The 144,179-nt window shown below is 44.6% G+C and overlaps 4 protein-coding genes and 2 non-coding genes across 8 annotated transcripts; 4 read left to right on the forward strand and 2 right to left on the reverse strand.

Annotated features, from left to right (window-relative positions):
* Positions 1-6,514: 6,514 nt before the first annotated feature.
* On the forward strand, positions 6,515-18,941 carry LOC135374863 (zinc finger protein 658B-like). Of its 2 annotated transcripts, XM_064607789.1 has the most exons (7): positions 6,515-6,821; positions 6,878-6,936; positions 8,725-9,229; positions 9,482-9,556; positions 11,405-11,479; positions 12,527-12,671; positions 14,780-18,941. In XM_064607789.1, exons 3-7 carry the CDS (start codon positions 8,963-8,965, stop codon positions 15,064-15,066), a joined length of 849 nt encoding a protein of 282 aa, XP_064463859.1. In that variant the 5' UTR covers positions 6,515-6,821; positions 6,878-6,936; positions 8,725-8,962; the 3' UTR covers positions 15,067-18,941. The 2 variants fall into 2 exon arrangements, with proteins under 2 accessions (XP_064463859.1, XP_064463858.1); XM_064607788.1 differs by having other exon boundaries at positions 6,515-6,936.
* A 5,915-nt stretch (positions 18,942-24,856) lies between these two features.
* Positions 24,857-24,959, reverse strand: LOC135374917 (U6 spliceosomal RNA). Its single transcript, XR_010417149.1, has one exon. It is a non-coding gene; the product is annotated as a U6 spliceosomal RNA (small nuclear RNA).
* Positions 24,960-29,065: 4,106 nt separating this feature from the next.
* On the reverse strand, positions 29,066-41,386 carry LOC135374880 (zinc finger protein ZFP2-like). The gene is made up of 9 exons (XM_064607810.1): positions 41,344-41,386; positions 40,425-40,524; positions 40,111-40,307; positions 37,127-37,279; positions 35,786-35,879; positions 35,472-35,668; positions 33,084-33,236; positions 29,368-30,249; positions 29,066-29,245 (listed from the first exon to the last, which is right to left on the reverse strand). The coding sequence occupies exons 2-9, from the start codon at positions 40,481-40,483 to the stop codon at positions 29,130-29,132; spliced, it is 1,851 nt and encodes a 616-aa protein (XP_064463880.1). The 5' UTR covers positions 40,484-40,524; positions 41,344-41,386; the 3' UTR covers positions 29,066-29,129.
* A 486-nt stretch (positions 41,387-41,872) lies between these two features.
* On the forward strand, positions 41,873-64,412 carry LOC135374881 (zinc finger protein 709-like). Of its 2 annotated transcripts, XR_010417142.1 has the most exons (11): positions 41,873-43,036; positions 46,567-46,623; positions 46,912-46,986; positions 47,964-48,038; positions 48,844-48,918; positions 51,752-51,826; positions 53,917-53,991; positions 56,403-56,547; positions 58,042-58,772; positions 62,764-62,916; positions 62,978-64,412. XR_010417142.1 is itself a non-coding variant. In XM_064607811.1 (9 exons), exons 1-9 carry the CDS (start codon positions 42,380-42,382, stop codon positions 58,326-58,328), a joined length of 1,521 nt encoding a protein of 506 aa, XP_064463881.1. In that variant the 5' UTR covers positions 41,873-42,379; the 3' UTR covers positions 58,329-61,035. The 2 variants fall into 2 exon arrangements, 1 of the variants encoding a protein (XP_064463881.1); XM_064607811.1 differs by lacking the exons at positions 62,764-62,916; positions 62,978-64,412 and having other exon boundaries at positions 58,042-61,035.
* Positions 64,413-121,845: 57,433 nt separating this feature from the next.
* LOC135374876 (gastrula zinc finger protein XlCGF49.1-like) lies at positions 121,846-123,518 on the forward strand (the record flags this gene model as incomplete). The annotated part of the gene is made up of 1 exon (XM_064607809.1): positions 121,846-123,518. A coding segment is annotated over one exon (678 nt), but the record flags the coding sequence as incomplete, so codon positions are not given.
* A 15,955-nt stretch (positions 123,519-139,473) lies between these two features.
* On the forward strand, positions 139,474-139,576 carry LOC135374923 (U6 spliceosomal RNA). Its single transcript, XR_010417150.1, has one exon. It is a non-coding gene; the product is annotated as a U6 spliceosomal RNA (small nuclear RNA).
* Positions 139,577-144,179: the final 4,603 nt, after the last annotated feature.

Raw genomic sequence — 144,179 nt, forward strand, 5'->3', positions numbered from 1 at the left:
AAGCTTGAGCGAGGACCATGCCTACAGAATCCGGGAAAATCCCCGTTTTTTTTTCTATTCATCTTCAACAATGACAAGAAGGTCACATCGACACCCACGAAGAACACGAAAGAAAGGTTATTGACCTACCCTGGTTGAGGTGTCACCTTTGTTTACCACCAGTGTTTTTCACTCCCTCTGGTATTTTTCGGATGAATGGGGCAAAAGCGACATAAAAATGACCTCTACCCTCTGAACAAGTAACAAAGTGCCAAGGGATTGGCTGTTTGGATTTGTACTGTGTGAGATAAAAGGTCACCGTCTCTATCAACCTTGACAGGGAGCACCCACTGGTCATTAGGCGTCCTCTCAGACAAACGGGCGAAGCTCAGAGATGAAAATTTTGAACATCAACTACTTCTGCGTTGCAATAAATCGTACATGTAAGTTGTGTTCATGCGTGACCCCTGTTTGTGCCCAACATTGCTTGTACTGATTTACGGAATGCACTTATGTGACTCAACCGAAAATGGTACATATTTATAAGGACAACTGGTGCAGTAACGCAAAAGTAACGGCATTACTTATTACAAGTAACGGCGTTAGTAACGCATTACCTACTACAGCAACAGTAACGAATAAGGTAACGCGTTACCTTTTGAAAAAAGTAGTGAGTAACGGTAGTGCACGACAAAATAAAAGTAACTTCCCCACCTATGATATATCACGCCCCTCCTGAATGGAATGATCCGTTCATAAATTGAGGGCAAAGACGGTGGGCAACTCCTAGTTGGTTCCCAGAAATTCTGTTCATTATTCGGGTATCGAGGTTCATAAAACGAGGGAAGAATGCATGTAAAAAGTTTGGTTCCTCGTGATCGTGTTCACAAAACAAGGGAATTCATAAATCGAGGGTTGACTGTATATGTTTTCGAAGCGGGCTTACGTCATCGCCATCCAATTCTCTCAGCCAACTGCGAACGACGAGGAGGAGGAGGACACACCCCGTGGGACCGTGTGGGTGCATGGTTTCGGTTTGGAAAACAACGAAGTCGTATCTCTGCCGTCGAAAATCACTCGAAATGCGGCGAGAGGCAAATTGTCAGCAATGGAGGAAGAGATTATGCGACACACTCAGCGTGTATGGATCGTTCGGCACTCAGCAGCTCGTAAAATGTCACCAATGGAGGTATGTTCTGACGAAGAAGGAGTTCAAAGAGGAGAATGCGCTCCGGTAACCATGCTGACGGTCAACCCAAGCACTGGGATTTGGAACTGGACTTGAAAGGAACATTGAAGTTAACAAAAAGGCGTCCAGAAAACTGGTGGCAAGGAGACGTGCAGCTTACGCTGTGCTGTCCACCCGCTACAAAGGGGCAGTCGCCACCATCATCATCATCTACAGTGAACCCTCGTTATTATGACCCCCGTTAATCTGACATTCACGCTTTATGACCGAATTCGTGGGGAACGGTTTTTTTCCCCATGTAAATCCTTCCCGTTAATATGGCATTCCGCTTATCGGACTATGACCGAGATTTTTGGGCACAGCTGGGGTCAAAGACACGTATTATCCTCCCGTTATTATGACCGCGTCACGCACCCCTTTGAGTGGCTGCTAAGTTTCTCAGGAACAAAGTGACACAGTTAAAGTGGGGCGCAAAGGATTAGGGTGACTCGAGGCGTTGTTGTCCTCAAGATTACTCATACCTCTTCTCGGATTGCTACAGCAGTGAAGCACTGAACGTTGCCTTATTGTTTTTTGAGCAACACAATGACATTAATAATGTTTGCGTGATCAATAATACTCTTGTACAGTTAGAAAAGCTGATCACTGCAAGCTACTCCAAGCAGTCATTGCTGACACTTTTTTTATTAAATAAATTGTTGTACAGCATCATGCGTACGTTTTGTTCTGCATTGCATGCCCTCTGGTCCCCACTGGACCGCTTTCTCGTTATTATGACAATTCGCTTTATGACCAAAATCTGCGGAAACGGACGCGGTCATATTAACGAGGGTTCACTGTATATCACATTTCTCGTAGGATTCTGCGTCAACGGTTAGATACGATCTTGTCTCCGGGTCAAATTAAAACATATTTCACGGCGAAGTATGCAGGCTTGTTTGCAAATTTTTTGCTGCTTGCTCACAAAAGCCCGTCCACGAATCGCCAACATGATCTGTGTATGATGTGAAGGCCAGTTCGCCTCGGAGGCGGGCCGTAACAAATGCCATTCTCGGGTTAATATAGGATATCTTCGCTATTTGAACCATTTTCAACTTCATATTTCACAGAGTGAATGCTTCAGCGCGGTGGAACAAATTAAAAATGATCCTGGGCTTGTCAAATACTGTAGAAGTGGTTTTTTTCGCGCGGAATTATTTTTCGCGTTTTTCGCGCACACCTCCAAAATCGCGAATTTAAGTTCCCGCGAATAACTCTGACCATATGAGGGCGAAAATCGTTCGGCGTTCGACGCTATACCGCGACTACCTGATACTTTCTACTCCATGTAGCAGATAGGCAGTTTATGCAAGCGCAGAAGATTGTTTTATCCCATCAGGCAAGATGAAAAGAAATGAAAATTCATCATGCTTTTGTTACTCCTATAAACGCGTTGCACTATACATGCAATATGCCACTATACCACGAAGCCAGAACATGCCTTTCCCCGCATTCTCAAAACCAGCTTGAATGATAGTACCACATCTCAACCGAACTGGTCAGTGCCCCGAGTGATAATTAATAAGAACTGCTAAAGTAAACTGGCTAACTTGCACACGGCCAGTACTATGGCCTCCTATAGGGTCCCTAGAGGCCATTTGACAGGACCTTTCCTCCTATCTCTGTGAGGAGAAGAAAGGAATAGACCTAGAATGCCGCAATCCACGTGAACAACGGATGTCTTAGCGCGTGCCGAAATATGCACGAGCATCGACGGCGGCACGATATGCAAGAACAAAGCACTCCCGGAAACCTGTGTCGCGAATTTAAGTTCTCGCGAATCAATCCTCAAAGCAGCTCTGCTCGAAAACGCGAAAATATTTTCCGCGCGGAAAAAACCACTTCTACAGTATCCTTTCATGGTCCCTTTAAAAATGACTTCCGTGCTACTTCGAGTACTTTTGACAGTACTTTTAGTTTTGCTTCAAGTGGTTCTGCTGTACAATACTTTCTACTTTACTAGAAGTACATTTTGCTGCACTTTCAGCTGAAATACTTGAAATTACCCTTGTGTAAGCCTTGCTAGCTCTTTGCACGACAGCTGGCGCCGGCCCACAGTGTTCATTGTGATGAAAGATGAAAGTCACTGAAGAGGTTAAGATTTTATCTGTATTTTTCAGCTGTGTTTGAGACTTCGTGTTTGTGTCTGTCCCTTCGTGTTCCCTGGTCTCGGGGTTTTTTACATTATGCATCATCTTCACCAGCTCGCTTGCTTCCTAGCCATTTTTTCACTTTAACCATCACTGTGCCACAGAGATTAACAAAACTACTCCCAGCACACTTCACGTGTACAGTTCGGACAGTCGGAGTGGAACGCAAATCGGGTGTACAGATAAACGGTACGTGACTGCATGACAATCTACGCTACAATTAGCAGTGATGGCCAGTAGTTAACTACATGTAGTGGCAACTACTAGTTAGACTACTATTTTAAGTAGTTAACTACAGTAGTTAGGTTACTGAAGGCGCCAACTACTTCCGATTTTGCCGCAAGCTTTACGGCACGATTGCGCTTCCGACTTTTACCTTGAGCTACTTGTTTGATGAGAACGGAGGTGCCGAGCAATTGTGTCGTGCATGTGTACTAAATCTTCACTTTTAATGCTTGTCTAGTGAAGCCTCATTTGCTGTGAAATAATTCTGCAACTTAGTTTATCGCCTAGGCACAGAAAGAATCCCGCAGCAAGCTTTGTATTTGATGATCGTAGCAATGGCTTGAGCCAAAGTTTATTATTGCTTTTGATTCATATTTAGCTGTCCAGGAACACTACAAGGGACTGGTGTTGGTGGACAACGTTAAGTAGTTATAGATGTAGTTAAACTACATTGCAGTAGTTAAAAAAGTAGTTTTAACTACTCCCCTGAAAAGTAGTTGAACTACTAGTTAAACTACTCAATCACAAAGTAGTTAGTAGTTATAGTTAAACTACTGTAGAAGTAGTTAGTGGCCATCACTGACAATTAGGGTTCTCCGTTTTCGGTCTAAACCATTTTTCACGACAGCTTCCTCCGAACAAATGTTCAAGAATTCGGGTAAAACCCGATATCTACCCGAAATCCTCGCGGTCCTTCAATCTGCCGTTCTCGGTAAACCGTCGGAAAAGTGAATCGTAATATCAGCAAGGAGAGCTATTTGTGACAACTTATTTGTCCTCCTTTTGATAATCCCCTCCTGCAGGAGTCAAAGACGAGCTTTTTGTGGAGCTCGGGAAAGTGTTTGAACACTTTCTATATCTTCATCTTATCTATGTTATCTAAAATTTTATTTACGACCGATGCCTCTTCTCTTTACTAGTAGTAGTAGTACTACTTACTTATAAGCTCCAGTTTGAGAGTTCATTTTAGCGTTATTCCAGCTAAAAGTTCGCTTCATTCAATTTTATTTCATGAATTGACTATAAATGAATAAGCCAAAGGACTGTAAAGGGAAGACACACAATTGACAGAATGGCGTAAATGCAGGCTAGCTGGTGGATAAATTCCATGATAAGGCAAGCCTGAGCGATGGGCAAGACACGTAAACAAACTTCGTGTTTGTGTTTGTTTACGTGTCTTGCCCATCGCTCAGGCTTGCCTTATCATGGACACACAATTGGTTCGGAAAAGGATCGTAATACAATATAATTAGGGTCCTGCAGGGCGCGAATAATTATCGTTTCAGTTTGCGTTTCCAGGTACTCTGAGTGCGTACGACTTCAGTTTGCGGTACCCGCTATATTTCCAGAACATGAGCGTAAGAAACGGTGATAAAAATAAACAGGAACTCTCCGCTATTTATCTCTCATTAAATATCGCTCGATATAAAGCCATCTACAAAGCCACTCTTTACCGGCAAACTCCGACACATCTCAAACGCTTAGTTGCACAGTGCTTACCGCTGTAGGGGATAATACACAGCCGCCATTTTCGCTTGTCACCCAGAGCTGTCAACGCCTCTTCCTCTAAAGCATCCCTCGTTCACCACAACCCCGTGGTCTTGACACTCTGGCTCGGAGAGGCCAACGGAACACGGAACTTTCCCGACGGCCGCGATATTCTGCCGAAGCGAGCTCCCAACACGGAACAACGCAGTCAGCCAAGCCAGTTCGCAGTTTTCGATTTGTAAAAAGGTTTAGGGGTCACACTGCCAGGTGTTTCCGATGCGTTGAAAAACAGACGGCGCTCACGCATTTGCAGCGCAAGGGTGATATATATATATATATATGACAAAGACCCCACTCACCTCAAAACACAGGTGTTCATGAATGCCAAGCAACTTGCTCTGCGGAGAACAAACGTGCTTCGAAAAATCCGACTTTTAGTGAACGTTGTGGGTTAACTGTACCCTGGCGTTTTGCTCCACCTGTTGTTCCACTCACTTCACTATCACTTGAACACTCACGTGCACTATGAAAGCGCGAAATTGGTGTGGTCACGGCACAAACAAAGCGTCTCCGAAATTGTTGAAGGTCCCGCTTTCTTCCTGGGCGCGGACATAGCGTAATGACGATGTCGATGGGGCGGACTGCGCAACGGCGCAACCATCCAAGTCATTCCGAAAAGTTCATTTTATGCTCAGAGATGTGTTCCCGTTTTTGGTGGAAACTCCTGTATGATGAATATGCGCAGGAAAATGGTCCTGTGCTCTTCGGTCGTGCCTTTAGAGTGCGTATGTCAATATGTGGAAAAAAACGAGGGTGAAGCTCGATCGTTTTGTTTTAGTGTTGGCGCGAGCTCAAGGGGGTCCATGACGAAAACCTGAGACTGGGAAAAAGACGAAAAACAGACGACACAACACCAGCTCGCTTGCTTTTTAACCATTTTATCTGTATCAAGGGGGTCGGTCGTGCTCACTGCTCCTCACCAATGTCCCTGACAGACACGCGACCACACAAAGCCTGTGTCCGAAACCATCTTGTACTATAACACTGACATGAACCCACTCTACGCCGAGACTGGGAGGTGACCCGGTCCCCGGTTTAGGATCCTGGTGCCGCGCGTCTGTGCTGTTGGGCGTTTTCCCTGGGTTTTCTCGGACGCTTTAAGTCAAATGTCGACATATAGTTTACTCAGATGTCAACCCAGGACGTACAATGGCCCCTGCTACTGTCGTAATCGACTTTGGCCGTAAGCTGGTCCTCCCGTTATCCACCATCTAAGCCCTGCATCATTTAGCAGACGACACTTTTAGTGGCGGTTTCGATATCCCTGTTCTGGTGCTTTCCGCTTCATTGATATCGAATGACTACATGAAGGTATAGCCACAAAACATCTTACACGTTACTTTGCCGTATGTCAATCTGTGATATCCTTCTGACTATTAGACTATCACATCCAGCAGGTAATAGGTAATAGCGTAGGGGCGTAGGTACGCTCCAGTCCACTGTCATCGGTATCTCCGCATGTCAGCGCTCACAAGAAGCAAGAAGTACAAGAAGTGTTCGTCCCGTGCATGATTTCGCAGCTACTGCCTCAACCAACTCAACCATGGCCTCACAACATGGACAGCTGTGCTGGATGACAATGTTAAACAATCGCTGGTTAAACATAAAACAGTGGAATCAGAGCACTGCGTGCATTTGAGAATGCACTAGTCGAGATGTAGGAGGGCCATGTTTGCTGTCATTTTTGAAAGGTCAGAACCCGCATAGAGTTCATTTCAACGTTTTTATCATGTTTAGCAACTCGCAGTTTTTGACAACGAAGGATGCGGAATCTTTTACATTGTGGGCCGATGAAGTGTGAAAAAGGTACGTGGCTTCAAATGTATGCTCGCTTGCTTGATCTGAAATTTTCAGAAATGCTTCCTCGTCCTAGCAGACGACGTAGATAATCCTGAACACCATTACCTAGTTAAAAATAAGACAAACCCCCATGTGTGCTTGCTTGTTTTCGTCCCTCTTCGTTCTCCTCAATCTGGAGGATATGTTGCCGACCAAAGATTCTGTCTTGTACGAACGTCGCGTCGCCGAAAACCCAGCGCGTTTCCCACCCCAGGTGTTTCTCTGTCTTCGCGCAAGATGCAGGTTGGTCATTTTGGAGAGTCACATTGGCAGTGACTTTGGCGTCACTTGCCTCGGAGGAACAGTGTCTGAGGCGGTTCGCGCTTTACATGTCAGGGCTAACGATGGGAATTACGGTTTTATTTCAGTGAGCTGGTTTGATTCGTTCACGAACGAGTGACGTCACGGCATCACTGATTTAGTGACTCACTAGTTTGCCTTTTCTCTTTTTATTGATATCTTCACAATTGGAGCTGGTGTATAGTAACAACATAGGAGATGTTTCGGCATTCGAAACCGTAGTGTGGAGGTAAATTTCGTGGTAGCACAAAATGCGAAAGACTCTGTGACGAGTAAAAAACTGTACATCTACCAGTGGTGTAGCCAGACTGCCAAGGTAGGGGTGTGCTCGGTACGAAAACCTGCCCACCCGCACGCTGACATCCACAAGCCTGTCCACTATTAATAAACAACTGGAAAAGTTATCGGAGGTGAATAAGGCGACACTATAGGTTTTAAAATGCTTACCTGTACAGCTCGAAGCAGAGTTAACTTGAACGCGTCTCTCTGCTTGCTCGCGTTAACTCTGCTTCAAGCTGCACATAGGTAGAAAGGTGTACATGCAAGCTAGCTGGTGAATAAACTCCATGACAGGCAAGCCTATCGTGGAGTTTACCTGTACAGTTGTTGGGCATGAATTAGATTACGTGTGAGCAGCCTGTCAACGCACATCAGCTCAACGCCAACTCACAAATTAGTCTAAACGTGATTTCTTCGGCATACCGTACAGCTCCTAATTGTCCAGTGGCAACGGAGCTAGTGATACTGAGGACAAGCAACAGATGCATAGAAAGCATTATGTATTAAAAAGACGCACCTCTAATTCCAAGAAGGTTTACCGTAATTTCACGTGTATAAGCCGCAGGACGCGTTTTTAGGAGGGTTTTGAAAATTTTCTGGCAGATAAGCTGCGGGCAATACGAGACTAATTTGTGAGACAAAGGAGACCATAGAGAAGGCCATAAACCCTGTGGTCCGTACTACAGAGTCAGCATAGTGTACAGCAAAGGAGGTCCGCTCTAGAGTTCTACCAAGATCGGATTGTGCTCTTGTTGGGAGTTTTTCATGGATTGATGTGTGAGTGGTCTTCCAGAAGACGTGAATCACTGTCACTACTTTCGTTAAAGCTGCTAGGGGGAATGCACCAGGAAGATCAGTCTACTCGAATGTGGACCCATCCCTGTTACACACTGTTCTTGCATCGCCAGGGCAGTGCTGTTCCAGAGACACTGTCGGCCCTTTCGTTAAAACCGGCCTATGGGGAAAATACCAGGAGAAAATAGTCATCAGATAAGCTGCAGAGCGCCCGTGAGAAAAAAAAAAATCGCGCATAAGCCGCGGCTAATACGCGTGAAATTACGGCACTCGTGCTGCACAAAGCCTTCACACACCCACCACACAAGCCTGCCGCAAAGACTTCAATGCGCCGAAACAGGCAAACCCAAATAAAAGTCAAAACAACTCCATTCCACGCAGGAAGCCCCCTCCAGGGCTGCCAGACCGACGAGCCAGCGAACGGGAGAACCAACGATTCACCGCAGGAACGAAGCGGGAGCCGTTGAACCACTCACCAGAACCGAGCCAGAACGAATCAGTACGTGGACGAACAGTTTTCTGACTCACCCGTTCGCTCCTCTGCACGTGTGGGTGCAGACTCCTTGTCGCCCTCAGCAACGGCGGAGGCGGCCCTGCGTGCGAGGGGAACAGCGGCATTATGGGTCGCCCCCGGACGTACACGCATCCTGAAGAGCTACGGGCACGTCGAGCCGCGCAGGCACGGGCGAGACGCGCCAGAGCTGCAGCGACGAGGACTCCGCAGGAGACGGAGGCGAGCCGTAAGAGGAACGCGCAGCGCAAGAAGAGACAGCGCGCAGCAGCCAGTGCCAAGAGAACCCCCGATGAAGAGCGGGCGTTTCGGCGGGCCGAGGCGGCTCGGTTGCGGGATGTCCGCGCTCAGACGCACAAGGCACTACGCTTGGGGGTTTGTCTTATTCTTAAGTACGTACAGTGAACCCTCATTAATATGACCCCCGATAATCTGACATACGCGCTTTACGACTATACTCCAGGGGAACAATGCAGTGAAACCTCTGCAAATCCCCCCCACGTTAATATGACAATTCCGCATTAAGACCAAAATTTTTGGGAACGACCATGGTCATAATAACGAGGGTTCACCGTACGACCAGACAGCTCTGGTTCATCACTTTTTTTTATGCGCTCTTGCAAACAGGTGATGAACGAGCTGGGCACAAGAGGTGAGACCGGTCTACCCGTGGCCAAGTCATATCCCTGTGGAGAGAGGCAGGTGTGTCCATTGATTATCGATGTGTTACACATCCTAATTAATGTTTGTCGTGATTAGTTTCTCCGACATGTTTCACTTTCCCCTGTACTGATCAGTTTCAATTCAATCATCGTCAATGATCTTTTCAATCTCTGAAACCTTGATTTGCGAGTTCCCTTGCATTACGAACGGTATGTCGCGAGATGAAACACTTCACGTGCATTTCTCCCCCGCGATTTTACTTCGAGGTTACCATATTTCCATATTTACTATGCCATATTCATTTATATCATTTATTATATATTATTTATATTTATTTATTTATTTATATTTATTGATTTATACTTATTTTTGTATTTATATTTAGCATATAATACTGTAGACCACGACTTTACCGTATTTCTCCGTGGATTTATGAACCTTAATATCCGAACTGTGAACCCATTTTTTGGGCACAGGCCTAGAAGGGTCTGCCTTTTTTTTTTTTACCTTGAGTTTCGAACGGGGTCGAGTACAGTCATCCAGGTTGTTAACACATGGTGTGGAGGGTTCAGGGGGGTTCAGAGGGGACACCCTGCATCATATTCAGGAGAACAAGAGATAAGAAAGTGAACTTTGTGCTTGTGGCATGCCAGTGGTTGTTATTTCACGTTGATCGTCGGAGTGGACGCAAGGATCCAAGTGCAAGGGATCGGCACTCACCGGAGGTGGCAGACGGAATATCTGTCGTTTCGAAAGCAGCTGGGGGATCATATCTGCAGAATGTGATAGAGCACTCTGAGGATAGGAGCGACGAGAGCGGCGTCAGACTACTAACGTCTCTCGTTAGCAAAATTGACAGTGGAGAGTTAGTGACACAGAGCGTTATTAATGAATTAGCATTAGAATGCTTGCTATGAAAGAATTGTAGCGTGGTCTGTCTGTAGCCATGGAAGAGGAGAGAGTCGCTCCGAGGGGCGAGGAGGAAGGGTTCGTGGGGAGCACGATGCGGCGTAGCAACTGCCCATAGAGCCCATAGTATAAGAAAATTCACACAACACTGGGCACACAACCAATGAGAATGCAGCAATTGCTCCCTCAATCCTCCATTCCGAAGTCTTTCCGCCCGGCTCACAGCCTGACCAGTTCTGGCTCTTGCTGACTTCTCCCGACGTCTGCTCGTGTGCTTCTGCTTTCCATACTGCCATAGGCCACACTGGCTTGGGCTTGGCCGGTCCCAGCTACCAGCACTGACGCCGTACAGTTATTCCATGATTCCGAAACAACTCTGAAAAGTGTTGTAAACCGCTAATCATAATTAGGGCCTGACTTTTTCGGGTTTTATTTTTGGCCAAATTCGGGGGGTAAATATCGGGTGATATTTTTCATTTGAAAATTCAGGTGTATTCGGGTTAAATCCCGTTACGGCATATTCTGTCGTCAGGAATTCGGGTGATTTTTTTTGTTTAATAAAAATTTGTCTTAACATGGAACCAATGTTTAGCAATGTTATCAAACTTTATTTTAATGCACGCTTATGAGTTTGCCACGCGACGGATGTTTTCGGGTAGATTCGGGTTAAACCCAAATTTTACAGATTTCGTTCGGGGGGTAAATATCGGGGAGATACGGGTTTAACCCTAAAAAGTCCGGCCCTAATCATAATGTAAATAAGTGTTATAAAATGTCACAATGGAGTACCTGTCATTCTAAGACTTTCAGGTGCCCCCACTCACTGTGGTGAGCCTCATTCTGTGAATCCCTCGTTTTATGAATGATTTTCTGAGGACCGCGCGCCGTTCGTAAATCAACGATTGACTGTGTGCCTTTTCTCCTGTTGTACGACAAAATGGCCCAGTTCATCACTTTTTTGTACACTCTTACCAACAGGTGATGGACGAGACGGGGAGAGGAGGTGAAACCGTTGAAGCTGTTGCCAAGTCATACCCCTTTGGAGGGAAACTGGTGGGTCCATTGATTATCAATATGTTATGCATATTAATTAATGTTGATTAATGTCTTTAGTTCCTCCGAACATGCCGTGTATGCCTTTTCTCCTGTCGTTATGCTGCAGATATTGTCCTGATTTTTGTTCCGTGACCTTACTATTTCCTGAGACGCGCTTTTTTAGTTTCGGTTCGTTTCCACATCAAAATTTGGGGGTGGATATCTTGACGCACACACGTGTTGCTGGATTTTTTAAACCTCGTACGGCTTTCAGCTGGAATAGTAATTTAGTCTGCTATCTCACTTTTGCATGAAATCCCCTAAGTAAAGAGTTAATTTGTGAACTTTCCGTAATTATTCATGTTCTAGTTGCATCCTTTTTTCGAGAGGATGTCCGTCCTGGCTATTGAGCTCAACTGCAAGAATGACATCCAGTTTTTAATAAAAATTTTGTAAAGGATAAGAAAAACACCCTGTATATGTTGACATGAAATAAATAAATACAAATAAATAATACAATGCAATAATAATAAATACAAAAACAAATAAAAACAAATGCAAAATATATGTTGACATGAAATAAATAAATACAAATACAAAATAAATACAAACGAAACAAATATTTGTTTTGCACGAGACGTTCAAAGCACTGAGGCATGGCATCTACCATGAGTACCATGAGTATAAGGTTGAACCCTATCGTTTTCATATGTCCATTTTTAGAAATTCTTTTTTTCCTAAAACAGTTGAGGAATGGAATAGACTTCCACGAGATCTTGTTTCTTCCCCAAGTGCCACTTTTGGTGAAAAGTTATGCATGTACGTGTTAGAGTAATTGAACTTTTTGTGATTGTGTTGTTAAGTTGTCTCCTCTCCCCTACACAATGCCACTTAGGTGGAGCAGTAGGGTAGTGTAAATAAATAAATAAAATCTACAGGGGGAGTTACGTTGTGAGTCACTAATCAATTAGTGACTACTGGACTATCACACCATAACATTGTTGCGGTAATCTTAGCAGAAGCGAAATGACATGATTGATTGATCGATTGATTGATCCGTTACAGGGCTACTCAATTCTCACTCCATGGACGAAGTCTTCGGGTCCCACCTCTGTGGGTCGTTTCAGTTACATGCGTTCTATTGGCACGCAAAAATATCCAACTACCTCAACAAAGGGCACACAGACGTTCCAAACGTATGAAAGCCAGTGTAAGTACACACGTGTAGCAGTGCACCCCTATTTGATGATGAAGAAAAAGAAAAAAAAATCAGAAAAACCCGCCAAGAAGCTCCCAACTCCTCATCATTGATGATGGTGATGTACGGAGGAGTAGAGCCCTGCATTGGCCCGACCCGACCCGCATTCTGGGCCGGGCCAGGCTGTGTGCTGCTCCGGGTGGCTGTAGCTCCATGCTGGACCCGGGTAGACAAACATGTTTCAGAGAGTCTGGCTGGGCCAGGTCATGCAGCTAATTCCACACAAGTGAGGGCTGTCACATGCTTCTTCATTCCTGTGCATATATTTGCAGAAACAAGCAAAGGACACTGCATTATGCATATGATCTGACTCTCTAGAAACTTTGCAAAGCCGCTTCACATTGCTCCTGACCCCGCACATGTTTCACAATCACGTTCGCAAAGCTTGGAGCGAGGCACAGAATTTGAGAGGAGTTTGTTGACAACATGCTCTACCTCCAGAAAAACTTGTAAGGTAAAGATGATGCGCTTGCCCGCGTGCGTTCTGGATTTATTTTGGTCTTTCGCTGTTGCGGTGTGAAACTGCCAGCTCTTGTATGTTTGTGACAAACAACAACTTTATTTTCGACCATGGAGAGTGGGGAGTTTCATCGCTACAGGCGATACTCTACCCCATTGCTGGATGGAATAGGGGGAATAAAATAACGAGCCCCTTCACAATAACGATCGTTGTCCGATGGTGTCCAGAAATTTCAGAAGAGCTTTGAGCGCAGAGCATTGCTGGGCTGGATTGGGCCAGGGACCATGGTTGTGACCTTTTCTTATAAGCCATATAAGAACAGGAAGGGACAGGCCATTTTTCGCTGGCCGGTTCGGGCCAGGAAAGGCGTGCCCGTGCAGAGGTCTACTCAGGATAACCTCCATCTACAATTAAATGTGAAGCACCTACTCTCAGAAACAAAAAGATGGAGTAACAACAATAAACGAGGAGTTTACGTTATTAATTGTAATTAATATGTACGTGCGAATGAAAACAATTATGTTACAAATTCACATATGCAAGAAAACACCAGTTCAGAAAATCCCAGGGTGCTTATCGCCGCTTTGAACTGTGGGAGTCTACTAATCCGAAAGAAACGGGTGGCCTCCAAACTCTTCCGATTTATCCCCGGTCGGTCTGTTGTCCACGACGTGTCAAGGTCAGCGAAAGCGAAATGTGAAGGATTATTCTTAGTTCCCCCGCTCAGTAAGCTCCCAGGATGCAATGCGTGTGCAAAGAGCACTGGGATTTTCTGAACTCGTCTATTTACATGTGCCATCGCTACATTAGCGAAAAATATAGCCCGAAAAGGAGTCAGGATCTCGTATACCGTAATTTCACGCGTATTAGCCACGGCTTATGAGTGATTTTTTTTTTTTTTTTTTGCCTCGCAAGTGCTCTGCAGCTTATCCACCAGTGCGGCTTACCTGATGAATATTTTTTCTCTGGTATTTTTCCTATACGCCGATGTTAACGAAAGGGCCGGCAGTGTCTCTGGAACAGCACCGCCCTTCCAACGCACAAACAATGCCTAACAGCGGCGCGTCCACATTCGAGTAGACTGACCTTCCTGGTGCCTTCCCCCAAGCAGCTTTAACGAAAGTGGTGACCGTGATTCATGTCTTGTGGAAGGCCACTGACCCGTCGATTCATGAAAAGCACGCGTCGTCGTATTGCCCGCGGCTCATCTACGAGCACGGCTTATCTGCCAACATATTTTCAAAATGTTCCTAAAAACGAGTCCTGCGGCTTATCTGCCAAAAATTTTCAAGATGTTCCTAAAAACGGATCCTGCAGCTTACCTGCGAGTGCGGCTTATCTGCCAAAATATTTTCAAAATGTTCCTAAAAACGGGTCCTGCAGCTTACCTGCGAGTGCGGCTTATCTGCCAAAATATTTTCAAAATGTTCCTAAAAACAGGTCCTGCGGCTCATCTGCCAAAATATTTTCAAAATGTTCTGAAAAACGGGTCCTGCAGCTTATACGTGTGAAATTACAGTACATGAGAGAGAACACACAGGAAACACGAAACATATTTCATCGTTACGTTTATCTTTATGGCATAATCTTGATCCTGCAGACGACAGCGATGAGAGCGGTGCGGTCTCCCCAAAGTGTGCCCTGTGTGACACCGCTTTCTCCTGTGAAGAGACCCTGGAGAAGCACCACAGGGCCAAGCACCTGCGCAAAGGAGGCAAGCACCAGTGTCGCTTCTGCGACTACTGCAGCGATAATCTGTCCCACGTTAAAGGACACGAGAGGAGGCACACAGGAGAGAAACCATACGTGTGTCGAGTGTGTGCCAAGGGTTACAGAAGGAACGCCAGCTTGAAGAAGCATTTAAGGACAGTGCACGAGGAATTGTGACTGCTGGAACAGTGCCACCTGGTTGTAGAAAGACTGCATGGTGCCCGCTTCACTCTTTCACCACGTGGACATATAAAGTGGGGTGGTCGTCTGCTTCAGCAAATGGCGATTTCAAACCACGACCCACTAGATTATTAAGGCCATGTCATGATTGGCAGTTCTTATACGCTGGAGACTGTCTGCACTGTCCGCTACGCATCAACCCGCGATATCTCCATCGTGATTGGATAATGGGAATTTTAATTTTGAACGTGCAGAAGCGGGCGTACGACCGTAGCAGACGACAGCAACAGTTGGCACAAAAACTCTTAGAATGACGATGATAATCAATGTACAATGTAAATGACTATGGCTAGTAGTGACTGCCCGCGCAGCAGATGGTGCCTCATCTCCATAGCTTAGACCGCCGAAAGCGCAGTTATGATTGGTGAGTTCTTAATGACTAATACCCTAGTCAGACAGCATTTCAAATGTCAATTGCGAGAAATGGCCTTCGGCCTCTCAAATGACCTTTGTTCGGGGGCGCCTGCCAGACAGGCGGGAAAGGAGTGCTCCTCAACTGACTGCCCTCACCGGCTCCCTTTTTCGGTTTCGTTTTCCCTGTCTGCTGTGGAAATTTGAAGTTGGTCTGTGCGCCACAAATCAAGATGCAGAAGTCATATGCACTTCTCTAAATAGGATCTAAATACGTTTACACAGTTTCACTCCAATATCCGCATTTTATAGGTTTTCCCACATTCAGCTGCGAAGGTAGCGAGGGTACAATGGCATAACACTGTTGTCGAGATTGCTCCTTTCTGCACCTCAAATGTCGTTGGGGGCCTCCTTTCGCGTTGATGGTCATTTCTTAGAAAGGTCCTTTGAGCTGCCGTCTGACACGGCTCTGAGAGGTCATTTTTTGCAAATGAAAATTCCCCGAAGTCCTTCGAGCATGCCGTCTGACTGGGGTATAAGTCACGTTGTGTAAGTGGCATTTATCTAGGTGGCATTGACTCTGCGTGCATCATGGAGGGGACTTTGGGGAAAATAGGGAGAGTGAGTCCCTAAGATTTGTTTGAAGGGAGGATTATGTGACACTTTTTTTTAAATAGAGAAGAGGGATCTCAAAGTATTTGGCCATTACTCAATTGAAGGGAACATTGCACATTCACTTACCATGCTTGTCCTTCCTCCTTTTCAGCTCACAAATCCCTTTCCTTCGCATACCCTCTCCTCAATTTTACCCTCATTCATCAGGTTTCTTTCATTACCTTTCCTCCTTATGCTGCCTCTCTGCAGGCATTTATTGTGTGTCTTGGTCCGACTTTATGGGACACTGTGTCAATATTTTTTTTCCCTGAAGTGCCTGAGTATAACCCAGGAGAAACATCCAGATAGCACAACCAATGCCAGGATTAAAGCCGAAATCGACTCCTGGTCTTGGGGCAGTCCGCGGTAGGCGGTGGCGCAGCCCGAAAAATATTTTGGGAGGTTTTTCATGGGTATTTTCTATGGGGTAGGAGGGTTTCCCATTGTTTCCCTCTCCCAAACACACCACCAAAGGTACCTTTTTGAGGTGGTTTGAGCCCCCAAAACACCCCTGGCTGCCACAGGTGCTCTCTCTCATCAACTTCCTATTTCTCCCCCTCCTCTATCGAGTTCCTATTCCCTTTGTTCCTTGTACCCTTCCATCAAGTATCTATGTACGTTCCCATTACACCTGTCCCCTCTCTGCTTACTCTCTACATCATCTCTCATCAACAAATATGACCATTGCTCAGTTGAATGAAGGATCGGACAGCCACTTAATTCCTGTTCCCTTCCCTGTACTCCGTTTAGTTTAGTTTTTAATCGTTATTAATTTTTATATTTAGTTTTAGTTTTTAGAATACTGTTTATTTTAGCCTACATAAGTGACTGGAACCAGCAACAGAGACCCACTGCATGTGGTTTTCGTTTCATTTAAATTTAGTTTCTGTTCCGCATTCTCCCTATTCCACGAAGCCCATATTCCCCTCCCCTTGCCCTCCTTCATCGATGAGTACGATATTTATTAAATTTAATGGAGAACAAGGCGGCCGCTCGGCATTCTTGTGGCGAGGGTGAAATGATCAGAAGGTAAAGGACTACGGGAACGGGGGTTCCTTTGGACACACATCATTCTATGGCAGTGCAACTGCAGTTCTGGGAGTGTTCTAGTGTAGCGCACTCTCGGGATCCTGCAGCACGTTGCAAGCAAGGGGGCGAGATTAGCACAATGGGAGACACAAACAACAAGCGTTTTGATTGGTCGCCAGTGCCGGAGAAAGGTCTACGGAATACGCTCCGGCGCGTTCCTTCGTCATGGTGACACGTTAGCTGCAAATGGCGTCGTACGGAGTTACGGAGATGTGCATAGGTAATCCAGTCACCCGTTTTGCAAGTCACCACGGTACCATTCGTTGTTAGCACATCACTATACGTCATAGCGTCAGCGTCGTGTCTTCACGTATAGACTGCTAACCGTGGGGAATATCCTGCTACACAGCCACAAGATATTCCGTAGCAGACGACAGAAAAACAGGGTGACTGTGTCGTCTGCTAAATGCGCAGTACGCCGCCCCCAATGTTCCGCACCGTGTGAATGCTCACATAACACGGAACGGAACTTCGTCTCTGTAAGCAGTGCTTTTGCTTTTTCTTCCAGTAGAATATTCTCTGAGGAATGTCGCTCGTGTGAATACACGGTATGAGGAAGGAATGCGCCGGGGCGTGTTCCGTAAACTTTTCTCCAGCTCTGTACAGAGGTGAGCTATGTTGTTGAACATGCTGGGGGCAAGCTGGTGCTGTCTCTACTGTTCTCTAAATGTAAAGTGTCTTGCTGATTGGCAAACATTCACGCTATGTTATTCAGTCTGAGAACGAAGACACATGCCTCAGCTCTACTGGTATCATCCTTGAGTGAGGCCGCAGGTTGAGCAACAGCAACTTATGCAGAACTGCGGGCATCAGGTTGACCTCTGTATCATTCCGGACACGTGTGTCAAGGTCAAAAACACTCAAAGCCCCCTCCTCCACTTTCCAGGAAGGAAAAGGGGTGCACCCGACCTGTGTCTTCGCGTAATCTAGTCCTTTGTGAAGCAACCATCCGAACCTAGGGTTGCCACCAGGCCGGTATTAGTATACCGGCACGACCGGTTATTTGCTCGCTCTGCCGGTTGCCGGTAAGAAGGTGATACCGGCAGCCTTTTGCCGGTATTTGTGGCTTAACACCTTTCATAGGGGCTTTTACGGGGTTTTCCTTTCAACACTCCACTGCAGCTTGAATAAATCTGGAGCACACACCCAGCTCCGCAGTCACCTGTCGTGTTCTTAGTTATTCATTATTATTATTATCATTGTTGTCTTGAGCGAGTACGCTCGTTCTTTCTTTCTTTCTCTCTCTCTGTATACTCTCCACCCTTCACCCACTTTCCCTTTCCCGCGAACATTCCCTCCTTTCCCTCTATTCCACCTCCTCTCCCTCGGCCGGTATTTTTCACTACGAAAGGTGGCAACCCTATCTGAACCCCAAGTCCGATATGAGCCATGCTTCCCAAGTTTCCGTTTTCCTGTCATTCCGAAAAGTTTATCTGCGTATTACCCTGGACCGGCTATCCAGAAGGTGTGGGTTCGAGTCCTATAACTGGCTAACCTTTTCAGTGACTTCCTTCTTTCATTGTTCTTGGACACTCGAGGCTCATGTGTATTGTGTTGCCCTTCCTTCTGTGTTCCAGCCTCAGAACAAAAAATTTTCGTCACGATAAACTTCTTCAGAAGAAGTGTTGCTGTTTCAGTGGAAACTCCTGTATGCTGATCGTACGGGGTGTCCCAGAAAACGTGTTATTGAGTTTATAATAAAAAAAAGAACTACACCACCTAGAAGCATGCAATCAACGGCATTTGTTATTACTAGGCCTTTGCAACAGGGCCGGCGATAGGGGGGAGGGAGGGGGGCGTGTAAGGCGACCGCCTTAGGCCCCGCACACCCCTAGTACCGGCCCTGCTTTGCAGCCTCCTCGTGTGAATGTCATGTAACGTGAGTTTAAAAGAAGAAAAAAAAAACGAGAGACACGGGACACGTAGACAACCACGAAGAAGTTAATCCTCATGCACCAGTTAGCCTTTTGTGGAACGTAAGTTTAATCACCGTATTTTCCGGCGTATAACGCGCACCCCTAAAAACGGTCCGAATTTGAAAAAAGTTCCATGTGTAACGCGCACCATACAAGCTTCTGTACTGCCACCACATATACGCAATAAATTAAGGCGGCGTGGAATATATATGCATATGCTTTATTTCAAACATGTTTAGTTTCGCGTTCCTTCTCAATCAAGTCAGCCTTCTGAAATAAATTCAGGATTATTGACTGCTCAATAGCATCCTTAAGCATGATAGTAACGAAAATCTCCAACCAAGTTACAGGACTGGCATATACAATCCACACCTTTAAAGGTACTATAAAGCAGTCGAGGTGCAACCTCATGTTTTGTGTGCCCTGAATTGTGTACGTCCTCAGGAGTAAAATGCCGCAAAATTTTCTCACATAGACGTTATAGCTCCCGAAAAAATGCAAATTTAAATCTACTGGCAACACTGTGGTGAAGCAGACCGACGAAACGCCAACTCCGCCAAGTACGGCGGCGAAAATGTCTCATGCGCACGACTCTGGGCCAAACAGAGCGACGTACGATAGCAGCGCCACGGTGCTGAAACAAGGCCCAGGTATAGACGTTTAGCTACTGAGTGCAAGATTCGGCTTTTGTTTATTTTATTTAACACAAATTACATTTTCTCAAAAGGTAGCATTTGCAAATCCCAACAGGAAAGCCATCTGTTTATCGGTCTCCTTGTTTACAGGGTTGCTCGACAAATTGAGGACTTCTTCCCACCAGGCGTCGCCCCGACGTTCTTGACTGCGTTTTTATTTACCAATTAAAAATACTTAGAGTAAACTCCTGCGCATATTACTTGTTGTGCTGAACCTTTGAGTCTAGCACTCTCACGTCATGCTGATTGCATAGGTTCGACCTCGACTGCTTTATAGTACCTTTAACCGATCTGTTGGAGCGTTACCCAGCGTATACGTCAGCGGCCTCCGTCACGTGACTGAAAAACAATCCGGCGAATCACGAAATTCGAACCACGGCAAGAACGCTGCTGCCAACGGCCACTACAGTCACGAGGAAGGAGCCGAACTGGCTCCGAAACGTCGGGTATCCCCGTCCTGTAACTTGGTTGGAGATTCTCGTTACTATCATAGTTCTCACCCAACCAGACACACTTGTGTCGAATATGTTCACTTTCATCCTTAAGCAGCGTCACTAATTCTCATCAAGTCCAGCGCCCTTTCGTCGGCCTTGTCAACTGACCCTTAAGAGATCTGTGAGAAACTCGCAGCACACCCTTGGAACAGGCAGAATTTGTACGACACCGACAAGAAAAGGAATTTCTCTGTATAACGCACACTGTTAGATAATGCGCAGGACCTCTTCGGAGCACTTTTTTTTACTGTATAACGTGCGCGTTATACACCGGAAAATATGGTATGAAAATTTTTGTGAACTCAACTCGGAAATTTGCCAAATAAAGGACACTTTTTTACCCCCCCAATGTGGAGAGTGTGCCGAATTTACTCAAACTAATGATGATTGACACAGTTATTTAGGCGCTGTCCCATGTATGTATGTAGTTAGAGGTTTTCTGGCGCAAGGGCTACTTACGCCAAAGAGCGCCAAGTCACTGATAAGAAAAATTCATGGATTATGTAATGAGTGATTTGTTTAAAATCAGGAAGACATTAAAATGTATGCATATATGTAAAACTTCTAGAGGTGTCTTGTGAAGAGTAAAATACCAATGATGACTAAAATACTTATATACTTTGTGAGATCTTGATACAATCTAAAAACCTTAAAACATTCACGTGGGGTACTATAAGCTCATTGCCAAGCAAGAGCGAGGGATAAAATGGTATGCAAGACCGATAGAATCGTGAAAAGTGGGTAAAACAATACTGCTCATACGCTGGGCATGCTATTAAAACGTGAATAACTGTTAGAGGCTCCTGACAGTATTGGCACTCTGGCTGCGGTTGTCCAAGAAGTAGGTGCTGGTGTGTTAGGTGTGTGTGCCCTATTCTTATAGTCTGGAAAGTGTGACTTCAAAGAAGCGATTTCGGTGATAGGAACTCTCTCACTCTTTAATTACTGGTTTTACCAAATGCAACTTGTTATTAAGTTCTGTATCCCATGTCAGCTGCCACTGTGATACGAGAGCCCTTTTTAGAGCTGGCCTGTAGTCCTGAAAGGGAATTTGCATAGTTTGCGGAGGAGACAGTGATGCAGCCTTTGCTGCAGCATCAGCTAGCTCATTTCCAGCAATCCCTACGTGGCTGGGGACCCAGCAAAAGTGTATGTCATGCCCTTTTGCAGAGAGTTTGTGAAGGCGTACAATTAGATTATGGAAGAGAGCAGTGATGGCCACTAACTACTTCTACAGTAGTTTAACTATAACTACTAACTACTTTGTGACTGAGTAGTTTAACTAGTAGTTCAACTACTTTTCAGGGGAGTAGTTAAAATTACTTTTTTAACTACTGCAATGTAGTTTAACTACATCTATAACTAATTAACGTTGTCCACCAACACCAATCCCTTGTAGTGTTCCTGGACAGCTAAATATGAATCACAAGCAATAATAAACTTTGGCTCAAGCCATTGCTACGATCATCAAATACAAAGCTTGCGGCGGGATTCTTTCTGTGCCTAGGCGATAAACTAAGTTGCAGAATTATTTCACAGCAAATGAGGCTTCACTAGACAAGCATTAAAAGCGAAGATTTAGTACACATGCACGACACAATTGCTCGGCACCTCCGTTCTCACCAAACAAGTAGCTCAAGGTAAAAGTCGGAAGCGCAATCGTGCCGTAAAGCTTGCGGCAAAATCGGAAGTAGTTGACGCCTTCAGTAACCTAACTACTGTAGTTAACTACTTAAAATAGTAGTTTAACTAGTAGTTGCCACTACATTTCTGCAAGTAGTTGCTAACTACTTTTTAACTACAATCAGGTAGTTTAACTAGTAGTTTAACTACATGTAGTTAACTACTGGCCATCACTGGAAGAGAGCATTTTTAGTTTGCTCTTTTGTTTTCATTGCCATCATGAGACTCCTTGAATCTGTGTAAATTACAGTTTTCTTTTTGTTTTCGCTCGATATTCTATCGAGTGCTAAAAAGACCCTATATAACTCGGCCGTATAAGACACTTGCTCTTGGGTTAAGGCTAAGGTGCTGCACATCACCCACTTCATTGACGGCTGCAGCTGCTAACGCGTTTGATGATTTAGAGCCATCCGTGTAAAATGCAGCGAAGTCCCTATAGCTGTGTTTTATTCTAAAGAACTCCTGTTTTATAACAATGGAAGGGATAGATTTCTTATTGTACTTTTCTAACTTGAAATTGCATAGAATTTCTTTTTTCCTCCATGGTGCAGTCTCATTTTGAGGACGAATTATATGTTCTTTTATCAGCTCAACTCCACATTCTTGCGCAAACTGTTTTCCACGAATTGGAAAACTTGGAATGCACCTTGGCTTGTTTTCAAATAATCTATTCATGTGATCATTTTCCAAAATACCTTGACAAGGGTGGTCTTGAAGTGAGAAAATTTTTGCCATATAAGACAAGGTTAAGAATTTCCTCCTAAACATTAGAGACGGTTCAACTGTGTCGACATACAAACTCTGTATTGGAGACGTACGGTATGCACCAGTTGCAAGTCTTAAGGCTGAGTGATGAACAGGGTCAAGAGATTTCAGTGTGGACGATCGGGCAGATCCATAGACTAGTTCAACTACTTTTCAGGGAAGGTAGTTAAAACTATACTTCTTTAACTACTGCAATGTATTTTAAGTACATCTATAACTACTTAACGTTGTCCATCAACACCAATCCCATTCTATAGTGTTCTTGGACACCTAAATGTTAATCACAAGCAGTGATAAAAGTGAAGGTGTAGTACGCATGCACGACACAATTGCTCTGCACCTCCGTTCTCACCAAACAAGTAGCTCAAGGTAAAAGTCGGAAGCGCAATCATGCCGTAAAGTTTGCAGCAAAATCGGGAGTAGTTGGTGCCTGCAGTAACCTAACTGCTGTAGTTAACTCCTCGAAATAGTAGTTTAACTAGTAGTTGCCACTACATTTCTGCAAGTAGTTGATAACTACTTTTTAACTACAATCAGGTAGTTTAACTAGTAGTTTAACTACATGTAGTTAACCACTGGCCATCACTGCTTCCCATGCTCAGTTGCGGTCCGAGTGAGAAAGAAATGTGCGTTTAATCTGATCACGAAGTTGATTGGGTGTCGCATAGTTGCATATACCTCCGACTGCTGACTTTTTTTTTTTTTAATCGGTTGTGGCAATATACTGCGTCATTGATCAGCGCAGCTCTGAGCTTTTCGGATGAAGCGCATGGTATGCATATGTCATCAAGGTGCGCCGAGCTGAAACGGCATCCATCACGGCATACGTGCTATACCGCAAATGCTGACAACGTTCTTTCTTTCTTTCTTTTTTCCTCTTAATGTGGTCAAAGTGAGCATATATATTTTCCGGTTGTCTCCCACTCTTTTTGTCCTGCTAAACAATTTTGTGGTATTTCTTTATTAAATTCTTCCATTTGTGGATCCTGGATGGCTGACACGACATAACCTTGTTTTTGTCAAAGCGTAACAGTGGTCCTTATATGCACACACAAGTCGGGTTTAGGCAAATGCAATGGACGGCATTTGTTCTTGCTAGATTTTTGACACCTGCTGATGTGAATGTTACGTAAGGTAAGTTCAATTATGTAAATATTTGTGAATGGAACTCGGGAAAATTGCCAAGTAAAGGTCACTTTTTATCCCAACAACATGGGGAGTGATCTTTTCTATCGGAAAAAAATAGCCAAACATCGTGCTTTTCGGAGCACTTCGGCATAACGGACAGCACTTCGGACATGCATGTAGGGTATAGACACACACACACATGTTACACATTATGTATGTGCTTTATTCGTGGAAACCAATCAGTGATTACTTCAACAAATGTAAGTTTTCTCGGTTTGGGATTTCTGTACACCTTGGATTAAAAACAATTAAGAAACCCCAGTGCTGGGTAGGACGAGGACAGAGGATAAAAAGGACAAGGACCGGCACTAATTGATTTTAATCCAATATGAGCCAACCAGCCCAAACGCTTGCTCTGCTGCTGTGCACCTCCGTAGGGTTTTCGGTTCGAACCAAAAAACGTCGAAAAAACATACGCCAGTAATTTTTTGATCCCCCCATTTGGTTCCCTGAGAAACATCGAATACAAACCAATGCCCCAGCGAAGATTATGGGAAATAATCGCTGCACACGTTAAATTTAACACACACACGCACGCACAAATCTTGATGATTTGGGTACCACCGCTTTCCTGTGTGTGTGGGGGGGGGGATTTATTGACAAAAAAAAAGGTTCCTTTTGTGATATCTTATACTGGTCTTACGCGGTTTTGAAACTATGTTGCGATTATATTAGCCGATAACTGCAGGACAAACCATGTATGTACATGCCAGAAAAGTCACGGAAAAACGCGCCCCGATTTCACAAAAATAAATAAAAACAAAAAATACACGGCGAATCCGCCCAAAAATAAAAACCCAGAACGGGAACCGTGCACATCCCCATATTATATCTGCATTACATTTATAATGCTAACTCCGATAACTCATAGCGTCGGCCGCAGCATTTAGAAAAAAATGTGGAACGCTTCACGATTTTGCGTGTCATCCTTGCGCAGGGGCCATGCTAATCTTCTCTGTATCGTTCCAATTTTAGTATATGTACTTTGGAAGTACGAAGGACATGCACCCCGAACCGTTATTTATACTGGGATGAGGAGTGTGATTCCAACGCGGCGGTGTCGTACGATTAGATTGATAAATATTCGCTTCAATTTTACAATAAAGTGCAAAGTGATCCTCATTTTGCAGTTAGTTCGATGTATTCTTCGTGTTTTTTATTCAAGTCTTACATAATGTTTTTAGATTCAGTGTAAGAAAAGCTGGTTTCCATGCTCTAATTAACACGAGAGTGCCGTAAAGCGGACTTTCTTCCGATGCAGCCCCGTAATGCGGAGAAGATGCCTTGCACTGTCTCGCGCTCTCGGCATTCACTTCGTATCGTATTATACGTTGGACATTCGTACATGAAACATATCTTGACTTGGGAGGTGAACGAGATTGAAAGGATTATCAGTTGTTGACCGCAGCTCGGCGTCATATAGTTTCTGTAAGAGAGATATGTCGGCGCAGAGCAAATTTATAAGAGCAATTAATATAATAAACAATATAAGGATAATAATTTAGAAGATCGCAGACTAGGTATTTAAGACGCAATTTAAGGTTTCAAACATGCGAAACGAAACTTAGTTTGTATAAATATTTTTTGTGGCCTCGGCCGGCCGGGTTATTTGGGATCACCGCTAAGGAAATTATGACGGAGTTAACAATAAGAGTTCAAAATCAAGCACTGAGATTTATTTTCTATCCTTACGGCACTTCTATTCCAACGTACACCAAACAGGAAATTTACGTGGCTTTTCAGACAGATTTATTAGGACAGGCGAATACACTGACGTAGATTCACGTCGATATTGTTTCAAGTATACGCCATTTCCACGCACCATTTGCGATTGGAATTTGTTGCCACAGGTCGTTGTAACGAAACAACAGCAGTGGCGGGCGATCATTTGAGTCTGACAAAATTTTTCACTTTTTTTTCTTTTTTGATTATGCATGCAAATTCGTGATAATTGAGAGTGATATTCAGGAGGTATGGTTCCAGCTACAGTCACTACCTGTATCTCTTTCTACAGTGCCGGTGTGGGCTTGGTTTCTTCCAACTGGCAATTTTGCGCTGAAAAATTCGTCGCGCGCTGTCCTGTGGAGCTCCGAAGCATACATGATCGGCTATTTTTTCCGATACAATAGCTCCACAATATCCCAGTGAATTATATCATTAATATAATTAAGTAACTTGGGCACGCTCTTTACATTGCGGTGGGGTAAAAAAGTGACCTATATACTTGGCAAATGTCCAAGTTAAGTTTGCAAAAATTTACATATTACATATATATATATATATATATAGTTAAACTGTTATACATATGACTTGCACATTAGGAGAGGGCAAAAACCTAGTAAGAGCAAATGCCGTTGACCGCTATGATAATAGCGTAGATTTTGGTGTAGATTTTCTATTAAAATTTAATGCCACGTTTTCTGGGGGCAGTGGCGTAGCCAGACCTCCAAGGTAGGTGGGGGGGGGGGGGGGGGGGGCTCGATACCAAAACTCGCCTCACTTCGCCCCCCCCCCCCCAACTGATCATGGGTGCAACAACACACACATATACTTATGCACCCTACAAAATACGGATGAAAAAAAAAAAAAAGGAATGAAAATAATTGGTTTGGACATTCACAATACGATTGTATGTATAGGCTGTCACGAGATTGGAAGTATTTTGAAAAGCTCATAGTTTGAAAACAATTCAAGAGTGCTGCTTAGATAACCAAGTTCTATGTTCCGTTTTCTCCACGTTCCATATGGAATCCTTGACCGTAATTGGTGAGTTAAGTGCCACATCAAAATAACGTCAAGTTAGAGTGCAGGGCGAAGCTAAAGTGCGAAAGAGTGCAGCGAATATTTCGTCAATCTTTGCGGTGTCATCCACAGGATTAAGTGGCCATGCCCTCTGTGCTGGCATCCTTCGATCAACCCTAGGCATTTGTTAGTGTGCGCCACCTCCACTCCACTTATTGAACTCCACATAAACTTCACGTATGGAAGTATGCGAGACAGATTTATTTTTGGAGCGTGATGTGGGCAAGCTTACGCTTGTCCCATCCTACGGTTGGTAATACCAAGTTCTATGTTAACCCATCCTACAGTTTGCAATACACAGTTCTATGTTAACCAGGTGTGAGTTAACAATGTCTAATCAGTCAACAATACAAAAAAAAAAAAGAAAAACCTATGAGGTGTCCACATCCTCGTGTTGTTCTCCCACTTACGGCTTTCCAGTGTCATGGACTGTTGCACGGCGAAACGGACACTTAGAGCAATCTCTAAACAGCCTTAGTCGCCGGGCGAGAGTTGGTGTTCAGAATGTTGTTAGAGTCCGTCTGAGATGCTAATGGAAGCCGCGGCCTTCCATTTGATGCCAATACACACACATAAAATCGCAACAGTGGGCTTGTCCCATCCAACAGTTCCCAATACGAAATCCAAAACACACTCCATGACAAAAAAGAAAATGGTAATCATTTACGAGGACGACGACGAAGCTGAGCTGTGGTGAGTCATTCTGTCCTTGTTCTGATTTTCTGTAATATCTACAGGGTTAGTCCTAGCAAACGTTACACTATTTGATCGCATAGTAAAAATAGAAGACGGGGTTTATCCAACACCAAACCTTGCAGACTGGTAGCCATTTGTCTGAAGTTTTGTTGAAATTTTTTGTGAGCATTATGGTCCTGTAAAGAAAAATCAAAAATCGAGCAAAATTTCACTCCATGCATTTTCTATAGCCTATCTCACTCAAAAGCTGCCATTTTCTGCTGTGTGCGCTTTAGCTCCATTTCGCCACACACAGGTGGCACCGGCATACAGAACAAGACTGGAACAAGGGGATTGGTGCATAACGTCAGAATCGACATGTCACATCGTAGGGAGCCTCCATGGGTTGCTGCGGCTTCTCCGCAAAAGGGGACGCACATGGAGGCTCCCTATCACATCGTTGTAGGCAGCGCCACCTGTGTGAAGTGAGGTGAATGTGAAGCAGACACGAGGAAAAATGGCGGTGTTTGTGTGGGATAGACCATTGAAAATGCATGGGCCGAGATCTTGCTTTATTTTTAATTTTCTTTCTACATGACCGTAGCGCTTAGAAAAAATTTGAATGAAACTTCAGATAAATAGTTATCACTCTGCAAACTTTGGGATGGGCCAAACCTAGTCTTCTGATTTTTACAATGCGATCGAAATGTGTAACGTTTGCTAGAATAACCCTGTATGTACCTGCGTGTTTCCCTTTGTGTAATTCTGTTGATGGGCTAGTGTTATTCCTTTGGCGTGTGTCTGTGTGTACCATGGCCAGCCGTGGAATTCCTTCTCGCTCTGGCGAAGAAGGTTCCTGGTGTCTGTATTCGATCTTTTTCAGCACCAGGATGAGTCAGATTTTGAGCTCAAGGCTATGTCTCTCGAAGGGGGCTGCAACCTTGAAAGGTTTGGCCTCTATAGATGTAAATGGTGTTGCCATTCCTTTGGTTTCTTTGGGAAGCAACCTCACCGTAGTTACGGTGTCTAAGGCACCGGTTGGTATGGATGACGCGCACATCGTTTCAGTGCTGGGCCAGTATGGCACAGTAAAGGACATTGTCCGCGGGACATAGACTGGGACATAGGCTGGGGGCATACGGGTTCGCCGTTGCTTGGGTTAGGTATGTGGAAGTACGTGTTGTATAGGGGGTGCTAGAAGCCGCTTTTTTATGAAACTTGTGGGTTTCGTCAAGGAAGTCCTCTCTCTTCCGCCTTGTATGCCATCGCCGTCAACACTCTACTCGAGAGACTGTGTTCAATTCCTGTTACACTGGCACTGCCCAATGGATGCCCTCCACCTCTTTTTTCGCATATGACGGAATGAGGCCACTTTTTTCCCCATGTTATTACTAAGGTTGACGGGAGCTGTACTTCTAGTCGTTGTAGTCTCCAGTCAACCCTTTTGACACACACAAAAAAAATTCTTGTGACTGACGTCACAGACTTTAATCTCTCATATCAAACGTAATTCTCTCTTCCTGATTTCTCCTGAGATGTCATTCAGAAATTGTTACAAATTGTAACGCATTCCACAACAGATGCTCGTAACACAGAAGGCTCACAAAGGGATTCATCTTACAAGTCGTGACGTCTTGTAGAAATATTCTTTTATTTCTTTGGATTGATTTATTATAGCAGCTTCTTCTCTAACTCTGTGTGCTCGTGCTGTACATGAACTCTGCAGTAGAGAGGTTGCATTTGTATGTCTTCACACCCATGTAGGTCTTCTTGTTACACTGCAGGTTTGTACTGTGCCTCAGGTCTGGAGAACAGAGAATGCCCTTTTATGGCTTCTCATCTCAGGGTGCCTGCTTCTGATATGTTGCAGGACAGAACACTTGTATCACACTGCAAGGCAGAGGTTGCAAGTTTATGGCAGCTCACCCGTGTGTGTCCGCTTGTGACGTGACAAGGTTCTGCGCTGTCTGAACTTTGCTTTGCAGACATCACACTTGTATGGCTTCTCTCCCGTGTGTGTCCGCATATGCTTCCTTAGGTCCGCGCCCCTGCTGAACTTTGCGGGGCAGACATCGCACTTGTATGGCTTCTCGCCTTGCCTTCTCGCATCACAAGCGGACACGCCCGTGTGTGTCCGCTTGTGCCGCTGTAGGATCCCACTCTGGCTGAACTTCGCAGGGCAGACATTGCACTTGTATGGTTTCTCGCCCGTGTGTGTCCGCTTGTGCTGCTGTAGGTACCAACTGCGGCTGAACTTCGCAGGGCAGACATCGCATTTGTATGGCTTCTCACCCGTGTGTGTCCGCTTGTGCTGCTGTAGGTGCCAACTGCGGCTGAACTTTGCAAGACAGACATCGCACTTATGTGGCTTCTCGCCTGTGTGTGTCCGCTTGTGATGCCATAACTGTCCGGTCTGCCTGAACTTCGCGGGGCAGACATTGCACTTGTATGGCTTCTCACCCGTGTGTGTCCGCTTGTGCTGCTGTAGGGTCCAGCTCTGACGGAACTCTGCGTGGCAGACATCACACTTGTATGGTTTCTCGACCGTGTGTGCCCGCTTGTGCCGCTGTACGTCCGAACTGCGGCTGAACTTCGCAGGGCAGACATCGCACTTGTATGGTTTCTTGCATGAACGTGTCTGCTTGTGCTGCTTTGTGTTCCCACTCAGGCTGAACTCTGCAGGGCAGACATCGCTCTTGTATGGCCTCTTGTCAGTATGGTTCGCCACATGGTTCTCATCACTTCCAGACGTCCACAATGCAGCGGGATAGATGTTGCGCCCAGAACACTTCTCTCCCATCTGAGCATCTGTTGGAAGAGCAGTAGAACACTTTTCAGACTCATTGTGACAGTGTGCAAAAACATGGCATTCCATAGAGGCTGGCGCAAAAATTTCTGCTCTATATAAAGAGATGGCGGAGATATTACATTCTGCAGAAAGGTGACAGAGAGAATACACAAATGTAGGAAGCTCAAAGTATTCGGCAAATTCATCAACACCCGAAATATCGAAATGCTTCCTGAATGCCCCGACAACGAATAGGGACCAACGAGGAGAAGACGGTGGGTCATATTTTGTTGTGAGAACACCAGTGATGGCTGCTTGCTAAGCCAGCCACACTGTCATCGTCCTCTTTGCCCGAAGAGCTCAGATGCTACAAATCATCGCTTTCGTCTCTGCTTCCCGGACACATATCGCTGGTGTCACCAGGCGAGTCCTCACAAATCTCGTGGTAACTTCGTTTTTGTGACAAATGCGATGCATGAGAGGTTTAAAAACCTGCGCTGTCAGCTCACCTTTTTAGCTTCAAATGGCGACACAAAGCTCACTCAGAGACATACAGTGCTGCCCCCTACACCCTTGCAGAACCAGAACGTCGTGTGGACGAGTCACAGTTTTCCCAAAGGAATCAAACGAAAGCTGTTTTTCTGAAGACAAGCGATGCTCGCCCAAAGCGGTTAGGGGGTCGAACTTCGAGAACGAGTCAGGGACGTTCGATCATCACCAGTCAGGGACTCGTGTAGAGAGACACCACCTCCTCTACAAGCACGAATAATCTCTGGCTCCTACAAGAACACTGATCGACCAAAAATGTCCTGAAAACGAACCAAAAAAAAGTTGGTCCAAAATGTGCTCTTTCCCTAACCTCTTCCAAGCTGTTCTCATTCGTTGTGTCCTTCAAGAAGATAGATGGACCCTTCTACTTTGACACTTGGAACACCAGGCAAAGATTCATGCTATGCATGGAAAATGCAGCCATGCCATCCACACGTCACAAGGACGCGCAGAACGAGCAACACTTTTTCACGTTTGGGCCTTAACTGGGGCTTATATCCCACATACACAGCACTAAATTTTATTTATATTGATGAGATACCCTACAAACCCTCAAAGGGTCGAAGTAGGAGGGGCACAGAAATTCCAAAATAATTTACAACGAGGCACATATATCGCATCATGTGACCGCGTTCAGGCCTTTCACAAATGGCGTGACAGAGCGGTCTGAGACCTGAGCAGTGTGAGACACAGAATTCCATTCTTCGATGGTTCGTGGAAATGAACGAGTACTTAAAGCAGTCAGTCCTCCGCTGGAATGCTTTGAGTGCGATGAGCGGACAGCTTAGCCTTGTTGATATGGGTACTTGTGGAGTGACGTCGTCCCGACGATAGATACGAAATTGACCATTGAGTAACTGAAAAAGGAACTGAAGCCCACGGGCCTTTCTATGCTCTCTCAGCGGTACTAAACGGATATTTCGCAACGATCGGTGCAAAAATTGCTGCACGATACCTGCCATCAACTTTGTTTGTTTCTCGTGTGACGAATTATGCCTCAAATAAGGGAGCAACCAAACCGAAACAAGAACGTGGAGAGGAGTCTCAAAAACTTTCCCTTCCGAAGGCCAACGCTTTACTTCACCCTGCATGAAGAGGACAAGTAGTACACCACGCCAGCCTCTGCGTTACATTCCCGGAAGAAAACAATGGACGAAGAAGATTTGGGAAGAAGATCACTCAGACACAGGTGGAAAGAAACAACGGTCATCTGCTTCTCTGAGAGTGAAAAAAAAACAGCACAGGAATGGTATAACTATATAACCGTATGCTAGCATGGTGACGTCGGCCGAGCAGAGAAAGGAAGAAGTACCACTAGTTAAACTACTATTTCGAGTAGTTAACTACAGTAGTTCGGTAACTGCAGGCGCCTACTACTTCTTGCGATTTTGCCGCAAGCTTTACGGCACGATTGTGCTTCCGATCCGAGCTTACCTTGAGCTACTTGTTTGACGAGAACGGAGGTGCAGAGCAATTGTGCCGTGCATGTGTACTAAATCTTCACTTTTATCACTGCTTGTGACTCATATTTAGGTGTCCAAGAACACTTTAGAATGGGATTGGTGATGATGGACAACGTTTAGTAGTTACAGATGTAGCTAAAATATATTGCAGTAGTTGAACTACTAGTTAAACTACTCCATCGCGAGGAAGTTATAGTTAACTACTTTAGAAGTAGTTAGTGGCCATCACTGCCGACTCTACGTCTCTACCCACTTTTATAAAAGTTAATGACTAGTTGCCACTTTTTACACCAGTTATGTCCACCATTTTATCACAATTTGTTCGAGTAAATCAAATCACCCTAAATCCAGATTTATTTTCAGCACACCAAATGAAGTCGCTTTTTAAATACAGGTTTTTCAAACCCATCACAAAATCCGGAAAAGGAACTAACGCAGCAGAACACCTCTGGAATGGCTTCAGAATCGACCGTAGTTTTCGAAGCTCAGATTTTTACACACAATACTTAATTACTAACAGGAATTCTTAGCAATTGCATAACTAGGAAAGAGAGGCAAAACACATGGAAGACATGTATTACAGTGGAGCCGCATGAGCACAAAAAATGCAACTTGGTCATTAGCTATTTCCTTACATTGAGATGCAACTGTGACGTGAAATTTGATAAAGAATCTCCACGTCTATTTTCCATAACTTTCAGAATCTTCCATTGAACAGAACGTGTGCATGAAAGCTGATACCTGTCTGTCAGAAAACTGAAGTGCATTTCTGTTGTATCCCTCTTTTTGTCACGCTATTGAAATTGGTGTTGACTAAATATCCTCGATCATTTTGTATTTACCTTCTGATGTTGACTGACAGTTGTGTCCCTTTAGATCCTGCCCAGTCAAGATTGCAACGTTATAAGGCTCCGTTTTGACTTTCATGATTGCATGTTCCTTTGAAGATTCCTCTCGAGGTTCTTGTTTAATGTCACACGTCCCAGCTGTCATGCCTGAAGTAAGACTTTATTGAAGTAAAACTTTATTGAGGTAAAACGTTATTGAGGTAAAGTGTTATTGAGGTAAAATGTTATTGAGGTAAAACATTATTGAAGTAAGACGTTATTAAGGTAAGAACTTACTAAGGTAAGACGTTATTGAGGTAAGCTACATTGCAAAGCTTTCACTAAAGTGATGAGCACATCCGTAGAGTGTGAGGGATTTCAGGAGACAAAACGGGCGTAAATCAATCCAAATCGAGTCTGGATTTAAATTTATTTCATATACTGCAGCTTCTGTGAGGCTATAGCAGGAGCAGGCATGCTTGGTTACAAAAGTCATTCACAGGCAATTCCCTTACAGCATCAGGTACCCTATTCCATTCATCAACTGTAAGAGGAAAGAAACTATTTAAAAACATGTATACGTGAACGCATGGGAACAATGTTCAATGGGCAATTACCTCTTGCAAACTTTTGACTCCATCGAGGAAGGCGTTGGACAATTGTTAATTGCGAGAAATTTATTTTGTTTTTTCAATTGAACCTGACTTCTTTTTTTTTAACAGAAATATGAAGTCCTCCACGGATAAACACAGGCCCCCCCCCCCCCCAAAAAAAAACTATGCACAGTATCTCGACAGAAATAGTCTAAAAGAATTAGTAAAAGTATTAGTGCTACTACTAATTACTAAAAAGTACCGTATTTGTTCGATTCTAAGGCGGTCACGATTCTAAGGCGGGGGTGTACTTTAGCCATTAAAATTAGGGAAAAATTTAGACTCACCCGTAAGGAAGACTAGAACAACATTTATTGCATACAGAACACTCACAAGTCATCGGCGTCCGAGTAGTCCGTGTTTTCTTTGTTCACATGAGTTTTTCTGTCATCTACCCCTTCTCTTGACCGTGCTCTTGACATCGCACAATGACACCCTTCGGAAACGGTTCGTTCGCTGGAATTGTCTTGCGTTTAAACGCGATGTATGGGAGCAACTTTCGGACGTCGGCGGTACACGCGAGCACATTGTTCTCCGGAACGTTATGCTTTCTTCCCGCTGCACAGTTGCCTAAGGCTTCATCGTCAAGGATAGCCTTCCTCTTGAAAGCCGCATCGTAGTGCACACAACGGGTTGCCATCGGTAATCGTTTTGCGAATCACGGTGGAAATCAGTCGCAACTGGAACCACCGAACTGCCGATGGCCGCAATATCGCGACAACGAAACGAAACTTTACAGGAAGACGCCAGACGCTGCGCGCCGCGCCGGCGCGCCCTCGTCACGTGGGCGAAAGGGGAGATGACAGGCGAGGCGAGGGTGCCTGCGGTTGCATGATGGCGCGTAACGGAAGGCTCCGGTCACGAATGTAAGGCGGGGGGCGGCTTTTGGACTCCAATTTTGCGAAAAAAAACTCGCCTTAGAATCGAATAAATACGGTAGTATTAGTGCGATTTAGCCCCACCTGCTTGATTTTTGCAAAGAAGTGCGCGCAAAAGGAAGTGTGAGGGGAAGTGTCCCCACGACTTTGAGGGACACCGCAATCAAATAAATTGAATTTGTTAAAGGACAAGTCGTCTCGTTCTGCAATGTCGCTCACGTAGGCGACCAGAGATGTTAAGTTTCGCGGAGTGGGTCAACTCACTCATACTTGAACGCAACCCAAAGGACACGGACGAAGATGAGGACACAACTGAACAGCTTTACTGAGCATCCACAAACTATTGCTCTTCTATCCTTCTGTGAATCGATCAACCAATTCTGAAATTGCATTTCCTCCTCACCACCTTCTTTGTCCCCTTTCCCTGATGTACATTAGTATAAATATCTACACCAAGTGTTCAATGTATCACACCTGATGGTGGACGAACTCTGTTAGACAGCTTGTTTTTCAGTAAAATAAACGTTTCAATCTCTTTAAATAGTCTTTAAACACCCGGTATATCGGGATAAGTGGAATTTGCGCTACCGGCTCTGCGAGAATAAAAGATGCAACATCGAGGGTTTTCGAGGACTGTGGGAAATTCCAGGGTTTTTTTTATAAACATTTAAAACTGCATTTTCAAATTCTAGGACGTTCGAGTGTTTCGAGGACCAGTGGGAACCGTGACAGCGGACAATATTTTTTCCCTCCCGAATTTGTTTCGGGCATTTAACCCAAAAGAGTCATACTTTATCTATAAAGCATTCCCCACATGACTGTATAATTTACCAGGACCTTACCATATGCGTCACCTCCTGATGGATACTCACCGCAGTGCTGTTGATGTGCCTGGCCCTCTTCTGCTAGGCATGCTACATCAAGCGGTTCCAATTTCACTCTCACGACCCGACCACGGAACTCCGGGGGGAGCGGCATTTCTCCGAGTCGCGATTCCAAGGGGCCTGCACGTGATGACTTGTAGACGCAAGTATCTCTTGCTTCTTCCTTATTGGTGTCCTTCTTCCGTCTAAATTACAGGAAAGAGAAAAGTTAGTCCGGGATTGAAACAAATACAGCGACGGTTTTCGTACGCTCACAGAACATGAAAACCTTTAATGGGGCGTTGACAGATACGATGACTCACCGTTTGTCAGAGGGTCGACCACGTCCGAATGGGTTTCCCAGTTGAGACGGCATCAGTGAGAAGTTATTGGCGAAATTTTGCGTAGACTTTTCTCCTTCCAAAGAAATACGATACGTGGATTTGAATACTTTCCAGATTCAACATGTAACATTTGGAACATGTTAAAGAGTGACGGTAAAGGAGGAGATCAACTATCCTGGCACATGTGGATAGTTCTGCGTTTTCGTTATGGTTACCATCTCCAATTTCGGTAATATACCGTTTCTGTTTCCGTTACCATTACCGATACCCTTCCCTGCCATTAAATGCAAAAATTTTATCCTTTCAACGGCACGCCTCTGCCGCAATGGGATCAGACCCAATGAACTCAGTTCGGAAGATGGAGAAAACTGACTGTCGTTAACGTTTCATAAGAAATCGCCTTACTTTGAATTGATTCTAGAACATTAATGTCACTATTGAAATGAGGGTCCCAAACGACACAAGTGTACTCTAAAATTGGACGTGCTAAGGTTTTATATGCAAGGAGCTTGGTATCTCTGGAGGCCAATTTTAACGTTCCTTTCAGGTAGCCAAGCTTCTGCACAGCATTGGACGAAACAATTTTGAAACGGGGTTTTCCTTTCCAGCTTAGGTTAGAAGAAAAAATACAGACCCAGATATTTATACGTATCAGCCTTAAGTATTGCGTCACCGTCAAGTACCTAAGAAAATGAAAGAGGGCTCTTCCTTTTGGTAAAAGACAGCACGGCGCATTTAGAAAAGTTAAAGACTAGTTGCCACTTTTTACACCAGTTATGAAGCATTTTATCACAATTTGTTCGAGTAAATCAAATCACCCTAAATCCAGATTTATTTTAAGCACACCAAATGAAATCGCTTTTTAAATACAGGTTTTTCAAACCCATCACAAAATCCGGAAAAGGAACTAACGCAGCTGAACACCTCAGGAATGGCTTCAGAATCGACAGCAGTTTTCGAAGCTCAGATTTTTACACACAATACTTAATTACTAACAGGAATTCTTAGCAATTGCATAACTAGGAAAGAGAGGCAAAACACATGGAAGACATGTATTACAGTGGAGCCGCATGAGCACAAAAAATGCAACTTGGTCATTATCTACTTCCTTATATTGAGATGCAACGGTGACGTGAAATTTGATAAAGAACCTCCACGTCTATTTTCCATAACTTTCAGAATCTTCCATTGAACAGAACGTGAGCATGAAAGCTGATACATGGCAGAAAGAAAACTGAAGTGCATTTCTGTTGTATCCCTCTTTTTGTCACGCTATTCAGAGTGGTGTTGACTAAATGTCCTCGACCATTTTGTATTTACCTTCTGATGTTGACTGACAGTTGTGCCCCATTAGGTCCTGCCCAGTCAAGATTACAACTTCATAAGGCTCCGTTTTGACTTTGATGATTGCATGTTCCTTTGAAGATTCCTCTCGAGGTTCTTGTTTAATGTCACACGTCCCAGCTGTCATGCCTGAAGTAAAACGTTATTGAAGTAAGACTTTATTGAAGTAAAACGTTATTGAAGTAAAACATTATTGAGGTAAGACACTATTGAGGTAAGACGTTATCAAGGTAAGACGTTATTAAGGTAAGACGTTATTTAGGTAAGACGTTATTGAGGTAGAACATTATTGAGGTAAGCTACATTGCAAAGCTTTCACTAAAGTGATGAGCACCTCCGTAGAGTGTGAGGGATTTCAGGAGACAAAACGGGCGTAAATCAATCCAAATCGAGTCTGGATTTAAATTTATTTCATATACTGCAGCTTCTGTGAGGCTATAGCAGGAGCAGGCATGCTTGGTTACAAAAGTCATTCACAGGCAATTCCCTTATAGCATCAGGTAACCTATTCCATTCATCAACTGTATGAGGAAAAAAACTATATTTCAAAATATCTATACGTGAACGCATAGGAACAATGTTCAATGGGCAATGGCAACAAATGTTCAATTGGCAATTACCTCTTGCAAACTTTTGACTCCATCGAGGAAGGCTTTGGACAATTTTTAATTGCGAGAAATTTATTTTGTTTTTTCAACTAAACCTGACTTCTTTTTTTTACAGAAATATGAAGTCCTCCACGGATAAACACAGAGCCCCCCCCCCCCCCCAAAAAAAAAAACTATGCGCAGTATCTCGACAGAAATGGTCTAAAAGAATTAGTAAAAGTATTAGTGCTACTACTAATTACTAAAAAGTAGTACTAGTGCGATTTAGCCCCACCTGCTCGATTTTCGCAAAGAAGTGCGTGCGAAAGGAAGTGTGTGAGGAAGTGTCCCCCACGACTTTGAGGGACACCGCAATCAAATAAATTGAATTTGTTCAAGGACAAGTCGTCTCGTTCTGCAATGTCGCTCACGTAGGCGACCAGAGATGGTAAGTTTCGCGGAGTGGGTCGACTCACTCATACTTGAACGCAACCCAAAGGACACGGACGAAGATGAGGACACAACTGAACAGCTTTACTGAGCATCCACAAACTATTGCGCTTCTATCCTTCTGTGAATCGATCAACCGATTCTCAAATTGCATTTCCTCCTCACCACCTTCTTTGTCCCCTTTCCCTGATGTACATTAGTATAAATATATCTCCACCAAGTGTTCAATGTATCACACCTGATGATGGACGGACTCTGTTAGACAGCTTGTTTTTCAGTAAAATAAACGTTACAATCTCTTTAAATACTTATCTTATTCACTGGCGAGCACCATTTTTTGCCTCATTGTTTGAATGGTACGTCTGTAGAATATTACTGTGTCATGTTCACCAAGAGCATTCTATACGCAGGGTCTTAGTTTTCCCGAGTTATTCCACCCGATTAGCCCCAATTATCCCCTTGTGCGAATCAGTTTATGGCTGGTTCCCTTTAAACTAGATTTCTCTCTACCCAAATTCCAATCACGTGTCAGGTCGGTGAAAAACAATCCGCGCTGTGAAGCGGATTGGCGGCGTTGTCCGAATGGCACGATGATAATTGTTGTCAGTTGAAAATTCGCCATGCCACACATATTCTGAACACTACGATCGGTCCCGTTCCAAATGCACGCAGTCAAGATCGGGATGGGTGTTCTTCTCCTGCTGTCTCATTGGATGCTGTCAAAGTGTGCCTTCTGGAAATCCCATTCGTTGCTGCCAAAGACGGCTCTGTTTTTCGGTGCGTTTTTATTCTAATTGGTAGCGTTGTGGGAATTAATTTGGTTCCAATTGTCAGGTTAGATTCCTATCGCAAGGAGTGCTAACCCCGTATATATCGGGTGTCTCAGTTAAATCCCCGGGCTAAATAATTCGCGAACCGGTGCACCAATCGAATAACTTTCTTTTTTACAAGTATCTGTCCAATACCGCCTACAAGATGCGCACCGTGTGAATGAGTGGGAGGCGCTCATTATTTAAATAAAAATTCGAATGAGTTTCGTGAAAAAAAGCTAACTTCTAAAACAAGGCGCCGTCGGCATTAAAATGGGTACTACCCCTTCTGGGACCTTCAGTGGACACCTTTTAGAGAAAAATCTGCCACCGAAGCGGGTCATTTGTTGCAGTAATTAATTGGTTTCAGTTTACGTATTTTTGTCCCGGCTGGTCGCGGCGAAGCGCAAAAGGATGTAATTCATTGGTGGACATGGGAGTGAAAGAGCGTCCTTTTGCGCTTCACCGCGACCAGCCGCGACAAAAATATGTAAACCGAAACCAATTAATTACTGCAACAAATGACCCGCTTCGGTGGCAGATTTTTCTCTAAAAGGTGTCCACTGAAGGTCCCAAAAGGGGTAGTACCCATTTTAATGCCGACGGCGCCCTGCTTTAGAAGTTAGCTTTTTTCACGAAACTCATTGGAACTTTTATTCAAATAATGAGCGCCTCCCGCTCATTCACGCGGTGCGCATCTTGTAGGCGGTATTGGACAGATACTTGTAAAAAAGAAAGTCATTCGATTGGTGCACCGGTTCGCGAATTATTTAGCCCGGGGATTTACCTGAGACACCCGGTATATCGGAATAAGTGGAATTTCCGCTACCGGCCCTGCGAGAATAAAAGATGCAACATCGAGGGTTTTCGGGGACTGTGGGAAATTCCAGTTTTTTTTTTATAAACATTTAAAACTGCATTTTCAAATTCTAGGACATTTGAGTGTTTCGCGGACCAGTGGGAACCGTGACAGCGGAAAATATTTTTTCCCTCCCGAATTCGTTTCAGGCATTTAACCCAAAAGAGTCATACTTTATCTATAAAACATTCCCCACATGACTGAATGAATTTACCAGGACCTTACCATATGCGTCACCTCCAGATGGATACTCACCGCAGTGCTGTTGATGTGCCTGGCCCTCTCCTGCTAGGCATGCTACATCAAGCGGTTCCAATTTCACTCTTAAGACCCGACCACGGAACTCCGGGGGGAGCGGCATTCCTTGGAGTCGCGATTCCAAGGGGCCTGCACGTGATGACTTGTAGACGCAAGTATCTCTTGCTTCTTCCTTATTGGTGTCCTTCTTCCATCTAAATTACAGGAAAGAAAAAATTTAGTCCGGGATTGAAACAAATACAGCGACGGTTTTCGTACGCTCACAGAACATGAAAACCTTTAATGGGGCGTTGATAGAAACGCTGACTCACCGTTTGTCAGAGGGTCGACCACGTCCGAATGGGTTTCCCAGTTGAGTCGGAAGAGGCATCGGCGAGAAGTTAGTGGCGAAATTTTGCGTAGACTTTTCTCCTTCCAAAGAAATACGATACGTGGATCTGAATACTTTCCAGATTCAACATGTAACATTTGGAACATGTTAAAGGGTGATGGTAAAGGAGGGGACCATCTATCCTGGCACATGTGGATAGTTCTTTGAGTTATTTTCAGGAAATTGATGTTCCTCCGCTCTGGTCAGCTATTATAAAATTACTCTTTGCACCGGTAAAAAAAACAAAACAAAACAGCTACTATTGGACACAGGAGTGGTGAGGGAAGACATGTTCACTCTTGAATGTAATTTTGAAAATGAGCAAAAAGATGGATCTCTCCTCATGTGGGGCATGTTGCAACATTCGCTGTGGCTAGAGGTCAGTGACATGAGGAACTAGGCTCAGTTACCTAAACTAACGGAACCTAACCTAAAGATTTACTAACCCGCAAAGTAATGATGAAAGATGGAAGTCACTTAAAAAGATTAGCCAGCTGTAGAACTCAAACCCACATCTCATGGATTTGCCATGGGTTCGAGTCCTACAGCAGACTAACCTTTTCAGTGACTTATTCATCTTTCATCGTGAATTTCTTAGGCCCTTTGAGGCTTTGTATGTATTAGTCCTGGCTGTACTTTCTATGTGTTCCAGCCTCGGAACATCAATTACTGTCTCATGTTGCGAACTAAGCTAACTCGCACTAACCTGACACTAACGGAACCTAAACTAACTTAATCTAGAAGAACCACGACACTGCATGAAAGACGCCGACTTGCGGAATGGTGACGCCAACAAAAGAATGCCCAGCGGATGTCACTTGTGCTTACGAAGTAATGAGTTAGTTTCCTGTAATCATTACCATTACTAGAACCGCGCTGAACCTTCAAACTTTGTGTCGAGCATACTTACGAGATAAATTACCGCCACTGATGAAAGGAGGAGGAGGAAAGAATGATGCCGATATCTCCGATATCCCCGATATCCTTGCGTGGCGCTAACTGTAAAGAAGAATTACGATATGTTAAAGAATAATAACATTGCTCTGCATGGCACGTATTTCAGGAGGATTTAGTTCCTCCCATAGCTGAAGTTCTGTTAATTTTCATGTGCTCAACAGAAAAAAAAGCGTGATACATGACAATGGTTGACGTCGTCTGCTATATTTATATGAGGTGGATAATTTGGTTCCCCATATAACTGAAGCTCTGTTAATTTTCATGTGCTCCACAGAATAAGCATGATAGATGACAGTGGTTGGCATCGTCTGCTGTATTTATATAAGGCATGTAAGGTGCTGTCATCCCTTTGTACACCAAAAGAGCCACAACCGAATCCCGCGGCCAAGCCAAGTGGTGTTTTTGCGGCAAGAACAGCCGAGCCAATCAGAGCCAGCGCACATCGGATATGTTTATGTTGTCCTCTTTATTTATTATTTTCCCAGCTTCCTAGACATGTGGGGTCTGGATCTTCGCTTGTGGTATCCGCCTTTTTTCGGATTCCCGTCCTGTTCCGAAAGGGATCAAGCGAATCTGAACCTGAATCTCAAGAAGAAGAAAATAACTGGAAGCGCTTGAGTGTACTACCAGAACTATGCGTCGAATACGAGTGTTGTGTTGTATTTTATTTATTTTACTCTGCACCTACGACTTCGCTTGGCAGTCCGCCCTGCATGAAAAGGGTTTATGTGCTCTCTACTCTGCTCTACCAGCTCTACGGCTCAACTCCCAGCGCCCAGCAGCCATCGCCCTTACAAGATTGTAGCGTTGCACATTTGAATCGATGTTTCGAAGGGTAATTGTGTTTCGAATCACATTTTGGAACACATTTGTTGGTCTAAAATAAGCGATTATGTTGTGACGAGCAGTTGTTTGCGAGTTGTCGCTGTCGCCAGTCGAATGGATCGAGAACCGGAAGGATTGCGAGCGACAGAACCTGTAGCGTATCACTTTTCGCTTGTCATGGGATCCGGCCTTTCTGAAAGCCGTGCGGAGGAGCGGCGGCGAAAGAAAGCTGAGGCTGCGAGACGGCGCCGCCAAGCGGAATCGGAGGAAGCCCGAAAGGCCCGTCTGGCAGCGGATGCTGCTGCAAAGCGACGAAAGCGAAGTGCAGAGAGTGATGAAGTGCGTCAGCAGCGGAAAGCCAAGGGGGCAGAGGCCAGGCGTAAGAGATTCGAAAGGAATCCCGCCCTACGCGATGCCGCGGCACGAGCGCAACGGCAGAGACGTGCTGCGAGTGCAAGCTTACGGGAAGCAGAGGCCGAGGCGAAGCGACGCAAGCGGCGACGAGCAGCCGGGCGGCAACGCATAGGAGCCACCGCTAATACCGTCAAGGGAGACTTCCGCGACGTCTGCTCTGTGTGCGACAGACTTTGGCACAAGAAGGACCTCGCTCCACTACCAGAGGGTAAACGGAACGTGTTGGAAAGTGCGTTCCCTGACCAAGACCTCTCGAGTTTCAAGGTGTGCCGTACGTGTATGCAGTCCGTAGAGACTGACAAAGTGCTGAATCGCTCGACCTCGAACGAAGACACGCACCTGCCTGCCCTTGACACGGTGAGTGAGAGACTGGCTGTGTCACAGAATGGCACCAATGCCATTGTGTGGCTAGCATGGAGGAAAGGTGGATGGATGGATGGATGGATGGATTGTAGTGGCATCCCTGGTGGCACAAAAGTGTGGACGTGCCGTTAGGTTAGAAATCGTAAAAGTTTCCTCGTCCCTTCTGGTGCTCTCCCTCAACTCTTCGATGCTCTCTGTTGCCCGATGTACTTGAAGATACGAGATCGAATTCCGGTGCTTTAGAATCAGCCCGTTCAGATATTGTGGCGCTCCAGAACAAGAATCTAGCACACGACACCCAAGTATCACAGATAATCTTTCCCTCTCGCTGCACGTCCCCATCTTGCAGACAATGGGACAAAGGAGAGATGCTAGTAACATTAACAACAAACGTTTAATTGTACGGTTGAAACAGTGGTGGTTCTGCTACGCGGAATTATACGGAAAAATAACGGCGGGAAATTGCAATACCCAGTCAGCGGTCCGATTACAGTAGCCTCGTAACAAATTCGATTCAACTAACAAAGTCCTTGCAGATGGTGGTACCTAGAAGTCCTATCTGTATGAGGAAGTCGGTAGCAGTCCTGTCGATTCCTTAGACGATTTCTGCGTTGGTCCCACGTGGTCCAAAGTCTGATGGGGGTGGTGATTCGCGCTTCACTTCACTGACTTGGTATGCACAGGCAAAATCATAACTTCAAAAATTCTACATAAAAGCGTCAGTAATATAGGAGGCTGGTACGGCCACGTCCAATTCATTTTCACATTTTCAAAGTCTTCACTCTCTTTTTATGCGTTGCGTTTGGTTATTTTCTCACTGTACACGTCGCCGTCAGGGATCAGGTGTTTTGCCTTATATCGGTACCTATTCCCCCCTTCGTCCCCTTTGCCCCCCACCCCTGAACAACAACATGTGTGCAGGTAGTGACATCTTGTTTCCTACATTCTCCTTAATACAAATGGATGAACGTTTGGTGGGGAATATGAGAGACTATTCTCTTTGATAACATTTCGTCCCTGGACGCCCTCTAATCTTACAGTCTTAAAGTAGCGCAGGAGTCATTTTTAACACACTGTTTTCTTCCTATAAAACTGCTAAGTGGGCCAGTAAGATGCACCATGCGAGGTAATTCACACCACAGAGTCATAATTATCGCGGAAATTAAATTTGAAGTACGCCGCAAAAAGCGACCGTGCGCGACGGCGGTGAAGAGCAGTACCATCCTGTGATCCGCCTGGAACCTCACGCTGGCGCTATAAGGAGAACGCTCTCTGATTGGTCCACAGAAATGTCGTCTGCTACTCGGCTGTTCGGGGTTCCGAAAAAGCCTTTCTCCTGGCTCAGCAATGCTTCGGCCGCTCCTTCTATCCCCAATTCTCCGGGAGAACTGGCAAAACTGGCTTACTTAATTTGAAATTGAATTTAAAATTTTAAAATTTGAATTTAATTCTTAATGTGAAAAATTTTTGGATGGCCCTCTGTACCCCTTTAATCGACGATCGAGGCCGAACCCGAAACGAAATATTTCTTTCTCGCGTTGAACTGAACCGAAATAGAATTATGTATCTCTCGATTTTTTTTTAAGTATCTCTTCATTAAAAAAACATGTGAACCTGGCCGAACTGCACGTCCGTAGGAGGGCTGCACGCTTATCGCTGTTTCACAAGTTCTACCATTCTCCTGCCATCAGGTCATCCCATATCGATCCTCCTCAGAGAATATCATCTCGCATCGACCACGAACTCAAAGTCGCCCGCTTAAAATGTAACACTCAATCATTTTCAAATTCCTTTTTCCCCCAAGTCTGCCATTGATTGGAATAACCTCCCGCCCCACATGGTTACCATAACTGACCCGTCTCAATTTCGTAATTCTATCTCGAGTTAATAAATCTTGCGTCATTTACGATACGTTGTGTAACCTACTTGTATAACGTTCTTGTTGTTGTTTCCATTTGTTGTTGCTGTTTTACTGCCTTTTTTTTTTTCTATCTATTATCTTTTTCCTCACTTCCTGTAACCCACTCCTCCCACGTAACGCCCGTATGGGACTTTTGGGAGCTCAGTAACTTGATTGATTGATTGATGTGGTTACCGGTTTGCGAAACGGTTCAGGCATAATGTGCGTTGTGAGAGCTCGGAACTATTAAACTATAAACTAGAAAACTAGAAACTATTAAACTATACGATTTACACGGCGGATTGAGCAGCATTGCCAAAGAAATTCGAAACCGAAAATGAACACAATAATCGAAGCCCAAGAGACCGCCGCTGAGTGCAGGCGACCAACGGGATATCTGCCGTCGGAAGCGGCTGGGTCAACGTGGTATCATTTGCAGAATGTGTAGAGTACTTTGAGGATAGGAGGAACGTCAGAGCAGCGTCAGCCAACTGCTAACACCTCTGTTAAAGCAGAATTGACAGTGGAGAGTCAGCGGGTCAGAGCATAATTTCGAACTGTTTTTCAGAAGTAAGTAATGAAAGCCGTAAAGTAAATTTATGTAGTAAAATGCTACAATGCAGTTCCTGTCATTCTAAGACTTTCAGTCACTCCCACCCACCCTCGTTTTACGAACGGTTCTACGAGAACACCGTGCCGTTTGTAAATCGTAAATTGACGGTTGACTGCAGCCCTTTCCTCTTGTTGTATACGATGAAACGGCCCTGTTCATAGCAATTTTTTATACTCTTACCAGAGTTGTACACGTTACTCGAAAAAAGTAGTTGATTACAATTACTGTTACTACTGCGCGAAAAGTAATTCTTTACCGTTACAGATTACTTCATCAAAAATGTAATACGTTACCGATTAAAAACGTAATGCGTTACTTTTCCTGTTACTTTTATATTGTGGGCCATAGCAAAAGCCAACAAGCCTGCAGTGAATGCAACCATGCAGCTCTTGTTGCAAATTCTAATATGACACACCAACATACACGATAAGTGAAATTCACAAATACATTTGAAAGAAACATACAAAACACATACACACGTTTATTACAGATTTATATACACATTTAAAACAACATCGAAACATTGTTATGTTCAGCCCGCACCATTTATCAATACAGTCACCTATTTTACTGTTGCTCCAGTAGGTCCAGGTTTTAAGGGATTATCGTATTACTGTGGTGTGCATGGAACACGTGTGGACTAGAGACGGCCGTCACAGTTACTTCTTGCGTCATTGCTTCAGTCGAACTCCTGGTGGAACAGAAGAACAGATTGGCTCGCTGAGAAGAGTTGCTAGTGTTGACAGAAGGTTAAAAAGTAATTGATTACTCGGTAATCGATTGATTTAATTAATCGATTGATCGATTTAATTAATTAATCGATCGCATTAATTAAAAGTAACCATGTGATTACTCAGTAATCGATTACCGAAAATTTTAATCAGATTACTTGAAAAATTACTTGCTTACAAAATTAACTGACTACGTTAAAAATTACTGAAAAAAGTAATTGATTACTAGTAACGCAATTACCAGTAATGCGTTACGTACAACTCTGACTCTTACCAACAGGTGAGGAACGAGACCGTTGAACCTGTCGCCAAGCCGTGCCCCCGTGGAGAGAAACAGGTGCGTTATACTGATCATCGATGCATTACGTGTCATTTGCAGGATGTGTAGTGTACTTTGAGGATTGGGAGCAGTGTCAGTCTGCGAACCCCTGGTGAATTTGTGAACCCCTCTTTTGTTTGTGGGTATGATGTTCCCACCCCTCATTGTCCTCCGGACCCTCGGGTTTTTTTTTAAATAAATAATTTTGTGAGGAACGTGTGCCGTTTGTAAGTCAAGGGTTGAGTGTGTGCCTTTCCTCTTGTTGTATGACAAAACGGCCCAGTTCACCGCACTCTTACACAACAGGTGACGGACGAAATGAGCATGAGGTGCGAGACCGTTGAACCTGTCGTGAAGTCATACCCTAGCGGAGAGGAACCGGTGAGTCCACTGATTATATCAACGTGTTAGTATGTTATCAATATATATCAATAATACGTGACCTAACTAATTTGAATCGTCATTAGTAGGGGCCAGAATTTTAGTGAATTGAAGCGTTGTGAGAAGGCAGGTTCGACGTTATATTTTGCTGTGGTGGGCAAGAAGCAGGAAAAACGTGTTGACTGATAGGCTGATAAAGCTGATAGTATTCACCAGCATGCTTTCAATGACGTAGGGGGCTCAGGTTGTCCGTAAACGCCTAAGTGCGATGTTTTCAGGGTGGCCTGCCTTTTTATGGACTCTGTTGAATTGTAGCCTTTTTTATAGGTGCTCATGAGAGTGCGCCTTTTCAGTCTCATGTTGCATTTTTGCTTTTCATTTCTGCATGTTTGCGCTTTTTCCTTCTTATTACTGCAAATGTATTTTTATTCGCGGTGTATTAATTTTCGCGAAACGCATTTGGGAAGTTATTCGCGAGTATTTAATTTCGCGATTCCAGGTCTGTTTCCTTCAGCGGGATCAATGTCGAGCTGTGTTCACGAGTACAATTTTTTGCGTTTTTTTTAGCGGTCGCAAAATTCGCGAAAATTAATGCATTGCGAATAAAAATACGTTTGCAGTACGTGTTTGGTTTTCTTCCGTACTTTGGTTTGGTACAAGAGGATCATGTATATATTACCACGTTCATATGACACAGAGCGTCATTTTGAACTATTTTCAGAAATAAGTAAACAGTACCGCTACCCGTAAAGTAAATTAATGTCGTAAAATGTCACAACGCAGTTCCTGTCATTCTGAGACATCCAGGTTCCCCCACTCACCCTGAACTTCTGTGTGAGAATCACTCTTTTTTTTGTGAACAATTTTCGGAAGAATGCATGCCATTCGTAAATCGACGGTTGACTCTGTGCCTTTCCTCCTGCTGTACGACGAAACAGCCCAGTTCATCACTTTTTTTATACACTCTTACCCAACAGGTGACGAATGAGATAGGGAGAGGAGGCGAGACCGTTGAACCTGTCGCCAAGGCATATCCCTGTGGAGAGAAACAGGTGTGTCTACTGATTATATATCGATATGTTACTGGCCCTAATTTTCATTGTCATTAGTAGGGCCCAGAATTTTATACACTTGCCTATAAATGCCTATGGACGTCCCTCTGTTTATGAGAAGACCAGTTCAAAGTTATATTTTGCTATGGTGGCAAGAAGCAGGAAAAATGCATTGACTGATAGGCAGACAAAGCTGATAGTGCCTGCCGGCATGCTTTGCGCAGCGGCACTACAATATCAATGACATAAGGGCTCAGCGCATCTATAAATGCCCAAGTGAGACATTTTGAGGGTTGCATGCCTTTTTATCGACTCTATTGAATTGTAGACTTCTTTAACATTTTCAGATGTCGTAACAGCCTTTTTTACGGGCGCATACGAGAGTGCGGCTTTCAGTCTCCTGCTGCATTTTGCTTTTCGTTTCGGCATGTTTGCACCTTTTTGTTCTTTTATTTTTGCGTTTGGTTTTCTTCAGTACCTTGGTTTGCTAGAAGGGGTTCATGCATACTACCATGTTCATGCGACACAAAGGGTGACTTTTGAACTATTTTCAGAAATAAGTAATGAACACTGCTAAAAGGAAAGTAAATTAACGTTGTAATGTGTCACAATGCAGTTCCTGTCATTCTGAGACACCTCCACTCACCGTGAACCTCTATTTGTGAATCCCTCATGTTACGAACGGTTTTACGAGGAACTTTTACTTTTTCTTTTCGTAAATCGAGGGTTTACTGTGTGCCTCTCCTCCTGTTGTATGACAAAACAGCCCTGCTCATCACTTTTTTTATGCACTCTTACCCAACAGGTGACTAACGAGCTGGACATTAGAGGGGAGACCGTCGAACCTGTTGCCAAGTCATGCCCCCGTGGAGAGAAACAGGTGTGTTATACCGATTATCGATATGTTGCATGTCATGATTAATTTTAATTGTCGTTAGTAGGGCCCGGAATCTCGGGCATTTGCCCATAAATGCCTACAGACGACCCTCTCTTTACAAACGTCCCTAGTAGCATAATTTGTTACTAGAACGCCGTGGTAATGTGTTACTGAAATGTTGCAGAAATGTGGCTAATGTCGTCTTGAAAATTCGTTACAGCAACGTTGCTGGAAAACATTTCTGCAACATTGTGACAGCACTAGAACCATGTTTCCCCAACACAAATACAATATTGTGGCTACATTTCTGTCATGTTTCCATAATATTGTAACACCGTTACAGCAATATTCTTCAACGCACACACAATACTGTGGCAAGTTTTTGGGTAATGTTTTTTGCTTCTGTTTTGCAAATGTTGCCTCTATTCGTATTTGTGTTGGAAAAATATGGCTGTAATCCTGTCTCAATGTTGCAGCAGTGTAACAGAAATGTTGCCTTAATATGAGGGTTGATCAAAAGGTTCCCGGACTGATTTTATTGCTGATCGACAGAGGGCAGCACGAGGTTGTGGTGGCCCCATCTGGGAGGTATAAGCGTACCACTTGGCGTCTCCCAATGTACTCTGGGACCAGAGCTATTAGCAGTTTTCTGGTCTCAGGCAGGACCCTGCCCGCGATTTCGTCATGAACACCAAACGTGAGCAGAGAACAAACGTCGAGTTTTTTTTATCAAACTTGGGAAATCTGCAGCGGAGACATCTGAGATGATTCGGCAGGCCTATGCCGATGAATAAGTGAGCCGGACAACACGTTTTGTGTGGAACGCACTTTTTAGAAGTGGCAGGACTTCACTGGACGACGATGAACCGCCAGGAAGACCATCCACAAGCAGCACGGCAGAACTCTGCTGCATTTTCTTCGTTTTCTTCTACATTTGTCGTATTGTGCACAAAAAATTTGTCCCTGCTGGCCACACTGGTAACGCTGAAGTACTGTATCGCAAAAGTTTGAGTTGTATTCGTGTTGGAAAAATATGGCTGTAATGCTGTCTCAATGGTGCAGCAAAGTAACAAAAATGTTGCCTTAATATTGTACTTTTGTAGGAAAACTACGGCTGTAAGGCTGTCTCACTGTTGCAGCAGCATAACACAAACATTCCCTCCATGTTTTATTTGTGTTGAAGCAATGTGGCCAGGACGCTGTCTGAATGTTGCGGAAATGTTCTCCAGCGTAGTTGCTGGTAACCAGGGCCAGTGCTAGGGGTGTGCGTGGCCTGTTTCACACCAGCAGTAACGAAAAGATAAGAAATGATAAGATTTTCGCAGGTGGGAGATTTTAGCAGTACGGGAAATGGCAGCAGGAGAGAAGGGTGCGAAATCCTCGGTATAGCTCGCAGGGTTAGCAGATTTTTCTTAAAAGTGGGACTTTTCCTCATCACATGACGGAATGGCACATAACTAGGGGTGTGCGAATCCGAATATTTTAAGTCGAATCGAATGGGGGGAAAAATTCCGAATATCGAATCGAATATTCGTGCAAAATTTACAATATGTGACTTTCGCACTAAAAGTTTCCATTTTGTGGCCCATGGCTTTAGTGTAATTTTTCTGGCATTAACTGTCACAAGAGAGACACGCAATTCTTCTGTTTAAAGCCCCTACTCTTTAATGTTACATGAGAGTGCTTCCTGCTTTTCAGGTGAGCCTACACTTACTGGAGTACTGGAGTGGTTACCTTCATTTCAAAATTTTATGTCAGGCAGTAGCATGTTATACGGATGAGGCTGTAATTGTTTCAGACAACCACAGGCCATTTGTGGAACAAACGAATTGGCATCCTGCCTCAGCTTTGCCATGTACACCCTTTAGTTTCTTTGCACTCGCCCTAGGAAGTTGCACTACTGAAATTTTAGACGTAAAGGACATCTTTAAGGCAACTTTCTTGTTTGTGGGCTGTAGTCATTATTCAAGAGTCCTAACTTTTTAAAGGCAACCTCACAGACATCAAATCAAAGTCCCTCGTCGGCACTGCTAAACTGCATGTTGGAGGGGCGCCACCCCTTCCACAGACGATATCTATAAAACTAACTTTGGATAACGTTATCTTAAATGAAACACCGTCCCGTCTGTGTTGGTCCTGCAGCAAGAGCAATTTCGTAATGCAGGCTTCACCTCATGCACGGAAGCATCAGGTGAAGCCCACTTTCGGGTTTTGTCGTTCATATTCGTGGAATAGTCGAATATTCGAAAAATCGAATATTGGATATTCGATTCGCGAATCGAATTGTTCGAGCGTTTGATATTCGATTCGAATTCGAGAATTCGAATATTCGCACACCCCTACTAACATAACACATTGTTCTCTCATTTGAGTGCGATTACGTGCATACTTGATATTTAAGAAAAAGGTAATCCCTGGTTGAGGGCTTCGTGCGTGGGGCCTATGCAAGCTCGGGCCCTATGGCGGTCGCCTTACTCGCCTACCCCTATCGCCGGCCCTGCTGGTAACAAATTTTCACGGGGACATTACCCACGTTTGCGTAATGTTTGAGGTAACTATTGCAAAATATTGGGAGACTATAGGGTACGGATGAGTAATGTTGCTTTTGAAGGTGACTGACGAATGTTCAGAAATGCCTTCTCTGATAGGATGATAAAGCTGATACTATCCAGCAGCATGCTTTGTGTGGTGGTGTTACATAATCAGCGATGTCGTTTGAATCAGTTTTCCGAGGAATGCAGCCCATTCATAAATCAAGGGTTGACTTTATGCCTTTTCTTCTGTTGTATGATGAAACATTCCTGTTCATTACTTTTTATACACTCTTACCCAACAGGTGATGGACGAGATGGAGAGAGGAGGCAAGACCATTGAACCTGTTGCCAGGTCACACTCCTGTGGAGAGGAACAGGTGTGCCTACGGATTATCGATACCTTACGTGTCGTAATTAATTTTAATTGTCGTTGGTGGGGCCCGGAATTTTAGGCGTTTGCCGACCCCCCCGTTTACAAACACGTGACGTCATGAGAAGACAGATTCAACGTTATACAGGGTGTTCAAAATTAAGCTTTCACAAGCGCTACGCAAACACAGCGATGACAGGAAACCGGATGATAACTTTATGCTACTTGTGTAAGAAACAGGTGCTGCTAATTATGTAGCACCTGTTTCTTACTCAAGGAGCAGAAAAAGTAGCACCAGTTTTCTTTTGTTCGCCTATTTATAAAGTGCTAGTGAAAGCTTAATTTTGAACACCCTGTATTTTACTGTAGTGGCCAAGGAAGGGGAAAATGCGTTGACTGATTGGCTGATAAAGCTGATAGCACCCGCCAGCATGACTTGCGTAGCAGTGTTACATAATTAGGGAGTGACTTTTTCGTGTTAAACCCAATTCTGCCCGGTTATTCCCCCCCGAACTGACCTCCGACCAGTTCGGGTTAAACCCGATTTCTCCCCGAATTTCAGTCACTATGAAATGGTCGAGTGACGTGTCCACTGAAGACGAACGAAGGTCGCCACGTGTAGCACACGTAAGAATGGGTCACTTACGTTCCCAGCAGTACACCCATGTTGTGTCAACACTGTCTATGCCTTCGGGGATTACTGCTGGAAGGTCACGATCCTGCAAAAAACAAAACAAAAAAAATTATAACTAAAAAGAGAGATTGAATTGAATTGAATTGAATTTATTTAAACTTTACAATGCTTAATGAACAGTTCCGTTTATACAGATGGAAGACCCAAAGGGAAAAGTATCCCGGTTAAAGGGTCTTCCGTGTGACATACAAAGATTAGAGCCATGAAAAAATGCAAAGGTAAAAACAATACACAAGCATAATACACGAAATACATAAACAAATTAATACATGAAAACAATGCACAAAGATACACATGTAATAGCAAGGCATGCGCTAGACACAGCTGCACATCTTTGTGCCCCAAATCAGTAATATTATCATATGTAATATATAGTTAAATTGTTAAGTTAACCTTTATACATTTTTGACAGCAAAAAATATTTCACTAGTTCTTTAAATTCAGAAAAGTTTTTGACGCTTTTTATGTTTGGTGGCACGCTGTTCCATTCATTTACACTACGAAAAAAAAAAAAAGTTAGTTTCCCGTAGTTAGCCTTAACGGTAGGGAAGTTAAAGACACCTTCAGCCCCTGCTCTCGTGCGGTGAACAGCTCTAAGTTCATCGTAGTTCATGGCTACAGAAAGGAGGTGTCCGCTCAAAACGCCAAATGTTATATGTAGTATGTGTTGAAAAGATTAGGAAAAGACTTAATAGGCAACAGGAGAAACAAAAAAAAAACGATAACACCCGATGGCACAATTATCGCCTGATATTTCCCCAAATTACACATTTAAAAATAGCGCCCGATTTTTAACCAATGGAATCTCAGAGAGGCATTTAACCCGAAAAAGTCACTCCCTATACATAATGAATGACGTAGGGGCAAACGACATCTATAAATGCATAAGTGTGACGTTTTCAGGGTTGCCTGCCTTTTTATCGACTCTACCGAATTGTAGACTTCTCTAACATTTTTAGATGTCACAACAGCCTTTTTTACGGGTGCAAATGCACCTGTCAGTCTCATGCTGCATTTTGCTTTTCGTTTCTGCATGTTTGCACTTTTTTTTTCCTGCATTTGGTTTCAGTACCTTGGTTTGCTAGAAGGAAGTTCATGTGTATTACCATTAATGTGTATTACACAGGGCGCCATTTTGAACTATTTTCAGAAATGCGTAATAGAATACCGCTAAGCGTAAAGCAAATTAATGTTGTAAAGTGTCACAGTTCCTGTCATAGCGAGTCCTTCAGGTCCGTCCCCACTCACGGTGAACCTCTACTTGTGAATTTGATGAATGAACATTTTTTACGAACAGAACACGTGCCATTCGTAAATCAAGGCTTGACTGTGTGCCTTTCTTCCTGTTGTATGATGAAACTTCCCTGTTCATCACTTTTGTTTTTATACGCTCTTACTAACAGGTGGTGGACAAGATGGTGAAAGCAGGTGAAACCATTCGAGCTGTAGTCAAGTTGTACCCCTGTGGATGGAAACTGGTGTGTCTATTGATTATCGCTATATCAGTTATTTAATTACCCGTGAAATAGCTTACTAACTTAATCTGTCGAGTGATTAAAACCCTTAAGGTCACCCATTCTTATTTTCATTTGCTGTGGTTCAGGTAATCGTCGACTGGTACTGCGATCGAGGTTACGCTTTTTCACCCGTAAAAGAGACCCAAAGCCCCGCTTGCAAAAGAGAGTACATATATCTCTTTTTATTATACGTCATGGGAAGGGAACCCAGTTTCGGAAGCAGTGAGGGGAAGCACTTGAAGTACCCTGGAGCACCTTGTACCCTGAAGTACACTGGAACTCATGTACTACTATAAGTACATTTCTCAGTACTTGTACTTTACATAACCAAAATACAGAAACCGACACTGATGATTTTTGTTTAATTTATACAAGCTTTGCCGTGTACAAGCTCCGCCTTCTTCAGACAAAAGTCCTGAAGAAGGCGGAGCTTCTGCCGCAACGTTGACCATATCCATAGATATCTTTCTATTAGTTTAAATTGTAATAAATCGCCCCGTTTTTTTACTTACCCTACCTTCGTTGTTTGCCTTTCATTCCTTCATAACTGTAGTCATAGTCATATATATATATATGTAGTCATATTCATACTATATATACTTACGCGTGTCACCACTTCACTTTGTACCTGAAGAAGTGTGGACGTCCATGCGAAAGCTTGTATAAATTCAACTTAAACAAAAGTCTTCAGTGTCGGTTTCTGTATTTTGTTACATGTACTTTACTTAAAGTACATTTCAATTTGTTTACTTTGTAATGTACTTTAAGTACTACTCTTCAGTACGTTCTTTTTAAGTACGGAAGTATCCACTTTACAATACGAACGCAAAGCATAGTCTCAGAATCATTTCACTGGGTTCATAATAATGAGTCAGCTGTAAACTATACATGTTTTTTTAGCAAACACTTGGCAAAAATGTTAGCAGAAAGTTTTCTAAACATAACAGTCAAAACATAATTACCTCACATCTTATCACTACAAAGTACGATTTATACTTAAAATGTACTTGATGAGTACTTTAAAGTACTTGGCAAATGACTTTGTACTTTTAAGTACATTTTAGAGGTACCTTGTCCATTACTGTTTGGAAGGGAGTCCTTCCTGGAAAGAGCTTTAGGCTGCCCTTGTGCCGGGTATAAGTAAGCTTGCCATAGCTGCTATGCAAAGAGAAAAGAGAGGCCTAAAAAATTCTATAAACCAAAACATGACGTGAACAAGTGTTCAGTCATTATGTATGTGCTGCGAAAACAAAAAGGCAATTCCGTGCTATCTCATGTTTTCTATGCTGCTCATGCGGACATACTTCCCAAGTTTTATATTTTTTAAATTCCACAAATCACGAGTGACTCTCAACTGTGCACTTGAGTGTTTCCACCACTTTCTGCCGGACCCTTGGCATTCATACAGGATTTTTTTGTTAATTGTTTACAGAATTATTATAAAAAGCTATGGGAGAGCATAGAACTTGTTTTTGTAGTTGAGTCCTACGGCAAGGCGGACATCCTCTCGAAGAAAGTATGCAACTACAGTAGGACTAATTACCTAAAATTCATTAATTAACTATTTAATTAAAGGCGGGGGAAAAGCGAGATAGCAGACAAAATATACTAGTTGAAAGCCATTCCACGCATAAAAAATAATGAAACACACGTGCATTATGATATCCATCTCCGAATTTTGATATGCAAATGAGCCGAAATCGAAACTGCGGCGATCGGGAATGCAGGGAATACAGCACCCATATCACGTGAGAAGGCTTCGTGATTTGGAGCAGTGTAGATGATTGAAGTAGGTAATCAATCAGTTTGAGCCTCCGTCAGCGAAGGTGATGCTCTCCTGAGGCTGCCTTTTCAGTTTCGGCTCATTTGCATATCAAAATTCGGGGATGGATGTCTTATTGCACGTTTTTTAAAACATGGTATGACCTTCAACTGGGATAGCTTTTCATTCTTATATCTCGTCATTGCACGAAATCCCCTGGCTAACGAGTTAATTAATGAAATTGAGGTAATTAATAACCTTGTAGTTGCATACGTTTTTTTTTACAGGATGTCTGCCTGGCCATCCTCTCTTGCAGCTCATCTGCAAAAACGACATCTGTGCTGCTCTCGTAGATTTTTAAAATAAAAATTCTATGAAGGATTTTAAAATAAAAATGTGCCGAATATGCCAACATGAAATAAACCAAGTAAAACTGAAATAAATATTTGTTTTGCACGATACATTCAAAGCACTGAGGCAATAGCACTTACGGGGGAGGGGTTGCGTTGCGAGTTACGTGTGGACTAGTCACTATTGGACTATCAGACCATAACACAGCTAGCACTCTCCTAGCAGAAGTGAAGTGACCTGATTGATTGATCAATTACAGGGGTACTCCATTCCCACTCCATGGATGAAGTCTTCGAGTCCCATCTCTGTGGGTCGTTTCAGTTACATGCGTTCTATTGGAACGCAGAAATATCCGACTACCTCCACCAGGGGCACGCAGACGTTCCAAACGTATCCAAGCCGGTGTAAGTACACACGTGCGGCAGTGCATCTCTTGTTGATGATGGGAAAAAAAAAAAAGAAAACCTGCCAAAAATAACTCCCTACTCATCATCATTACCATCAATGATGATGATGATGATGATGATTTACCGAGGATAACCTCAGTCTAGGGCATCTTCCTTGTTTGTTTATTTATGCACATGTTTATTTACCCAATTTTTACCCCCCCGAGCTTTGAAAAATATTTCCCCAAAACTTCAGGCTCTATTTATGAACGACGTTTACACCTTCATAAATCAGGGGGCTGACTGTATACATAGAGCCTGAAGTTTTCGGGAAATATTTTTTTCTAAATTCGGGGGGTAAAAATCGGGTAAATAAACACGTGCTCTAAATTTACGCGAATTCGGGTGAAAAAAACTTCCAGTATGCTATGTTTGGAGAGAAATCAGGCTCAGTTACTCAGACTAACTGTACTGGTGTCTGGTTCGGTACAAATGGTGGTGTAACTGCATTTGCTGCCAAACAAGATAGTATGCATTCCTACAGGAGTTTCAGTGAGGGCCATTTGCCGGGTAAAAATCGGGTTTCACCCTCCCTAAAGAAGCATGCTCAATTCGGGGTGCATATTCGGGGAAGAACCTGGTTAAACCCTACAACTTCGGGCTCTATGTATACGTAGGGCCTGGGTTTTTAGGGTTGTACCCGATTGTGCCCGATATTTACCCCCTACTCGAATGTGCAGAAACTGGGTTTAACCCCGAAACTTAACGCAGTTTCCCCGAAAACTGCGAGACCAGGGGGATCCGAAGTCATCACAACTAACACAGAACTTTGCAAACTGTGTTGCAAGTGTACAAATATGCTCATGCAAGCTCTCATTGACCCTGTTGCCTCTTAGGTGCATGGGCTTAATATTGATACTCTGTGTCTACTGCTGTGGAGTAAAAACTGGGACTGGTGTACTTAAAAAGGGGAAAAAAAGGGGAAAAACTATGCTTGACGCTTCGAGCGGACGCTCTTCATCAGAAAAAAGAGGGAACAGGAAGCTAGTGCCAGAAGGTGTTAATTTAACATCTCGCACATCTCATACTGGCAGTATGTTTAACATCCACTGGCACTAGCTTCCTGTTCCCCTTTTTTGCTGATGAAGAGCGTCCGCTTGAAACGTCAAGTATAGTTTTCCCCCTTTTTTTCCCCTTTTCAAGTACACGTGTCCCAGTTTTTACTAATGTGGTTCATGTACCTGGCAGTCCTTTTTATCGTCTACTGCTGTGCACTATGCCAAGTAAACCGAATATTTACACCTGGTTCAATCCGATTCAACCAGAGGTGGGTTGAACCAGGCTCAGTTCAACCTGATCACACTTGAATTATTGGAGAAAACTATAATCCAATATCTGCCCAAAAATATAACTCCAAAAAGTCAGGACCTCGTATTACGTGAGAGAGCACGTTAGCTCGAGCACGAGCACATGCGTTACATTTATCTTTATGGCATAATCTTGATCCTGCAGACGACAGTGATGACAGAGGCGTGGTCTCCTCAAAGCATGCCCTGTGTGACACTGCTTTCTCCTGTGAAGAGTCCCTGGAGAAGCACCACAGGGCCAAGCACCTGCACAAAGGAGGCAAGCACCAGTGTCGCTTCTGTGACTACTGCAGCAATCATCTGTCCCACGTTAAGGAACATGAAAGGAGACACACGGGAGAGAAACCATACGTGTGTCGGGTGTGTGCCAAGAGTTACCGGAGGAACGACAACTTGAAGAAGCATTTAAGGACAGTACACGAGGAACCGTGAGCGCAAGGACAACCCTGCCAGTGCCACCTGGTTGTAGAAAAGCTGCATGGTGCCCGTTTCACTATTTCACCGCGCAGACATGTAATGTGGGGTTGTCGTCTGCTTCAGCCGATGATGATTTCAAACAACGACCTACTGGATTATAGAGGCCACGTCATGATTGGCAGCTCCCATGCGAGAGACCGCCTGCGTTATCCGCCAGGGGTGCTATGCGTCGGCCCGCGAGATCTCCATCGTGATTGGGTAATGCAAATTTGAATTTTGAAAGTGTAGAAGTGGACGTCCGTAGCAGACGACAGCAACAGCTGGCATGAAAACTCTTGATGATGATAATGAGTTTACAACTTCAGCAAGAATGCATCTCCCGTTGGACGAAGTTATTGAGGAACTGAGGAAGCAATAAACAGGCTGGTGAGCAGCGCCACTGCTAGCCTCCAAATGCAGGTATGTTTCAAATGCGAACGTCCAGTGGCTACCAGTGTCTGATGGTGGCTCATCTACATAGCTTTTTTGCGATGGGTGAACTCTTAATGACTAAGTCACACTGTTTAAGGAATTAGGGACTTTGGGGAACATAGGGAGAGTGAGCCCCTAAGATTCGTTTGAAGGGAGGATTACGTGACCCTTTTCGTTTGGGTGAATAGGTGAAACAGGTCCCAAAGCATTTGGCCATTACCCTATTGAAGGGAGCATTGCACATTCACTTAGCATGCTTGTCCTTCCTCCTTTTCAGCTCACCAATCCCTTTCCTTCGCATACCCTCTCCTCAATTTTACCCTCATTCATCAGGTTTCCATTATCCTTCCTCTTTATGCTGCCTCTCTGCATGCATTTATCAAGTTATCTGCTTCGACACCAGACTTCAGACTTATTGTGCACCATGTCAATATTTCCCATTAAAGTGCCTGAGTGTAACCCAGGAGAAACATCCAAAGAGCACAATCAGTGCCAGGGTTAGCCCCCTGGTCTTGGGTCAGTAAGCGGTAGGCAGTGGTGTAGCCAGAAAAATATTTTGGGAGGGTTTTCATGGGGACTTTCTATGGGGTAGGAGGGCTTCCCATTGTTTCGCTCTCTCAGTTGCACTGCCAAAGGTTCCATTTCGAGGGATTCGGGCCCCCAAACACCCCTGGCTGCACAGGTGCTTCTACTCCCTCTCTCATCAGCTTGCTATTTCTCTCCCTCCTCTATTTTCCTATTCCCTTTATTCCTTGTACCCTTCCATCAAGTATCTGTGTACTTTCCCCTTGCACTTCTCTCCTCTTTGCTACCTCTACCACCTACACCTTCTCTTTCATCAACAAATATGACCATTGCTGAGTTGAATGAAGGATTGGACAGCCACTTAATTCCCATTTCCTTCCCTATTGTCCCTATTAGTTCATCTCTTGACTATTTATTTTTTATTTTAATACTACATTTTTTGCCTCCACAAGATTGGAATCAGCAACAGAAACCCACTGCATGTGGCTTTTGTTTAATTTAAATTTAGTTTCTGTTCCCCTTTTTTCCCTATTCCATGAAGCGCATATTTTCCGTCTCTCCCCCGTTGCCCTACTTCATCGATGAATACAATCTATATTAAATTTAATGGAGAACAAGGTGGCCGTTCGGCATGCTTGTGGCAAGAGTGAAATGATCAGAAGATAAAGGACTATGGGAAGGGGGGTTCCCCTGGACACATACCATTCTACGGCAATGCAGCTGCAGTGCTGGAAGTGCAGTGAGGGTGTGGCAGGCCTTCAGGACGCTGCAGCATGTTGCAAACATGGAGACAAACACATTGGGACAGTTAAACAAGCATTTTGTTCGGTCGCAAGCGCACGCAGATAAACTGTTCTGCCTGCACCGTTCTTTAAATGTAACATGTTTCACTGATGGACGAGCATTCATGCAGTGGCACGTAGTTTGACCATAAAGACACGCCTCAGTACTACCGGTATCATCCTTGAGAGAGACTGCAGTTTGAGGAGGAGTGATTTATCCAGAACTGCGGGCAGTGGTGTAGATATTTGTATCACCCGAACGACGAAACACCATAACAAAGCACCCCCCCCCCTCCCCCAACAAACACACTTTCCAGAAAGGAAAAGTCATGCATCCCGAAGCATCCTGCTTAATCTAGTCTTTTGTAAAGCGACCACCTCTAGTGTGCCTGTGCCTTTTTGAGATGTGAAAAGCAGGTTACCTTGGGGTTTGAAGTATGTCAGCTGATTTTTTGCACCACCATATGGGTGTTTCGAGCTGAAGTTTCTTAAGTTCCGGCGTCTGGGAATTGTTTGTCTGTTGCATAAATCTTAGGCATTACTGTGCGGTGGGGCATGAGTCTTGTTCCTATCAGTGAAAGCGTTGCAGTTTTATGTGTGTGGATAGACTTTCTCTATGCTGGCTTTTCGTGTTTTTTTTTTGGCAGGGGTAGTAAAATAAAATCCCTGTTAGGAAACCTCTGCCAGGTGGGATGGAGAAGACTTTGTAAGCTGCTAAGTAACATCACCTCCACCCAAGCGTGTCCTTCACAGAACTGTTTGCGACCTCGTTAAGCACATCGACATCATCGAGCCTTCATAACGTCACAGTCTATCACTTTTGTTGCTCGCTCGAACCAGTGTTTTTTTTTTCGTTTTCTTTCCAATTGTACACTGTTGTTTCGTGTGTTTCTGCGATTGCTGCCTCGAGATCATGTGTATATAATAAATTGTTATATAGTTAACCACATGTGTCCACTTTGGTTACGTTGGTTCTGTGGTCGTCATCTCAGTGATGTAGTTGAGAGTGACGCCACCAGTGATCGACCAAGCGAACATGACTGCTCGTTGGACCTGGCAAAAACAGTTGCCACGAAATGACGACCCGAATAGACCTCTACCCGAGAAACGTCATCATGACGTCGGTAGACAGACTGAAACCGAAACCAATGGGAAGGGGAAAGGCTGGGTTCCAAGAATGGGCACTTGTTCAAAGGTGGCGTCCCTTTCAGGGACCATCGTAACCCCCCTCAAGACCGTGGCATTCGGGAGCAACCTTGTTCGCCCCTCTAGCTTCGAGCGTGGTTGAGCTCTACCAAATTGGTGGCGCTGTTGAGCACTATGATGTCATTTGTTTACAAACAGGGAGAGGTCTATTCGCCATAAATCAGGTGGACTCTCGCCCCCCTGTTCTTCAAAATTTCGCCACATTACTGCAGGCAATGGGGTAGAGTATCGATCGCCCCTGGTGATGAAACTCCTCAATCAACATCAGCATCGAAAATAAGTTATTGTTCTACAATGATAGGTGGAGTATTCACCAGTATTCACCTTCAGGTGCACCTCCCAAGTCATCCTTTTGTCGTCGCTCGATGGTATAAAGAACACTCACTGTAAATAATATTGCTTCATATAACCCTTGGACTCAAGCATACGTACATTCATTTTCTGTGCATGTCTCTGAGTGAAATCTGAATATGTAAAATGATTCCTTAAGCACACAATTAATTTATTGGATTGATTGAACGAACGAATGGGTTTAATGTGCCCAAGAACGGCCGCTGGAGCCTTACGTGCGTCTTTGGTCTATGCCTGTGAGTCTTTTACAACAAATAGTCGCAGGAATGTCCTTCGCTACGCGGATGATGTTCGGAATGAGGAAAGAGGAATGTCTTGTGCATGACTAGTACAGGACTAGATGAGATGTTTGTGCCTCGAGATGAATGCCTTTCAATGTAAATGTCTTTTTTTTTCGAGTGCAGTCTCCCATGTACTTGCCGACGTCCGTTGTACTGACACGTGCACCCACACGCAGAGCATTCAGGCTGTTTGTGGACGCTGTCCTTTTATGCCCTTTAAAGCGAGGGGTGCTGGTAGTCCCTCGCAACAGGGGTATGCGAGCTGACGTTTGAGGGATGAGTGCGTTATAGACCCCTGCGTTTTCGGGCCTCGTGGGTCTTCTAAAATGTGGGTCAGGGTAAAGATCTTGTTTTATATCGGGAGCGGTAAATTAAGATTTAAAAAATAGAATAAAGATAGGGCAGTACTGGATGGAAAAAGAAAACAAAACAGTAAGCATTTAGTGCATTTGAGACAGATGCATCGAGATGTCAGATGGCTGTGCTGACTTTGCCCTGCAGTTCCCTTATTGATGACTCAATTTGTACTTTTGTAAGTTTTCTTTTTCTTCGGGTTTCAGCCTTAGTGAGAATAATGCAAATTGTGTTTTTCCTGGCTCACCATCATTAAAAAAAAGTTGTTTGTTTCCTGAACCCGAAAACATGGGCCTCTATGCATTAACGTCTTTCTCCCTTAACAAAGCGAACACAATACTTTTGACACAGTAGAGCTGATCAAACTCGGACGTGAATGTCCTCTATTGGAGCGCTCCTGGTGACTTTCCTGAGCAGTATTTCCACACACGGACACACGATTCATGTCTTCCCGCGCAATATCCTTTTGTGTCCTCGCAGGTGAACCTTCTGTGTGAATCGGCTCGCGATTCACGTCCTCCTGTGCAGTGTCCTCTTGTGTCCGTCCAGGTGAGCCTTCTGCGTGAATCCCTTGGAACACACTTTGCAGACGTACGGCCTCTCCCCGGTGTGAACCCTCTCGTGAGTCTTTAGGTGAGTCGTGTAATCGCTGGAATAGCTGCAGAAACGGCACTTGTGTTTTCCTCCCCTGTAGAAGTGCCTGGCTCTGTTGTGATTCCTCAGGTACTCTTCAGTCGTGAACAGAATGTCGCAGGTAGAACAGAAGAAGGATTTCCCCTGGGCCTCATTTCTCGCACCTGTGGAACAAAGCAGATGACACGTCAGTTATCGAGTGCAAGACAAAGCAGACGACACGTCAGTTATCGAGTACAAGACAAAGCTGACGACAGGTCAGTCATCGAGTGCAAGACAAAGGAGACGACACGTCAGTTATCGAGTACAAGACAAAGCAGACAACACGTCAGTCATCGAGTGCAAGACAAAGCAGACGACACGTTAGTTATGGAGTACAAGACAAAGCAGACGACACGTGAGTTATCGAGTACAAGACAAAGCAGACGACACGTGAGTTATCGAGTGCAAGACAAAGCAGATGACACGTCAGTTATCGAATGTGAGACAAAGCAGATGACACGCCAGTTATCGAGTGCAAGACAAAGCAGACGACACATCAGTTATGGAGTACAAGACAAAGCAGACGACACGTGAGTTATCGAGCACATGTTAGGTTGTACTGCAAAAAAACATAACTTAATGAGGCACTCTGAGAGTTGAAAGACGGGCGTGTTGGCATAAGCCCATATTCCAAAGGACAAAACAAAGCAGACGACACGTCAGTTATCGAGTGCAAAACAAAGCAGATGACACGTCAGTTATCGAATGTAAGACAAAGCAGATGACACGCCAGTTATCGAGTGCAAGACAAAACAGACGACACATCAGTTATCGAATGTAAGACAAAGCAGACGACACGTGAGTTATCGAGTGGAAGACAAAGCAGACGACACGTCAGTTATCGAGTGTAAGACAAAGCAGACAACACTCCAGTTATTCAGTGCAAGACAAAGCAGACGACACTTTAGTTATCGAGTGCAAAACAGAGCAGATGTCACGTCTGTTATCGAGCACCTGTCAGATTGTACTACAAAAAACAAAACTTAATGAGGCACTCTGAGAGTTCAAAGACGGACGTGTTGGCATAAGCCCATATTCCACAGAGGGGAGAGGACAAAACGAAGTAGACGACACTGACAAACTCAACATATGCGGATTGCGCTTCTCCGTGTCGTCTGCTGTGTTTTGTGCTCTCCCCTTTCGGAATGAAAATCGCTTCATATTATTCCACTTCGCCACATTACCGCCGGCAACGGAGTAGAGTATCGTCTCTGGGGATGAAACTCCCCAATCATCATTGAAATAAAGTTATTATTGCACAATAATAGGTGGAGTACATGTATTTGCGGTTATCATTCCCCTCACACCTTCAAGTGCATCTCGCAAGTCATCCCTTTGTGGACGCAAGTAACACTCAATGCAAAGAATATCACTGCTTCAGGTAACCTTTTGAATGCAACATACATACATTTATTTTCTGCGCAGGCCTTTGAGTGAAATCTGAATAAAATGGTTCCTTATACACACAACTGAGTATTCTGTCGAGTCTCTGGTAAATGCTTATGAGTCTTTTCCAACAAATATAAGGAATGTCCTTTGAATGTCCTTGTGCCTCGACATGAATGCCTTTCAAAGTGAGTGTCTTTCCTTCGAGTGCAGTCCCCCATGTACTTGTCGACGTCCATCGTATTGAGCTGTGCACCCACACGCGGAGCACTCAAGACCGTTTCCGGACCCCCGTACACTGTCCTTTTATGTCTCTTCTTTTGAAACAGGGGTGTTGGTAGCCCCTCGCAGCAGGGGTATGCAAGCCGACATTCAAGGGATGTGATATAGACTCCTGCGTTTTCGGATCTCATGGGTCTTGGGTCGGGGTTTTCTTTGGGGAGCTGTAAACTAAGATTTACAAAATAGGATAGAAATAGGGAGGTACAGGATAAAAAAAAACATTTCTGAGTGAAAAAAAAAGAAAAGAAATAGCACGGTAAGCACTTCCTGCATTTGAGATGGATACATTGAGGCAGCTGTGTGGACTGGGCATTACTTAGTGTGTCTTCCAGTTCCATTATTGCGACCTGAATTGCACTCTCGTGAGTTCTCCTTTGCTTCACCTTTACCCATAGTGAGGATAACTCAAATTTTGTGTAAATGCAGGTCGCTGCTCGTCGTCATTCAATTGAAGTCGTTTGCTTCCCAAATTTAACCTGAATACATGGGCCTTCCACCCCAAATGGAAAGAACATAATACGGTTGATGCAATACACTGGTCGCACAACACTGATCAAACTCTCGGATGTTCGACCACGTTTCAATGCGAACGTCCTCTTCCGAAGTGTTTCTGGTGACCCTGATGCACGTTTCAGATCCTCTTGTGGATCGCCCTCTGGTGTCTCTCCAGGTGAACCTTCTGAGTGAACCCCTTGGAACACAGTTTACAGGAGTACGGCCTCTCCCCCGTGTGAACCTTCTCGTGAGCCCTTAGATTAGTCGTGTAAATGCTGGAATAGCTGCAGAAACGGCAGTTGTGTTTCGCTCCGCCGTGCTTGGCTCTGTTGTGATTCCTCAGGTACTCTTCAGCCGTGAACAGAATGTCGCAGGCGGAACACGAGAAGGGCTCCCTCTGGGGCTCATTTCTCGTACCTGCAAAACAAAGCAGACGACACGTCAGTCATCGAGTGCAAGACAAAGCAGACGACGCGTCAGTCATCGAGTGCAAGACAAAGCAGACGACGCGTCAGTCATCGAGTGCAAGACAAAGCAGACGGCACATCAGTTATCGACTGCAAGACAAAGCAGATGGCACGTCAGGTATCGGGCACCTGTTCGATTGTACTGCAAAAACATAATTTAATGACACACGCAGAGAGTTGAAAGACGGGCATGTTGGTACGGGCCCATATTCCAAAAAGGGGAAGGTGCACAACAAAGCAGACGACAAGGAAAAACTCAACATGCGGATTGCGCTTCTCCGTGTCGTCTGCAGTGTTTTGTGCTCTCCCCTTTCGGAATGAAATGATGCGCTCAGCTCAAAGTCAGTGGTTCATCTAGAATCACAAGCAAAGGATGATGTTGCAAAAAGAAAAAGGGGATCATGAATTGGGGGTGCTGCTGAGGGTTATGTGGGGTGTCTTTTTTTCTAAATTTAATACAGATGTTTTAGGAATAAGCTGCGAGGTCAGCAAAAATGCCATTTGTGCAGGCGTTATGTGGCCTGGCAGGCATCCTGTCAGAAAGCGTTTGTAACTACTGGACGACTGATTAGCTAACATTCGCTACTAACTTAACACCAATGTTTTTTGGGACATGCGAGATAGCAGTATTGGAGCCGGCCATCATTCAAATCTATCGTTCTTCGCTTCGTAGGGTGTTCAATAAGGACGATTGATTACAACGATGAGTGGCTCAAATTTTGTGATCTCATATTACCCAGAAAAAAGTCAGTTGTTCAGTTCGTAAAGAAACTTCAGCTAATCAGATGCCCAGAGTTACAAACACTTTCCGACAGGATGCCCTGCCAAGCCGCATAACCCACCTGCCCAAATGGCATCTTTTTCCACTTTTTTTTTTTCATTTTAGTATCTCTTCTAAGCTGTACCAGTTCAGATAAGAAGGTGCAGGTAAGGTGCCGACCATCTCAAAGAACAGAACCAGTGCAGACTAGTTCAGATAAGGTGCAGTTCAGATAAAACCCCTCGGTCTAAGTTCCTGTGTTTGTCAAAGAATTTCATGCCCCCGTATCAGAATATGAGTTGATGCTCCCCAGCTTAATTGTTTTCCCACAATTCCCACATAGTTGGTCTAACTTGGAGTTACAGACTGAGCTTGGGTGAACGCGGAGTGATGCAAGACAAAAACCAAAGAGCTCAGCCGAGCTGTCCCTGCGTCATCACTCACGCTCATCTTCAACAGGCTACACGTGCATATAGTACCTCATGTTTAAAAATTTTACGTTTCTTAAAATCCGCCCGTAAAAGACCGGTTTTATTTAAAGAGCAGCAAAACAGAGTACGACCGGGCCACATTGGATGGCAAAGCAAATTTTAGTGAAAAAAAAAAGAGGAGCTTCCCGCATTGTACATGAACACAAGCTGCAGCGTTTGGCAATCTCCACTGTCTGTAAATTGGTGGGCTGAATCGTCGCTCTGCAAAATTAGCTTTAAATTTTTTTTTCATCCAATTTAACACCAAGACGACGAGGACAAGCCGAGGATAAAAAACAGGTTTAGGTGCACAATGCCCTACTGATGCAGAGTCTCGTGCGCCTGCAGGTCGATTCTTCGCGCAAATGCAAGTCCACACACGAAGCACTCGTAGTTCCTGGGTCGCCTGTGAACTCTAAGCGAATGTTTGTTCAAGACATCCTTTCGCGTGAATTCCTTGCGACACACTTGACACTTGAAGGGCTTCTCTCCCGTATGACTCCTCTCGTGTCTTTTCACGTCACTCCTCTTGTCACTGGAGTAGTTGCAGAAGCAACACAGGTGTTCCCCTCCTCTTGTGAAAGGATGCATCGCGTCCTGGTGTTCCCCTCCGAGGGACAAGGAGAACAATTCCCCGTCCACCTCGACACCTGCAAGACCAAAAACGTAACGCGTCTATCAACCGGTACAGCCGAGATATATTGCCTCCGTTCAATGCAATAAAATTAGTTGCAAGACAAATTTAACGCGATACATATATATATAGTTGCGGTCCGACCTTTTTTTGGGTTCGTCCCGACTCCAATTATATTTAGGGAGTGTTAAATGTCTTTCGGGTTAAATGTCTTTCTCAGATTCGGGGGGGGGGGGGGGGGTAAAAATTGGGCACTATTTTTTAAATCTGTAGTTCGGGGAGAAATTGGGCGATAAGTGTGTCTTCGGGTGTTGTTGCTTCTCCTCTTGTCTATTAAGTCCTTTCCTAATCCCTTTCTTTTTTTTTTTTTTTCGGAATCGTGACCTTCCAGCGGTAATCCCCGAAGACATAAACAGTGTTAACACACATGGGTGTACTGCTGGGAACATAAGTGGCCCATTCTTACACATGTTACACATTGCGACCTTTGTTGGTGTTGAGTGGAAACGTCACTTGAGGATTTCATAGTGACTGGAATTCGGGGAGAAATCGGGTTTAACCCGAATTGGTCGGAAGTCAGTTCGGGGGTGGGGGGGTGGGGAATAACCGGGCAGAATCGGGTTTAACCCGAAAAAGTCAGTCCCTAATTATTATTGCATCATGTACACAGTTTCGTAGCAAACTGCGCACACGTATGACGAAAATATTATCTGAACGACAACAACTTTATTTGAAGATGGTGAACGGGCGGTACTCGACCCCATTGCTGGTGGTGATGTGGGGAATGAAATAACGAGTCCCTTCCCCAGAGCATGGAACCGAACTCAGCCAGAACCGAAAACCGGAATTAACAGTTATTTTCAGCTGGAACTGAACCGTCTTGGAGCTGAACCGGAACCAAACCGATCTAAGAACTCTGGTTGCTTGTTCGGGATACCGGTTCGGTGTGGGTTGGTGTAGTGGTGGTGGGGTGACGTGGGGATTCAAGCAGGATCTACCTGCCTTGATTGGCGGCATGTTGCTCGGGGAAGGAATGAAAGGGGGTCTTGTTGGGGTGTTGGGGGTCTAAAAACAGAAATAAATGCATAAGACATGTAACCAAGAGAACTTGTGTCACTTTTAGTGGCTACCTATAAATTTTCGTAGCATATTAGAACCTAGAACCGGTTTACAGCCTCTGAACCGTTTAATCAAACCGATATATGTGAGCTCCGGAGCTGAACCGGAACCGAAACTCAATTGCCGAACCCGAACCATACCGAAAAGCGTCTCGGTTCAACACCCTGCCTTTCACAATAAGGCTCAAAGTCCTATGGCATCCAAAGAGGTCAAAAGAGCTTTGAGGGCAGAGCGTTAGCGGGCGAATGTTACCTGAGTGCAACAATATAAACTATTTGAAGCACACTTGATATTACATCGTCCCATGTTTGTGACTATAAAGCATAAGGAATGTATATGTGTTTGATCTATATGTGTACATCTAAGTATGGTATGCTTGCTGGACAAAAGGAAAAAATATGACCTGAAAACACCCGATCAATAGTTCCCGATTTCAACCCGAATTTCATATCTCAAAATGGCACCTGATTCCCCCCACCCCACGAATCCTGGAAACACGTTTAACCCAAAAAAGTCAGACCCCATATAATGTCAAAGACTTGCTAAAAAGTGAGCAAGCTGGTGAGTAGAAATACTACTATTGAACCTCTAGAGACTAGGGAACTACAAAAACAGACACACACACAGAGACAAAGTCCCTTTCGAGACTCCGTTCATGTGTATTTGTTGTCGTAGTTCCCTAGTTTCGTAGTCTCAGGGTCTTAGCAACTCTTAGTAACATGAAGCATAATGTGTACATTCAAATAAATTTGTTGTTCATGCACCCTGTAGAGTTCTCCATGACCCATGGGACCCGTGGATGATCCGCACATTTCTCCGGGTGTGGGTACACGCTTTTTTATGTTTTGCACGCCGCGGGTCGGGTGCGGGTGTCAATCTGGACACCGGAACAGGTCAGACACGGATTAGACATTAAATGAAAACACATCCAATCTCGAAACAGAAACACGAAACTGACGCCTGGCGGTGGGCACAGCTGAGGGCGAACTTTTGAAAATAATATGCGGGTGTGTGCCTTCTGATAACACGTGGGTTGAGGATCGAGTGCGGGTAGTACACCTGCGGGTACGGGTTGGATGCGGGTAGAGAAATCTCGACCCGTGCAGGGCTCTACTATCCTGGACGTAAAATTGTGTAAACGTTAATCGTATACACAGGCAGGTCTGCTCTGAGTGACGGCATTACAGTGGGGAGGATCTAGCACACAGAAATGAAGGAAATAAAACATAACTGCACGTCCATGGTACATAAATATACACTCTGTAAGCATACAAATGCAAGATAAGCATACATCAGGCTCACAGATCAATGACTCCAATTGCAGCTATTAGTTATATTAATTGACAAACTGAAGAATACCAGCGAGAGAATGACACACAAAGCAGTAACACATACATGGGAACATACTATGGCAGCTACTGAAGAACGTTACGACACTATCTCGGCACAATGTGGCTAGATATCGGCAATACCGGTCCAACACTGGACCAATAATGAACCGGTATTCCCAATATCGAGCCGGCATTGGGCCAAGATGCTGTGCAGCTTTGGGGATTAACTGTTCATGTGCCTCACAAAGTGCCTGTTGTGTCCACATGTTGCACATGTACGCACATACTTAGTCTTTACAAAACAGATTTACTCCTGCATGGAAAAATCGTAATTTTCTGTGCACATTGTTAAATTAATTATAATTATAAATTAAATTTTGTCCCATGAAGTGCATGCAGCTTAAGCAGCAGTTTATAGCTTAAGTACGAATGTATCTGGTTGCTCACGCGTTAATTTATTTGAGTGTGTGTGTGTTTTTTTTTCAATACTCACTCCTTCTACAAAAGTACAATTCAGTAGAGGTAAAAATTATGATAATGATAATGATGATGATAATGAAGACAATACCAATAACTTCACAGAACTTCACTGCACAGCATGCTAGGCAGTGAAATTCTGTTTTTGGATTGTAGGCAGTGGACTGAAAAAGAAAAAAAAGTGTGCTGCGATGTAAGACCGGTAAATCCACTGCTCCTACTGTAAGCAAGGAAAAAAGAAGGAATGTAATGAATTATATACAGACTACACTTCCATCTGAACACTTTTTCACATTGTTCACAGAGTGTGTTGCATTGCACTTTCACATGCTGAGAACAGGTTAAGCTGCCAGAGCGCATTTGACGCAGCCCGTCTACATTCTGGCGGGTACGTTGCCAGTTGAAGGGTACTCGGATGTACCCTCCTAACATCTCCTTTGTTGCCTGTAAGATGAAGAGCACCATTCTGACAACAAGAACTGTTGTTTTGTACTAGTTTCTGGCACTGTGGTTCATGTTTTGTTCACACATTGTAATGCACACCGTAAAATAGGTACCAAAGACATTGGGACCAAAAGAGATTTAAGGAAACGTTCTGACTTGTACCCTTCATGCCCACAGGAAGTTCAGAGAGTGTGTTCATGGAACTCATCTCCCATAGACAACACACTGTTAAAAGTGAATTTGCACAACGGTCTGATAATCAAGTGTTGGTATTGCAAGTGGGGATCGAGGGTAAACATGTGCACCTCAACTCAAAAATGTAAAACAAAACCTCTGATTACTACTTGCATGTCTCATGTCAGGAAACCGCATGCCTCAAGAGTTCTCTGCATTGTAAAGGTCATTAGATCTGCTAGCTATAAGTTTTTCACCCTTAAAACGGCAATGCTGACTTCTGCACCCCACAAGTAGTTCACCCTACAAGACGAGAAGTGCCAGCAACAGTGGCTCTCATGAACTACTTGTTCACTTTGCCGCCTAGGCTGTCTGAGGCTCCACGCATGGTGTTTAGTCCCCAGGTGGAGCTTGCCTCATCTTGCTTACCTATCTCTGTCCCCTGTTGGGACCACAAGGTGTATTGAACTGGTTGGCTGCTTTAACCTAATCGCTCGACACTGTAACAATCTTTTTGTGTCCACCTCAAGCACGCTTAAGAAATGGGGCCCCGTGTTTTTGGGTTTCATAGTTTTTTGAAAATCGGGGGGGTGAAAATGGGGTGTTATTTTAGGTCCATAAAAAAGGGTGAAATTGGTAATGGCAGAGGGAAGGGCAGGTTTTTTTTGGGTGGATAATAAAGGAAAGGAGTGTGTCTCACATTTTACGTGAACAAATGTTTTTTTTTACACTTTTACTTTACAGTTTTACACTTACATTTTTACACATTTACATGATGTGGAACACAAGTGTCAGCTAGTGCAGGTATTGGTGGCTGAACTTGCAGGTTACGGAGTTAGTGTTTGGGTTTTACCCTAGGTGACGATGGGGGTATTGGGGGGTAAAAGCGGAATTTACCATGTTTTACCCCAAAACACAGGGTCCTATTAATTAATAATCCACTATGCCCGGCATCGGCCGACAGTCTACTTGGCCAATTTGTTGATCCGAAAACTTCTCAGATATTGAATAAACGCATTTTAAAGAGAAGCGACGTATTCCGCAGTTGCAGAGGCTCCAAAAGTGCGACCTCGCTCCCTCACAGCAGGAGTGAGAGGGCGGCAGTGAGAGGTGAAAGGCACCGTCGAGATGCCCACACCACCGCGGCATCTCGTTTCTCAATCCCGTGCTCCGATTGGTGGTGCGGGGAATGACGTTTTTGCCTCTTTCCAGAGATGGAATTCCTGCATACTCTCAGCATCCTGCACCTGCTCTTGTCATGCAATTCATGGAATAATCTTCAAATTGTGCCACTACTGCAGGCGGGATTTTCCGTTACTGTGGTCGGAGGGCCAACGAGGAACAAAATGAAGCGACGGTTTTAAAAATCGACTGGAATGAATGCGACCGTTCCTTTGAAGGAGAACCTTATTATTTTGCACCCCCTTAATTTTTGCAAAATTTGCAAACTGACATTTTTGCAAATTTAAGGGGCACCTGAAATTTTCTGACAACTGGGAGTATTCTTACGGGAATACTGGCAGTGTTACAACTTATTAGTTGTAATACTCCCAACTGACTGGGAGTATTAGCGCGGCAAGGTACGAAGGGGCCGTTGTCGTCCTCATCCTTCATTTCCTGTCACTGTTCTTGTCTTATTCTCTGGCGCTTCGACATGCTTCCAACATATGGAGGGTCAACGATCCGCATTCTCAACGGATGGGGTACAATCCGCGATCTGGAGTGTTCAGAGGCATTCGCGAATATTAGTGGTCGTGAATAAATTGACCGTGCCCAATTCGCGAAATTTTTGGGGGGGGGGGGGTGCAAAATAATAGGGTTGTACAATACCTCTCAAAACTGGGAATTAATTTTAAGTTATTTCAGCATCACACGGAGATACAAATATATATTCGTACACGATATATATATTATTATTATTATATATATACAACAAAAACACAAAATATTTTGCTGGAATACAATGTGAGCCTCTGCAATGTCATAAATGAGGCAGGATTCCAAGGACACAAGAACAGGACCAGATCGGATCCTTAGGTACATCTTCAAATCTTCTATGATTACATGCAGTTTCTTTTCTTCCACCACCGCTGCAGGCAACCAGTTGTATCCGACTCATTTTTTGTCTACAGACGTTCTTCGAGGGCAGAGTGGACAAATAAACCCCAAAGCACAACATTTACATTTAATGTGCATCTCTCACATGAGTTACAGTGACCGTGTGCCACTTTCATTAAAAAAAAGAACAGTTCTTCGCACCATCGCAGGTGCAACGTCACTAATGCCTTTCAAAGTCAGTGTGCTCTCTTCTAGCGGTGCGGTCTCTCGCGACATTCTAAACCCTGTTCATCTTGGGCATTCGGGCTGTCTGCGGAATCCGTGAGTGCTCCTCGTAATTCTAAACAGTGTTCATCTTGGGCATTCGGGCTGCCTGCGGAATCCGTGAGTGCTCCTCGTAGTTCTATACAGTGTTCATCTTGGGCATTCGGGCTGCCTGCGGAATCCGTGAGTGCTCCTCGTAATTCTAAACAGTGCTCATCTTGGACCATTTCCGACAACGCGTATGCGCATGCCTAGCCCTTGAGTCCGCCATCTTTGAGCGGAAAACATAGCCATGGACCCACGTGCGGGCGACTGTCATGTTCATTGTGGGGAGATTATCGGTTTCAAGGTTACGCGGACATTTGAGGTCTGGTAATGAGTACAATACGCTCTGTGGAACGCAATACTGTCTGTGGAATCCGTGAATGCTCCTCGTAATTCTAAACCGTGTTCATCTTGGGCATTCGGGCTGTCTGCGGAATCCGTGAATGCTCCTCGTAATTCTAAACAGTGTCCATCTTTGCATTCGGGCTGTCTGCGGAATCCATCAATGCTCCTCACCATTCTAAACCGTGTTCATCTTGGGCATTCGGGCTGTATGCGGAATCCGTGAGTGCTCCTCGTAATTCTAAATCGTGTTCATCTTGGGCATTCGGGCTGTCTGCGGAATCCGTGAATGCTCCTCGTAATTCTAAACCGTGTTCATCTTGGGCATTCGGGCTGTACGCGGAATTCGTAAATGCTCCTCGTAATTCTAAACCGTGTTCATCTTGGGCATTCGGGCTGTCTGCGGAATCCGTGAGTGCTCCTCGTAATTCTAAACCAGGTATCATCTTGGCCATTCGGGCTGTCTGTAGAATCCATCAATGCTCCTCGCCATTCTAAACCGTGTTCATCTTGGGCATTCTGTCTGCGGAATCCGTGAGTGCTCCTCGTAATTCTAAACCAGGTATCATCTTGGCCATTCGGGCTGTCTGTAGAATCCATCAATGCTCCTCGCCATTCTAAACCGTGTTCATCTTGGGCATTCGGGCTGTCTGCGGAATCCGTGAATGCTCCTTGTAATTCTAAACCGTGTTCATCTTGGGCATTCGCGCCGTATGCGGAATTCGTGAATGCTCCTCGTTACTCTAAACCGTGTTCATCTTGGGCATTCGGGCTGTCTGCAGAATCCATGAATGTTCCTCACATGTCCTTCCATGTGAGCCTTCTGTTTGAAACCCTTGGAACAGAACTGGCAAACATACGGCTTTTCTCCGGTGTGGGTTCTCTCGTGCCTATGGACGTCGGTCGTATTTCTGCTGCTGTACGCGCAGAATCGACAGTGATGGATTCCTCCCTTGTGGAAGTGCCTCGCCTTCTTGTGACCCCTGAGGTAGTCCTCGGACATGAAGACCATGTTGCACACAGCGGAGGGGATGCCTGGGAGACAAATGAAATCAATTACCGCAATTTTCAGTGCATAACATGCGTGTTATGCATGACCAAAGTTTGAAAACTACGCTGTGTGTGTTATATATCAATACAGTTCCGCATAGGACCGCCAGTGACCCTGCATAACAAGCAGGGTTATGATGGGTCAAAATTCCGTTGAAATCAAAGGGTGCGTGCTATACAGTGAACCCTCGTTATTATGACCATGGTCGTTCCCGAAAATCTTGGTCATAATCCGGAATTGTCATATTAACGGGGGGATTTCTAGAGGTTTCACAGTATTGTTCCCGAAGAGTATGGTCGTAAAGCGCGTATGTCAGATTATCGGGGGTCATATTAACGAGGGTTCACTGTACACAGAAAATTACGGTATTCCGTTATGAGCTTGGGCTAAAAGGCCGAAAATACACGAATGAAAATCTTCTGGTTCGTAAAGCTTAAAGGTGCAGTAAGGCAGCAGAGTTGTGATAGCGGAAAATTTGTCTCTTCGTCAGCCAGAGCTATGAGCACCCTTACGTCCCAGTTGATGAAAACTGATAATTATGGGCAACACTGTCAAAGCCGCCTCAAACAGCGCGATCCTCATCAACTATGGCAGCAAAACTACATTGTGTGCGCATAACATTGTGTCTGAAATGAAGTGTGTCGGCTACGTAGCCGTCAGGAGCAGCAAGCCAGCCGGGAACTTAGATCACTGTTGGTCGACAAGCTGGGTAGTCTTTTCCCAGGAACCGTCACCCTGAGCCTTATTACCGCAATCTTTCTAGCAAATTGGGGATATTTAAGAGTTCCTTGTCGCATGTATACCTTCTTTTTGCTGGATTTACAAGCAAGAACCTGTTAAATTACGGCACCAACATAACCTGTCAGCCCTCCTGCCTTACGGTACCTTTAATGATCATTCTGATGATTACTAAACTGTTTCTGAATTTGGAAGTACCTGATTACAACAAAGTAAACTACATGAAAACACTGTGTAATACCAACGTATTTAAGAATCCTTTTTCCCACATGCTATTTCTTATAGGAATTCTCTCTCACAGAGTGTGATTGGATGTGACTCACTGTCAGATTCCCTCAACAGATGTCAGTAGTTCATGTAGGTAGCTTTAAACTGAAACTCACTTTGACAAAGTTACAATGTCACATCCATCAACTGTCCGTCATGCCAGTAGCTCTGGCAAGTGTGTACAGGGCCATGTGTTTTAGGCACATTTTTTTTTATTTTGCGGACCTACATTAAAATAATCTGCGTAATAATAATATGAGTGGTATGATATTGAGATATAACGATATCGATGTGCTTTCTACATTGTTTTCGTGCTACATCACTTTTGTTGTGTGTGCGTATACCAGTTAATTCACGTACTCCCAGTCCCCTATGTAATGTCCCATGACAATTTGGGCATGTTGAATAAAAAGATAAACAAACAAGCATGGTAGAAACAGTTTCCACAGTCAATGTGCATTAGTATCACTTCACATAAGACAATGAGCACCAAAAGCAGAGCTTGTCCCAATCACAGCACAACAAAAGCTTATCAGGACATGGTTCCCACTGAATTTTGGAACAAAGACTCAAAGGCCTTTCAAGGACTCTCAAGAATCGGCCGTCCTTGTGATCTGCATGTGCTGTATAAGCCCGCAGTTTCTGAACAGGGCTTCGACATTGCACAAAAATTGTTCACATGAGAGAAAACATGGAGACTGCACAACAGTGATTTGTTCATAAAACGTGATTGATGACCCCGGCACTTTAAACATCACGGGGCAGAAACAATGGCTGATGAATACAACAATGGGCACTGTTCATTTCTTGCACTTCTGGTTTCCGCTGCGCGAGCAAAGAAAAGGTGCAAGATCGAGGGTTTTTGAGGTCTGTGGAAAATTCCGAGGCTTTTCCGTGCGTTTAAAGTGGCATTTGCAAATTCGAGGCTATTAGAGGCACAAGCAAGCTGTTGTACATTACAGAATGCTCTGTGCAAAACCATACAGAGGGCAAACAGAGCTGGATGACACAAGACTGAAACGACAGAAACCCCGTGGGTGGCAACTGTTGACACTGCAGTAATTTAATTAGGGAGTGACTTTTTCGGGTTACTTGCCTTTCTCAGCTTCGGGGGGTAAAAATCTGGCGCTATTTTTAAATCTGTAATTCGGGCGATAATTGTGCCTTCGGGTGTTATTGTTTCTCCTCTTGTCTATTAAGCCCCTTCCTAATCTCTATTTTTTGTTGTTGTTTATTTTATTTTTTATTATTACTTTTTTTTTCTTTTTTTTTTCGGGATCGTGACCTTCCAGTGATAATCCCCGAAGGCGTAGACAGTGTTGACACACATGGGTGTACTCAGGTGTGGATGTGGGAAGGGGGGGGGTCTAGACTTGAACATAGGGTTCAATGGACAATCACACCAGATTTCATAGTGACTGGAATTCGAAGAGAAAACAGGTTTAACCCGAATTGGTTGGAGGGCAGTTCGGGGGGGGGGGGGGGGGGGAATAACCGGGCGGAATCGGGTTTAACCCGAAAAAGTCACTCCCTAAGTATAACTGAATCCCTGTATGCAATAAGGGGATAAGTCGAAAAATCCCGAACCGAGAAAACGGCCCTGGTCTGATGGTCCGTCTCATTGACACACGTGAATTTCCCGTTTCTTGCCCTCCTGTGGTAGACCAATGAATTGCAATATGGCCCTAGACTTTCTTTGGCAAGTACATAGTTGTAAGTAGATGTCATTGCAGCAAAAATAGTAAAGAGGAGATAAGTCGACTTATCCCCTTATTGCATACAGAGGTTCGATTTCTCCAGTGGAGTAAACCTGTTATAACTGACACAGTATTCTGTGAAACTGTTCGGTTAAACGCTGGTACAAACACTTGGCACTTAGAGACACTTCTCACCATATTATGGATAAAACCTAACCTCAACCTAATACATCTTCCAAAGTGCAGCTGAACTTCCAAGGGGTGTTTTCCTTTCTCTTTTTGTGTTCAGTTTCGACCCATTCAAAAATGACACACTTTACTTTGGAAAAACTCACTTTTCGAACACCACCAATTTGAAACCTGTTTCAGGCAGATACACGAAAACTACGTAGACGCAATTTTTTTTTTTTTTTCAATTAATCGCACAGTTGTACGCCCACGGGTTCTCCACTTTCTGTGTCCGGTTCGGTGTCCGGTGTGTATCGATTCCCTCTGAATACATGATTCTTTGAGGAGGCCAATGGGAGGTCGGCCCTGCATTATAGTGACACTTGAGGAAGTAGCTGTCTTCGATTAGGTCGCACTTTTGTGAACTAGTGCAAAGGGTGCAAGTTTCCGCATTCCATTCAGCGGAGGTGCAGCCCTTGCACTGCAATCGACCGTTCGACTGGGAAAAGTGTCGCAGGAGTGCTTGTACCTGTTGCACACGTGTTTTATCATCGATCCGGAGCAAACTGACAATCAATTTCGTTGAGATGGGCCTGTTTTTCCTCCTTGAGCCATTTTTTTTTTACAATAATTGCTCAGAAAATTGGGATGCGGTGCAGACGTCTGTGAGAAACTACATGAGGCTTACATTTCTCTATTTAATTGAGCTCGGTGTACTTTGCATCAGAGCACTTTGTTGTGCACTTCGTTTACACTATCCCCATGCACTTTTTTTTCAAATTTTTTTCTCAATTTGCCAAGTATACTATTTTTAGTATGATAGTCTTACTTTTAACTAGTCACAATTTTACCATGGCTGTGGTGCACTATAGCCTGAGCTGCTTATGCACCATTAAAATTGAATCAACTTCATCATCATTTTTTCACAAATCAAAGGCAGCTACTTAAGAAGACAACTGAGGCTACCTTCATGCTTAAATCACCACAATGACGATATGGATGAATTCGGTCCCTTTTGTATAGCTGTTAAAGGGACACTGCAGTAAAAAAAATTCTCACACACAATCAAACATGTCGTTACTTTGACTCCGATACAAAAGGAACAGGGTTCATCCGTAGTATCGTTTGCGATTTCTGAGCGAAAGAAACCACAGTGTACGCTTTCCCGCTCTTTCTCGAGAAGCCCGACCGTGGGAAGAGGACTCTGGTCTCCTCGAACGAGCTTCCGCGATGATTGGACGAATAGTTTGCGGAGGACAATGAGAGAGTGCTCCGCGACTGTTGGGCCTCATGAGGCATAAAGGGAAGGTTTATATTATGGTTTCTGCCGGTCATAAATAACGAACGGCACAACACAAGGCTGCCGTTCGTTTCGTGCTGCGGTTGAGGTGATGGCAGCTTTCCTTCTCCGCGGAGGAATTCCCTCGACCTCAGCACCCCTGTAAAATACAGTGCTGGACAAAACTCTCCGGAACAGGCCCTGGCGCATTCTTTCCTTAGAGTGACATGCTAGCAGCAAGTGGTACCATACGGACCTGCATACAGGTGCCTGGCATATATCTGTGTGTCCGTAAGGTCCCCTTCGCTTCTAGTGCATAACTCTGAGGGAGGAATGCACCAAAGCATGCTCTGCAATCTTCTATCCAGCACTGTATCAGCACCTGTTATTCCACAAGAAGAAATCTTTGCACCATAATGTCCAGTTAAGGTAAACCAGTTCAATTAGAACTTCTCCGCTGAAGTTCAGACCCTGTGTTTGCCAGAGAATGACATTTCCTGCCACGATCACTGCACATATTGCTGTTGTACTCAGTTTGAATCCATTCCCATAATGCTCACACACAAAATGGCCTACTCATGCACAATAATATGGCCTCAGATGCGGACAAGCCAGTGGCCTAAAACGTTTCGAGATGAGGCACAAACGAGGCAGACACGAAGCAGTTCAGCTCAGCCGTTGAGTGTTCATCCCGTGTCCCGTATGTACGTCCAAGTTCAGCGCACCATTTTTGCGGATTTCTGGCACACCAGCTTGTGCCTGTGTATGTCAATTCTCTGCGCGAATACAAGTCCGCACGTGGAACACCTGTGCCTGTGAACTATTTGTGAATGCTTGTTGAGGGCATCCTTCCGCATGAATGGCCTGCGACACTGCTGACACACGAAGGGCCTCTCCCTCGTGTGAGTTTTCTCGTGCCTTCTCACGTCCCACCTCTTGTCGCTGGAGTAGTCGCAGAAGCGGCACAGATTCCGCACGTCCCGACGCTCCTCAGCGGCAGACTGCACCGCACTCTGGGAAAGGGCAAATGGTTTCCCTTCCTCCTCGATATCTGTAATGAGATAAAATAACGTGTTTATTAGACAGTGAGATCGGAAACATACTGCCCACCCTGTTCGGCACGACGACGGAATTAGTTGTAAGACAAGTTAACAGCCCTGTCACAAGGGCAGCAAACTCAATGTCCGTTCAAACCAACGGCCATTGAACTGGGAGACAATTATGAGGAGAGTTTGGCTATTCTTTGACCTTTTGTTTTCTGCTTTGCGACGTGGGGCTCACACTGATTTCGGACCCGACATCGCTCCTGCCACCTGTCCGAAATGAAAGGCAAGCCCCCGTGGCACAGGGAGATTTCATGGTGGTGGCTCCGTCCCAAAATGGCGGAATGGGGGAGATTTCAAGGTAGTGGCTCCACCCCAAAATGGCGGAATGGGGGAGATTTCATGGTGGTGGCTCCGTCCCAAAATGGCGGAATGGGGGAGATTTCAAGGTAGTGGCTCCACCCCAAAATGGCGGAATGGGGAGATTTAGAGGTAGTGGCTCCGTCCCAAAATGGCGCAATGTGGGGATTACAAGGCAGTGGCTCAGCCCCAAGATGGCAGAATGGGGAGATTTTGAGGTAGTGGCTCCACCTCAAAATTGTGGAATGCGGAGACTTCGAGGTAGTGGCTCCACCCCAAAATGGAGGAGTGGGGAGATTTCGAGGTAATGGCTCCGTCCCAAAATGGCGCAATGGGGAGATTTCGAGGTAGTGGCTCCACCTCAAAATGGTGGAATGTGGAGACTTCGAGGTAGTGGCTCCACCCCAAAATTGTGGAATGTGGAGACTTCGAGGTAGTGGCTCCACCTCAAAATGGTGGAATGTGGAGATTTCGAGGTAGTGGCTCCACCCCAAAATTGTGGAATGTGGAGACTTCGAGGTAGTGGCTCCACCCCAAAATTGTGGAAAGTGGAGACTTCGAGGTAGTGGCTCCACCTTAAAATTGTGGAATGTGGAGACTTCGAAGTAGTGGCTCCACCTCAAAATGGTGGAACGTGGAGATTTGGAGGTAGTGGCTCCACCCCAAAATGGCGGAGTGGGGAGATTTCGAGGTAGTGGCTCCGCCCCAAAATGGTGGAATGTGCCATGGCAGAATCCTTGCAACACGCGAAACAACGGTAACGCTGCGCCTTAGGTGAGAGCAAAGGCTTGGGAAGTGCCCACCATCCGCGTCCCCCTACTGGCCTGCATCCAGGAGGCGGAGTCTCCCTCACTCTTGGTCAACAAACGTAAGGATAGTCGTCATATTTATATTTATTCCTCAACATTCTTACAGATATTCAACATGTGTAGCCTAAGCCCTAAGGGCCTGTTGGCCACACCAGTCAGCTACAAGGAAAATGGGAACTTGTCTCAATAAACCTGTACACAAACTGCAGAACCCCACCACGTGTGACAAACTTGTATAAAGAGAAACTTATTGCTGGCTATGAAATATAGCGTATGAAATGAACTGTTTGAAAATGTCATACTTTCAGAAGGAATAATTTAATGTGTTTGAAAACCCGTCCGTAACTGGAAGCTATTAAGTTCTTTGGCATAGCATTAAATATGTGAGGAACATAAAATTTTCTTCGATATTTACCATATTTGGTGCATATTTGAGGTTCTATATAGAACGGTAAAGAACTTCTTGGTGGTTTTTTATGCACCACTACATTTTTGTATTCTGAACTATAATAGTGTCGCTTAATCACAGTAAAACGGAAGATGTTATAGAAACACAAAATATTAAACCTTGTAGATATAAAATCATATTTAAATATCCACTTGTGTGAACAGGATGAGGTCATCACAATTTATCTCAGGGGAGAGTTTGTTATTACTTCTGAACACTTTGATCAAATTTAATTTTTCACAATTGAACTCGTAAATTTACAAAGTCAACCTTGTATTTTTGGCAGAAATAAAAAGCACATACAGGATTTTCCCCAATCAAGCATCCAACCCCTCACCATTACATTTCACCCCCATCACAAGCAATTACCTCAAGCAACTATGTACCTGCTCAAAGGGACATAAGAGTAGGGATGAACTAGAATTAAGAAATAAAGCAAAACAAAAACATAACTGCATATCCATGGTACATGTATATCTACTCATATGAATGATAAGCATATATTAAGTATAAATAACGCATACATTAATCATACATAAAGCACAACAAAGACATGCCTGTACATCCATGGTACATGTACATCCACTCATACGAATGATAAGCATATATTAAGTATAAATAAGGCATACATTACGCATTCATAAAGCACAACAAAGAAATGACTGTACATCCATGGTACATGTATATCAACACTGTAAACATATGAATGATATGCATATATTAAGTATAAATAAGGCATACATTAAGCATACATAAAGCACAACAAAGAATGACTGTACATCCACTCTGTAAACATACGAATGATAAGCATATATTAAGTATAAATAAGGCATACATTAAGCATACATAAAGCACAACAAAGAAATGACTGTACATCCATGGTACATGTATATCCACACTGTAAACATACGAATGATAAGCATATATTAAGTATAAATAAGGTATACATTAAGCATACATAAAGCACAACAAAGAAATGACTGTACATCCATGGTACATGTATATCAACACTGTAAACATACGAATGATACGCATATATTAAGTATAAATAAGGCATACATTAAGCATACATAAAGCACAACAAAGAAATGACTGTACATCCATGGTACATGTATATCCACTCTGTAAACATACGAATGAGAAGCATATATTAAGTATAAATAAGGCATACATAAAGCACAACAAAGACATGACTATACATCCACTCTGTAAACATACAAATGATAAGCATACAATAAGTTCACAAACCAATGATTGCATCTGTTAATTCTATTAATTAGCGAAGAATAATAGCAACACAATTATAGCAGTAACAGATGCATGGCGACACACCATGGCAAGTATTCATGCCAAGCTGCGATTAACTATTGAGCCATCTCATGAAGTACGTGTTACGCCCACATTAATGTCACACATGTCTCATCGTTACAAAAACGGATTTACTTCAGCCTGCACAAGTCACAATTCTCTATGCAAGTTGTGATTCGTGCCTCATGAAGTGGTTGCTATGTTTCTAGCTTAAGTACATATATGTACGTAAATAGAATGACAATTAATTGGTTAGAAGTGTAAATAATTTAATTACAAGACTTTCCCGCAGTAGTCTGCACTTCTTCAGGTAACAAAGTACATGGGGTACAGCGAGACTTTATACATGGTCAACTCATGAAAAAGTGTGTGTGTGGGAGGGGGAGCTGAGAGGTGAAAGGGAGAAAGTGGGCAAGGGGTCACACGAAAACCTCAGATGGCAGACGGCTTAAAATGGGCACAAAATTTGGGGAAGACGTTTGACCTGGCAAAGCCAAGTGGAACGACCAAAGGGACAATGCAAGAAGTTACAAAAAGAGACACTAAACAAGAAATGAGAACACACAAAGAGCACTTCCTAAAAGATTGAATCCAATTACTCATGCTTCCAACCGGTCAATCATCATTCTTTGCATCTTAACTCGCGGGCTTGTCATTTACTTTTTGTCTACGCCGTATATGTGTGTATGCAGTTCCTCACGTATGTATTTATTCTTATATATATATCTGTTTGCTGGATGCTCGCTCCTTCCATGGCACAGTGACTGTGACTAGAAGTATTAACAAAATAAAAGCGAAATGGTGGCAACAATGATGAAGACTAGACAATCATAACGTGAAACCAAAACCACACACACACACAAAATAAAATATGCACACTGCAATGCGAGACTGGTAAACCCACTGCTCCTACTGTGTCGTACGAAAAGAGGGAGAACAGAGAGAGAGAGAGAAGGAAAGAGATTATATTGATTACTGCTCCCATTTGAACGCTGTTTCACATTGTTCACAATGCCGTCATGGGCAAGTTATAGAAGGAAACCCCTGAGACAGGGACTAGACCGTACACGGGGCAACAAATTATAAATTTTCCCGAATTTGCTGTCCAGTGTTGGTGATCCCCCTTCCACCATATACAACCAGCTAGCCTGCCTCTCATCTCTCCTCCATGAATAAATTTCTAAAAAAAAAACACTAAGTAAGCTTGCTCCGAAAATTTCCCCACGTAACCACTGACCCCCTTATCATTCGGAATGGTCACCCACTCCTGCCTGTTGTCCTGTTTCGTCCCCTTGTTTGTGAACTTCACAGTCCTGTATAGGGTTGCCACCTTTCGTAGTGAAAAATACCGGCTGAGGGAGAGGAGGTGGAATAAAGGGAAAGAGGAAACACTCGCGGGAAAGGTAAGTGGGTGAGGGGTGGAAGAGCACACACAGAAAACCAGAGAGAGAGCTCAAGACAATAGGAGGAAACGTGTTCCTGTGTGTAATAATAACAGTAACAACAACAATAATAATAATAATGAGTAACTAAGGAAACAACTGGTGACTGCGCAGAGTTGGGTCTGTGCTCCAGATTTATTCGAGCTGTAGTGGAATGTTGACAGGAAAAGCCTGGAAAAACCCGCCCTATGAAAGGTTTTGAGCCACAGATACCGGCAAAAGGCTGCCGGTATCACCCTCCTACCGGCAACCGGCAGAGCGAGCAAATAACCGGCCTGGTGGCAACCCTAGTCCTGTGACCGGTCTGGAGCCAAGATGACTTCATTCACATAATCCCCTCCACGCTCTAACAAAGTGGTCATTCAGTCTGGGCTGTGGGTTGTTGACTCACAATTCGCATGAACCTTTAACACGTCACACCTAACCCTATAAATACCGCGCCAATGATGAGGACGGTGTCCAGACGAAGAACAGTCTCTGTTCAAAAGATCAGCGTCTCTTCCTGAGGAAACTTCCTTCATACTACCTTACCGGTTTGCTGGATTTCAACCCACATCTAAGTAAGTTAACAGTTAGCCTACAAAAGTAGTAGCTCACATTTACTGCCTTCTAAATTTAACTGGTTACAGCTACAGTTACCACATTAAAGCAACCCATTAACTTTACAGTTGCATTTCTTTAAGAGAAAGAAAAACCCAAATAAATGTACAGTATAAAACTCCCTACCTCAGACAACTCCCTGTGTCGGACAAGATTTCATTGCACCGGCAGGCTCCCGTCGAAACTAAGTGGGTACGAAATTCTCTATGTCGGACACCTCCCTATCCCGGAAGTAGGACGGGGTTTTCCTTGCTAAGTCGGACACAAGACTGGCCAAATTACCTCAACCTCTGCTCATCTTTGCACCAAAAAGACCCAAAATGAGCCAGTGCCCTTGACTTTCGTCCTTCCCCCCCCCCTCTATATTGGTCACAGTATTTTGTTGTTTTAGTTTTTTTTAGTCCAAATATGGGTGTTCTCAGTCTACATTGTGACTATTCTCTGTGTGAGCATTTGTCTTCGGCTTGTCCAGAGCCTCTGAATGCGCACGGCCCCGAGGCAACGAAAAGTGGGCCGACACTTCAGGGACGATACCTTGAGCTTAGTCCCAAGCAGGGATCGGACCCGGAACTGAACCAACCGAACAGTTTTTTTTGCTTGTCCTGAACCGAACCAGAACTGAACCCAAAAAAATTTATACGGTTACCGTTTCGGGAATCGGTTCAGAGGTGAAATAGCTAATTGTACTATTGACCGACCTTTTTGTTTTGATTATTTATTTTTTATACGATGCCAGATGAGAGTAAAAGTTTGTGACTGTATCGCCAGTTTTGTGCCGGAACAAATGAGGGCCCTGACCGGGTTCTGCCTAGGGTTGCCACCAGGCCGGTTATTTGCTCTCTCTGCCGGTTGCCAGTAAGAAGGTGATACCGGCAGCCTTTTGCCGGTATTTGTGGCTGAAGACCTTTCATAGGGGCTTTTACGGGGTTTTCCTTTCAACATTCCACTACAGCTTGAATAAATCTGGAGCACAGATCCAACTCCGTAGTCACCCAGTCGTTTTCTTAGTTATTCATTATTATTATCATTGTTGTTGTCTTGAGCCAATACGCTCGTTCTTTCTCTCTGTATACTGTCCACCCCTCACTCACTTTCCCTTTCCCGCAAACATTTCCTCCTTTCCCTCTATTCGACCTCATCTCCCTAGGCCAGTATTTTTCACTACGAAAGGTGGCAACCGTAGTTCTGCCAAAAGTCCTTCCAGCCTCTTCGCCTTTCGTTTTCAGCGGACCCCCGGAGTCGAACCTGAACCGGTTAAAGCTGATAATTTCGGTTCAGTGGAGCTAAACCCGAACCGAACCAATACGCCCGAACCCAAACCGGACGAAAAAAATACCGGTTCCGATCGCTGGTCCCAAGTGAGTTTATAAGTGGGATTTGCACAGAATTGAATCCACCAAAATTGGTAATAATTACCAGTGAAGAGCGGGGGCACAGAATACCACAGAGGTAGCAGGTACCACTAATAACCATGAATCGAAGAAGGGGGACATTTCTGCCGACTCAGCTGTGATCTTCCCCATTTTTTTTTTTTGTTTCCCTCGTATTCTGTAACTCGAACACCTCCTCAAGTAGGGCACACTTCGGCTGCACCGCGGGTATCCAAGACGGGGAAGTTTCACTGCGACTCAAAAACTCGTTTCAAACACTCGGCACAGCATCTACACCTTCTGGCAGATATGTACTGCCCCGTGAAGGGCACTTGCTTTGTTTTTATTTTGTGTTTTTTTGTGTTTTCATTGCGAAGAAACTGTGGCTATGGGCAGCAAACAGATGTGGATTGATGGAGAGACAGGACAACAGGAAGAAGTGAGATAGAGAGCCCTGCACGGCCTCTGACCCGGGCCAGGCCAAGGCCAAGCCTATGCCGACAAACAAGACTCCATGGGTCCTGTCCTACCACGCAGCTAATGGGCCATTTCATAAAATGTTAACGGAAGCATGCGCGAGACCGAGCGCATTCCATCGGGACTTCGGCGGAACAATTTCGCTGTCATTCGTTGTCCGCCATTTGTATCCACGTGGTTGCACATTTTTCATGGTGACACGAAACATTTCGTGAACTTTTAGAGCGAAAGACTTTTTGATAAAGATGGCAGTAGCGAAGCAAAGAACAGCAAGGAGAAGAAGTTAAGACTTTTTTTTCGGTTTCCGTGCAAACGACGGTTTTTACCAACGTTTACAAGCTGCTCGGGCACAGAACACCAGTAATAACTCTGTTCCAGCCTGTGATAAGAGATGGGTAACCCCCAGGTACGATGTTGCATATCAGATGCTCCACGAACTTCAGGTTATGTGCAATTAACCATTTACGACCAATGCAGACGGCATGCGAATGATTTTATTTGATGCTATAATTCGCAGCCATTCTAATCCGCCTGCTAGCCGAGCCATAGCCGTGAGTTAGCCGAGCGGTGGCATCAGCTCTCTCTGAAAAGGTGGATTCTGTAAGATGCAGGACCGTTAGTCCACATGATCACGTGCTTGCGTCATCTCTCGGCATATGTTTGGAAACACAAACAAAGGACGCTGCATAACGCGTATGGTTTGATCCTTTGAAGCTTTCTCAAGGCCATTTCGCACTGCTCATGACTCCTCGCGCCCTTCACAAAGCTTGTTGATAGGGGTAGCGAGTCTGTCCACCACATCGTCTACGTGCAATTATTCCCAATCGACTCCCAATTATTACTATTATACCTCTGCAAAAGCTTGTACATAGTGCAACGTTAACATGCTCATCTGCTCTGGACTTGTCTCTTCGACATATTGTTGAATGCAGCAAGAAACAACACAAGGAAGAACAAAGTTGACACCACTGGCTGCTTACTCACAACTGACAGAATATTTATTTCAGGATGGACAAGGAAAATAAAGCACTTACGATGAACAGGTTTGAAACACGAATAAGATCCACTGTTCTCCCCCCCCCCCCCTGTTAACACACATGCGTAAAGATAACCCATCACTATCTAACAATTTCACACATGCCACGCATGGCTGACAAAGTACTGAGCATATTATTCCAAATCAAAGATTACGTCATATGCAGATATGCTATCTCTTCCAAAGACAGGTCAATGGACGGCTGGCTTACACGCATATCCCTGTTCTTTATTATTAAAGATGCTTCAGCTTCCTCCCTTGCTATCTTTTGTTTGAGCATAGTTTTTGCCTATGTGTGTCCAAAAAGTGGCTTGCACCCGCAGGTTCGACAGTGAACGGCAAGGTGTCCTGAGGGAGTTGAATTCAACTGCTGCATTCAACAATATGTCAAGATACCAACTACCCCAACTTCAGCGTTTACCTGAAAATAACATGTTTCGTTGTCCTTGTTAGGCCTAGTAACGACAGCAATCACAGGCAAATAGCAAAAAAAACTCTACAGATTGCCGAAAATTTGCATTTTATGACATACTTTTATTCACGTACACACCTTTGCCCATTCTCGATTCAATCATGTTATGTTTTATAGTTAAAATACGTATAATACCGGCAGTCTGTTCCAACTAGCGGTTCTACCGGCCAATCAGTTCTGCTAGAATGCACTTCTGCTTCTGCTATTTCTGCCCTTCTGCTACTCTGCGACTTCCCGACATGCCCCTCTCCATCCAGATGGTGCCTTTAAAAGTGGACGCAAAGTCCATTATGTTGCTTGGTCGTCAGGGAATATCCTATTCGATCCAATCCAATCCAGTTTCCCGAAAATGTCAGCACCGAGTGAATACAGATAATTTATAGCTTGGATAGCCTGGGATTAATAGCGAACAGTATTTTGCCTCGTGATTGGTCAGAGAGCTCAAAAAGTGGGTGGAGCTCCAGGTATAGGCAGGTCCCATTAATGGCCAGACTCCCTTTTGCATACACGGCACTGCTGGGACTAGAGTTGTGTGTCAAAATAAAATCAGTTGCTAGTGGAACGCTTCTGCGTGCGTGTGTCGTCTTTATCCCTCCGCGTTCGCAATCATGTACAGTTTTGTCTCTACCGTTTCTTCTTCTGGTATTGCACTGTTGCCGCGTTAATCCGCCGGTTCTAGTATGTTCTCCTTTTACAAACACGCGTAATAATTTTGTTTGGTTAGTGCCAGAAAGGCGTAATTCACGGCTCAAGATGCTAGACCGGGCCACGTAAAAACAGGAAGGTCCGGGCGATTTTTCGAATTGTGCTCGGACGGGGTTGAGCCCGAGAAAGGTGGCCTGTGAAGAGCTTAGACTGGGAGAGAGGGAGGTTAGTGCGCTCCCTGGGCCAACTTCGGGGGAGACTCTGCCGACATTCATCTGAAAAGCTGGATAGGAAACGCGGGAGAAACCTTACACAGCACAGTTGGTGGTACGATTCGAAACCACCCACCTCCATGCGGTCAGCACGGCCTTGGCTATCACCAAGGAGCGGCCGCTTTAACCCACTCTGCAATGCTGCTGGTGAAGGGTTCTTGAATGCATAGATAGAAAAGTTACCCGTCAAAAAGAACTCGTTACGAGTGAAGTTTCCGTGTGAAAAATGTAAGTTAATAACGAGGTTCTTTGGCCTGAAATGTAACTCCAAGTTACTTGAAAAAAGGAACGAGTTACTTCCAAGTTACTTTGGACACAAAATAGCGCTACACAAGTGCAGCGTGCGGGAGCAGTTGAATTCAACCTTGAGTTGCCTGCGAAGGAGTGCAACACGTTTAGATTGTCTTTGTATATGTCCAACAATTCGAAAGCTTTGCATCTTAGTCCCTGTGGGCACACAATGGTTCAGCTTCATTTCAATGGCAGTGGTTCTTACCTCCTGAATAAAGCACTGTCATTCATTGAATATCAGATTTTATGGCACAAAATACCGTGAAAGAACCGGAGAGAAAGCAAGAAAATATGTCAACGTGAGTGAAAAGCGAATTAAAAGTAACTTGGAACTTAGCTAAAGTTACTTTGGCAAAACTACCTGAAAAAGAAACGAGTTCCTCTGGAAGTTACCATGGCGCAAAAGTACCGAGTTAGGTTACAAGTTACCGAAAAATAGAGCTTAGTTACAGTAACGAGTTACATCAAACTCTCCTTCAATGTACCCCACTCACATTCTACTTTGTTGCCTGTAACGTGGAAGGTACCCTTTTGGCAGCAAGAATGAGCAAGGTTTTGTTCACTAGACGTTCTAGATCTACTAGCTCAAAGCTTTTGACCCTTAAAAGGCACTGCTGACCTCAGCACTCCATTGAGAACAAAATGACTTGTGCAGAGAAATTACTGGACCCAGTAAAGCGTGAAGCATATAAAACGGCTGGCAGATCTAATCTAGTGTAACCGCTAGACACTATGGCTACTATTTTGTGCCTATCTCAAGCACGGGTAGTGTCATAGAGCTTTACCAGAAACGTGCGTATTTGCTTTAGAAGAGACAGAATATGTTGTTGGAAGGAAGGCACGTTTTTATGTCATACTTCTCAAAAGCATACATCAATTTTAAGTTACAGCAGCAACGCGTAGAGGAACAATGTTTTGCGAGAACATACAACGTGAGACTCAGACGCTGCAATGTCATAAATTAGGCAGCATTCCAAAGATACGAGAACTCGACCAGAGTGGATCCTTAAAGTGACGGTTGCACCAATTTATGACACATATACCACTATTATTATATACCATTATACCACTATACAAGCCGAGGCAAGCTCCACCTAGGGGCAAGCACAACACGTTTGGATTTTTTGTTAATTACTTGTTGGTACACCACAATGTTTGGCACCATACTGACAAACTACATGGCTGAATTTTTTTTTTTTTGTCCAAAAAGTGCTCAGATGATGAATAAACGAATTTCTGCGGAGGCTCCGGTGACAACGAGATCAGCGTGATGACACTACCTAGCAGTAGAGATGAGAAGCCTCAGAAAAAAAAAGAGAAAAAAAGACCGACAAAAATTTTTGAAAAAAAAACAAAAATTTTTTTTCATGCTTTTTTCTCATCTCCGGAAAAATAGCCCAAAATTTCCGGGCGACAAAATTTAAAAATGTATATTTTCGTGCCTTCGACGCGTTCCAACCCACCAACAGTGCCTTGGGTGCCTCTAATCCACCATCAACCACCAACTTAGAGCTCTGGTTGCTCCAAGCGATCGCCATCGCGTTCACATAATGTCGGAGTTCTGGTCGGAGTTGACGGGTTGTTCCAGTTATCTATCGCTGAGTAGACAGCAGTCTCATGGGGTGCTCTGCTCTGCATTTATGCCTAGAGGATGAACACTACTAAAGCTTCTAGTCCATCGTATGCTACGGTTTGGTATGCTGGCAATGCTTTGTCTCAGCAGCAACCCCGTTTGTTTCCATCTCTTCAAATTTTTCTGAAAAAAAAAAAACCTTAAGGAGAAAACGGATTTTTCCGAGCGATTCAAAATTTCCAGAAATTTTGTATCTCTACCTAACAGGAGTGAGGGGGCAGCAGACGGCAGACGGCTGCACCTCCGTGGCATCTCCTTTCACGAGGCAGTGCCCTGATAGGTGGTGTATGGAACGACGTTTTCGCTTTTTTTTTTCAAGACTGGGAATTCCTGCACACTCTCAACATCTGGCATCTACGCCCGTAATGTCTTCCATCGAACGGCAGTCAAACTACGCCACTACCTTGTGTAGGATTTTTCGATACCATAGTTGCCAGCCAAGGAGGAATAAAGTGACACCATACTTTCGAAAGCGACTGAATGGATGCGATTGTTCCCTTAACTACCGTAATTTCACGCGTATAAGCCACACCGCAGATGAGCCGCGGGACCCGTTTTTAGGAAAGTTTCGAACATTTTCTGGCAGATAAGCCGCACTCGCAGATAAGCGTGGGCAATATCACGCGACAAAGGAGACCACAGAGAAGACCGTAAACCCTGTGGTCCATACTCTGGGGTCGGCACGGTGTACAAAAAAGCGGGTCAATGCTAGTGTTCTACCATGATCGGACTGTGCCCTGGTTGCGTGTTATTCATGCATCGACGGGTCAGTGTCCTTCCAGAAGACATCAATCACTATCACCCCTTTCGTTAAAGCTGCTCTGGGGAACCAGGAAGATCAGTCTACTCGAAGTTGGATGCACCCCTTTTACGCCCCGTTCGTGCGTTGACAGGGCGGTGCTGTTCAGTTTCAGTGAAGTTTCCGTTCAGTTCAGTTCAGTTCCATAAACAGTGTCGGTCCTTTTGTTAAGGCTGTCTCGGGGAACCAGGAAGATCAGTCTACTCGAAGTTGGACGCGCCTCTTTTATGCCCTGCTCGTGCGTTGACAGGGCGGTGCTGTTCAGTTTCAGTAAAGTTTCCGTTCCGTTCAGTTCAGTTCCATAAACAGTGTCGGTCCTTTTGTTAAGGCTGTTTCGGGGAACCAGGAAGATCAGTCTACTCGAAGTTAGACGCGCCCCTTTTACGCAATGTTCATGCGTTGACAGGGCGGTGCTGTTCAGTTTCAGTAAAGTTTCCGTTCAGTTCAGTTCAGTTCAGTTCCATAAACAGTGTCATCCCCTTCGTTAAACAGGCGCATGGGAAAAATACCAGGGCAAAATAGTCATCAGACAAGCCGCAAAGCGCTCGCCAGAAAAAGAAAAGGAATGCGCATAAGCCGCGGCTAATACGCGTGAAATTACGGTAAATCCTCAACTCTTCTGCAATTATGTGCCATCCCTTTCCCTCCATCACTGCTGCAGAAACCTCTCTGACACAGAAAACACACCGACTAAAATGTATCTGACACACGTACGGATGAATAAACCCTGAAGCAGAACATGTACATTTAATGTGCATCTATCGTACGTGCAACGTGAACACATGCTGCGGAAAATCCTTCACACGATCTGTACGGAGAGTGAACATCACCATTAATGCCCTTCACGATAAAACGTCCCTTCTTCGAGTGCAGTCACTCAAGCAATTCTAAACTCCACTAACCTTGAAAGCAGCACGCGAAAGTCCCGCACACGGTGAGTACAGGATAGTCGCGGAGATATTGGACGTCACCGTCGGTGCCTCTCAACGTCGACGTCCTCTCTTCCGAGCGCGGTATCTCTCGCGAGATCCTAAGCTCCGCTCATCTTGAACGCCGCGCGGGCTGCTGCCTAACGGACCTGTGCACTGCCCTCACGTGACCCTCCAGATGGGGCTTCTGCGTGAACCTCCTCGTACAGTGTTCGCAAACGTAGGGCCTCTCGCCCGTGTGAATCCTCTCGTGCCGCCTGACGTCCGTCGTCTTGTCGCTGGAGTAGTTGCAGAATCGACAGCCGTGCGTTTTGCCCTTGAGGGAGTGCCTCGCCCTGTTGTGGACGTCGAGGAAGTCTTCGGAGGCGAAGACTACGTTGCACTCGGAGCAGCAGAACATGTCGTCGTTTGGTTCCTCCTTGACACCTGGGAGACAAAGGAAATCGCGCACCTGTAACTCCATGCACTGGCAAGCACATGCAGAGCTTTGTGTTCTAGGTGTAAGACAGCATGGGCGTACCCAGGTGCACATCTAGGATTTTCTCATGAGGGGGTTCTCGCTGTGGACAAGTGCCACATGAATGCTGGGGTTGGCCCACTGAACATTATGTTTCTAGTCTGGAACTGAGGGGGGTTCGGACCCCTGGACCCCCCCTAGATCTACGCCTGGGCGTACCGAGAGGGGGGCAAGGGGGGGCCGTGACCCTCCCCCCGAGTCTCCAAGGTCGCTTGTGAAAAAGTGCACTCTTTAGTCATAAGTCGTGATAATTATCCTTAGATGTCATGATAGGAACCTCTGAGCACCTAGACAGTGAGCAACGCCCGCACGCCTGAACCCCTGGAAGCACAAAAAATCCTGCAAACGCCCATGTAAGCCAGGGATTGGCACGGGTTTAACTATACCGTACCAAATTTAACTATAAACGCAAGGCACAAAACAATGCACAAAAAATCCTGGGAATGCCAGTGTAAGCCAGGGATTGGCACAAATTTAACTAGAAACACAAAGCACAGAAAAATGCACAAAAAATCCTGGGAACACCCATGTAAGCCAGGGATTGGCACAGGTTTAACTATACCGTACCAAATTTAACTAGAAACACAAAGCACAAAACAATGCACAAAAAATCCAGGGAACGCCCATGTAAGCCAGGGATTGGCACAGGTTTAACTATACCGTACCAAATATAACTAGAAACACAAAGCACAAAACAATGCACAAAAAATCCAGGGAACGCCCATGTAAGCCAGGGATTGGCACAGGTTTAACTATACCGTACCAAATATAACTAGAAACACAAAGCACAAAACAATGCACAAAAAATCCAGGGAACACCCATGTAAGCCAGGGATTGGCACAGGTTTAACTATACCGTACCAAATATAACTAGAAACACAAAGCACAAAACAATGCACAAAAAATCCAGGGAACACCCATGTAAGCCAGGGATTGGCACAGGTTTAACTATACCGTACCAAATATAACTAGAAACACAAAGCACAAAACAATGCACAAAAAATCCAGGGAACACCCATGTAAGCCAGGGATTGGCACAGGTTTAACTATACCGTACCAAATATAACTAGAAACACAAAGCACAAAACAATGCACAAAAAATCCAGGGAACGCCCATGTAAGCCAGGGATTGGCACAGGTTTAACTATACCGTACCAAATTTAACTAGAAACACAAAGCACAAAAAAATCCTGGGAATGCCAGTGTAAGCCAGGGATTGGCACAAGTTCAACCATACTGTACTAAATTTAACCATAAACACAAAGCACAAAACAATGCACAAAAAATCCAGGGAACGCCCATGTAAGCCAGGGATTGGCACAGGTTTAACTATACCGTACCAAATATAACTAGAAACACAAAGCACAAAACAATGCACAAAAAATCCAGGGAACGCCCATGTAAGCCAGGGATTGGCACAGGTTTAACTATACCGTACCAAATATAACTAGAAACACAAAGCACAAAACAATGCACAAAAAATCCAGGGAACGCCCATGTAAGCCAGGGATTGGCACAGGTTTAACTATACCGTACCAAATATAACTAGAAACACAAAGCACAAAACAATGCACAAAAAATCCAGGGAACGCCCATGTAAGCCAGGGATTGGCACAGGTTTAACTATACCGTACCAAATTTAACTAGAAACACAAAGCACAAAAAAATCCTGGGAATGCCAGTGTAAGCCAGGGATTGGCACAAGTTCAACCATACTGTACTAAATTTAACAATAAACACAAAATACTTTGCTTAAATATGTGTTTAAATACTCAGCATAAATGCTGTGTGTGTACAGTACAAGTATCAAATATATAGTATTTAAACATGTTAAGTACCTTCATAAATAAATCGAATGAGCAATATAGGCTGTATAACTGTTTGGATGAGTGCAGGCAGCATTCATTGATAAGCCTGATTTTAATGTTTAATTAAGTAAAAATACAAATACAGTACTTAAATACATCAAATACTTCCTAGGTGTAAGCCAGGGATGAGCATAGGTACAGTTTTGTATATGAAATATACATACAAAATACTTTGCTTGGACAAGTATTTAAATGCTTCGCATAAATACCTCATGGTGCAGTGCTTAAACACAGTGTACCTAAATACCACAAAATACTTTCAGAAATACACTGAATGAGCAAGTAATTAAGATCAATATATATGCTAGATAGTACAACTGTTCGTATGGCCACTCAAGCAGACTGTTAAGAAAATACAGTGCTTCCTCATCGAATTTAATTATTAAATGATTTAATTAGAAGATTCTGTCATCCGTGTAGCTCAAGTTTCATCAGACGATGTGGTGCATGAAAGAAACGGGCCTCACAACAAGAGCTGAAGACTAATGTGCACATCCTGCATTTAGAATATTTATGAAGTATACGTGTCTAAAGAAATAAATACCCAAAAACAGCATCTAAATATACAGAAATTTTTGCAGACTGTATTCAAGTATACAAGATATAAATACATGCATTTATATTTTAAATAGTTCAATGTATTTAAGTATTGCCCTTCTTTGGTGTAAGCCTTTTGACTTTGCAGACCTACATAAAATTAGCCCGTATATGTGTGTTTTGATATTGTGTACAAGTAAAGTGTACAGGGAAATAATAATTTGTATTTCCTGCCAGAGCTGGCTGCCGTACCTTGTCAGGCTCAATACAACAAAATATTTGTTGCAATGAAATAAATTGTGTTCCCCATGAGTTTCGTTATATCAAATTTCGACTGTATATCGATATTTATGTTTCTTTTATTATGTTTTTTGGCTGCACGAGTCATTTAGTTGTCTGTTTCAAACAGGAAAACATAATAGAAATGGTAACAGAAATGGAATCGGTATTATACAAGAAATATAGCAGGTTACAGTAACAGAAACAGAGGCGAATATTACACACTCAGAATACTAGAAACAGAAATGGAAACGAAAATAACTTACAGCAATAATTCGGGTACTGCAGGATCTGAATTATTACGATCCATTATCATATCACTTAGATATTTATGAAGTACAGCTAAATGTAGCAAACTAAAATTTGTTTTGAGTTGTGTTGCAAAATTAACCATCAAACAGGACCATATAGTACATAGTAAACAGAAGAGGCACAGCTCTCTTAGTGACTTGCAAGTTATAAGTGAGTCAGTGGGTAACATTCGTGAAAACCATATTTATATTAGCTGTTCAAAGAAACCGTGTATGTATGTTAAAAAAAACAAAAAGAAACAAAGCCTGTTGTGCATAAGCTTTGTCATGGCCTCAAAGCTCACTAAAACAATAAGGAAAACCGAAATGGCGATGAAAATAGCAATGGTGGTACAAGAAACGGATACAGAAACAAATATGGGAAAGTAACAGAAGTTGTAACGGAAGTGAAAAAGATTCCAAATTATACTTAGGAAGTGACTTCTTCGGTTTAAATGCCTTTCTCAGATTCGGGGGCTAAAAATCGGGCGCCATTTTTAAATCTGTAATTTGGGGGGAAATCGGCCGATAATTGTGCCTTCGGGTGTCATAAGGTGTTATCGGGTGTTTTTGTTTCTCCCCTTGTCTATTAAGTCCTTTCCTAATCTCTCTTTCTTGTTCTTTTGTTGTCGTTTTTGCGAGATCGTGACCTTCCAGCGGTAATCCCCGAAGGCATAGACAGTGTTGACACACCTGGGTGTATTGCTTGGAAAGTAAGTGACCCATTCTTACACGCGTTTCACGTGGCAACCTATGTTCGTCTACAGTGGAAACGTCACTTGAGGATTTCACAGGGACTGGAATTCGGGGAGAAATCGGGTTTAACCCGAACTGGTCGGAAGTCGGTTCGGGGGAGGGGGAATAACCGGGCGGAATCGCATTAACCCAAAAAAGTCACTCCCTAAGTCTACTGCAACAAAAGTTGCTTGTTCAAGAGTACACACCCTACTCCATGCCATTTGCCACAGTAGCTAGCTGCAACAGTATGAACTATTTCCAGCCCCACAGGCAGCATCTGCTGGCACTGCAGTGTAATTTCTCCAGTGGAGCATCTCCTGTCATGATTGCCAGACTACATAAACCAGGGGCATGCAAATATTCGGGTTCTTGAATTCGAATCGAATATCAGTCACCCGAAGCAACCGCTCCGCGAATCGGAGATCCAATAGCGGTTTGCCGAATATTCGACTAATTCCGCGAATATGAAATACCATAATTTCACGCGTATCAGCCGTGGCTTATGAGCGATTTTTTCTTTTCTCACTGGCGCTCTGCGGCTTGTCTGATGACTCCTGGTGTTTTCCCCATATGCTGGTTTTAACGTAAGGGCCGACAGTGTCTCTGGAACAGCACCGCCCTTCCAATGCACAAACAATGTGTAACAGCAGCGCGTCAACATTCAAGTAGCTTGACCCTCCTAGTGCCTTCCCCCAAGCAGCTTTAACAAAATTGGTGACAGTGATTCATGTTTTCTGGAGGACCACCGACCTGTCGATCCATGAAAAACACACAACAAGGGCACAATCTGATCTTGGTAGAAATCTAGAGCTGACCTCCTTTGTTGTACACAATGCCGACCCCGGAGTATGGACAACAGGGTTTATAACCTTCTCTGTGGTCTCCTTTGTCCCACAAAGTAGCCGCGTCGTACCGCCCGCGGGTTATCTGCGAGTGCGGCTTATCTGCCCCAAAATTTTTGAAAATGTTCCTAAAAATGGGTCCTGCATCTTATCTGCGGTACGGCTTATACGCGTGAAATTACGGCGCACCCGATGCTTCTATGCACGAGGTGAAGCCTCCTTTACGAAATCGCTAGTGCTGCAGGACCAGCGCAACACAAGGCACACCGTTGTTGTTTAGCGTGTGACAACGTTGACACTTTGACTGAGGAAGGGGCGGCGCCCCCCTCCCGCACGCGCTTTAACGTCGTTGGCAGGGAATCTTAACATCCCCGACGTTCAAGATATCCGCGATCCAACATCCGCGGGGGAGACGTACACGGTAAAGCAATGAAGCTGAAGGATGTTTATGGCAAAGCTGGGGCAGGACACCCATCTGTTTGTTTCACAAGTGATCCGTGGACGCCCGGGAGCCGTTACGGCCTCATCTTTGTAACACACCGCTCAGCTGAAAAGCTGGAAACACTATAACGTAAAATTAAAAAGTAGGGGCAATTTTCTGTATCGACACGTGCATCATCAGGTGTGATCTTCACAAACAGTCCTGAAGCACATTATGTGTACATTTTACGTGCATCCTTGGTGGGTCTACAGCAACTGCATGCTGCTTCCAATAAACAAGTATCTTGCACAAAAATTGGGTGAGCAGACATTTGCGCGTGACCGACACCACCATTAAAGGTACTGTAAAGCTGCAATCGAAAAAAAAAGAAAGAAAAATTATCTATTAAACAGCCAGAGGCCTCAGTATTCTTACACCACAACTTTTGTCCCAGTTACACTCATAGTTTGTTTTGAAAACTGAAAAATCACAGGCAACAGTGCGTCAAAGTCATCGCCGGCAGCAAACTGCTCATTAAAGTGTGGTGGCAAGAGTACATCGCACACACAAAACACTACATCAAAAACAAAACAAGTCGGCTACCTAGTCAGCATGAGCAGCAAGCCAGGCACTGTTGTGCGACAAATTGCAGATTATTTTCCACCGGATTTCGCCCCGGGCCATTTCACCATTTTTTACTCTTTTAGCGAATTAAATATGTTTAGCGTCCCTTGTCACATGTACAGTGCTAGACAAAAGTTTACGGAACACATTCCAGTGCATTCCTTCCTCAGAGCGAAACGCAAGAAAATAACAGGACCGTACGGTCTTACGGACATGTGCCTTGGTAACCTGGTCACCGGTTTGTAAGTCCATACCTTACTTGTTACCGTATGAGTTACTTATACCCTTGTCAGATGGGCGCACTTACGGCCTTAACGGTTACGAATGTAAGTACGTACTGCCATTATCTTCTTCCCGGACGGTCAGCAATACCACCTCTGCGACAAAAGAGACAGAAGTGCAACGGCGTTCCTGCAAGACAGTTTACGGCTTTCCATTGAACCTGCCTAAGCCTCATCACCAAGTGCCATAAGCAGGATTTCGCACATTTAATTCGATTGGACGTAAAATGTTTTTTTAAGTGATGTCATGTTTTGTCATCTTTTTCTCGCATTTTCCTGATGCATTTTTGCACTCTGCTTCGGTTTTTATCTTGTCTGTTCAAGTGTTCAGTTCGTGGTGACACCCTCGAACCACTGTACGCAATATTGCACCGTGCCGTCTGCATCCAAAATGTCGGACACCACTCAAAAAACATCCGAAGCACTTTAAAGCAAATGCAGTTTGCTGTTGTATTTTCAAAATTTCAAAAATACCAATCAAACGTCGTTTTTGTCTACTCTCAGAGAGAGAAAAAAAAACGTGACTTCACTACATTACATTCAACGTTCACAGACTTGTTTATCGATGTGGACATCATCGGCAAAATGCCTTCACGGATACCGTCTGGCAGATTCCCAGAGCTTAAGGCTGTAGGTAACTTACGGCCATTTCCTAATGCCGTAACCTTAAAGGCCGTATATATGTGCCCGTGCGCCAGAGGTATTATTACGGACTACCGTACATGAATTAATTCCTCACTCTGAGGAAGGAATGAGCCAGAGCACATTCCATAAACCTTACTCCAGCACCGCGAAACTTGTTGCGGTGTGTCAGCAAGCAATACAAGCTCCTAAGCACCAACATAACCTGTCGTCTGCTGCTTTACGGCACCTTTTAGGGCCTCTCAACACGAATGTCCTTCCTTCGAGTGCAGTCTCTCGTGCGCGCGCAGGCTCCTCTTGTCCTGAAACGTGCACCTGCACGTGGAACATTCCAGCTGTTCCTGGACCGCATGGGCTGTCCTCTTGTGCCGTTCCAGGTGAACCTTCTGGTTGAACCCCTTGGAACAGCACTCACACATGTACGCTTTCTCCCCCGTATGAACCCTCTCGTGTCTCTTCACATCCGTAGTCTTGTCGCTGGAGTAGATGCAGAATCGGCACCGGTGCGGACCTCCCTTCCGCGAGTGCTCCGCTCTGTTGTGTGCACCGACGTCCTCCTCGGATGTAAATGCGATGCCGCACGCCGCGCACCAGAAGGCGTGGTTCGGCGGCTCCTTCTTGATGCCTGTGCGACAAAGGAAAATGAACGGCTCAACATTTGTCGAATATGTGTAGATCTCGGTTTAGGAACGGAGCAGCACGTTCAAGATCAGCGCTTCCAAACTTGACAACCAACACAAAAAGATTTCTCTCTATGCAATATTTTTCTTGAAAATGAAACACATCCGAATGCCGTTACTTCCGCCGTTATCGCTCAACTCGCTTTGCAAGGCAAAACAATGAGGAAGAATATCTCCGGTAATGTCATTACGGTCACAAGAAGGGGCATATCCACACCCTTGCTAGGGGGGGAAGGGGTTCTTTGTTGAAAAGCATAGTAGGGAAGAGGAGAAAGGGAATTTGAGGGAGGGGGTCACCTCCACCCCCTGGGTCCACCATAGGTCAGAAGAGTGACCGTGTTCCAAGTGGGGCTGGCACTTTCCACATTTTTTCATTTCTCTCCCAGTTCTTCCTGTGTAGCAGACGACATCTCTACAAACCACACAGCAGGCTCTAGCGTAATGATGTCAAGGTAACTTGGATGGCTAGTTGTGGGCATAGGCACCACTGCGCATGGTCGCGATTTTTAAATTGGATTCTGCGATAGCTAATGATCAGTCGAATGAACCACTTTGCATAGTGCATTTTAAAAGGCGGGTTCACAGCTTGGTCTGAAAAACGTGGAGAGACCAAAGTGCTTCTTTAAGAGTCCACCAATCAGGACCGTGCTATCAGCGAGTGTAACTTAGAGACACACTGCTATGAGCATGGGCAGCCGTTGCTAGCCGCAGTAAAGCCTGTCTTTGTAACCCTCTGCAGGGACTGGCTGAAACAGACGACACCCCAAATTCACATGTCTACATGACAAAGGAGGAGGTGTAAGCAGGCTTTCCTCATCTAATGCATATTGGCCAAACCTACTAAAACCTGCTCCCCCTTGGGTTGCCCCAACATCCACTTTTGGGTAATGTCCAAAACACACAACTCCGAAAAGTATGGGGATCATTACTAAGTACTCTGGCTCTTTTCGTCTCATGTTAGTTTGTGACAAGCGAGTTTCCTGCTTTTCTACACAAGAGTCTCCTCACTGAAATAGCTACAGCCACGGAGTACATGTGTGCCTTCCTCCCACGTGAAAGTGCGTCGCCCTCGCTAGTAGTTCTTTTGAGGGACTCGGGGGGAGATGAATGCACGGACGCATCGGGAGCACTTGAAGGGATTTGCACACTTTCTACGTTCCTTTAGGCAACCTGCAAAATAAAAAGAAAACATGTTCCCATAAGCTGTTCTCAGTACCAGTATCAATATCAGATAAAGCCGGTAAAACCTTTGGCGTTGGACAGGACCACAGCAGATGGCACAAAACCTGCACTGGAAGCACGTTATGAAAAAGAAGTGGAGCAACTAGACACTGACGAAGATATTACCTTCCAGTTCTTTTTTCAGCCCGGTTTACCAACAGGCCTAATTTTCTGACTGAAAGCACTTCTATTAATGTAAATTTAATTTAATTGAAAGATATTATGAACAAATCTGCAAGGAACTCAACCCTGTTTCAAATAATCAAAATCAATACAACAGCAGCAAATACCACCTGCACCAATATGGCATCAGTACAATTCCATCAGTACAACATCAATACAATGCCTGAATCAATAGAGCATCATGCAGTACCAGTACAATACCATCAGTATCAATACAGCATGAATAAATATGATCAATATTGGTCCCAATGAGGAGTACCAGTAAAATAAAACAGCAAGAGCGGAAAAGATGAAACAGAAAAGTAGCAGTACCAATCACAAACAGAAGCAGTCAATACTTTAGAACACTACTAATGATAAGAGATACAGACACATTTTCAGATAAAGGGTAGACAAAGACTGTGACTGAAGCACTGCCCCACACAATAAAGTTTATGCCTAACGTAGGTTAAACCTAATTACCCGCCCACAATCAGTATTAAACCAGTTCATGTTCACCTCGATTTGTTCCCAAATGTTACATAAGTTCCCAGAAATCTAAAGTTTCAATGATGTTAGGAAGGAATTGTTGATCAACTATACGAAATGTCACTTATACTGGATGAAAGCAATGACCATATCCACTAACCGAATGGAGGAACGACACATTTACAAAACCGGGAGAAACACATAGCACTGAGAAATGGCAACACGACGTACCGCAATGGAACATTTTATGTGAACGTTTTCAATTGTTACAAAACTTCTTACAGCATATATCAATGGTGCAAACCATACAGAGAGCATGGAACACTTGACTGAATGGGCCCCATATAAGACGGGGGGGTATCCTCACGAGGATTGACGAGACCGAGGGCATCGTCAAACTCACTGCACAGATGTCAAGATGAGGTTTCAGTTCAGAGTTCATTGTTCAGTTGAGGTCTCAGGAAACCACTCATTCATGAAAAAAGAAATTCAGTCGTACCATCTGCCTCCGTGGTAACGAAAAATGGAAGATTCCATTCTTTTGCACAAATTACGCGAATCATTCACCTCATCTCAGGTTACCTCAAGGCAGGAAGCAAAAAGAAGGACGAGCGCAAAGATCGTGAGGCCCCTTGCACCGGTATTGGTATCCACCAGTCCAAACTATTCAATTTAGTTCAATAACCAATATCACTGAATAAATATAAGACATACAGGGTGTCCCAGAAAACGTGCCATTGAATTATAATAAAAAAACTACGCCACCTAGAATCATGCGGTTAAGAGCATTTGTTCTTATTAGGTTTTTGCCAGCTCCTAATGTGAATATCATGTACTCCAAGTTTAATTATGTAAATTTTTGCGAGCTTAAGTCGGAAATTTGCCAAGTAAAGGTCACTTTTTTACCCCACCAATATGAAGAACGTGCCGAATTCACACAAATTCATGATAATTCACAGTGATATTCACGAGCTATCCCATCGGAAAAAATAGCCAAATATCATGCTTTTCGGAGCACCCGACCATAGCGCGCGATGACTTTTTGAGGGCAATCGCTCTCAGTCCGACGAAAGGAGGTTCCGAAGCCAGCCCACAGAGTGATAGTACAAAAAGTAACAGTTCCTAAAATTGGGAGAGGGAAAGCATTATCCCAGCGAAAGTCGGACGTGATAAGCCATGCCTGTTTTATCTCTTTCTGCGATGTCGGGGAGGGCTGGGTTTCGAACCTCCTTTCGTCGGACTGAGAAAGATTGCGCTCAAAAATTCATCGTGCGCTATTCTGTGCGACCTCCGTAGAGCATGATGTTCGGCTATTTTTTCAGATGGGATAGCTCCTGAATATCCCTCTCAATTATCAATAATTTGACTAAATTAGACACGCTCTTCACATTGGTGGGGTAAAAAAGTGACATTTACTAGGCAAATTCCCGACTTAAGCTCGCGAAAATTTACATAATTAAACTTGCGTTACACAAGATTCACATGAGGAGGTGGCAAAAACCCAGTAAGAACAAATGCCATTGACTGCATGACTCTAGGTGGTGTAGTTTTTTTTATTATAATTCAATGACACGTTTTCTGGGACACCCTGTATATGCAAAACTAAAGCATGTCGTAAAAGCATGTCGTGAATGCAATCTACTACGATATGATGCCTTATTTGCAGAAACAACACTCAAGCAATGACCCCTTTACGACACCGACACCATTTTAATGCGCATCAGGAAGAGTCCATACTGCAATCAGGAGAGATTGCATTTCACATCAGCTGCCTGCACTGCGTCAATTAGTGCAAGGCATGCAAGCTCCTGCACTTGATTCAGAGGAGACATTTGGGCTCACTTGCACAAAACTGTTTGAGGGAGATACGTCTACGTGTTTTTCACTCAATGCACACCGGGTGCACTAATGCTCGAGCAAAAAAATTTGTCGAGTATTTCCATAAAACAGTTTTTGCGCAAGTGGGCCCTGCTCATTTGACTGGAAAGAGCACGGCGGGAGTGCAGGACGACATCTACGCTGTCATTCACGTAATGCTCCTCGTACTGGGGAGCAGACACTGGAAATGAGACAGCTGCGGAATGCTACGCTTCTCAGCGATGCTTTATCGTCCATCTGGTGTGTATTGACAATCAATTTCCGATGACAGTACACTTACACTTACCTGCGGAGGAGTGCAACACGCTTAAATCGTTTTCGTTTTATGTCCAACAATAGACCTCTCCCTGTTTGTAAGCAAACAAAGTCATAATGTTCGACAGCACCACAATTTCGGTAGAACTGAACTACGCTTGAAGCTAGAGGTGAACAAAGTAAGAGGTGAAAGTCACACCCGAAAGCCACAGTCTTGAGGGGATTACGATATGGTCCCTTAAAGGGACTATCGCATCCGTCCCGGTCGATTCCGAAACTGTAGTGCTTTTTTACTCCGCGTTCATCACTGATAATAACGCCGAAAACCCGACGCGAATTGGCAGCGTTGTTCCTGTGTAATTTGATATAAAACTTGGCAAGAGCAGACGACGCATTCCTGGATTCCCTCTCTGGAAACGTCGCACGGACGAGGCCAATCACTGCGCGCCCTTTGACATGGAGAATAACAATCACGGAGCGGCCAGAGAGACCTTGGTAGCCTTGGCAACCGACCGACAGGCGGGCGAGGCGGAATGCTAGGGGACGGCGTCTTCTCTGTTACCGGCTCGCGGAATGTTGTTTCTGGTTAACGTTGAACGTGTTTGTACACCCAGGAGCGTAACACCGTGTTTCACGTAACATGGTTACGTCTGCACTCATACTGGTAAGCGAAAGTCAGCGTATTTACCGAGGACTTTTCACTCAGTATATTGCGATGCGAACGACAAGCAGACGATCTCGGAGACAATCGCCTGCGCTGCGCTCCAATTCGTGCACCTGGCTTACGTCATCATCGTCGTGGCTGCAGATGGAATGCGGATCTTTAAAACTCGTTTACTTAATATGTAAGCTGTTTTCGGAAGAGAAATGTGGCAAAGTTGACTCTGAAGTGGTGAAGAACATTACCCTTTCGGTATCGTATATACGTTCCCGGATGCGATAGTCCCTTTAAAGGGACTCGACCCTCCTGCTCTTCATTCGATGGGAGGCAGAGAACAAGTGCCCGTTCGTGGAACCCAGCCCTTTCCTTCTGATTTGTTTCGGTTTCAGTCTGTCTACCAATGTCATGATGGCGTTTCTCTTATAGAGGTCTATTCAAACGCTTTGCATCTTACTCCCTGTGCGCACACAATGGTTCAGCTTCATTTCAATGGCAGCGGTTCCTGTTTCCTGAATAAAATACTGTCATTCATTGAATATCATGTTTTATGGCACAGAACGCCATGAAGGAACCAGAGAGAAAGCTAGAAAATACGTGGACGTGAGTGAAAAGAGAGTTAAAAGTAACTTGGAACTTAACTCAAGGAGGAATCACTTCTGCGCAAGACAATAGAGAACGTTTGTTCACACAGCGCTCAGAAACGGCGTAAAATATCGTCAAAACAGAAGTACTGGCCTGTTCTCCCTGCTTTACCCTTGTCAATGACACATCCTGGAGAATTCACTGATCATCCACTGATTTGTATTGGGCCCGAATTCCCAAATATTTTAGTGTGCAACACACTATCGAGATGGCAGCGCACGTGCGAGACGCGCCAAACTTTCATTTACTAAAAATCAACGGCTCAATCTTGTCCTCTAAAAAATATGTCACTGACTAGAGAAAAGCCAAGAGAACATGCCAGTACCAACCTTATCATGATCGTTTAGAGCAGTGTTTCCCAAAGTGTGGTCCGCGGACCCCTGGGGGTCCACGAGAGTGTCCGTGGGGGTCCACGACCGTCTCTCACATTTCAGTGAGGATTTTCGTCCCCACAAACATGTGCTCGTACATGCTGCCCGATTTCCAAACACCCAGAACTTCCAAAATTGCCACAAGTATGCTTCAACGGCTAGCTTCTAATTTCTGATAGAAAAGTCCTGCAATGCACGTTTGTCCGCGTCATACACATACAAACAAGAAGAAGAAACGACCAGTCCGGAATCGTTTCTGAAGCTGTATCGAAAGCACGCAGCAGCTGACGAGGTTGCTGGTTATGCACTGGCTAGCATGGGAAATACAGTGCGTCATATCGTTTTGCTTCGAGTTCGAACTGACTGAGAGTGTTCCTGTGTTTAGCGCATTTTATATTTGGCAGCCTGCGGACCTCTTGCAGAGATGGTGGCACTACAGATGATACCTCGCACTGAACGTGGCGTTGGAAGTCAACTTCGCATCTGTCTACTTGACCATGTTTATGCTTGCACAAATGTAATTTCGTTCCTTGTTATACCCTGTCATGCATATTAAATGCGGTCTGCAATGCAGTGTACACAGCGCGTATCCCGGTATATTTGTGTGTGTGTGGGAAGGGGGGGAGGGGGGTCCGTGAATTGGTTCCCATCGCTTCCGGGGGTCCGTCACCGCCAAAAGTTTGGGAAACGCTGGTTTAGAGCGTTCACGTGTCTTGTGCGAACGAAAATCACCCATAGATTTCTGAAGAAGTGATTCCCCCTTAAGTTACTTTGGCAAAGTTACCTGAAAAAGGAACGAGTTCCTCTGAAATTTACCACGGCACAAAAGTACCGATTTTAAGTTACAAGTTACCAAAAAATGGAACTTCGTTACAGTAATGAGTTACCTCGAACTCCGTAACATAGCGGCTAGTGCACCAGACAGGCAATCGTGAGGTTCGCGGTCCCATCCCTGCCCGCTGCTGCCTGGCTTTTTCAACGACTACCATACTGTATAAGTAGTAATTTTTGCGAGGACCTATTTTTCGCAAAATTTGCGAACACCCTTTTTTCGCAAATTTAAAGTCCCGCGAAATATTCGAACCAATGACAGAAAAATACGTGAAAGAAATATGTAAGAAATTTGACCCAGGACGCCGAGGCAACTTATGTGTACGGAGTTTCTTAAGCTGTTACACTGCATTGCCTAGCAAAGTGTTCAGTTCGCCGCTGCAACTGGAGACTGTAATCCCACCTTGACGTACGAATCCCGCGTGGATGTAAGCCTCCCGTGATTCCGGTTCCTTGTAAGCCTGGATCATCCAGCAAGCGCGTATGCACTCTGCCACGCGTATAGACCTTTGGAAAAGTTGTCGCATCACCACCAAGTGCCAATCGCACCTGCTCGGTGCGATGACAGGAATGACGGGAGACGGTGCAATTGGGCAATAACACAGACACAAGCCGAGTAGGACCCCCAATCGCATCCCTTGCAGTCAGAAGTGCTCAAAAGGAAGACAAATTGAACGAGTTACCCAGTTGTGGTACCTTTTATTAGCTTCTTCCAGGAAGTTCAAGGTGGATGGCCCCTATGATGCAGGGTGGACGCAGCGCGGTACCGTGAATTTAAGGTTCCGCGAATAATTGCCTGATCCTGGCTTCTCACAAATTCGCGAATTATTGAGCCCGCGAATTTAAGCACTTGTACAGTATTTAAACTTGCTTGCCTCCCAAGGCGTGTTCATTTTGTTTGTGTTCGGTCACAGCAAACATTTTGTGTGATGATTGTCTGTAGGGGCAATAGGAGCTCCCGCCATTAAAGGTTTCAGTTTTAAATGCGACAGATGGTGCGACAAATATTGTGGATCCCTGCGCAAGGATGATGATCGTGGTTGACCTGCATAATTTCTATATGCCGTGATTTCACGAGTACTAGCCGCGACTTACGCGCAATTTCCTTTTTTTTTTCCGCGGCTCATCCACCGACGTGGCTCAGCTCATGAGTATTTTTCCCTGATATTTTTTCCATACGCCGGTTTTAACAAAAAGGCTGACAGTGACTCTCGAATGGCGCTGTCCTGCCAATGTACAAACAATGCGGAACAGGGGCGTGTCCACATTCGAGTAAATTGATCTTCAATAAGTATTTAAAGAGACTGAAACATTTATTTTACTGAAAAACAAGCTTTAGGATGGAGACCGTCCTTCATCAGGTGCATTTACTGAAAAACAAGCTTTTGGACGGACTCTGTCCAAAACCTTGTTTTTCAGTAAAATAAATGTTTCAAGCTGACACCCCCCCCCCCCCTTTCCTGAGTATGGACCTGGCCTTCTCTATGGTATCCTTTGTCACACGAATCAGCCGTGTCGTATTCCCACGGCTTATCTTCACAAAGTTCCCAAAAAGGGGTCCTGCGGTTTATCTGCAGTGCAGCTTATACGCGCAAAATTACGGTGTGTGTACCCCTCCACTTCTTCAGAGATGTCGAAGGCGAGTAACGTCGACACCACTTTATACTTTCAGATTCATTGCGGACAGCGGGCATTGAACAGACCTCTTTATCGGAGTGTGTTCTACGCGACATGTCCCGCACATGTAGCGAAGCTACATTCCGAAGCTACTCCAGTCACAGGAGGTCGGGGAGATTTCGAACACCGAGTGAATGATGAGCACCGCTGGCACAAGCTGCAACACACGGTGCAAACAGGTTGAGGGAACATCGCGTTGATAGAGCAATACCACACTGAGGTTACAATGCGCATGCGGAATGGAACATTGCGGACATCTAGTACGGTTAGACATGGCTGTCTTGCGTGTTTCGAGTGGAGAGATGTCGAGCGATTAAATCACTTCCTCATATTACACAAAACAATGTACAAGCGCCTCATATTTTCACTTGTTGATGGAGCGCGACGTCAAAATGACGTGCGGCTAGTGTGTTCGGGGCATTGCAGGGTGAGGCATCAGCACTAAAGGGTGCAGCGAACGTGGGGTCGGAGTAAGGCCAATATTTACTGGTTTTTGTTTTGTGCCAATAATTCTTGTGGAAACGTTTAAAGGAGTACAGAGGGCCATCCAACAAAATTTTGGATTAAGACGTCTGATAAAAGGGTGTGTGTCATTTTACCGAATAGCGCGAAAAGTTTTGATGTGTGCAATTTGTTTCCTGGAAAAAAACTCACATAAACATGACTACGTGCGTTCACCCTTAACTCCCCACTTCAGCTATAACGAGGATGAGGAGGTATGATGGCACGTCACCGATGACAGCATAGGGAGACTCGTTCTGGTTTGCCGGTCACTGGGGGTCAGCGCCTTGTCCCTTTGCCACCATAAACCAGTTTTGCCAGTTCTCCCGGAGAACTGGGGATAGAAGGAGTGGCCGAATCATTACCGAGCCAGGAGAAAGGCTATTTCAGAACCCCGAACAGCTGAGTAGCACATGACAGCGGAGTAGCAGACAGCATTTCTCTAGACCAATCAGCGAGCGTTCTCCTTACAGCGTCAGCGCAAGGTTCCAGGCAGATCACAGGCTGGTACTGCTCTTCACCACCGTTGCGTACGGTCGCTTTTTGCGGCGTATTTTAAATTCAATTTCTGCGATAATTATGACTCTGTGGTGTAAAGTACTTCGCAAGGTGCATCTTACTGGCCTACTTAACGGGGTGTTAAAAATGACTTCTGTGCTACTTCAACGCCGGCGAGGTAGCACGATGCACTAGCAAAAACTGCACATTGTGCCACTTTGAAGTGCCACTACGGACTAAATCTCGCGTCTTCAGAATCCTACCAAAGTTATGTTACTGACATCTTCTTGTCTCATTTACATTCCTGCAAAATATTTTGGCTCTACGTGACGCGAAAGCTAGCGAAAAGTAATTTTTAGTTATGAGAACCGCGACATCACATTAGGCCCCGACGGAGCACCTGGCTCTCATCTGGCAACGTCGTTGCCCTTCGCGTCTTCCGGAGGATTCTTGCACTCCGTTAGCGGAGCCCCACGTGACATATCATCCGACCGCTCCGACCTTCAGGAAACACGAGAGGGAGTAGCCATCTCTCCCGTTTCCCCCTCTTTCGATCAGAGTCACGTGACTCCTCCACCAGGTCAACGCCAACTACAGGTTTTCCCGACGATTTTAATCCAAGTGCCAGCTTAATTAATCCATGCCTCATAAAGTTTGCATGGCACGTGGATTAATTTCGATAGCGCTTGGATTCAAATCGCCGGGAAAACCTGTAGATACGGAAGGCCCGCTTAGTGCCTCCTCTCCCTCCTCCGCTACGTGGACACATATACTCAGAATTCGTCTGCTACAGCGATTCGTTGTTCTGCAAATTCAAGAACTCACAAATGATTGCAGCCAACTCCGCAAATTTGAACCCATCGACTAAAAATGAAACACGCTTTCCAGAAAATAAGTCTCGAGAAAAATATAGGACCGTTTTGCGCTTTATTTTTGTTTTCCCATTTAGTACGTGGGGACGTTCATTACTTGCAGACGACAGTGGCTGCCCATGCGGCTCACGGTGGCTTGTCTGCATGGCTACAACGGCTGAAAGCATGTTCGCGATTGGCTACGGCCGATCAAAACACGATCCCCATTGGTTGACTCTTAGTTGTCACGTCACGGCGATGAGTGAGCAGGCTTTCTCTGCCTAGGTGGCGTTGACCAGGTGACCCTCCCCAGATGCCAGTGTCGTTGCTAGGAGACGAGTGCCCTCTCCAGAACATAACATCATTGCAATTTGTGGGCTTACGATTACGTCACCCACTTCCCTCGTCATCAAAACTTGCGGAGGCTCAGCAGGTCTTCAAAAATTGACAGAAATGCAGAGCGCTCGTAAACAGGATTGAAATTTCGCGTGTATAATTCTTGAGGCACCTTCTTTTCACGGACTAAATAAAATAAGTGCTGTTTTCCGAGTCCAGGATGGCACTTTATACTAAATATCCAATGGTTATTCGCTGTCTCGTTAAGTTGGCCTACTGGGCACTTTCCTATGAAACGCAAAATCGTTCCCATTGGAAGCTGCCATAAACCTAGAAAAGTGCACTGTTTTTGCACGCGTTTCTTTGTGAAAACGCAAAAACAGCAGGAGCACCACCGTGGCGCCATCTGTCGCCAGGCACTATCTCTCCGAAATCGAGTTCATCTGGTTGTGCACCGCCGCTTGCTTCACCTGAACAATCTCACCTGATGTCTTCCTTATTCTGCGCTCCAGATATTGAACACCATTCCATCGTGTATCACCTTTTTGTGCCATCCACGATCCATCCATCTTCTAAGTGAACACACGGCAAGTCTTGATCCACCACTGGAGGAGTGACGTCGTCATATAACGGTGATGCAAGTACTTGTGACACCGCTGACACAAAACGCACTAGTACACTAGTCATCTTGTCGGCACCAAATGCTTCAGGCACTAGCGTCCCACACAAAACACACTTGGCAGGTATTCTCCGAATTAACACACACTTGACACACAGGTAGCACTTGAAGGAGTCTCGTCTTTACCTGTAACATAAAGGAGATCACGCTCCGTCAGTCAAACAGTTTGCAGCAGGTCAAATTAATGCATATTTACGTTTGGTTTCATCTGGTGATGATGCCCGAGTAGTCATAGAAACGTCGTATTAGATTTCAATGCGTTAGTATTGCAAGAGTGAAAATGGAAAAAGTTGTATGCTTGTGTGTGCCCTACTGTACGAGATGGTGAAACCTCACCGAGGCAGAGGTGTAAGTGGAGATGTAAAGGGGATATGAGAGGGTAAATGATTTGAAATTGAAGTAGTCGAAGGGTAAAATAAGTATTTAAAAGAGTTGAGGCATTTATTTTACTGAAAAACAAGCTTTCGGACGGAGTGCATCTTAAAGGTACTGTAAAGCAGCACCGATCAAATGTCATTTAGTGTGGCTATTCGATAGTCCAAGCCACCAGGACAAAAACTGTGCAAGTTTCATTCCAATCGACGGTGCAGTTAATTAGAAAATTACAATTAAAGATTACGGGCAACGCTGTACTAGGTATTCGAAATGAACCCGTACTTCCGACACATACGGCGGCAACCACATTGCATGCGTATAACACTGGGCCCGACATAACAATCCACCACAATCCACTATAAAATCCGCCCCTGCAATCCACACAACGATCCGCATCTGAGGATAAACGGATAAGCGAACTGAAATGAAATGCTGAGCCGTTGAAAAATATGTCAGACGTTCAAGAAGCCAGACAGCGTCGGGACTTGTTTGTTCACAGAGGTTCACAGAGAGAGATTATTCGTTCGAAAGAGGCCGCAAACAAAAGGAGCGCGCAGGCGCAGCAGAGAAGTAGGGAGAGCCCCCATCGAACAGCGGCCAGCACTGGGTTACTTCGGAAAAACAGGGGTTAGCAGGTTAAACTGTTAACAGGGGTTTCAGAATACATAGATAAACAGGAAAACTAATAATATGGTTACTAAAATAACGAAGTTCCGAGTAATACCAATTTTCAGTGTTGCCCGCTGTAAAGGGGGTTGTTTGACACCAGGCGTCGCACCGCTCCACTACGCCGCATCTTTCATGGCAAATTAAAAATATTTATAGCGCGTTGTAGATCGTATGGTTCCGCATATGGTATTTAGAAGCAATAAAGTCTCTAGTCACATCAGCGGCATATCATGCTTGTCTACTGCTTTACAGTACCTTTAAGAGTAATTGAAGGACATTAAAGTCAATTAAAACAAGAAAGTTGAGTTCAAAGGTAATGAATGTAAGTTATATGTAATTAAGACAAAGATTAAACAAAATTAAAGAATACCAAACACAACTGCACGTTTTACCGGAGTAAGTAATTAAATGTAACTAAAAGTAACTAATGTCAATTAAAGGGTAGCTGAAAGTAATCGAGGCTAATCAAAGGTTCATTAAAAGGGCTTACATATAGTCATTGAAAGTATCAAACCGAAAATGAAGCATTGACTGGAGGTGGATAACCGGAAGCCGGATTTAGACTGGAAGTGGAGAACCGGAAGGTGGGTGTAAACCGGAAGTCAAGTACGAACCGGAAAAGGCGGTTAGTGCAAACTTCATTTCTCTCTCATTTTTTGTTTTACAGTGACAGCTGTTAGTACCCCATTTCCCAGAGATAGCAGCATCAGTGTCGTCCACGCAACGGCAGATGGGTCGCTTAGTGGTCACTGTAGACCGGCTTCCCTGCGTACGCGATGGCAGACGACAGCAACCAACCAATGAAAGCGAAGAAGCCAAGTGTCTGTGGCAGAGCACTGCAGAGGCGTAAACCAGAGTCCAAACCGTGGGCTGAGTTGAGACAGGTAAAGTATGCTCTTTGTGGGCCTCGTTCAGGTTCGACATTATGGACGGGGGTCGAGAAAGGGCCGGTGCACTGACGGTCCTAGGTGAGGCGCGAACCCACTTTGTCGCTGGCCACAGTAAACATTTACAGTTCCGCTTCACTGGGGGCCGGAGTGGTTAGCCCAGAAACAGACCTCTACAATGAGAGAACTGATGTTCTGAGGCTGGAACAACATAGAAGGGACAAATAAATACAAAGCTATTGCAAAGCTGTTACATTGCATTACATTGCAAAGCTGTTGTCCCTTCTATGTTGCTCCAGCCTCAGAACATCAGTTCTCTCATTGTTCAACAGTTGCCGCCTGCGTCGACCCCGTCGTATGAATGTGTGTATGAGTGAGCAAAAATGTAAGAGTGAAAGGAGGATGAGTGAGAGAGAGTGACTGGTTTGTCCCTTCAGATGACGCAGCCTGGAAGTCGCTGAGAAGGCGTGTTAGCTTAGCTCAATTGGTATAGCCCTGGACCGGCAATCCAGAAGATGTGGGTTCGATCCCTACAGCTGGCTAACCTTTTCAGTGACTTTCATCTTTCAGACCTCTACCTGTTTGTAAACAAATGACGTCGTAATCTCCGACAGCACCACGAGGTTGGTAGAGTTGAACTACGTTCAAAGCCAGTGGCGAACAGGGTCACGCCCAAAAGCCACGGTCTTGAGGGGATTACGATGGTCTCTGAAAAGGACGCGACCTTCGGTCAAAGCAAGGTGGAGAGACCACGCGCTATGAACACAGCGCGCATGCATCGTAGTACCTTGAATTGCTCTCAAAACGTAATTCGCCGTCGTTATTAGTGCGACGATGACAACGTTAGCTCTACCGGGTCCTTCTGATGCACAAGCTTGCGGCGGACACGAGAACGCGAACGAAAGCGCGGAACTCGGCGTGTTCTGTCGAGGCAGCAAACAAGAGAGTGCGACGACGTCAGGATAGACAAAACAGTTTAGACGTGAAGACCCTGCAGCGCGTGCCGACGAAATGGGGGCAAAGAGGCGTCAGAGGCAATCGAAAGGGCTTCACTAGGCAATTCAAGGAGAACCCATCTGGGTGCAGTTGCTCTTTTTGGTATCGCTTGTGGTTCGAGAATGATCTCGCAGTGCTGTCGGAGAAATCGTTAACCTCGTGCATAGAAAAAACACGCAGTGATATGCATAATGGATGTAAGAACAACATCTGTCAATCCCGCTTACGGAAGACACCTGTTTCACGACAGACGCCGCATTATCCCATTTCGATAGTGAGGGTGAAGCCGACTTGCGGAATGGTGACGCCAACCAAAAGAGTGACCAGTACTAACTTGGCTTTACGCGCGGGGAATATCATATCAGGATAGAACAGATCGGGAGGTAGTCGGAACGAAGTTCTGTAATGAACGCGAACATTTGAATGACTCTTCCCGGTTTTCTGTTACGGTGAGAGGCGTGTGTGTGTTGTCAAATGAGGCGCGGGAAAGCGAACACTACGCAACCGTCCTCAAACGCTAAAACCCACGAACACAGGCAGGTATCTGCGACCGCTTATTCCATGCTGCGATACTAGCGCAGTAATGCCCGTAAAGAAACGAAATAAATATACTTATATGTTGTTGAAGGTCCCGCTTGATTTTCCCACATCTCTGCGAAGCTGCGAAGTATCAGAGCGCGGACATCTTGTGGTGACGCTGTCGATGACTGGCTTCCTCTGGTCGACAGGGAAGCTGTCAAAGAATTGTTCTCAACATGTTCAGTACTTTTCATTATAAAAAAAAACAAAGTGTAACTATTCAACACTTTTGATATATTTTTGAACCGTGAATATAGTAGATAGACGATTGCCAAGGTGGGGTTCATAGCATATCATACAAGTATCGTACGCGGGAGTGTCATCGGTATCAAAACATGTCTGCGCCCACAAATATGGACGATCTGTTGCAGATAGAATAGTTTCTCAAGAAAAAGCGAAAACAAAACAACTGTTGGAAAAAGGGGCCGTCGACGTAAAAATATCATCAAGCATGCAAGCGTGGTGGCATCGACGCGAGGAAACAGCCCTTGCGGTACTGAATGTCGTCTTGTTTCATCGCGTTGTCCATCCTTTCCGATGTACACAGTCGTTCAAATGCAGAACGGTGAAAATATAAGTGCCTTCCAGTTGAATACTTTAATGCAAGATCTTGCATCCGCTCTCTTAGTGCCATTTAGAGGGAGATGGAAACCCTTATATATCGTAACCGAATGCAAAGGCATACAGCAAAACCATATTCGTGTGCAACTGCGGCAGCTGATGAGGACATACGAATTCAACGGGACGGACCATTACCTGTTTGCAGGGCAAGGAGCATACAAACGTTATGAAGCTTAGACGAGTGACATTGCAGAACACGCGATGAAGTTGTGCTGCCGGCATGTGGGCCCTCCCTTCCCTTTAATGACATGCTTCCACACATGTATGATTGGTGCTGTCCGCATTCCTTCACAACACCACGTCCTGTCCCTCACTTTTTACAGCGACAGCCCTCGTTTCACAGGAGATCGCGTTGTCCGCGTCGTCCGCAGAATGAAGAAGTGAGAGGAAGTGAAAAAAAGGAGGAGGAGGAGGAGGAGGAGGAAAGTGGTGCTTGAGATCAAGAACAGATTTAAGCTTCAGACACCATGCAGATGCCGTGTCCTTCTGACGCACAAGCTCTGCGGCAGGCACGAGAACGCGAACGGGAATGTAGAGCTCACAGAGACTTACTTGGCCTGTAGGGCAGCCGAGGCCGCAAACAGGAGAGTGTGACGTCAGTATCGCAACGTGCGTGCTGCCGAAGCTGGGGCAAAACAACGTAAACGCGACGATCCTGCAGTGCGTGCAGCCGAGGCGAGGCGGGCCCTGCGGCAAGACCCTGCAATAGAGCCCTGCGCGGATGAGAATTTTCGCATCCGCATCCGCGCACACGTTATCCGCATCCGCACCATACAAAACAGTTTACATCCGATCCGCTGAGCAAAACGCACCATCCGCGTGCGATCCGCAAAATCTGCACATTTCGAAAGACGCGTAAAGACCGCCGGAAGCATGTTGGTATAATTTCGGATGCCTCCATGCTGTCACGGAAGGACTCAGTCATAACGACAAGCAAAGGTAAACCTTTCAACAAACGCGATATGGAGAGACTTCTGCAACGCGTGGAACGCTACCTCGTCAGTGCTCGCGCGGTTAGAGACCCCAGAATGCCTCCTCTCCCGCCTTGGCGCCGTGCACAGTCAAAGGTGAACCCGAGCATGCGCTCACTGTCGGCTGTCAGCGCACAATACAAATAAATTGCTGGTGGGAAAAATGACAGCACGCGGTATATCCGCATCCGATCCGCTGCCTTCGTATCCGATCCGCATCCGACCTCGCGCCATCCGATCCGCACACCGCAGAAAGTGCTAAATTTTCATCCGAATCCGCAAGTATCTTGCGGATATCCGCTTCCATCCGAGGGTGGTGCAGGGCTCTACCCTGCTGTACGTTCCACCGAAGCGGAGGCAAAAGAGGTGTCAGAGGCAAGCGAGATCCGAAAGAGCTTCGACTAGAGTTTCCAACTACCAGCCTTACCTCCTTCTGCTTGTGTGCATCGTGTCTCCAGTCTGCCCGCGGGGGGCAAGTGCCTCGCTTGTCTACGTCCAACGGACACGGGCACGTGGTGAAAGTGCCCGATCTTCCACTGTTGAATGACGTGAGTCAGAGGCTCATATCACCTCGTGTCCTATTCATGAAAATCGGGCACTTGATGTATGGTGGGGGCAATACAGTATCGAGGGGCCAGTCGTTAATGTATATGTAGACGTGTACGAGATGTTCACTTCGTTGGCGCCCAACACTGAACAAGATGCGGAAGATGGTGTCAAATGCACACTTGAAGCGGCGCATGATGGTTAAGTGTACCTAAACCTACCGGTGCAGCGAAGAAGCGTGTGCTATGACCCTGGTCACAGTTTATTGCCCAAAGCACACTGTACAAGTACTAGACATCAAAGCTGACAAATGTGCTCTGGATCAGTTCTCAGATGCCGACACAGACATCGACGAGGAACATATTGAGGTGGTGCCCAAGTGCAGTGATATGTCCGAGCCCGAGAGAGTGGCCACGGCTACAAACCTAGATCAGCATGCTGCCATTTGGGATGAGGACAAGCATGTCCTTCCCCTACAGAAGAATTGTCCTTCGCCTACATTTACCTAGGTGAACCTAGGTGAAGCTGGTGCTCTTCGCACATGCCATGAATGAGATTAGACACACAGGTTGAAGGGTGGCGTTAGCGCCGCGCGTTCTGTACATTATGATGAAAGTGTTGCGTTATTGAGCCATCACAGACATGTCATTCGCCTTTCAGAAACATGGATAAGCTTCGTTTGAAAGAAGGAAGTCATCAAAAGGTTAGCCAGCTGTAGGACTCGAACCCACATCTTCTGGATTACTGGTCCAGGGCTCTACCAATTGAGCTAAGCTAACATGCTTCCCCAGCGACTTCCAAGGGTTCGTCATCTGAAGGGACAAACCAGCCACTCTCTCTCACGCATCCTCCTTTCACTCTTACATTTTTGCTCATTCATGCAACATTCATGCAACGGGATCGTTGACGAGCTTCAGTTGATCACCAGGTAACAACTGCCGGAGAAAGACTTCGTACCAGATGCCGATGAACACCACATTTCTTTATGCACAGCATCCCCAACACGGTGCAGTGTTGGGTGGAGTGCAAGAAAGACCTCTTTCCATGATCAGATAGTTGGGGAAGCTACTATGTTCTTGTATATGCAGAGAACCATCTGTAGATGTTGGTCTCCACAGCCATTGCGACTCTGTACTTAAAAAAACTTGAAAGGCGACATCCACTTCCATCACAGGGAGCCTCATGCCCACAGAGTATTGTCCAACTAGTTCCACACACTCCAGGCACATCGACTTGACACCGTCAGGTCACGCTGCATTCATTCTCCGTTGCAGCACTCAACTTTATTGGCCCACACACGTGACATTCATCACGACCACATCATTGCACTGTGTTCCATTCTGTGTTTGTCGGAGATGTGGATGGACCCTAACAAACTGTTGCAGGTGAAGGGCATTGAGCCCAGCTGTGGCTGTCGATGCTATAGCAAGAACCGTGCGGCCAGAATGACCACCTACGTGCAAAATGGAGTCAACACTTCACGCCTAGACCTCTTTGGTGACTGCGAAGGTGTGGGTGAGGTGTGAGGCAGTCTGAGAGCAGACTCATCGTCATGGCCGCCTACTTTACCCCCCACTGCAACAGTTCCGCTATAACATTCCTCATCTACACGTTAGCAGTCCACATACCGTCGCAGATACTGCTGTTGGGAGACTTTCACGTCGAAGCAGAAGACACCAACTTTATCAGCGGTCTACAAGAAGGATCAATGTTCAGACTTCACCACCAGAACAGGAGCCGTAGCAACCTAAACGAAGATCTGAATTGGTTTGGTCTTTAAAAAAAACGAGACATCGTCAAGAATATCGACCACGTCACCACTCACTTCACAGATCACAAGGCAGTACTTGTCACTCTAAAGTAGTCGTCCATACATCACCAATAAAAGTGTCAACATTCACCCACAACTGCTGTCGTTGAAATTCGCGTTATACAACCGTGACCGTCTGATGATTCCTATTCCTCACTTCCATGCCCTCTACCCTACAATGAGCAGTCTGCACAACCCTCCAGTTTCCCTCTCTCCTCTATTGCCCGTGGAGTGATCCCATTGGTCCCTTACCCAAATAAGTGGATAACATTTAAAGAGTTGAGGCACAGGGAATACCGTCTTATTGCTGCCTTGTGAGCAGGCAAACATTTCGTCGCAAGGTTTTCCCAAATTACCTTCTCCCTTGTCTGCAAACCCTTTTGCAAACTGTCATCCATACGGATGTTCCGCATTTTAAAAAAAATTCTAATTCCAGAAGAACACGACCACACCGTCTTCCAGCGGGCGCAGCGATGACTGCCCGCAGACGTTCTGCGCGGCCACGCAGACGTCGTTGAACACTTGCACCAGGGGTACGCAGACATCAGGAATATTTGGCAAGTCGACTCGTTTTTATCTAAGCACCCAATGCAATGCAGGGTATGAAAGAGAACAAGTACGGAATACTGTAAAGGTGGTTCCTTGCACACGTAAATCTGGCTCCACATATTTGCACTTTCTTTCAGCGTGAACAAATAATAGATAGTTGATGACGATACACGATTAAAAGCGGTAAGAACCTTTACAGTGTGGTGCTAAGAACAGATGAAAACAAAGGGGATGAACACAGCACTGAACTTTCACCAAATCGGTTCATTGATGCAGCTCGAGACAAAAATTTACGGAACACTGCACTGGCGTATTTGTTCATTGGAGCGGCCCCTGCTAGCAATAAATTAAGATTACCATTAAGAAATGGGTGACATGCTATGTGTGTCCACCTGTTTGCTGCAGAGGGTGTCATTCCCACGGAGAAATGAGACACCCAGGCACTCAGTCAAATTTTGTCCCAGCTGTACAGCGACACAGTATTTATTGCCAAGTACTAGATTAGATATTGGTGCCTTATATTGTTGACAAAGGAAAAGCACCAGGCTATAAATGCTGTGTTGTCACATAGCTTGGAACAAAATTTTTCGGAACACAGGGGTATCTTGTTTCTGTATTGGTACGACACCCTAGCAGTAAACGGGGGTTGACACACGTACCGAGAGATGAACAGAATTGCTAGTCACCCGTTCCTTAATCGATCGTTTCCTTCCAGCTAGCTGGGCGGCGCTCCGATGAAGTAACACGCCAGTGCCGGTGTTCGGTAACCTTTTGTTTCATGCAGTATGAATAGACCCTGAAGTATTCGGGTTTTATATTTTTCCAAATTCGGGGGGTAGAAATCGGGTCAATAAATTGATGTCAAAAATTCATGCAAATTCGGGCAGAAAAATTACCATCAGACTGACTTCGGGGAAAAATCGGGCATTGTTGTAGAATAAACGTTCACTGTACCGTTTATCCAGAGTGCCAGAAGTAAGGGGCCAGTCGCATATTTTGTGAGTAACTAGTATGTTGATGCCTTGAGGTGCCTAGCCTAGGTGCAGTTTTGCAGGTAGAAATCGGGTTTAACCCTAGATAGGTGAACCTCAATTCGGGGTGCAAATTCGAGGAAAAATCGGGTTTAACCCTAAAACTTCAGGCTCTAAGTATGAATGAACCAGGGATGGGCATAAATATACATACTTGAGTATTTAAGTATAAATACAAAATACTTTGTTGAAAGGGGTGTTGAAATACTCTACACAAATACTTTTCAATATGAGTACTATTTAAATACAAAATATAAATACGGTATTTAGATATAGTAGCTACTACCATAAATACTGTGAGGAAGATGTCATCTGGAATTACAGACATAATGGTGATCGTAAGAACAAATCAGCAAGGAATAATAGCATTTATTTGTTAGATCATCGCGGCGATCTTAATATTAGAAGTTTCTCGGAAGACTGCATCTTTTAGGCATCTTCTGTTTGGCGTACAGTTGGATTTGCAAAGGAGAACAGCACCTCCACAGGTGCCGATGCCGAAATGCTTGTATTGAATTTGATGAATATGCTTCATTCAACAAGGTAATCGGGTAGTCGCTACCGTTGTCGGCAACAACAGTGAAAAACTCACCATCTAAAATGGTTTGTCATGTCACGGCATAACTTCGCCCCAAACTCGCCCTTCTTCCAAAAGGTCAAATGCAGGGCAACTTTAGATATGAGTCAGTATATTCTGTATTTAGAAGTATTTATAAAGTACTTACAAGAATAAATACCCAAAAATTTGTATTTAAATATAATCATGTATTTAAGTACAAAATATATATACACGTATTTATATTTGTAGTGTTCTAAATATATGGAGGTCAGGCACGTTCCGTACATTCTCCGTCAGGACACCAAAAACAAAAACAAAAAAACTTTTAAATCTCTTCCTTCTTTTCCTCTACTACCCTATCCTTCACCCACTTCCTCTTCTCCAAGTTCGTAGTACCACTATAATATTTTAAATTGTATTTTAATTACGAGGTATTTAAATACTGCCCATCCCAGGAATAAACCCATTTGTAGAAAGTTCAGTGCTGCGTTTGTCCCCTTCGTTTTTGTCTCTTTTTAGTACCTCAGGACTGTAGAGGTTTCTTACCGCTTTTAATCACGAAGTCAGCAAGTCTTCGCTTGCTGCTCAGCATCTGTTTTGCTCCACAAAGAAAGTGCGTTAATTATGTGACTTAATACTTCGCGGTCGTTCCAGGCGACACGAAAGACACGAGCAGTGCTTCGTTCAAGTGCCCCCTCTGCGGAGGAGTCTTCGTCACCGCCGAGTACCTCAAGGAGCACCGCAGGACCAAGCACCTGCACAAGGGAGGCACCCACCTGTGCCGCTTCTGCGACTACACCAGCGACGTCCCCACTTATGTCGAGGTGCACGAGAGGTGTCACACCGGGGAAAGACCGTACGTGTGCAAGATTTGCTCCAAGGGGTTCATACGGGAGGCCAACATGGACATCCACGTAAAGACGGTCCACGGGAGGGAAAGGACGTACGAATGCTCCCCCTGCGGTCGTACCTTCAAGCTGAGGCACCAGTTACGGAAACACGAGAAGGTGCACTCCAACGACAGGCCGTACGTCTGCGAGCTCTGCGGGAAGGGGTTCAAGGTGAAGCACAACCTCCGCACCCACCACCGCACCCACACGGGCGAGAGGCCGTATCCCTGCACGGATTGTGGGAGCAGTTTCGCCGACCAGAGCACTCTGAGACAGCACGTGCTCTATGTGCACACCAGGAACTTTCCGCACAAGTGCGTTTGCTGCGCGAGGGGTTTTGCTAAACGGAGTGAACTGGAGAGACACCTCCTGCGGAACCCTGACCACGGTAGGGTGCAGACGGTGTTCCTGTGTGTTGCTAAGCCGTGAAAGCAGAATTAGGGAATTTGGGATGAACTACAAGGAAAAGGGAACCAAATGGCAGGCCCTACGTCTGTTAACTTTGTGAAGCGGGGCTGAAGGTTGCGCACGACCACCGCACCTACCACCGCAGCCACGCTGGTAGCGCCCTCTACATCTTGTGGGAACAGTTTTGCCAACCAGAGCACTATCAGACAGCACGTGCTGTATGTGCACACCAGGAACTTTCCGCATAAGTGCGTTTGCTGCGCTAGGGGGTTTGCTAAACGGAGTGAACTGGAGAGACACCTCCTACGGAACCCTGACCACGGTAGGGTGCAGACGGTGTTCCTGTGTGTTGCTAAGCCGTGAAAGCAGAATTAGGGAATTTGGGATGAACTACAAGGAAAAGGGAACCAAATGGCAGGCCCTACGTCTGCTAACTCTGTGAAGCGGGGCTGAAGGTCGCGCACGACCACCGCACCTACCGCCGCAGCCACGTTGGTGGCGCCCTCTACATCTTATGGGAACAGTTTTGCCAACCAGAGTACTCCGTGACATCATGCATCGCACGTATGGACTAGGGATGTTTCGTATACGTGCTCTTGCTGTGTGAGAAAGTTTAGTCAGTGGCCTGTGCCTGGGGTACACCTTGTACTATAGAGCCTCAAGTTTCTGGGAAATATTTTTTCCCAATTTGGGGTGTAAAAATTGGGGAAAACTGTACTGGTTTTGCACGAACGGTAGTGTGATTGCGTTTGCTGCCAAACAAGCTAGTGTGCATTCCTACTGACGTTTCAGTGAGGGAAATTCACCAGCGAAAAAATCGGGTTTCACCCCCGAAGAGGCAGCCTTCAGTTCGGGGTGCAAAATCGGGGGAGAAACTGGTTAATCCCTAAAACTTGAGGCTCTACTTATACAGAACATGGGGCACTGTGGTAGGGACAGAGTCCCGGACCATGGACCGGTGATTTGCAAAAGAGAGGGAAGACAATTGGGAGGCTAAAACAGCAACGTCAGCAGTTCCCTTTTTTTGTACATGAGACATGGATTCTGTAAGTGTAAGGTGAGGAAGAGGTTATTCCCTTCCCTCTTTCATTTTGCACGTGGTATATGAAGACCACTTACCTAATCAGACATACTATAATTGAACCTCTGTATGCAATAAGGGGATAAGTCGAAAAATCACAAAACCGAGAAGACTGCAAGCGAATATTTGATAAAGTAATTGCAGATGACTTTCCTCGAATCACCCAAATGCAAAACGTGTAAGATATATATGCATGTGTCTACTCTACATGCATGTCCGGTTAGCATCATTTCTGAGTGTGTGACTCAGCAGAAATGGAACAAAACACAGCAGCATGACGTATCCCCTTTTTCTATATAACACCGCACGCACAGGGTTTTCGTGCAGGAATAAAGTCCTCACGAATGGGACTCTTATGGTGACACCAGAAGTCTAGATCGTGATTATCGTGCTGCTAAACGAGCACAATCTTGAAAAGAATGCTTTCTATGGCTGCAAAATATGACTTATTAGCATAATGCACATGTTTTTTTTTCTTCTTATGACAACGGTCAGCAGCACTGCTGGCATGGTCATGTGCGGTAGGAAGAACATGTTTGTCGAGTGGAAGACTAAGTTCATTTCCGCATCGTACCAAAATTTAAGCTACACCATTTGTATGCGTGCGTAGAAAAGGGGCATGATCTTGCTGTCCGTCCCATTGACACACATGAATTTCCCGTATCTTACCCTCCTATAGTTGGTCAGTAAATTGCAATGGGGTCCTAAATTTTCTTTGCCAGGTACATACTGGTATGTAGATGTCATTGCAAGAAAAATACTAAAGAGGATAATTCGACTTTCGACCTCTTATTGCATACAGAGGTTCAATCCGCCTTTTCAAAAAGAGCTGGCGCCACCGCGCGGCTAACCCGCAAAGTAAAGTGGTAGGCAAGAGTGCAGCGCGTGAGCATGCTCGCTTCGCATCCACGATGGACATGGAAGGCTATTTTCGTTCTGATATCAAGACTGCTGAGCCCCAGGAACCAACATAGACTACTCTGTGGCTCATCTCATAGAGTCAACAATACAACAATAGACTACTTAGGACACTCACTGTTTCAATACAAACTGGAGGAAGATCGTAAGCAGTTTGCTGTGGCGCAGCAGCGAGCAAATACAGGACTTCTTACGTGCAGAGGATCTGCTATGCGCACGTCAAGCAAAAAAGCGATTTCCACTTACGAAGGGAGGAGCACAGTTGCAACATTGATGTCAGTAAACTGCGAGACAAGTTTTGTGCAACTTTTTAAAGCACGTCACTTTTTATACCTGTCACTGCTGAGGAAATGCATGAACCGTACGTTGCCATTAAGATATGAAGAAATGATGTTGACCGTGCACTACGATTTTTATGGTGCTGCGCTGCTATGATATACAATTATTTTTACAGTCTATTAGCGTTGGGGGAGAAGAAACGTTGTTCGACCTGCTGCAGGTTTGCATGATTAGTGAGTTTTAGTGTATCGTACGCTGTCGCCTTTGCGTACGTAAGATATAGCGTTGCTGGTTCTGCGCACGTGCAAACCATAAAGAGAGCTTCGCGTATTGCACAGAACCATAACGCTATCGCCTGCATACGTATACGCGATAGCGTACGATGCACTAAAACTCTCTATTGTTGTTGTGTGCCGGGAGGTTTTCAATCCCGAAAAAAAAGGGGGGGGGACAGAGCACAAGGTAATCAAAGGTGCGTATGTTTCGTGTCAGTAGGCGAGAAAATGTTATTTTGTCTATTTTCACGTGTTGTCGTCTGATATATCATAATATGTGTATGTATCGCCAGAAGATAAAAGTCCGTACTGCTTGTGCTGCTGAATTAGTGCTGCTGAGTAAGATACCGCAGCAGTTGAAAAGGATCTGTTGAAAAAGCTGTTGCACGCGTAAAATTTGTGTACCAAACTGCGAAACAAAAATGTGCAACAAAGAGTTGCGGCGAAAGTTGAGAATAAGTGTCGTGGGTCTAGAACGCACAGTCCGCGCCCAAAGGCAAAAGAACTAGGACCATATGGATAATCCAGTCTGCAGGCTCCGGGTTTTCTGGTGTGGAGCACGTTCCCAGATTTAACAAAAAAAAAAAAAAAAAAAAACAGCGCGTGACCCTGATCTTTATACCAGTGCTGTCCATTGCAGCGCCCTATTGACACTACATCGAATGCTGCTTCACTTGCCTTCGTGCTTCGCTACACCGGCAAAACAGAGCCGCGAGCTGCCCCGTGCCTACCAGATCGTTTCGGCATTCTGCCGCGCGGAGCGCAGCGGTCTTGCGCATGCGCTGTACACATTTTTTGAAAAGGCGGATTGAGGCCCGGTATTTCTTGGTAAGATGGTTCCCACACACATGCAAGGTAACTATTGGATGCTCTTTAGTCCATTGTTTGGGTGACATGCATTCGGTGACATTTGTACATAGGACCTTGTCTTTTAGTTGTTGTGTTTCGTAAAAGCCGTCTCCCCCTTCCCCTCGATTTGCATCATCCTGAAATCATCATCCTGCTCTGAAAGCCATCTCAAAAATTTTCCGTTCCGAACGCGTTGTGGAAGCAGGTAACTTAACTTGATGATTAACACGAAAATTTTCTCTGTGCGCGATGTTTTTCGTAGAAAAAAAGACACTTGAACATCGCCGCGCGTGTTCCCACTCGACTCGCTCCTCCGGGTCAAACGAGGAGGAGAAAGAAAAAAACGTCATTGGTGACGTAATAAAAGTTGAAAGCGGCGACCGCGCTTCTATCCGGGTCAGTGCTGACTGGTTTTCTTTTCTTTCTTTCCGTTTTCTTTCACCCTGCTTTCTCTCTGACAAGGGATGAATAAGGGAGGACCTCGATATTCATGGTCGTGAAACCCCCGTTCTCAAAATTCATGTTCTGGAAACAAGGAAAAGGGGAAATGCTGCTTCGTAAGATGTTATGCCACGATTAAGAACATAACATCACTATTTAACCACTCAAATTCAGGAATTTTCTATATGTGTTCAAGTCGCCTTAGCGAACGAAAGACACATTTAGAAGCCATTTGCCTTAGCAGGGCGGCATGTTGGTTGGTTAGTTGTGTGCTTGCAATATTATGGGTGGGTTAGTCACAGTTTGCCGTTGGCAGTTTTCCGCGCGCAACATGTGCATTTTATAGTCAGCTAAAATTTACGCTAGTCACGTGTTGTTTCAGTGCACGCTGATATGACGTCGGACGCAAACTTAACCGGCGTTGTCGGTCATTATATGGTGGATAAAACTGATGCACTATATGGTGACAAAACAAATGGCGCCGAGCACGGATGAACTCAAACTTGCGTGTCTGCGTCGCCCACATTTGTAGTCTGCATCGGCCAATTCTCGTTTAGCTCGATGGTTGGTAGGTTGACCATAAATTGCGGTGGTCTTATGACACTGCTTGGCTATGTTGATGTGTAACTCAGGCAATGAATGTTCAACTCCTGATGCCACGATGTGCCGGCGACGGCATATTGCGATAGATTTCACTGGATTGTATCTGACAACGTATGGGCAAGAACACTCCTCCAGCTGAATAAGGAATTAACCGAATGGCTAACAAAGTTGCTAGTTAAAGTGACGGGCACTAGTGATCATAGCGAATTAGTGATATAGCGTATATTGATATAATGACATAGCGGACGGAATTAGTGGTCATAGCCATGCAGCGATCATTTCGAGGCGTGAAGTGAAGCAGCGCTTAGTGCCGCACTGTGTTTATACGTATTGCCACCAACAACACAACAAGAAACAGTCACCACGATAACGAACAGCATACAAAACACAGACACGGACAGAACAGCGTTCAACTGGCACCTGAAGTTTATTTTCATAATCCACCTACTCCGGAAGGTCGCTTTAGGGAAAGCAAGGTCAAGCGGGGAGAGGTTGACCGATTTTCGGTTGACTTCGCTCGGGGAGTTCAATGAGGAGGCCTCTACAATCTCACGGTCTAACCTTGAACAGTGTCTGTAGACCAGTCTGCGTTTACTGTATCTGATAAACAAAAGAAAAAGCAAAAGAAACTTCGTCCACCGTTGCAGCGGGGTTCCGAGTGAAAAATAGCAGACGACGTTCTTCGAAACCAATCAGGGGCTCCACCTTTCTGACGTCAAAATGACGCAAGCGGCTCGACGGCTCGTTCCGGGTATTGCCACCGTTGCGCACGGTCGCGATTTTCAAAATCGAATTCTGCGATATTTATGCACCTGTTGGTAGTATTACTTCGCATGGTGCATTTTAATATGCTTATTAACCACTTGGTTCAAAAAAATGCTAGTGATTAAAGTGCTTTCCTAGCTCCTTTAAGGTAAGGACTATCCTTGACTTTGCTGACCAAGAGCGAGGGAGGCTCCGCCCCCAAATGGCGCGCCAATAGGAGGACTCGGGAGGCGGAGCGCTGCGGCCTCTGCTCTTGCCTAATAGATGGCGCATCGGTAGCGCTCGGATCGGGATATGTGAGCCGCTGTCGTCTGCTTCTTCCGGTAGAGCTACGACCTTGAAGCCTCTGCTCTCGCGTAAGAGATGGCGCTACATTGGCGCTCGGTAAGGGCACGTGTGGTCGTCCCAACTTTGAGCCTCGACCTTGAGACTGGCCGGTAACCTAAATTCCGATGACGCGGCGATTGCAAACCATAGTGCGTAGTTTTGACGATAATGCTTCATGGATGTATTGTTTTGGCCAGTTCGACGTTTATGAAAACGGAAAGAAATGTTGCTGCTTTTGTTCTACTCCTCGCACTGAAATAAACCATTTAAAATAGTTGTACTGTGTGTGTGTGTGTTTTTTTTTTTCCTTTTCGTAAGTAGTTACGCAAGTATACTGCGTAGTTTTGACGATTATGCTTCATGGATGTGTCATTACATTACCAAACTTTTGGCCAGTTCGACGTTTCGCTCTGCTCTTATGCGTGAACATTGCCTCAACTCGTGAAAAAGGAAAGAAATGTTGCTGCTTTTGTTCTACACCTCGCACTTAAATAAATCATTTAAAGTAATTGTACTGTTTGTGTGTCTTTTTCTTTCTTTTTGTAAGTAGTTACGAAGTATGTAAAAAGGAAAGAAATGTTGCTGCTTGTTCTACTCCTCAAACTGAACTAAATCCTTTGAAATAATTATACCCTGTGTTCCTTGTTTCTTCCCCTTTTTGTAAGTAGTTACGGAAGAAAATAAAACACCGTTTGATCGAGACGGCAGCGGTCGTTTGATCGATTGTTTTATTCGTTCGCTTGGAGGGTTGATGTTTCACTCTGTGTAATCCGCTCGCCCATAAACACATTCGTCATCCTAATCCACTTTTTCGCATCCAGAAAGCGATCTGATGGTGTGCTTTTTTTTTTTTTTTTTTTTGCTATTTATTTGCATTAAGTGCTGAAACTGCGTTTGCACGAGCTTTGAAAGTAAAGTTAGACGTTTAACTCCACTCTCCTCCTCGTGGCTGATACTGCCTGAGCGCATTGCTAAAAGTACGCCCAAACATTTCATTTCCGCAACCCGGGACAATTTATTCCTACGCCCACGCTAACGTGAGACATGATATGCAGAAGGTATCAGGGCCTTGGAGAATTGCTTCTTAATCTTGTCACGTTGTCTGTGTGTTCTCAGAACACACAGACAATCATACAGACTTTCCCAAATTGGAGTTCTAATTTCTCTTCTCGCTTCCAAGACTTAAGCAACGGGGGTGGCGATGCCCTCATTCGCACATTGTGCTGTTTTCTAGACGGGCGGAAATCCCTGAACACACGGGATGAGCGACCTGTAGCCTCTAACCATGACACCCTTCACCGCTGGAGGCTACAATGTGGAACTCGAGAGAAGCCCACAAATATGGGAGGATGAGATATGTGTACTTAAGCGTATTTTAAATACAAATACGCCTAAAACGGTATTTAAATATAAATACATTTTTCTTGCCTGTATTTAAATACGTATTTTAAATACATGTATTTATATTTTAAATACAAAGTGTTTAAATACTGCCCATCCCTGGTGTTCTGTTTCATGAGCTATCCACAATGCCGCTCCTGTATTTTTGGAAGCATAGAACCCCGCCGAACCATTATTTCAGCCCTCTACAACCAGGGGCCATAGGCTAAGCCCAGTGCTTGTGCATTCTTTCCGGAACCCGGTGCAGAGCAGCCTGTGGCACTGACTGTTGTCTGAGTTAAGGGACACAAACCCGTTTTCTTCCGACAGTACTTAAAGTAAAATCAGTTCAAGCAAAGATACTTAATTAAGTACCATTTAGCTATCGAGCCTCTCTTCGGACGCGGGATCATTTTTTTCGGAACCCGCCGCTGCTGCGGTCCCCCCCCCCCTTTTGTCTGCTTCTGATTCAAGTGGACTTTGTTTCATCCATTTTTTGTGTAAATTAAGTCGTATTTATAAGATTAGTGTTGTCATACATATGTTGAAATTTTGTTTACCCTGCACGATCTAACGCTTAGAAAGAAACGAGGCACATCTGCAATATTGGGTATTGCCACATGAAAGGTCTTTTTCGTACTATCGAACGATAGCGTCCTCACCATTCTGGGACGAAGAGTTACTAAGATACGCTGATTAAACTTTGTGTTGTTTTGTATATATGTGTGTGTGTGTGCGTGTTTCCCTGTATGCACTTTAAAATTTTCCGGAAAAGTAACTACGCGCGACAGCCATGTGGTAATGACCTGTCGCAAAGTCCATACTCTTGTCTTGTCTATAATCCTAAAGATATTTCGGTTACTTTACCGAGAAGAAGCAGCTTCAAGAAGCAGTACAAGGTTCGATTTTAAAAATGTTCTTATGACCGCATATATTTATTATCCTCTGACAAGACGCAATAAAAAGCGCTTCGATCCATGTCTCACGGCCAAAGATCTCTAAATACGCAGTTGACATCGGAGTTGAAACCGGAAAAAGTAAAAGAAAACACTTTGTTTTCTGAGTTTGTTTCCAACAATATACGTTCAAGCAACAATGCTTACCGGTTGCAATTGGCCGAATTTGGAAAACGTTCGATGTATAACGCGCACGAGTGCATGACGCGCACCGCAATGCTGCTACAAGTTTACTGCCACCAGCATGCACAATAATAGAAGGCGGTGTATCATTGATGGATATGCTTTATTTGAAACACACCGATGCAACAGAGTCGGTGTCATAGTATACTTCAGTCTTCTCTCCGCTTTCCGTTTCGCGCCACTTCTCAATCATGCCATGCGCGAAGTCCAAGAACATGAAAAACCCAATTCAAAAACAAATGCGGCCAGTGCGTTTACAAAACTGAGCAGCGTTTTATATTCTTTGTTGGTGAGTTCAGTTCAACCAGATCTCACACACTTTTAACCGTTTATGAAGTCCAGTGCCCTTTCGCCGGTTTTGTCAACTGACCGTAAGAGATTTGTGAGAAACTCACAGCACACCCTTGAAGACGCTAGTACGGCACCGTCCTGAAAAGGAACTCTGCAGGAAAATATTTCCGCGTGTTACGCGCACCGTTAGATAACGCGCAGGACTTCTTCCGAGCACTTTTTTTGCTGTATTACGCGTGCGTTATACACCGGAAAATACGGTATATTTTTTCCTTCTTTCTTTTTAACTTACGCCCTAGTTCTTCGTATGCCGACGACTCCCTTCGTACTTGGTTTCTTTGTGCACAATGGTAAATGTGGGCATGTAGTCCAGACAGTAGGTTCCTAAAGGGGTAAGACCGTTTAGGAACCTTCCTTCATTGCTCTCTTTTTCTTTCACCCATTTGTATACTGTCTGGACTACATGCCGACATTGACCATTGTGCACAAGGAAACCGAATGTCTCCGGTGTCTTCTCAGCCGGAGTCTTCGACCTCTTCGGGAGGACGCTTTCTTTCAAGCGTCCTCCCGAAGAGGTCGAAGACTCCGTCTGGATATGCACTATAAAGACCGTACGTGACCGCATATAGTGTCACTCTTGTCTTGGAACATGTTTCATCCGAAGAGTCTCGTTGCTGCTTAACTGTCATGGAGATCAGCTCAGACGTGCTGCAGGATATCGCTGCCCAAAGTAAGATAATCAGTTTCATAATTTCTTAAATGAAAAGTCGTGAAAATGGTCACTGATATTGTTGAGTGATACTCATCTATTCCTCCCGGTTTTTATGAAATTGCATTTTTATGAAATTGCAAATTTATTTGCATTAGGTCAACCTGAGGTCATCAGATGGCTCATGGAGCAAGGTGCACTGCGTAGCGACATGCGTTGCAGACTATGCAATCGTCCTGCGACGCTGTTCAGCCCGGCTACGGGTACGGCAAGATGGAGGTGCAGGAACCACGGCCACAACTGGGGGGAATCTGTCTTTCATGATTCCATGTTCAGGAAGTATAAGATTCCACTGAGACTCGCCCTGAAGCTGATGCATATCTTCGCTCATGACCGGCACACGTACAAGTATTTAACCCTGGAGTGTTCGAGAACTGCCAGAAAAATAGCGGATCGGACGATCGTTCGCTGGCTGTCCTTGTGCCGATCCGTCGTGTCCGTGGCCATTCAAAGACAGATTGCAGCAGAAGGTAAAATTGGTGGAAGGGGAAAGATCGTAGAAATCGACGAAAGTCTCTTCGGCAAGCGGAAGTACCACAGAGGTCGTGTCAGGAAAGGTCATTGGGTTCTGGGCATGGTAGAAAGGGAAGTCAACCCAAACGCCAAGCGCAAAGGAGGCAAGCTGAGGGTTGTAGTTTGTCCTAACAACAAGCGGGACAAAGCCACCCTTATACCGCTTATCGGACGCTACATCAAGAGAGGGACAACCATAATCACGGACTGCTGGGGTGGCTACAGAAACCTCGAAACTCTAGGTGAAAACCCTGAGCAATGGAGACGACGTGGGAGGCGGAAGTACTACACCCACAAAGTTGTCAATCACCGGGTTGAGTTCGTTACAGGACCGAATCGTGAGGTTCATACGCAGACCATAGAGTCCACCTGGCGCGTACTTAAACGGTCGCTTCATCGTGGAGGCCCTCAAAGGAAAGACATTCAACGCTATTTGGACGAACAGCTGTGGCGGAGGCATGTTCAGAGGATGGGACTTGACCCGTTCATCAACTTCTTGGAGTGTGTTGGTACAGCAAAAAGTCGCGTCTTCTCGGGAACAGAGGGGCTCCGATACCAAACACGTCCCGTCTCTCGCAACCAGAACTTGGGCCATCATCCAGCACGCTCTCAACGACGACACAGTACTGTACCTAGCCACAGGCGTACTATTACGGCTGTCATACCACGTGTGCCAACTTCCATGGCAGGCGTCGTCGGTACTACAGGTATGTTTTTCATTTTCGTCGCTATTTGTTTGTTCAATTGTTCAGTAAGCAAATCTGACCGCCGGCATCTCACATCATTCCTATTTTTCAACCATCAGAGCGTGCGGGTCCTTCTCTGCCACAGACCAACGCCGCGACTACAGCTGTAACGGTTTCTGCACGCCCAGGTTCGAATGCGCAGGCAGTTCGGCGGGTACAAACTGCACGAAGACATCGGATGCAGCAGGTCTCACCTTACTCGCGACCGAACGCGTCAAGCGCGGCTCCAGCTGTTACGGCGACTCTAAGCAATACAAACAACGTTCCCGTCATTGTAAGTTTGGCCACCGCACCTTTCCCAGTGCAGGTAATGCCGACGCCCATAATTCTTTTGCATCCCGGGTTCGGATACCAACACCCACTACCCCTGGGTTTTAACGTCCCTCATGGCGGTGTGGCTTTCCCCCTGCAAAACACCAGTTTCATTGTACAGTAGCAAGTAACAACATTAAGACATGGATGTGCCCAAGCTGCTAGTCAATAAACGGACGTTTAACTACCTACTCTTTGTGGTTTGTTTCTTTTCGCTTCAATCATTATCTCCGAAGGGCAAGAGCAGCATTTTCATTACAACCGGGCGACGAACATTACGGTGCACGGACATTTCGGTGCATGTCGGTGCGCAGCATGTCGGTGCAACATGTCGGTGCGCGGACAACAGGGAAGAAAAAGAAAAAAGAAAGGCGTTGGTAACTTGGCGTACTTCCGTAACTACTTACAAAAAAGAAAGAAGAAAAAGAAACAGACACAGTACAATTATTTCAAATTATTTATTTCTGTACGAGGAGTAGAACAAGCAGCAACATTTCTTTACTTTTTGCATACTTCCGTAACAACTTACGCAGGTTTAGCAGTTAATGCAAATAAATAGCAAAAAAGAAACAGAGGCACACACAGTACAATTATTTTAAATGATTTATTTCAGTGTGAGGAGTAGAACAAAAGCAGCAACGTTTCTTTCCTTTTTCATGAGCTGAGACAATATTCACGCATAAGAGCGGAGCGAAACGTCGAACTGGCCAAAAATTTGGTAATGTAATGGCACATCCATGAAGCATAATCGTCAAAACTACGCAGTATACTTGCGTAACTACTTACAAAAAGAAAAAAAAAAGAAGCACACAGTACAATTATTTTAAATGGTTTATTTCAGTGTGAGGAGTAGAACAAAAGCAGCAACGTTTCTTTCCTTTTTCATGAGCTGAGACAATATTCACGCATAAGAGCGGAGCGAAACGTCGAACTGGCCAAAAATTTGGTAATGTAATGGCACATCCATGAAGCATAATCGTCAAAACTACGCAGTATACTTGCGTAACTACTTACAAAAAGAAAAAAAAAAGAAGCACACAGTACAATTATTTTAAATGGTTTATTTCAGTGTGAGGAGTAGAACAAAAGCAGCAACGTTTCTTTCCTTTTTCATGAGCTGAGACAATATTCACGCATAAGAGCGGAGCGAAACGTCGAACTGGCCAAAAATTTGGTAATGTAATGGCACATCCATGAAGCATAATCGTCAAAACTACGCAGTATACTTGCGTAACTACTTACAAAAAGAAAAAAAAAAGAAGCACACAGTACAATTATTTTAAATGGTTTATTTCAGTGTGAGGAGTAGAACAAAAGCAGCAACGTTTCTTTCCTTTTTCATGAGCTGAGACAATATTCACGCATAAGAGCGGAGCGAAACGTCGAACTGGCCAAAAATTTGGTAATGTAATGGCACATCCATGAAGCATAATCGTCAAAACTACGCAGTATACTTGCGTAACTACTTACAAAAAGAAAAAAAAAAGAAGCACACAGTACAATTATTTTAAATGGTTTATTTCAGTGTGAGGAGTAGAACAAAAGCAGCAACGTTTCTTTCCTTTTTCATGAGCTGAGACAATATTCACGCATAAGAGCGGAGCGAAACGTCGAACTGGCCAAAAATTTGGTAATGTAATGGCACATCCATGAAGCATAATCGTCAAAACTACGCAGTATACTTGCGTAACTACTTACAAAAAGAAAAAAAAAGAAGCACACAGTACAATTATTTTAAATGATTTATTTCAGTGTGAGGAGTAGAACAAAAGCAGCAACGTTTCTTTCCTTTTTCATGAGCTGAGACAATATTCACGCATAAGAGCGGAGCGAAACGTCGAACTGGCCAAAAATTTGGTAATGTAATGGCACATCCATGAAGCATAATCGTCAAAACTACGCAGTACACTTGCGTAACTACTTACAAAAAGAAAAAAAAAAGAAGCACACAGTACAATTATTTTAAATGATTTATTTCAGTGTGAGGAGTAGAACAAAAGCAGCAACATTTCTTTCCTTTTTCATGAGCTGAGACAATATTCACGCATAAGAGCGGAGCGAAACGTCGAACTGGCCAAAAATTTGGTAATGTAATGGCACATCCATGAAGCATAATCGTCAAAACTACGCAGTATACTTGCGTAACTACTTACAAAAAGAAAAAAAAAAGAAAGAAAAACACAGTACAATTATTTTAAATGAAGAGCGGAGCGAAACGTCGAACTGGCCAAAAATTTGGTAATGTAATGACACATCCATGAAGCATAATCGTCAAAACTACGCAGTACACTTGCGTAACTACTTACAAAAAGAAAAAAAAGAAAGAAAAACACAGTACAATTATTTTAAATGAAGAGCGGAGCGAAACGTCGAACTGGCCAAAAATTTGGTAATGTAATGACACATCCATGAAGCATAATCGTCAAAACTACGCAGTACACTTGCGTAACTACTTACAAAAAGAAAAAAAAAGAAAGAAAAACACAGTACAATTATTTTAAATGAAGAGCGGAGCGAAACGTCGAACTGGCCAAAAATTTGGTAATGTAATGACACATCCATGAAGCAAAATCGTCAAAACTACGCAGTACACTTGCGTAACTACTTACAAAAAGAAAAAAAAGAAAGAAAAACACAGTACAATTATTTTAAATGAAGAGCGGAGCGAAACGTCGAACTGGCCAAAAATTTGGTAATGTAATGACACATCCATGAAGCATAATCGTCAAAACTACGCAGTACACTTGCGTAACTACTTACAAAAAGAAAAAAAAGAGAAGCACACAGTACAATTATTTTAAATGATTTATTTCATTTCTTTCCGTTTTCATAAACGTCGAACTGGCCAAAATAATACATCCATGAAGCATAATCGTCAAAACTACGCACTATGGTTTGCAATCGCCGCGTCATCGGAATTTAGGTTACCGGCCAGTCTCAAGGTCGAGGCAGGCGCCTACAGCTCCCCATAGAGCCCATAGTTTGAGATAATTCAGGCAACACTGGACATACGACCAATGAAAATGCGTCGTGATGCCTAGCAGCCAACCAATCAGCAACCTCGCAGTTTGGCTCGGCTTTCGGCCGGCCCTGGCTGCCATTGACTTCTACTGGTTTTCATACCTGGCGCCCGTTATTCCAAAATAACTAAGACATTTTTGATAGGCGAAATACATATTTATTGATGCAACGTATAAACTCAAATGTTTGACTCATATATTCACCGTGCGTACAGGACGTTTCGTTCCTTGAATAGACAGCAACCAAACCAAGTTCGAACTTGCAAAGCACACATACAGTCTACTTCTGGAGGCGAGCGAAGTCCACGAGTGAGTGCGTTTCACAGATGAGCATCTTCTTCTCATTCTGGCGATGCACCGTAGGTCACACAGTCACGGGAAATACTTTTGTCGTTACGAACACTCTCTTCTTAGTCACTCTATTTGAAAATGCGACAGCGCTCGAAAGTATTCCTCAGGCGTCAGCTCACCAAGCACTCCAGTTCCGACCCGGCAAGAATATCCGTATGTTGACACTTTATCGGAGATCAGTACATGGCCAGCGTCACTATAGCTCACGAACAAACCCGCGCGTACACTTCCTCTTTGGTCGTTGTGGTCAACCGACATCGGCGAGCCGCGGAGACGCAGCGACCTTGATTGGAGCTGCCCGCATGGCCGACTGCCGAGACCCGAGACTGCCCGCGAAAAGTGAGCTGTCAGATATTTCGAAACTTTATCAACCAATCCCGGAGCGCGCATCCTCCTTTGGCCAATGGGCATCCGTCATGATGCCTGACGATGTAGTACCACGTGACTGTGACGTGATTTTATTTTTCTACTGCCGCAAATGCGGGGAGCTGTGGAGGCCTGGTCGAGGCTCAAAGTTGGGACGACCACACGTGCCCTTACCGAGCGCCAATGTAGCGCCATCTCTTACGCGAGAGCAGAGGCTTCAATGTCGTAGCTCTACCGGAAGAAGCAGACGACAGCGGCTCACATATCCCGATCCGAGCGCTACCGATGCGCCATCTATTAGGCAAGAGCAGAGGCCGCAGCGCTCCGCCTCCCGAGTCCTCCTATTGGCGCGCCATTTGGGGGCGGAGCCTCCCTCGCTCTTGGTCAGCAAAGTCAAGGATAGTCAAGGTAAGACCCGTCAGGACCTGAAGACTAGCTTGCCAAAGTGTCGCTTCAGCCGCCACTACAGAGGCACCGGAGAGTGCTAAGCAGTGTACGTTGAGCGCCTTGTGTTCCGCATCTTACGAGAAGCACAATTTTTTCATTTTCCACCCATTATCACCCCGTTTTACCCTGTTTTACGACTCCTGCAATAAAACCCAATTTTACCGCCTCCTCTGGTTTTCCAAAAGCGTGAAACCCGAAAGCACATTGGGCTGTTCAACATTTCACTGGACTATATATGAGCCATTGCAGGAAACTTTGTGTGTGTTCCCGTTTTGGGTAGTACGTAACAAAGTTACTGCTCCTCCCTGTAACCCGCCATTTGAAAAAAAGGTGACGACACATGCACAAGACAATGGCGGGCCTTATAGCTATGGTTAGCTAAAATCGCCTGTCAGTACTTCGACGTCCCATACCACCTCTGTCGCGCTTGAACGTGTTGTGCCAGTACTATAGTGTATTTGAAGGTGGACCATGTGCTGCGTGGTGTTTATTACTCTAGAGAAATAGGTCTTGCAACACCTGGAGGTTTGATATGAGATAAACGAGGGAGTGCTCATTTTCGACAACCATGTCCTCTACAGTACATGGACAGATTCCTTTGAATCATTCAATCTGTATTTGTACCCCTCTACCTGTTTCTATTTTGTACTTTCTGTTTGTAATCTTTTGCAATTTATACACAATTTGGTCAAATTTGGTTATTGCTTCAGGGAATTTGTTCAATGTTTAACACTAGTATTAGAAACAAAGTGGAAACTTAATGACTGTGAGCAGTCATTAAACTGCACGACGCAAGAAGAAAAAAATCTCCTATGCCTGTTATTCGGTTGACGACTGCAAGACGTACAAATGACCGTCACTGGAAGCTCCTATGATGACAAGTCTGGATCTCCTCCAGACATCCCATCACGGATGAGGACGTGATGATACTTTGAGGACGTCCTGAGGACCGCGAGTGTTCAAACTACAATCAGAACAAGGAAATATGTTCTCTGTGTCGGTGGTTAGTGTTGTGCAGTTTTTCTTTTATTGAGGCCTGGACAGACAACCAACAAAATGGGTCGCATGGAACGGTCACTTTTGGAACATTCAGGTAGGTAAGATGAAAAAGGTTCAGTCTCGAACTCTAACTGCGTTGAAACCGGTTTTGACACGGTAACTGAAATTTTCTAGATAGGCCCGGATCCGGCAAAAACTAACTGTACTTTACGGTTCCGGTTCGCGGTTTGATGCTCTGCTACAAACCCCACAAAGGGTTCATGTAGGGTCGTGGGTGTACCGAGGTAGGGGGCAAGGGGATCGCCGTAACCCCCCCCCCCTCCCTTGTCCCCAAGGTCGCTTGTGAAAATAGTGCACTTTTTAGTCTAGGTCTTATAATTATTATACTCAGATATGACATGGTATAGGAACCTGTGAACACCCACGCAGTCCTCCAGGTCCGCTTCCTGGATGGCCGTCATTATTCCTTTTAGGATCCCAAACAGCCGAGGCCACACAAGATATTTATATACAAACTGAGTTTCATTTCACACGTTAGAAACCTTAAATTTCGTCCTAAATACCTGCTCCGCGCTCTTGTAAATTATTCTTATCCTTATATTGCTTATTATACTGCTCTTAAAAATCCGCTCTGCGCTTTCGGATATCTCTCCCGTGGAACTGCTGACAAAAACTATGTGACGCTGTCAACAGCTGATAAATGATAATCCTTTCAATCTCATTCACCTCCCAAGTCACAATATGTTGCATGTACGAATGTCCAACGTATAATACGATACGAAGTGAATGCCGAGAGCACGAGACAGCGCAAGGCATCTTCTCCGTATTACGGGGCTGCTTCGGGAGAAAGTCCGCTTTACGGCACTCTCGTGTTAATCAGTGCCTGGAAACCAGCTTTTCTTACACTGAATCTGAACAAATTGTATAATGCTTGAGTAAAAAACACGAAGAGTACATCGAAGTAGCTCCAAAACATGGATCACTTAATAGTTTATTTTAAATTTGAAGCAGATACTTATCAATCTAATCTTACGACACCGCCAAGAAGGAATCACGTGCCTCATCCCAGTATAAATAACGGTTCGGGGTGCATTGACTTCGTACTTCCAAAGTACATATACTAAAATTGGAACGATACAGAGAAGATTAGCATGGCCCCTGCGCAAGGATGACACGCAAAATCGTGAAGCGTTCCACATTTTTTTCTAAATGCTGCGGCCGACGCTATCAGTTATCGGAGTTAGCATTTTCAATGCAACAATTGCCGGAGATACAATAAGGTTATGTGCACGGTTCCCCGCTTTGGATTTTTATTTTAGGGCGGATTCGCCGTATATGTTTTTGGTTTGTATTTATTTCGGTGAAGTCGGCGTTTTTCCGTGACTTTTCTAGCATGTATACGTACACGTCCTTGCAGTTATCGACTAATATAAATCGTAACGTAGTTTCAAAACTGCGTGTCAACGCAGCCTTAAAAGCGAAAAACCAGTGCGAAATTAGACCCTGTGAAACATCACAAAAGGAACACTGTTGTGTTTTTCCTTTCCTTTTTTTTTTTTTTTGCCAATAAATCTCTTCCCCCCCCCCCCCCTTACAGCGAAGCGGTGGTACTCAAATCGTCAGAGCAGAGCTTTGTGTGTTTGTGTCTGTGTTAAATTTAACGTGCGCAGCGATTGCTTCCCATAATCTTTTTTGGGGCATTCATTTGTATTCGGTGTTTTCCCCGTGAAAGCTGAATGATGAAAAAATTACCAGCGTGAATGTTTTTCGACGTTCTTCGGAATTAAAACCTAAAACGCGAAATCCTAGGGATACAGAAATCCCAAACTGAGAAAACTTACATTTGTTGAAGTAATTGCCGATGGGTTTCCACGAATAACGCACATACAAAATGTGTAGCATGTATGTGTATGTGTCTACCCTACATGTGTGTCTCTATATGTGTGTCTCTGTGTCTCTCATATATCTCTTCCTCAATGTAACACCATATGCACGGGATTATCGAGCAAAAAGAAAAAGTATTGCAACACCTGGAGGTTTGACATGAGATAAACGACGGAGTGCTCATTTTTGGCAACCATGTCCTTTACAGTACATGGACAGATTCCTTTCAAATCATTCAGTCTGTATTTGTACCCCTATACATGTTTGTATCGTGTATTTTCTGTTTGTAATCTTTTGCAATTTATACAGGAGCTCTCCTTGTTTGGTTGAATTTGGTTATATTGTTTGAGGAAATTTGTTCAACGTTTAACACTATTAGTAAACAAACTGGCAACTTAATTACTGTGAGCAGACATTAAAATGCACGACGCAAGAAAAAAAGAAGCCTGTTCTTCGGTAGACGACTGCAGGACGTACAAATGACCATCACTGGAAGCTCCTATGACGACAAGTCTGGATCTCCACCCGACTTCCCATCACGGATGAGGACGTGATGATACTTTGAGGACGTCCTGAGGACCGCGAGTGTTCAAACTACGAGGGGTGTTCAAGTCAAACTGGGACTTTTCATTTTTCGCAAAAGTAAAATGGACTTACAGGCGAGAAATTAGTTTTATTTTCCAACGTAATCTCCAGCTGCACCAATGCACTTGTCCCAGCGTTTGTGTGCACTTTGTGTGGAAACGGATGGAACTGCAGCGCCACCACAGACAAACATATTATAACAAACTTACGGTAGTATAAATTTCTTACGGTGTTTATCTTCCTGCGGCGTTTCAGTCGAAATTTTATGATGTTTTTGACAGATATGCCGCATAATCAATTGAAAAATACGAATTCTTCTCTCGCCAATATAGTTTTGTCGTCAGCTGCTGTCGCCTCACAAATGGATCGGGAAGCTGCTCCCTCGACAACGGCGACAGCGACAGAATCTGTAGCGTGTCGCTTGTCGCGTGTTATGGGATCCGCCCTTAAAGGCTGCGTTCCAAATCCAATACCCCGGTTAGTCGACTGCCTAGCGGTCTAACCGGAAGTGCCGCCATGTTAAGTCTCGTTCCAAACCTCGCCAAGTCCGCTATTCAGTCGGCTACCGCCTAGTGCGCATCGATGCAGTCTAGTTATACGCCTGACCATCTGACAGCCGGGATGGCTGACAGCGGGAAACGCTAGTACCTGCTGCGCTTGCGCATTACGCATTTCTTGCGTGAGCAACGAGATGGCGCCACAGGCGCCTCGGCTAGGCAAGCCTTTTCCAATAGTGACAAGCAAAGGGGTGTACTCAGCTGCCTATAGTCAGGCGGCTTCGCGGGCGCGAGGTATTGGAACGCAGCCAAAGCTTTGCATCTACTCCTCGTAGATATTTGTCGCTTGTCGCCAGAGACCGTTGCCGGGCGCATGCCCAAATCCGCTAGATTTGGCGGTATGTAACTGAAGTGAATGATAAAAAATAGGAATGTGGGGGCCATGGCGTTGCGTGGGTGGCAGGTCAACTTTATTAAAACGAAATTTCGAGCTTGTAGGTGGGAAGCGAGCGAACTTTCGAAAGCAAAAGTGCCGGAATGAGGGAAAAGAAAGAAAGAAACAAACGAAGAAGAAGACGAAGAAAGACGAAAGCGCCGCCAAGAGCCAAGTACATGAACGCATAATTTGACGCTATTAACTGATGACTCCACATTTGGTTGTGTGGTGTATATAAACTGAAATCACTTGACGTCGTGAGGTGTTATGTCGGGAAACGCCGATTTCTCTCCTGAAATGTTGTTTCGCAGCTCGCTTTTCTCGCCGCTCAAATGGGTCGGAAAACAGCAGCACTAACACCCGCGACAGCGACAGAATCTGTAGCATGTCGCTTGTTATGGGGCCCGCGCTTGATTCCGTTTCCTCTTCTATCGAAGGGAATAGAAGTTACACGTGAGAGTGTTGAAAAGACGCGGGGTCATTCCATGCAAAACGTCCCAGAGGATGACGCCCTACCCTATATAGTCGATTTTGTTATAAAAATTCGTACGAATTTATTACTCGGAGAAAACCACTAAAACGAAAGTTTTAGCTTCCATCGCAAAGTAGTTGTCCCTTAGTTTGCCCGTTTAAAGTTACGGGATTAGCCTCTGACCACCCCTGCAGTCTGCCCCAGAGTCGTCGTCTACATATCGGAGGGTCGAAATATTCTGGCTAGCCGTATGTATCCTAAAGGCAGTGCGAAAGATGCTTCAAGAAGCAACGTCTCGCTTTTTTTTTTTCTCGGCTACGTGGCTAGAAGTAAAGAGACAAAATAATTTTTAGAGTTGAGATAATAATGGGTACTACGAGCCAAAAAAAGCTTTTTTTAAGGCGCTAGACAAAATAATAGGAGACAAAAATACGCCAAGATGCGATTCATCGACACTTTAACCGTAAATAACAAAAATGGTGGTTTCGTTCACGTAGTAAAAATACAAGATAACGTCTCTGGCGCTTCAAACTTTGCAGACTGATAGTCATTCGCCTGAAGTTTTATCCATATTTTTCTTTCTTCAAATGCTATCACATTTTGTAGGAAAAAAAAGTTAGAAGCAAAGCAAATTCTCACCCCCATGCATTTCCTATGGCCTCTACCGCCCGCAACCCGCCATTTTTTCCTCTGTCTGCTTCACGTTCATATCACCACGTATAGGGGTGGGGGTGGAGGTGGGGGTGGGGGGCGCTGCCTGGAGACGAAGCAAAAGCAAAACCTATGGAACAACAAACAACCAGATGGACCAGATGCAGGGTTTCGAGGCAGCGCCACCTATTTTGCTTCTATAGAGAATTTGCTTTGCTTCTAACTTTTTTTCTACAAAGCGACAGCATTTGAAAAAAATATGGATAAAACTTGAAACAAATGACTATCAGTCTGCAAAGTTTGAAGCGCAGGAGACGTTACCTTGTATTTGTACCTTGTATGATCTTGTATTTGTACGACTCGATCGAGATGTGTAACCTTTGCTAAATTCACCCTGCAGAACTGGTTGACCTGCAGTGCGACGCACCGATAAGAACAGGTTCGCTGAAGTTGGTGCGGCTTCGTTTTACTCTGACGCAGACTTGTACATATTTCGAGTATTGTATTTAAAATACTGTACTTTAAATACAATTTTCGGTATTACTACTCTATACTCAATACTTTTTGTTTTGTGTATTTGTACTCTATTTCAAATACATTTTATGATACTTTCTACTCCATACTCTAATTACATATTTTGGATCTGCCTCTCAAACTCTCTGTGTCTCGTCTTTCCATTATCTTGCTAGTTGAGTGTAAATTTCGCTGTGTCAATGAGCTTCTTAGAGAGCACGTGCTTAATACCGAGAAGATCAAAGTTTCCAGTGAACTCGTGGAACGTCTGTTCAGTATTTGCGGGCAATGCTTTGCAGAGAAAGAGAGGAAAGATGTCAGACGGCCATTTTGAAATGCAATTGCTACTGCGAGCAAATAAAATGTACGCTTCAAGCGCATGACTGCCTTATTTGCGAGAGGCACTCGAGTATCTGAATTGTATTTCAAATACTTTTTGAAGTATTTTGTACTATATCTTAATTACTTTAATTTTCATGTGTTTATACTCTATCTTGATTACATTCTAGCGTTAGTATTTATTATCTTATCTTAGATACATTCTTGAGTATCTTGTACATGTCTGCTCTGACGCTGGACGAAAGTATCTGACGATGCGTATGTTGTCGTCGACGAGTCTGTCTATGTTCGGTACAACATACGTTTAATAACAGGCTAGTCCTCGCAATCCAGCTAAGAACCTATGTACATGTACAGGAGCAGAAAAGAAAAAAATAAATTCAAATTCAAATTAAATTCAAAATAAGAATAATTCGTGGCTTTACGTCG

This window comes from Ornithodoros turicata, unplaced genomic scaffold (genome assembly GCF_037126465.1).
Source record: "Ornithodoros turicata isolate Travis unplaced genomic scaffold, ASM3712646v1 ctg00000783.1, whole genome shotgun sequence".
Taxonomy (NCBI): domain Eukaryota; kingdom Metazoa; phylum Arthropoda; class Arachnida; order Ixodida; family Argasidae; genus Ornithodoros; species Ornithodoros turicata.

Coding starts and splice junctions, on each gene's coding strand:
- LOC135374880 (XM_064607810.1), bottom strand. CDS start 40,483: ATGCCTCTTCCGACTCAACTGGGAAACCCATTCGGACGTGGTCGACCC. Junction 35,669..35,785: donor GGTCGACCCTCTGACAAACG/GTGAGTCATCGT, acceptor CCTGTAATTTAG/ACGGAAGAAGGACACCAATA. Junction 30,250..33,083: donor CTGTCAGTCAACATCAGAAG/GTAAATACAAAA, acceptor CTCTTCCAACAG/ATGCTCAGATGGGAGAGAAG.
- LOC135374863 (XM_064607788.1), top strand. CDS start 8,963: ATGGGTCGCCCCCGGACGTACACGCATCCTGAAGAGCTACGGGCACGT. Junction 11,480..12,526: donor ACCCCTTTGGAGGGAAACTG/GTGGGTCCATTG, acceptor GATCCGTTACAG/GGCTACTCAATTCTCACTCC. Junction 12,672..14,779: donor CCAAACGTATGAAAGCCAGT/GTAAGTACACAC, acceptor TTGATCCTGCAG/ACGACAGCGATGAGAGCGGT.
- LOC135374881 (XM_064607811.1), top strand. CDS start 42,380: ATGGATCGAGAACCGGAAGGATTGCGAGCGACAGAACCTGTAGCGTAT. Junction 48,039..48,843: donor ATCCCTGTGGAGAGAAACAG/GTGTGTCTACTG, acceptor CTTACCCAACAG/GTGACTAACGAGCTGGACAT. Junction 48,919..51,751: donor GCCCCCGTGGAGAGAAACAG/GTGTGTTATACC, acceptor CTTACCCAACAG/GTGATGGACGAGATGGAGAG.